Genomic DNA, 127,113 nt, shown 5'->3' with positions numbered 1-127,113 from the left:
CACACAGTTGAAAATCTGCATATACCTTATCGTTAGTCCTCTGTCTGTTTGGTTCCTCCATATCCATGGTTCCATATCCTCAGAGTCAACCAACCACAGATCGTGTAGTACCACAGTGTTTATTATTGAAAAGAATCCACGTGTAAGTACACCCACATATTTCAAACCCATGTTGTTCAAGGGTCAACTGTATTATGATAAATTCTCATTTATGCAGAATTTCCTTCCTTTTTAAGGCTGAATAATACTCCACTGTCTGTATATACCACATTTTGCTTATCCTTTCTTCTGTTGATGGGACGCTTGGGTTGCTTCCGCATTTTAGCTGTTGTGAATAAGGCTGCTGTGAACATAGGTATACAAATATCTCTTCGAGACCCTGCTTTCAATTCTTTTGGGTATATATCCAAAAGTAGATTTGCTGAATCATATGGTAATTCTGTTTTTAAGTTTTTGAGGAAATGTCATACTCTTTTCCACAGCAGCTATACTATTTTACATTCCCACCAATGCTGTACAAGTGTCCCGATTTCTCTGCATCCTTGCCAACACTTGTTGTTTTCTGTTTTTTGGTAGTAGTCATACTAATAGGTGTGAAGTGGCACCTCATTTTAGTTTGGTTTGCATTTCCCTACTGATTAGTGATGTTAAGTATCTTTTCTTGTGCTTATTAGCCATTTGTACATCTTCTGTGGAGAAATGCCCTTTGCCCATTTTTTTAATTGGATTGTTTGATTTTGTTGTTGAGTTTTAGGAATTTCCTATATATTCTGGATATTAATCCCATATCAGATATAGGATTCACAAATATTTTCTTCTATGGGTTGCCTTTTTACTTTATTGAGAGTGCCTTTTGTTTTTGTTTTTGTTTTTGCGGTACGCGGGCCTCTCACTGTTGTGGCCTCTCCCGTTGCGGAGCACAGGCAAGGACGCGCAGGCTCAGCGGCCATGGCTCACGGGCCCAGCCGCTCCGCGGCATGTGGGATCTTCCCGGACCAGGCCACGAGCCCGTGTCCCCCGCATCGGCAGGCGGACTCTCAACCACTGCACCACCAGGGAAGCCCGATAGTGCCTTTTGATATACAAAATTTTTCAATTTTCATGAAGTGTCCAGTGTGTCTATTTTTTCTTTTGTTACCTGTGCCTTTGGTGTCATATCCAAGAAATCACTGCCAAATCCAATGTTGTAAAGGTTTTATCCTGTTTTTTCTTGCAAGAGTTTTATTGTTTTAGGTCTTAAATTTAGGTCTTTGATCCATTTTGAGCTAATGTTTATACATGATCTTAGGAAGTTTTAAAATCAGAAAGTGTTGAATCCTCCAGTCTTGTTCTTCTTCTTCAAGATTGTTTTGGCTATTCGGAGTCCCTTGAGATTCCACATGAATTTAGGATAGGTTCTTCTATTTCTGCAAAAAAAGATCATTGGGATTTTGCTAGTGATTGCATTGAATCTGTAGATTGTTTTGAGTAGTACTGACATTTTAACTATATTAAGTCTTCCAATCCATGAACATGGGATGTGTTTCCATCTATTTTTGTCTTCTTTAATTTCTTTCAGCAACGTATTACAATTTTCATTATACAAGTCTTTCACCTCCTTGGTTAAGTTCATTCTTAAGTATATTTGATGCTATTGTGAATGGAATTGTTTTTGTAATTTCCTTTTTAGATCATTCATTGTTTATAGAAATACAACTGACTTTTGTGTGTTGACCTTATATCTTGCTACTTTGCTGAGCTCAGTCATTAATTCTAACAGGTTTTTTTTTGTGTATGAAATCTTTAGAGATTTCTATATGGAATATCAAATAATCTACAGATAATTTTACTTTTTCCTTTCCAACTTGGATGCCTTTATGTCTTTCTCTTGCCAGTTGCTCTGACTAGAACTTCCAGTACTACGTTGAATAGAAGTGGTGAAAGCAAGCATCCCTGCCTTGTTGCTGATCTTAAAGGAAAAGCTTTCAGTCTTTCACCATGATGTTCACTGTAGGTTTTTAGTATATAGCTTTTATTATGTTGAGATAAGTTCCTTTTATTCCTAGTTGTTGTTGTTTTTTCGTGTTTTTATCATGAAAGGGTGTTGCGAACGTCACTTTTTAAACTAAGAGCTGTCTCTTAAATGATCAGTGCGTTTTCTCCTATAGTTATCAAGCTATATGGGAAGAAAAATCATAATCAAAAGGGTATCTTGCCTAGAACAGAGTAAAAAAAAGTAGTTTAGATTATAAAAATCTCTTCAGCTAACAAAGCTCATTCATTGTCATTCAACAAATACTAACTGTCTGTAATGCGCCAGGAACTGTTCTGATTGCTGGGTAGAAAAGTGAACAAAATAACTGTGTTGGAAGACAGAAGTAATCAAACAAATGCATCTGTAATTAGAAATTGAAAGTAGTGATTGGTAAGGAAAAAAAAACTAGGAGGCTATTTTGCAAGGGAATATAAAGTGAGTCCTAAATCAGATTTTATAGTTAAGGGGATGTATTTCTGAGGATCTGACATTTAAAAATAGACTAAAGAATGAGTAAAAGTTAGGAGAGATGGGGAAGAGAAATATTGTGGAGGGAAAAAGAATCCAAGCAGAGAGAATAAAATGTGTAAAGGATCTGGGGTAGGAAACCCTGAACCCATAGGAGGAAGGCAGCCTTTAGGGCTGGATGGTCCTTAGAGAAGGGAGAAAGGTGCAAGGTGAAGATGAAGAGGGAAGCAGGGGCCATTGGTGTGTTTTAAGCAGCGAGGTGGCAGGATGCGAGAAATATTTTTATTTTTTAATTTTTTAAATATGTATTTGGCTGCACCAGGTCTTAGTTGCAGCACGCGGGCTCTTCGTTGCCACATGGGGGATCTTTAGTTGCAGCATGCAGGATCTAAGTCCCTGACCAGGGATCGAACCTGGGCCCCCTGCGTTGGGACCGCGGAGTCTTAACTGCTGGACCACCAGGGAAGTCCCGAAGAGTATTTTTAAATGATCACTTGCTATATGGATTAAAATGGAAGAATGAATGAATATGGGGAGACTAATTAGGAGACCATCATAGACCTCCAGGTAAAGAAGATAGTGGCATAGACCAAGGCTGTGGTAGTGAAGGCAAAGAGTAGCTGTTGGCTTCCAGAAATATTTAAGAAATAAAAATGTAACTTGGTGATGGATTGAAAGGAGAAGAAGAGAGTGGTTTCAAGGATGACAGCTACATTTCTGATTTGAGCAACTGGGCAGTGAGGGCGCCATTTTCTGAGGTGGAACAATCTAAAGGAGGAGCGGATTGGAGGAGGTTATGGTGAAGAATGAAAAATACAATTTTTTTTTAAGCTAGTGTTCTTTCTTTCTTTATTTTTTGGCCACATCATGCGGCATGCAGGATCTTAGTTCCCCAACCAGGGATCGAACCCGTGTCCCCTGTATTGGGAGCATGGAGTCTTAACCACTGGGCCAGGGAAGTCCCAAGAATACGATTTTTGACATGTTGTATTTATGATAATCTTGTGACATCTAGTTGGAAATTTAGATAGGTAGGTAGATATTTGAGTCAGAAAAGAGATCTGGGGTAGAATGATACATTTTGAAATTCAGCAGCGTGAATGAGATCACCTTGAGACAAAGAATTGAGTGAGGAGACAGTGAATGAGTTCCCATCAACTCTTGTGTTTAGAAGTCATATGGGAGAGCAGGAAGGAGCAAGGAGATGAAAGATTGAGTGACCCAAGAGGTCAGAAGAAAACCAGGAAGCCAAGAAAATTCAAGAAAGCAGTACTCTTTTCCTAAGGTAGAACTTCGACAATGGGAATGAAATTCTCAACACCTGGCCACGCCTTCCTCTTCCCTGCTCTGAGCAGGATACAGGTCACCTTCTATAGGGGGTCCTCTGCTGCTGTTTTATATTTGCAATCCAAACTCTTATGTTGAAATCCTTTTATCTCTCTAGGTATGTTAATCTCATTGATCGATGTGTCCAGATTAGCATGTGACTTAAGGTGCCCATTAATACAGCCCACGTGAACACAATTCGACTACCAAAGTGAAGGAAACTTTTCAGCAGCTCAAGGGACATTTTTCAGCAGTTAAGGAAGCCAATGCTGCTTAATATCATAATTAACTCTTAAGAGGACAATCTAATTTCACAGAAGGTGGTCTATTCATAAATACTGATTACTCCAAGTTGGAGACAAACATTTATAAGGGACAGAAAGAGCAAGGTAGTTTTTTGGAGCATTTCTTTCTTCCTGCTCTGATGTGCTATGGTGAAAAAAATCAGCAGGTCTGACTCTGACAGTAAGTTATGTGACCTTTTGGGCAATCACTTAGTGTTCCTCAACCTTAGTTCCATCTATAAAGCAGACTGAACTAGATTCTGTCTCACCCTCCTTCTAGTTCTAATGGTCTATCACGATAAAACTATATGACTATTTTCAACCTCGCTTAAGCAGAAGTTTGGTCTTTAGACTGATAAGAATGCAGAAAATCGTTAGAGGATCCAGAGCCAATGATTTTCACCAGCCCTCATCAGCTCAACCCACCATTTGACAAACTGGAAAAAATGTTAAGTAAAGTGAAAACCATCACTTGTTTTCCGATCTTTTTAGATGAAAATTTTCTTAATAATAGTCATTTGAGGTTTTCCGTCACAGGGTGTCCTTCACTCTAAGGATTTTAAGTAGATGGTCTCTCTAGAAAACTAATGCTGAAAAAGGAAGGAAGGGAGAACAGGAGAGAGGGAAAGGGACAGGGAGAGGGAGGGGAGGAGAAGAGTTTAAAAAGAAATGAGAAAATATCCCTTTAGCTAGAAAGAATGGTTCCAGTTACAGAAGAACATTCTCTCTGACCGTGCCAGAGCCTCTATGCTTTTAGACGGTATCTGTGACAAAACAAAACAAAAACCAAAAAACTTGTCTTCATAATAAAAAAATACTGAATGAGGTCATTTTTTTCTTCACACATAATGTGCTTGATGAGAAAGAACTGAAATTAGCGACAGACTAAGTTAATGCTAATTATCCCTGAAAACTAACGTTTCACAGGATTGGTATAAAAACACCATGCACATAATAATTTGTTTAAACTGCACACGCAGATATGGCCTTTAGATACAGACTTTTTATTCTAAAAGATGCTGCCTCTACAGGAAATGAGACTGGACGGGTGCTTGTTTACCTGCCTTCACTTAGGCACTCAGATGAGTGTTGTCTGTGAAGTTACGGTGTACACTTACCTAAATGATACTGCTGATGTGGAAAAAATCTGTGAAATTCTTTTGGAATAAAAAGCATTCCTCCCACCCCTGAACCTCTACCACCAAGTTCTCCTTTCCTGAGACAGGAATGCTTCAGTTTTTTATGTACCTTATCAGAAATATAAAAGCAAATGAATGGACTTCCCTGGTGGCACAGTGGTTAAGAATCTGCCTGCCAATGCAGGGGACATGGGTTCGAGTCCTGGTCCGGGAAGATCCCACATGCCACAGAGCAACTAAGCCTGTGCACCACGACTACTGAGCCTGCGCTCTAGAGCCCGCAAGCCACAACTACTGAGCCCACGTGCTGCAACTACCGAAGCCCACGAGCCTAGAGCCCATGCTCCACAACAAGAGAACCCACCGCAGTGAGAAGCCCGCGCACCACAACGAAGAGTAGCCCCCGCTCGCTGCAACCAGAGAATGCCTGCGCGCAGCAACAAGACCCAACACAGTCAAAAATAAGTAAATAAATTTATATTATATAGATATAGATATAGATCCTGCAAGCCTCGCAGCGTTGTCAAAAAGAAAATCAAATTAAAAAATAAAAGCAAATGAATATATGTACGTATAGTTATATATGGATATATAAATGTATATATACCTATATGTGTGTGTATATATATATGTACATATATACATGGATGGATATATACATATATATCATGAAATACACCTAATTATATTATATATACATACATCTCTCACTTTTTAAAAACTGAACTAAGAGCACACAATAACACTTGCCTTTTCAGTTGGTAAGCTCGTTTTTTATCAATACATAATGTTCTTCATTCCTTTTTGTAGGTGTATGGTGTTAAGTTGTGTGGGTGTATATAATATATTTTACCAGCACCCTATTGATGGACATTTAAGTTATTTCATTTAAGTTTTTTGAGTATTTCCTATTAAAAGCGATGCTGAAGTAACTGACCTTGAACCTACCTCATTTGACACATTTGGCTATATTTGTAGAAAATCATTCCCAGGAGTAAAATAACTAGGTCAAAAGGTATGTACATTTGTAATTTTATTAGAAACACTTTTAAATTTTGCTGTGAGTGTGTGTGTGTGTGTGTGTGTGTGTGTGTGTGTGAGAGAGAGAGAGTGAATAGGTGATGTATATATACATGGTCAAAAATTCAAAATTCATAACTACCCAAAGGTGAGTAAGGAGAAGTAAGTCTCCCTCATGCTTCTTTCCTGTAGCCACTGAATCCCCCTGCCCAGAAGCAGCCACTGTGACCAGCCTCTGTGTACTTTCCAAATAATACTCTAGGCATATGTGTGTAAGATAAAAGTAATGATATATGTGTCTATAGGAGAATTACTCCAATTCAACAGATACGTGGTTTTCTTCTGTTGTGTTGGTGGAGATCAGAAGACTCTTGCCAAGAGAGGTATCATATAGTCAGTGTAAGCACTCAGGCAAGGAATAGCTTTTTGATCGTCCCACCATTCACTATCAGCCATTATCTGTAGATTCCATCAAGAAAGCAGAGGTTTCATTGACTTTCACTATGCCTGTGTGTTCATTCTGGATGGAAGAGAGGCCATGGATATGGGACCTTGCCCTGTCCTTGGCCACACCATGTTGAATTTCCAATCTGGGTTCATTGCAACCATCTGAGATCTGCTTTCATCTTCCTAGTGGTGGGGTGTGCATTGAGTCTACTGATTCCTGTGTTTGGTGTTCTTCTCTTTCTTAGAAACACTGGAAGCCTATACATTTATTAACTTTAGATTGCAGGCCACATTCAGAGAACCTCCCTTAACTCTATTCACTCCCATCTTTCTGTGCAAACTGGCCTGAGTTCTTCTCTTCCTTAGTATCTTGTTAAAAACAAGGAGCAGTCGACCCACCACAATATCCTAAGTTTTTACAAACAGTCCCCCTTGAGAGTGTAGCTAAGTCATGTGGTTTCTCTTCCGACAGTACAAGAGACAATATTACCAAATATTGTGCTGTGGAATAACAAGGGTCAACAGCTTCCCAGCCTGCCCAAGAATCTTTCCTATAATGCCTATGCCACCCTGTTCATGACTATTAAAAGGAATTGGACCCTTCATGGCTCAGAAGTCTGTCAAGTCTTACCTTTCATAGGATCCTGTTCCAATGATGTGGTTCTTGTATCACCTAAGTGGACATAATAACCAGAGTTTGCTATTACACGCTCAAGGCCCCCCCGTTCACCAATAGGATTCAAAGTTTCTTTTAAGCAAGGAAAGCAACAAAACAGAGGGACCCAGCAGCTGTCTGCTTTCCTTTCTATCTCCTGGCCTTTTTGAGCACAACACAAAGGACAAACCTTAATCTTGTGCAATTCCCACATGTATGAGCTGCGCTTTTTGGACTAATACAGGTTTCTTTTATCTTCATTGGCTTTGAGGAGACAGTGAAGTTTTCTCCTGGGTAAGCTCTATGGCTGTACACAGCCAGCAGGCTAGGATTCAGGCCCAGCACCCTGGAGGTCACATGTGGTTCCATCTGGACAAACACTTTAAAACAAATTCCCTGGCTTTTCTTCAGAATTATTGAGATGACAGGCAGCTGCCACCCACGTGGTAAGATGGTGTCCAGCACTAACACGAAGGCCTTATGGTATGTGGGTGGGGGTGGTAGACAGTGAGACTGGTGAGTTAGGCTTCAAATTATAAAATTATCTTAGAATTTGGAACACCATCTTGCTATATCATTAAACTGCTGTAATTCTTTTTCAGTGCACCCGTAGCTTTTCCAAAAATCACTGTGACACACCCTTTGGGGATTTAAAATACAGTAGTAAAGCTTAAAAGACTCTATTTCTTCTAAGTGTATTTTATAACGTAAAAAATAATGTGCCAGGTTCCAAGTTTTCAAAATTTCTAGTTATTTCAGAATTAGCCAAACAAGTTAATGACAATTGACCCATACACTTTTTGAAAATTAAATAAAATGGAAACTTTTCATAAAGTAAAAATGTAAGCCATAGGCCTTAAAGAGAATAATCCCCTTCGTAAAAAACGCATTATTCTAGCATCATTTAGTCTTGTGTTTCCAGTAATATCTCATAAGTTTAAGTATATTTTAAGCAGTTACCTGACATTGATTCATCGTGTGGCACTTTGGGTATTGTTTTAGGACTCAGGTATTTTTCATGTAAATGGAACTTAATTATAGTGAGTGTTCAGATTGATATTTTACTATTACAATCCCTTTAATACACACATTGAGGCTAATTATCTTAAAATAATTAGATTTTTAAAAAACTATTTTAAATGGTTAGCTTCTTTTAAAAGTCACATCAGAATTCATGTGTTCAAGATATTTTATTCAAATGTTTAAGAGAAAACTAATTCTAAAATTATTATACTTGCTATCCAGTATTCTTATGCGGGTCTTACGTAGCGTGATTTTTTTTACCCCCCCTTCTACCTTACACATTGAACTTTTCTATTGCATAATTAAGATCATATCTTGCTTATTCATCCTTCTCATGCCCATATCTCTGCTTTGTTTCCATGCTTTTCTGTAGACACAAAAACTTTTCATTTCCAGGACAAATAGTAGTATAATTTATAAATGTCAGTTAAACTCAACATATATAGAGAGCCAACAATGGACAAAACTCAGCTGAAGTGACAATGACTCAGTTTGCTCATGTGTGTATAATGAAACATCACAACTGCACCTAGTCGATAGTGACTATGAGATACCATGAATTCTAAGGCAGCCTCATTTCAGAGATGTTCTGATGTGAAAAATATGCATCTTAAAGTAGATGTAATATAGTAGTAGCCCTTCTACTAAAACATCACACCACCTCCTAGATGTTACCTTTCTTTTAAAACCCAGCTCAAATCCAGCTGTTTGTGGAAGTGTCCACGATTATTACACCACTCAACACATCACATTGCTCACAGAACCCCGAGTATCCACTTACGTAGTGGTATGTCACATTTGCTCTCTTTTTCAGAATAATTCTTAGGAACAGGCTGTAAGAATCCTCTTTGATATTGCTTAGCATGGCTTTCAGCTGACAGCTGGGGTGATGCCCTCCTGGGAAATTAGAGCAGAATAAAAAGCAGTGGGCATCAAAGTGCCCACTTTGATGGTTAGTTTAGCAAACTTATAGTTTGATCATTCGATGTGCAAACATTTCCCCTTATATTTAGAGCTCTTATCCTCCCTCTGTAACACCTGCCTATTAAATCCATAATCTGTTGGATTTGACTCCTAACCGATGCTTAATTTGTGTAGCTTAGATATTTCTGTGAAAATTTACTACCATGATTACTCTACCATCTAATGGGGGGAAAAGTTTTGTTCCTATGGTAACTGTTGTAGAACAGTGCATACTTACTATACTTCTAAAATATGCAGCCCAACCTTGTGGGAATACACATCATCTTGAAAGAATTTTCTCCCTTCAATAAAGATTGATATTTTCCCCCATTTTCACCTGATTTCAGAATAAAATAAAACTTTGTAAGAATTGCTAAGGAAGAGCTTTAGGAAATGAGAACCATGGATGGGTCTCACCCCTGCAGCTGTCATGGGAGAGCAACACAGTCCTCAAGTGATTTCTGGGAATACATGTCCAATCCCTCTATGGTTGTATTCCTCCCAGACTCTTTCTGTTTTCCATGTCTCATAATGTTTGCTGTGTTTGGGATGTTGCTATGCAAAAATGATATAAAAGAGTGGGGTTTTTTCCTAAGGCAATCAAGCTTAGCAAATGCAAGTTTAGGATGATGCAAAAGTTTCTCAGAAAAATTTTAGCATTCCTTGGGGAATGATTTAAGAATGCTCATGATAAGAAAGGATAAATGTCAATAATGGCCTAAAATGTCATTCCACATGAGAAAATTAATCAGTTCTAGGGTTTTTGTAAGTATTGATATCACTTAAACCACAGTTCTTATTTGTATTTTTGCAAACGAGACTTTCTCCATCTTTTTTCTTCAAATTAATTACCCTCTATGAGTTTTTTCCCTTTAAAAATTATATGCTACAGGGACTTCCCTGATGGTGCAGTGGTTAGGAATCGGCCTGCCAGTGCAAGGGACGTGGGTTCGAGCCCTGGTCTGGGAAGATCCCACATGCCACGGAGCAACTAAGCCCGTGCACCAGAACTACTGAGGCTGTGCTCTAGAGCCCACGAGCCACAACTCCACAACTACTGAAGCCCGCACACGTAGAGCCCGTGCTCCACAACAAGAGAAGCCACCGCAATGAGGAGTAGCTCCCGCTCACCGCAACTAGAGAAAGCCCACATACAGCAACGAAGACCCAACGCAGCCAAAAATAGTTTATTTAAAAAATTATATGCTACAATCTTATTAAAGCAAAGAAACAAATACATCAGAGCTACCATTTTTAGTATTCACTAGAAAAGTTTGCATTATGGTCTCCTTTTTGTTTTATCTTTCTTTTTGTGTGTGTGAATTTTTCTCCAGAGCTTACTTAGAGATCTGTGGATTCTATAGTTCTGTGATAGAAGAGGAATTAGGAAAAATGTTCATAATATCTTAAGCACATAACCCCATCCTCAGCAAACATGACTTACAGACAGTAATGATGAAGGTAGCAGTCCCTGAGTACAGGTCAACCCTGCGGAAGGTACAGGATTCCTAGGTGATATTATGGGTTTCCAGACATCCTGCCCTCTCATCAACATGTGACAGTGTCTGAAATTCCACCATCATGTTTTATCGGGTACTTGTGAATTGGATTATCCAAACAGGGAGAAGGGCCCCAATAGAAGGAGTCAGAGGCACGTAAGAGAGTAGGGCAGCATAGGGGACTGAAAAACAGCGCGGTTGCGCAGTTATACCACGTAGGGCAGGTCCAGGGGAAGCTCGGATGGAAGAGGATATTAGCTGCTTGATGAGTGACAGCATGTCAGCATCTGTGTAAAGAGGTTGGCGGAAGACATAGAAGGCATTTCCTGCTTTCTAAGTTTGCCGCGTTGGCTCTGCAAGACCTGAGTTTTGTGCGGTCTCAGACCTCACGGGCAGGATCACCTCAGAACGGCTCAGCTTATGCTTTGCTTTCCTTGTTCATCAGCCCCGGAAAAGGATTGTTGTCAGAGAGAAAGAAAACGGAGTTCTTCTTCCTCTTGGGCCTGGGAACACCCTGCTCCCTATATCCAGATAAGAAGGAAGAAGGAATGGGAGCCCAGGATCTTAACAGCATATGGGTTTAAAAATCTACCAGGTAACATTTTCCACCAATATTTTCCACTCTTTCAGTGTCCCAGTGATGATGTAGCTGATGGCCAGAAATACCAGAAGCCTGATCTCTGGTTAAAATCTTTTTTAGAAGAATATATATTACTTTACTACATTTTCTTATGTTTTTAGGCTGCAGCTGATTTCTTTCAGTCTTGGGTGTGTGAAGCCGTAATTATTCGGTCAGCTGAGATATATGACACACACATATATACATATATAGATATTTACACAAAGGTATGCAGATGTCATTACTATAGGGCATAAAGGAGGGTCAGGATCATAGACTGCTGAAAAGTCTCTTGTAAAATTTTTGTTCAAGGATCTAAATGTAGAATTAAGCAAAGAGTAATGCAATGAGAAATACTAGGCCTTAACTGAAAGAAAAGACAGAATTCATGATCTTTCATGCCCTACCTCCATGATAAGTATTCAGTTCATATGGGGGTTTATTCTCCTTTGTAAGAGCCAAAGCCTTTCATCATTTCTGGGCATGGCATACCTCAGAGGCAGACAAGGTGGTACCAGCTGCACATGATGAAAGAAATCACACGATTTCATTGTGTAGAGTAATGACAGGAATGGGCAGTTCAGACCAACTGGACCCATTTCTGCCACTTTTTCAAGCGTGCACACGTGCGCACACACACAGAGCAGAAAAAGAAGACTCTGAATGAATTTGTGGAGGCAGGAATTGAACCCAGTACCCAAGGAATCTTAAACCTTCTGGGTCTGTTATGGTGGGCAAAGCTGCAGGTCTTGCTCACAGTAAAGAGTAAATTTGTTTACTAAATTAGCCCCCCAAAAAGCTAAATTATTACATGACTTTTCAAAGCCATGAATAGCCAGTAAAATGAGAAACAGGTATTGCTTCTCTAAAATAATGATAGCAAACATATATAGCAGTTACTAGGGTCTGTATTGTTTTAAGTGCTTAAATAAATTCACTTAATGCTCATAATAACCTTACGATTATGGTTAAGTATGATTTTCCGCCTCTTCTAGTAATTGGAAAACTGAGGCACAGAGAGGTTAGGTAATTGTCCAAGAATGCACCATTACTGATTGGCAGTGGAAGTGTTGACAGGGGAGAGTGTGGATGCCCATTAATAGAGGCATACCCTCAGGCACCTGAAGGGTACATGACGTGCACCTCGCCAAGATTTCACTTCAGCTCCAGCATCTTTCTTGAACCATAGTCCGTCCACTTGAATGCCTATGTAAGTGAAGTGGCACATTCTAACAGAGCGAGATTGAACCATATGGAGACGGCACCCAGGAACCGGGCTGGCAGCATAGGCAGCTCAGTGGAGGCTGGAAAGTGTCTCAGAAGAAATTGTCCAGAAAAAGCCCCAAGGCACTGGGAGAGAAAAGGAAGGAAACTGGAGGGCATTACTGCCTACGAGAAAGTCGGCACTGCTTTCAAAATTAATGAGAAAGTTGCATATACCACACGCAATGGGGTCTCTCCTTTATTAGCCAGTTAAGTATTAAGGATTTTGCATGTTTCATTTTTCTTCTCTAATTACAAAGGTGGTTGTGCACCTATAGAATGTTTCATTGCTTTGTATTTGATAAATTCACATATCAAGTCTTTAAATGTAGCAAACGTATGACTTGCTGAGGGCTGTGTAGCTCATTAGTGGATAAAGAAGGAGATGCACTCAGTGTTTTTCCAGAAGAAAACCCAAAAGAGACAGGTTCAGGCAAGATCAGAACTTTCCAGTAATTAAAACTTCTCAGAAATGAGATGGGGTGCCTGCAAAGGGCTGAGTAGCCATCAGTAAAAGCATCCTGACCATAGGCCAGGAATCCCCACTGGACCAGATGACTTCTAATATTCCTCCTGCCCCAGTGCTAAGACTTTGGTGATTATTTTCACAGAGAACTTGATTTTTTATGTTCATAGACATCTAAACATTTGGAAATATAATGAAACCATTTTAAGTAGTAAGAAATTGAAAGACAGAGCTCTCAGTTAATTTTATGAAGCATGCAGTCTTAGTTTTCTAAATACCCTGGATAAGTTAGCAAGCCCTCTGCAATGCTGGGGCTCAGAATCGGGGCTGAGCAAGTATGTGAGGGCTGTGGTCCCTGAGGGCCTGAGTGCAAGGAATAGATACAGCAGAGAGGAAGGAAGGGGATGGAGGAAAAGAGGAATAATACAAGTGATAGTGATCCTAATACGAATGTAATCATTACAGCAGTCACATCAGAGAATCATGGCTGTTCTCACTTTTCACATGGAGGAACTGAATCTCAAGGTCGTGAGTCCCAAGGCCGTGCGGTAAGTGGCAGAGGCAGGGCACACACTGCAGTGCTGTGACTCACCTGTGCAGTAGCTTTGCTCAGCCTAGCATGGGTGGCTCTGTATTAAACACAGGCCTGGGACTTCCCTGGTGGTCAAGTGGTTAAGACTCTGCACTCTCAGTGCAGGGGGGCTGGGTTTGATCCCTGGTCAGGGAACTAGATCCCGCATGCCACAACTAAAAGATCCCGCACATGGCAACGAAGATCCCATGTGCTACAACTACATGGCAACGAAGATCGCATGTGCTACAACTAAGACCCAGGGCAGCCAGATAAATAAATAAATAAATAAATATTTTTTTAAAAAAAAGACAGGTCTAAGAAGAGAAGCTTATTTCCGAATCCTGCCACAAGCCTCATGAATTTAAAATATCAGTACTTAGGGAAGACTTTATGTTGCTCAGCCTTACCTGAAACTCACCTTTCTTTATATGAGACAGAAATAATATTAATGAACCCTATAAGTATTAATTTTTTTTGCCATGCCATGTGCTTTGTGGGATCTTAGTTCCCCGACCAGGGATTGAACCCGGGCCACGGCAGTGAAAGTGCCAAGTCCTAACCACTGGACTGCCAGGGAGCTCCCTAAGTCTATTAATATCATAAACTCAAATTTCCATTTTGAAGGACTAAGAGAAAATGGAAAATGATTGAGTCCATAATACAGAGAAAGTGTAGAAACCAAGTTTTGATTTTGCTTTTTGACCCAAGCTTTGATTTATATTTCTCTATGTCTGAAACATAATCAACGTTTTCTTTGTGTTTGGTTGTGTTTCTCTACTCCAGAAGGCATGAGAGAAAGAAAACCCTCCCACAAACTTTTCTCACATTATTCCATTGAGAGAGGGCTACAGACTAATTAGCTATGGGTCTACTGGCTATCAGACAAACCTTTTCCTTTATCTCTTCAAAATAGAGTAGAAACAGTTGAGATCAGCATAAGATCTGTTACTCTAAGACAGTGATTCCTAACCAGAAATGATTTTGTCCTTTCCTCCCCTCCAGGAGGACATTTGACACTTTCTAGAGATATTTTTATTACCACAACTGGGAGTGGTACTGGCTTCTAGTAGGTAAAAGTCAAGGATGCTGCTAAACATCCTACAATGCACTGAACAGCCAACCAACAGAGACTTATTTGGCCCCAAATGTCAATATTGCTAAGGTTGAGAAACCCTGGTCTAAGACCTGGTAAAATGCTTGGGAGTTTGCGTACCTGGGCACGCCCCTGGCAAAATCTTCTAGGCCTCCAAACCTAGGGAATCTCAGCACAGTGGAATTGCCTAGAGCTTTGTGGGAAGAGAACATTTTCCCTGTATTCTCCATTAATTTTCACAAGTTCATAAACTGGGCTTAGATAATTATTTCCACTGTCTTCTTTCTCTATTTTTTCTCATTATGCAAAGGCAAACCGGATTTTGAGAATTTTTGCTTGTCTCTTATTTTACATCATTTTTCATGGTTTGATTTTTAGGCCAGATTTTTCCTTTGTGTTAATTTTATTATTTTTACAAAGGGAAGAAAATGTGGAAGAAGATTTGGAAAAAAAATTTTAATGTCTGATCTAAGAATAAGAACAATCATTGGAAATTTATGTTCCAAGTTTTCTGAATTAACACAAAATGGTTTCTGAACAACTACGCAGATGACAATTTCAGTAACCATTTTCAGTATTTATAATTTTTAAAAGTCTGCTATTTTAAAAAATTCAATCTGATTAGACAACTGGCCTGAATCCAAGAAGTATGCTGAAAGCAAGAACTCAGAAACACAAACTAGTTTTAAAACTTAAAAAAGAAATGTTGATAAAGAAGGCAGAGAGTTCACAGGTAAGAAAAAAAGAAAACGTAATACAAAAGGTGATAGAACTTGACTATCAAGGTGAAAAGGTAATGAATACAAAGTCCAGGTATGACATTTATGATTTTTGAGACAGTCTGTCTATATCACTTAAGCTTTGGCAACATCCCCAGACTCATAGAGAAGACTGAGTCATCCCTCATTCCTTTATTCTCTGTTAAAAAGGTGACCTGGGTGTATATTCTGTGACTGATTGTGCTGAACATGCTGAAAATCTGAGAATAAAAAGCCATTGACATCAGTTGTAAAGTGAGAAAGAAATTATTTCCTGGTTACGCATTTGGCCTTATCATACAAACTAGATTTTTCTGGCCGCCTGTTTCTTTAAATGGTCTTAAAGATGTGTTGAAAATATCTCACCTGTGCGACTTTTAGGGTTGTTGCTATGTGTGGGTTTGGTATGAACCAACAAGAATCTGAAAGTTATTTCTCAAGCCAAGAGACAAACTCAGATAATGACAAAGTTGGCCTGAGCTTTGAGTTCAAAAGGATCATGATAGTTTTGCTGAGCTCAGAAATAGTGGAGAACTTGAGGTAAAGTGAGTGCTAAAGCAAGAAAACCACTGACCACAGCAACCAAATAGCATCTAAAAATGGCCTGTAGAAACAGAGCATGGCTTTACCCAAATACTAATGCAATGCCCAGTCCTGCATTGAGGGACAACTTTCCACGAAAAGACTTTCCCCAATTGCTCCTTACAGAGAAAATTAGAAAAATGTTAAGTGATTTTAAAATTTGATCCATTTATATTTGTTCCTTAGGTGTAAGTTATAAATATTGAGATTATCAATGTATTTATGTTTGATGGAAGCTTATCTGAAGTATATTCATTAATTTTGAAGTTAACTTTTATTGTTGTCCTTCATATTCCAAACATGAAGAGCATTAAGTCAAGCTAATTTTTTTCTTTCTAATATAAAATAAAAAATAATAAAGCAATAAATTAAAAAATAGACCTCTTAATTCAGATTCCATTACTATTTGTGCTAATCATAGAGGCTTTTCTTGTAGCTTACTTTTGTTTTACATAGATGACATATATATATAGATTACATATATATATATAAAGTTGATAACACAAGAATTATAATTTCGTGGAAAATATTAGCTCATTTACATAAAGAAACTGTAAATGATATAGAGTATAGGTTTTTTTATTTAAAACTTTTCAACTGGTCTGTTTATTAATGCGGAGATTCTGACTAGGAATTCCATTTAAAATTATTCTTTTTTAATAATAGATAAAATGTATTGTGCACTCCTCAAGTATTTGGTACTCTGAATACATTATTTTATTTAAGACTCACAATAACCCTAAGAAGCAGGAACTAACATTATCTTCATTGAACAGGTGCAGAAAATAAGGCAAAGAAGTTAAGAAACTTGCCCAAGGTCAGGTGGTAGGTGGTGGAGTCTGATCTTAAAGCTGAGTCTGCCTGACTTGGAGCCAAAAGCCTAAAACAGAGTACCATAAACTTTTCATTAGTCTCGGTATTACTTTATGGACGACAACAATAAAAGCACATTGTTTTTATAGTAGTCTATAGTTAAGAATTAATCACAAATTCAAACAGACTTTTCTTATTAGTTCCAATTACTAAGCTTTTAACATATGTTAGCTAATACTCTTCCCTCAAACCTCAAAGTGTTTTTGCAATAAAATTTTATTCATGTTCAGTTAAAAATCCCATGAGATTTACTATAATTTTCCATTGAAGAAAGACATTAATATTGCAAGCTAAGTTTAGAACCATATATCAAGAGCCTTAAAATATTTACATCCTATAACTTAGGAATTCAATTTCTAGAGAACTTATCCTCCAGAAATAGTTAAAATACATATAAATATTTTATTACAAACATAGTTATTTATATGTTTTTATAAAATCAAAATTTGGAAGTAATAAAAATATATTGAGGAATGGTTAAATAAATGATGGCATTGCCATTTCAAGTGATATTTATAAAGAGCTTACTATATCATGGAAAAACACTTGAGTTATATGTTTATTTTAGTTAGTGTGTGAAGCAGAGAAGCAGGGCATTATAGAGTAAGCAGTTAGTCACAACCATGTAAGATAAACTTCCCAGAATCGCAAAATTAGAAGATACCAAACATGTTTAAAATGCCTTTATATTGTACTCTTATTTTTCTATATTTTCCAGTTTAAAACAATTTGCACATACTAATTTTCAAATGAAAAAACACATTTTAATTTTTTTTTAAAAAGTTATAGGCCAGTAAGATGGCAGAATGAGAGCTCCCCTGCTTGTGTCCCCCACGGCAACAGTACTTTGGTCATCCTCAGACAAAAGTGCCTTTGTGGGAGCTTTGGATCCAGGTAAGAGGTTGTGAAAGCCTGATGGAGCCCAAGATCGTCGAGGGCCGTTTTTAGAAGGCACGCCCACACCCAGGCGGCAGGCGCACTGACCGCGGTCCCAATGACGGGCCCAGAAACAGCCTCTTCTCCCTGTGGACTTGCTACAGCCCCATTTGGCCTTGGGCCTGCCAACAGCACCATTCCCCAAGGGACTCAGGAGGATAACTGGGCCTGCCAACCTCAGTCCCAGTTGTGGGCCCTGAAGTGGCCTGTGACCCAGCTCCAGTCCCTCTGGGCCACAATCCAGAAGTAGGACCCATGCCCGTCAGTGACCCTGGGGGAAGGCCCACCAACCTTGGTCTGATGGTGGAGCCTGAAGTGGCCCTACAGCTTGGCTCTAGCCCTTCTCAACCGTGGTCTGACAGTAGTCTTGACAACCCAGGGACATGATGGGAGACGTGGTCCTTCACATTCCTGATGGTGGGCCTGCTGACCTTGCTTTGTTTACATATCCTGAAGCAGCCCTGTGACCTTGCTCCAGCCCTACTTAGCCATGGTCCAGAGGCAGTTCAGCTCACCCAAGAACCCAGCAGGAGACATGCCTCCCCACGCCCCTGGAAGTAGTCCTGCAGACCTCAATTCCAGCTGTGGAGCATAAAGCAGCCTCTCACCTCAGCTCAGTCCCTCTCAGCCATGGTCTAGGGCAGTCCTGCATGTGCAGGGATCTGACCAGTGACCCAGCAGGATCTCTCCCAGGAACGTGGTGGGAGACACACCTGTCTGTGTATGTGACAACAGGCCGGATATCTGCAGACCCAATTGCAGACCCTGAAGTGGACACTTGTCCCAGCACCAGCCCTACTGACCAAGGTCCTGGAGCCATCCACCCAGAGACCAAACAGGATCCACGCCCACCTGAGCCCCTGGTAATAGGCCCACCAACATCATGAAACACCACTGCGGACCTACACCCCTGAACAACCAATGGATCAAAGAAGAAATCAAACAGATCTTGAGACAAATGAAATGCAAATGAAAATGGAAACACATACCAAAGCTTATGAGATGCAGCAAAAGCAGTTCTAAGAGGGAATTTTTCAGTGATAAATACCTACATTAAGAAAAAAGAAAGATCTCAAATTTACACCTATAGGAGCTAGAAAAAGAAGAACAAACTAAGCCGTCAGTTAGCACAAGAAAGGAAATAGCAAGGAAGAGCATAAATAAATAAAACAGAGACCAGAAAAACTTTAGAGCAGATCTATAAAACTAAGAGTTGGCTTTTTGAAAAGGTGAACAAAATTGGCAAACCTTTGGTGAGACTAACCAAGAAAAAAGAATAAATACATAATATAAATAAAATAATAATTTTATAATAAAATAATTTAACAAAATTATAAATAAAATTATAAATGGAAGAGGAAACATAACTGATACCACAGAAATATAAAGGATCATAGGAGACTACTATGAATAATTATATGCCAACAAATTAGATAACACAGAAGAAATGGATAAGTCCCTAGAAACATACACCTCTCAAGACTGGATCATAAAGAAATAGAAAATCTGAAGAGTCCAGTAATGAGTAAAGAGATTGAAGCAGTAATCAAAAATCTCCGAACAAAGAAAAGCCCACAACCAGATGGTTTCACTAGTGAATTCTACCAAACTTTTACTGAAGAATCAATGCTAATCCTTTTCAGACTCTTCTAAAAGATTAAAGAGATGGAAACACTTCCAAACTCTGGTTATGAGACTAGCGTTACTCTCACACCAAAGCTAGATAAGGACAGTACAAGAAAAGAAAATTACAAACCAATATCCCTGATGAACATAGATGCAAAAATCTTCAACAAAATACTAGCAAATAAAATTCAACAGCACCCGAAAAGTATCATACACCATGGTCAAGTGAATTCTACGCCTGAGTTGCAAGGATGGTTCAACATACACAAATCAATAAATATGATATACCACATTAGCAAGGTAAAGGATAAAAATAATATGATCATCTCAATAGTTGGAGAAAAAGCGTTTGACAAAATTCAACATCCTTTCCTGATAAAAACTCTCAACAAATTAAGTATAGAACGAATGTAGTTCAACATAATAAAGACCATATATGATAAGCCAACAGCTAACATCATACTCAGTGGTGAAAAACGGAAAGCTTTTCCTCCAAGATCAAGAACAAGAAAAACGTTCCCACTCTCACCACTTCTATTCAAGATAGTACTGGACATCTTAACCAGAGTAGGCAAGAAAAAGAAATAGCAGGCACCTAACTCAGAAAGAAAGAAGTAAAACTGTCTCTCTTTGCAGATGACATGATCTTAAATATAGGAAACCCTAAAGATTCCACCAAGAAACTGTTAAGAGCTAATAAACAGATTCAGTAAAATTGCAGGATACAAAATCAACATACAAAAATCGGTTGTGTTTCTCTGCACCAGCAATGGACTATGTGAAAAAGAAATGAAGAAAACAATCCCACTTACAATAACATCAAAAAGAATAAAATACTTAGGAATAAATTTAACCAAAGAGGTGAACGGAATAGGTACACTGAAAACTATAAGACATTGATGAAAGAAATTGAAGAAGACACAAATAAATGGAAAGATATCCCTTGTTCATGGAGTGGAAGAATTAATATTGTTAAAATGTCCATTCTACCCAAGGCAATCTGTAGACTCAATGCAATCTTCATCAAAATGTGAAATACCTTTACATATATCTAATGGAATATAATGTAATATTATATGTTATCGATTATATTTATGTTATGTATTCCATTATAATATACAATATATCCTGTTTTATATATAAATTATATCATTTCATATATATGTATAATATTCCACTATATACATATAGTAGAATATTATTCAGCCATAAAAGAGAAGGAAATCCTCCTTTTTCTGACAACATGGATGCATCCGGAGGACAGTATGCTAAATGAAATGACAGACAAGACAAATACTGTATACTCTCACTTACATATAAAATCTAAAAAAGTAAACTCACAGAAGCAGAGAATAGAGTGGTAGTTTCTAAGGACTGAAGGTGTGGAGGTGGAAATTAGGAAATGATCAAAATGTACCAACTTTCATTTATAAGACAAATAAGTTCTGGCCATCTAATATACAGCACAGTGACTACAGTTAATAATACTATCTTGGGGCATCCCTGGTGGCGCAGTGGTTGGGAGTCCGTCTGCCGATGCAGGGGACGCGGGTTCGTGCCCCGGTCTGGGAGGATCCCACGTGCCGCGGAGCGTTTGGGCCCGTGAGCCATGGCCGCTGAGCCTGCGTGTCCGGAGCCTGTGCTCCGCGACGGGAGAGGCCACGACGGTGAGAGGCCCGCGTACAGAAAAAAGAAAAAAAAAAAAAAAAAAAAATGCAAAAAGAACTTAAATGGACATGGCTAAGGCCTTTCTCAACCTCTGAAAGGCCAGCCAAAAATAAATAAATAAATTTATTAAAAAAAAAATGAATCGAAACACACTTTGGTAAGTGTTTCTCTAGTTGGTATGTCCGTGTCCAAATCTCTTTATCTTTCTCAGTCTCTTTTCCCATGTGAGGCAACATCAGACCTCAAACTACTTCTCCCCAGCCTCTTTCTCAAGCTCCCCCCACCTCGACCCTAAACTACCACCCAGAACCTGGGAAGAACTGGATCAGTTCCTGGGATATTGCTGGTGGGTTTCGTATATCAACTCTGATCTGAAGAGAATCCATGTCCAGCCAAGAGAACGTTCAGTTCCCATATTCCACTTGGTCCTTAGTCTCCCCACACCAGCAAAAGTTTTCATCAGCTAAGGTCTCCTTGTTTTGTGTGTGTGTGTGAGTGTGCGTGTGTGTGTGTGTGAAGTGGACATCTTTCCATTAGAAACTTGGCACTGGCTGAGGCACCAATTAATTTTGCATAAGTTGCCACTGCACCATTAGAGGCTAATCCGTTCATTCGTAGCCACAAGGCATTGTGTTAGGGTCACGTACATGACTTGTGCCTCCAGCACTATGGATTTATTTAGTCCTTAGCCTCTAGTTCCTGCAGCTGTGTCCTTTCAATGACTGCTTTATGGTGGCCAAGAGAGTTGAGGTCGCCTGCCAGGACTCTGAGATCTGGAGGAACACATGGACACATTATTCCTCTACTCTGAAGCTATCCAATTCCTGTTCCGGTCAGATGGGGAGATAGTGGGAGGATATCTCTGAAGCAGCCCAGCACTTACTGTTGATGATACTACTCATGCCTGATATTACTGCAAAAGAACAGGCAAATTTATCCTCCGCGTTCTTCAGTGGAAGGTTAATTACCAGTGAAAGTGTAATAATGCAAAACGTAATTCTGAATGTAGCTCCTGGGTTTCTTTGTAAGAACCGTTATGGAGACATTATTTCTTTTTACTCTAAGACTACGCATTGGATCCAGTCTGCTTCAAACAAGAAGCCAGGAAAGAGGGCTTGCTATGCTAATTGAATACTAATTAGGCTTTTGCTTAAATTGTTGTGTGTTACAATTATTTGCAACTATATTTTTTTCTATATTTATGTTGAGGGGAAAAAAAAATACCTGAAAGGTAGCAAGATTCTTACTTAGCCTGAATATCTGGAAGAAAGTATCTTTCCACTTTTTTTGTTTTTTTTGTACTTGTAACATTTGTAAAGGGTTTTGTTCTGCACTAAGAAAAAGCAAAATATCATCATCATTATTACTGGCCTTTGTTCACAATGGATTTCATCCAGACTCTAATCAGTTACTCTGTGACTAACAATCTGAGTCATTAAGTTTCACATGTTTATGGATTTCAACACAATTCCCAGGCTGAGCGTTTTTTTGTTTATTTTCATGTTTCAGGACTCAAAAAACTAAATGCCCTTCCGGATTTCGAATGTGGTATCACTGAGTGACTGGCTCTGAACAACTCAGCACATAGACTGAATCACTCCTTCAACAACAGATTAACATTGGCAAAAGGTCAAGAACTAACCAAACTGGCAAAAGGTTAGTATATACTTTTAGGACAAAGTCTTTAGCCTGGTGGAGAATTCAGGTAAACATAAATATTTGTGTTTACACCATGGTAATGGTACTAGACAGTTTCAGAATTGAAAATGCAGGAACCTCCAACTAAAAGGGGATTAAGAGAAGGACAAAAAAATGCAAGTATATTTACTGGTTATTAACTTTGTAAAGATCTACGTCTTTATCCTTACAGCTTCTTCAAGGGAGTATCAGAAAATGGACAATCTGAGCTAAAATATCCTTTTTTATGGAAAATTCCATTATTTTAATAATTTTCTCTTTCTACTGTATCCATTCTCATACCAGTCCCATCTTGTCCCTAGATTATAACTGTCTGTGGTTGGTCACCCTACACCCATCTTAAAAATGCAATTACCCTCTCATTTTCCCATCAAATAACTTTATAAACATTTGGTCACACATTGTCACAGCATCTCCAATTAATAACACAGTTATTAATTAATTAATAACAGTTTTATAGCACTCTTCAAAGGATCCTCTTGCATGTTAGCTCATGTTAATCTCATCTTCATATGCAGTAGAGCAGAAATGTATTGCCTCTCTCACCGATGAGAAAATTGAGGCATATTGATGGATGTAATTGGCTTAGCCTCAGTGGCTCACGTCATATGGATTATTGCTAGAAAAATCAGAATCCTGGTCTGAAGCCATTGCACTAGACACATAACAGAAATTTGATATTTAAAAAGAATTTTTGCCTCTGAGTCCTCATATGCAAGATTAAGAGTAAAGTCTGGACAAATGATTTGTTATTCTTGGGTATCATCGGTTCTTGCAAATGCTATTTGTGATATCAAATGTATATTGTATTACATTAATGCTGTCCGAAGTATAGAAGTATAAGTAGATCACACAAAATGTTATCAAAATATAAAAAGATAATAAATAAAATGAATTTAAAAAAATGATTTGTGCATCATTCTGTATCCTTCATAGGATGTCCTATGGGTCTCTACGGGATGTTCTTGAGTGTGCATTCTTAAGATTCCTGTTGTCATTCAAGTAAGTGACTTTTTTTTTTTTTCTTGTGAACCTATTGGATTTTACATTTAATTAATGGCCTTTCTAAGGAAAGATTTATCTACCATATCCTTTACATCTTCCACAGTGCCTGGGCTGGGCACACAGTAGTAGCTTTTTTGTGTGTGTGTGTGGTACGCGGGCCTCTCACTGTTGTGGCCTCTCCTGTTGCAGAGCACAGGCTCTGGACACGCAGGCTCAGCAGCCATGGCTCACGGGCCCAGCCGCTCCGCGGCATGTGGCATCCTTCTGGACCGGGGCACGAATCCATGTCCCCTGCATCGGCAGGCAGACTCTCAACCACTGTGACACCAGGGAAGCCCAGTAGTAGCTTTCTGATTTCAGTAGAGCAGCTACATCTGTAACCTATTTTGAAGTTTCTTGTCCCTAAGGCCCATGTACCAACACTGAGCATCCTATGGGTAAATTTGATTTTGCAGCAGTAAGACAGTGGGATTCCTTAAGGCATGGTTGGTGAACCATTGCATCACATTCACCTGAGTGTCTTGGTGCAGATGTCTGAGTCTGAACACAGAGCTTCTCCACCATAACCTACCGAGTAGGCGGGTGGCTGCCTCCCCAAAAGAGTCTTCTGAACTCTAAAGTTGGATCACCACTTTTCAGTTTCTGGAAGTTTTAATGACTTTGGTTGTGAAGATGCTTCCTGGGCCTGGTCTTTGACAATGAAAATAGAAGATGGTCCCTCACCTTTGAGAAAAGAGGTCAGACTATAAAAATGGCCCGAAACACGGACGTCTGACACTTATCGAGAGAAAATGTTTACCTGTGCAGGAAACACTGTCTCCCAGTTTATGAGAGCCAGCCCACAAGCACAGCACCTAATTTCAGCAATCCACGAGGCTGCCTTCCTTCCACGTGCTGGCACATAGGAGAGGACAAACAGGGCTGAGCGTGGCCATGTCGGAATGACTAACATTTTTCCAACCCAGAGTGACATTACTGATTGATAACTATTTTCCCCTCAAACCAAGCAAAATCAGCATTCCTCTCCCTCCCTTGTGCCGGACCCGAAGATGAACAAAATAGTCTTTCGGAGGGGCCCGAGTTCAGCTCGGGGGCTTCAAACCTGAGCGGGGCTGCAAAGGATGAGGCGGGAGGGAAAAGACCAGGGCAATGAATGCATATAAAGGGAGGGCAGGGCCCTTGAGGAACAGACAAAGAACCGGGACCCTCATTCCGGGGAAGGCTGGGATCAGGGGTTGAATTAACAAAAGATTCATGAAAGAAGTCTTCTGAATCTGGGAACAGCGATGGCATTAAGCTGCAACCTGAAACAGTTAAAATCTGACCATACGTTCTTACAAAAGTGGCAAAGTAGATGATGTGTCAAAACTTCTCTCTTTTTTTCGCCCTGAAAGGGGTAAAGGAAAGGCCCTATTTCCCAGTCTACATCCTGTAACCGCGGGCATGGTTCAGGGACAAGCCACCGCACGGCTCTTTCAAGCTCCTCCTGGCTGGGCAGTTCGAGGATTTTAAAAACACATCATAGCTTCGCCCACAGCCGTACTTCGAGAACATCCTCTACTGCAGGCTCTTTCGCGGATTTACTTGGGATAAACAGCGCCTGAAAGTCAGCAGGAAGGACTCAAGGACCTTGTCAGCCCGAAAGCTGGGACGACAGACCCAGGGAGGCGGGGGACCTGGGCACGCTTTCTGTTCCTGTAAAAACCGAGCCGCGGGCAGCCTGGGTCTCGCGGGTCCCCGCGGGGCTCGGGCTGGGGGCTCGTAGACGGGCGGTGGCCGCAGGGGAACACGCGCGGGCGCCCGGGGGACGGCGCTGAGGTGGAGAGGACGCCGCTCCGCAGCTGCGCCCCGCGCCCCCGCCCCGGGCCCCGCCTCCCCGCCCAGCGCCCAGCGCCCGAGCAGCCGCCCGGGTTGGGGGCGCGGGCCGAGGCGCTGGAGCCGCGCCAGGCGTGGGGTCGTCGGCGCGCCGCGGCTTGGTCGCCCGGCGGCCCGGGGCGGGGCGGGCCCCCTCCCACGCCCTCCCCCCCTCCCCCCACCCCTTCCCGGCCCGTCACCATCCCGGCTTCTTCCCGCGCGCTTCTTTCCTTCCCGCTTTCCCCGGAGAAACATGGCCGGGAGCCGTGAGGAGGCGCCAGACTACGGGCGAGGCGTCGTGGTAAATGCAACTCCGGTTTCGGGGCCGAGTCGCGCGCTCCCCGCCCCTCCCTTGTTGGCACCCCCCCTTTTAGATTAAACGCCCGAAATGCATTCGGGAGAGAGCGGGCCACGGCTTTGTTCTTCCCTCCCGACGGGATCGCTTCCATCCTCCCCCTCCCCCAGCCTGACCCCCCGCTTAACATCCCTTCACCCCGTGTCCTCAGTGTCCCCCTCGCCCCCCCGCGCCAGGAATCCGCTACTCCCGCGTGAAGGCCGGGTGGCGCCGGCTCCCCACTCTCGCCGGCCACCGGGAGTCACCCCCGGGCGCCGGGCGGGCCTGCGAGGACCCCCGCGGGCCGCTCTTGTGGGCTTCCTTCCTCTCGCGCTCCCTCCTGACTCCTTCAGCGCGGGCTTCACGTGCTGTTTTCAGAAAGGGTACTGAGGGCGCTCCGGGGCAGCCAGGAAGTAAAGGATCTCTAGTGGACGGAGCTTGAGCTTGGAAACCCGGGCGAGGGCTCTTTCTGTGGGGCCTCTGCGCGAGCTCAGGACACGCTAGCGCCGTCGAGCGAGCCTCTGGTTCGTCAGAAGGGAAGCAGCGCGCTGGGCCCGCTGAGCCAACTAGAGAGGGTGTGTACAGAGTAGCTAGTAGTGCGTCCGAATGAGAAGGTAGGGGAGGATGGGGTCCCAGGCCAGAGCCTCTTTATCCCTGGGGATCCCTCGAAGTCAGCCAGCGCCCGGTGGGTACCCATCGCTCGGTGGGTACCCATCGCTCGGTGTCCTGGAATCAAATCTGGTCTTGGCCTATGGCCGCTGGCTGGCTTCGGCTTGGTTTAGAATGGTCTCTATGAAAGGTGGTAGTTTTAACGTGTCAGGTTTAAAGTGATCTGTGGGTGCGGTGTGGGCTAACTTGCTACATTAAGAGTCTTTGTTCAGGGATCAGCCTGTAATGCACAGATAATCTGTGTGTGACCGGGAAGGGACTACAGGAGTAGTAACGTTCTGCTAGGAAACATCTCACAGCCTAACCGATCTGTTCAGGTTGAACCGTGTTGCCCAGTATTAATTTCAAAGCCGGGCCTTTCCTTCTTAAAGGAGGAGTTCATTTACTTATTCATTCCACTCATGTTGACTGTCCTGCTGTGTTCCAGACCGTGTTCTAGGCTCTGGGGAAACAAAAAGCCCTGTGTTGGTGGAGCTTACATTCTAGAGGGGAGCACAGGCAAGCAGTAAGAAAGCAAATACACGAAGAAGATACTTTCAGAGAGTGATATGTGCAGTGAAAAGACAAGAGCAATGAGACAGAGAGTGGTTGGCGGAGGCCTGGGGGTGCTGCTTTAGCTCAGGCAGAGCAGCCCCTCTGTGACATCTGAGCCAAGACCTGAAGGCTAAGCAGGAGGTAGCCACGTGAAGACTCTGAAGAAGGGTCTTCAAGACAGCGCCTGCCAAGGGCAAAGAAATCATTACATTCTGAGAAGGAATCGTGACATCCAGTTTATGCTTTAAAAAAAAAAAGGTCATTCCAGTTGCCATGGAGAGGATGGTCAGGCCTAGATTTCGGGTGAGTTGGAGGGGGATGAAAATTCTGGACAAGTTGAGTCTCTAGTGCCTGTAAAGCCTATGGGTCAGGATGCACAGGAGGCAATTTGAAACTCCTGTTTGGAATTCAGGAGGGTGATTGGTTAGATTCGGAAATTGTCAGCAAATAGAAAAATATCTGATGCCTGGCAGTGGACAGGGATGCCCAGTGAACATGGAGAAGAAATGTGAAACTATTGTTAAGGGTAGAAAGCCCCAAATGTAACAGGCCGAGTGTCTGGGAGAAGCCAGATAAGGAGACCAAGAAGGAGTAGCAAAGTAGGAGAGAGCAGACGGGGTGGTAGGTGCCTAGGGAACAGAGTTTTGTGGAGGTGAGGATAAGAGGTCAGCAGGAGGGACAGATGCCTCAGGAAGAGCAAGTGGCATCAAGATGGAAAAGACGAAGCCATCAGAAGTGAGAATCTTTTAAACAACTATTCCATCAGTAGAATGGTTAAAATATAGTACTAGTATCTAATAATAGTCTTAAAAATGAATGAGGTCAGTCGATATGACTAATAGGAATGGTAGATTGTTAAAGTCTAAAAAGCAAATGATGGAACAGTAAGTAGCCCGATCTATCACTGCTAAAAGAAGCTTTCTCAAAAGCAAGGTAATTTGGTGAAAGAAGCAGGAAGGTTGTGAGAGGGTCCACCAAGGCTGGAAATAATCAAGGTATAATGGAGATCATCCCTGCATTTATGTCATTCTCTCCAGTAGGACTTGGGATAATTACATTAATATCAAGTTGGATATGGGCAGGCAAGGCAAATTCAGAATGAATTCAAGGTGCTGATGGAAGGGTCGAGAGGAAGAGGAAAGCTTAGTAGGGTAGGTATACTGGGAAAGCAGAGAGCGCTCAAGGATGGGTTGGAAAAAATCAAAGGGAAATTTTAGTACCAGTGGGTAAGGGGGCAGGTAGTAATGGCAAGTATTTATTGAGCACTTACTATGTGGTTTTCCTGTATGATTCATTTAATCCTCACAAATCTTTGAGGTAGGGATATTATAATCCCCATTTTACAGAGGAGGAAACTGAGGCAATGCTAAGCAATTGCCAAGGTCACATGATTAGCGGATGGCAGAAGCAGAAGTTGAAGCCAGCTTTCCAGCACTGTGCTACCTGGGAAGCTGTGCTTCTGGAGAAGAATGTCAAAGGGGAGGCTGCTGGGACGGACGGGATGTGGCTAAGGTGGACTAGAGGCGAAGTCGTTTGAGCTAAGGTAGGTGAAGTTACTACAAGATGGAGTAGCTAGAAGGATCATCAAGGTGTGTATTGGAGTGTCCAGAAATGAGGTGGAGAAGTCAAGTCTGAGTTGGTAGAAACTTGGTGTTAAAGATGGCAAGGGACATAGAGCCAGATGACTTGAGCCTAAAATGAGAAATACAGTTCGTGCAAGAGAAGGGAAAATGAAGAGACTGACGATGGCTCTCGCCTACAAATGGCTTTCAGTTTACTCGGGGAGGTAGGACATTAGTAGATTATTAACAGTAAATGGGAGCAAGTGCTAATTACCAAATCGGAGATGTACACCCTGAGTTCGGAAACTTTGCTCAGGATAGACTGGCTGCCAGTGTCCCCCCTACCACCCGCACACACACACCGCAGCTGGTATATCTTTGTTGCTTCTCAGGGAGAGAAAAGATTTCTCTACCTCTCTGGTCTTTGGGGATCAAGTTATTAGATATGGTTTACTTTTACAGAACCATTAGCAAAGAAGCGTAGTTAGTGCCCTACACATGTGAGTTTGGTAGGAGTAAGGAGAAGAGAAAATCTGAAATGATTGTGCTTCTGTTATGGCATCTCCCTCCCCCTCCCCCCATGGAAACGACTTTACTAGATGTGATGAGTTTCCCCTTCCGGGTACAGAACCCCCCACAGAAGAGGAAGGCATGCAGGATACAGGATGTTATTTGGTCTGTGGAGCCCCCCTTCATTCCCCTGGTAGCAGAACCTGGGACCCTTCTTTGAGGACACAGCTTCGATTCAGTTTCTCAACGTGTGGCTCTGAGGCATCCCTCACAGTGCACCCCCTTCCCTGGCTCTGGGGCTGGACCAGTAACCCCAGCTGGGCCAGTTGACGTTCTTGTCTGGGATTCCCAGAAGCAGAACTGTGGGACGAGACTCCCTTCCTCTCTAACAGTGGACGGGTGGATGTGAACCTGAAATTGGCGGCCGCCGTGGTCACTGCCTGAAGGAGAGAGTAGGGCCCAGGCTTTGGGGCTTAGCAGCAGAGAGGAGCCAAGGTTAGCTTTTTTTTTTTTTTTTTAAAGATGTTGATGCAAATACATTTTAAAAAATTAAAAAAATTTTTTTGGTTGCTTTGGGTCTTCGTTGCTGCACGTGGGCTTTCTCTAGTTGTGGCGAGCGGGGGCTACTCTTTGTTGGGGTGTGCGGGCTTCTCATTGCAGTGGGTTCCCTTGTTGCGGAGCACGGGATCTAGGCGTGCAAGCTTCAGTAGTTGTGGCGCGTGGGCTCAGTGGTTGTGGCTGGCGAGCTCTAGAGTGTAGGCTCAGTAGTTGTGGCGCACGGGGTTAGTTGCCCCGCGGCACGTAAGATCTCCCCGGACCCGGGCTCGAACCCATGTTCCCTGCCTTGGCAGGCGGATTCTTAACCGCTGCGCCACCAGGGAAGTCCCCCAAGATTAGCTTTTTGTATGTGTTTCCAAACTATTTTTCTCCCTAGGGGATACAACTTGAAAAATAAGGCAAGACATATTCTAAGCAAAAAAATTTATTTCTGATGACTTAGAAAGAAGGTCTTCAGTATATCTTCCAATGGGGAAAAGAGAGTCCGAAGGAGTTCCGGGGTTTGGATGTGGTGTAAAGCGGCTCAGTGTGTTTGTCACTTCCCCAGCTTGGCCATATTTTGCGTCTTTGAACAGAGAAGGCATTGTTCTGAATAAACTTAGAGCATATTATCTGTGAGACTGAAACTATTTAAAGACTTCTTGTTTTGATTTTTCAAAAAGCAGATGAATAACATAATTATCAGCAGTTCCTAGCAGCCTCCATTCCTTCAGGTCTAGGACGCATTTACAATGCAATTTGTATGCACTATTAAGGATAAACCCGTGGTTCCCTCATTTCTAATTGTCTTTTATCTCTACAGTGAAAACTCACTATTTCAGACTCATTGGGAAATAGGCTGGTTTGGCTGATAGGATAGTTTTAGAGAAACACGTTGCTTCTACTTTGAAATTTACAGCTTTAGCTAGGGTAATAAAACTTTGGCAGGTAGGTGTAAAGCACTTCTTTAAATTAATGAACACATGTAATTTGTAAGTAAACTATTGATGTTTCAGTACATCTAACTGGTTAACATTTACTGCAGCGTTCTGTAGACCAGATACTGATGTAAGAGTTTTATGTCCATTATCTGTCTTATTTAATCCTTGAAATAGCCATATGAGGTAGGCATCGGCTCCATTTTATAGATGAAAACACTGTGACCCAGAGAGGTTAAAATGCCCAAGGTCTAACAGCTAGTAAATTCACCCCCGGGTGTGTTAGACTTCTAAGCCATGCTCTTAATCATTACTCCATGCTGCCTCTGAGCTACAGATAACCAGTACAGTTTTTATATGTAGGTTTGTGTTGTCATTTTATCATTCTTTTCTTTCTGGGGGCATCATTTATTAAGCATTTATTATATACCTGGAGATGTGCTAGGAACTCTAAGTACGTTATCTGCTCTGTCTTTTTATCCTCGAAACAACCCTGTCCGTGGGTTTTATTGTGTTTTATTTAAAGGAGGGGGAAATGAGGCTCAGGTGTAATTTTCCTAACATCATAGTAAGTGTCAGAGCTGAGCCCTAGAACATGGGCTAGAGAGTCTCTGAGATTCAGCCAGGCAGGGGGTACTGCAGGGTTTCTGTGGTGGGAAGAGTGGCCACTGGTTCATGCTGCTGCCTCTGGGAGGGCTGCAAGAGGTAGGGTGGGTAGTGTGTGTCGTCTGGCAGGGGAGCCAGAAAGTGCTGTGCCCTTGGGTTAGCTCCCTGGGGCCTGGCGCTGGTCAGGCTTCTCGTCTGGTCTGTGTCGTGGTCTGCCAGTGCATCTTCTGGAATCTCCTCATGTTCAGCTGGCGGTTCAGGCTCTGACCAGCCGTTGTGGTGTTGATGGTGGCAGCAGACCCCAGGAGTTCTCAGGGTAGAAGCCAGAGTTACTCTGTGCAGATTCAACAGTTGCCACCAGCTGATTTGCTGGTCAAGGCAGAGCAGATGTGATGCTCTTCAAATACGCAGATGGGGGCTTCCCTGGTGGCGCAGTGGTTGAGAGTCCGCCTGCCGATGCGGGGAACACGGGTTCGTGCCCCGGTCTGGGAAGATCCCACATGCCGCGGAGCGGCTGGGCCCGTGAGCCATGGCCGCTGAGCCTGCGCGTCCGGAGCCTGTGCTCCGCAATGGGGGAGGCCACAGCAGTGAGAGGCCCGTGTACCGCAAAAAAAAAAAAAAACAAAAAAAAAACTTTATTCCTAAAAAATGCTGAGAGCATCATCTGACGACACAAGGGTGCCATAAACCTTCAATTTGTAAAAAGCATACTATCTGCAAAGCGCAATAAAACGTGTGCCTGTAATTACAAACATAATTTTACTTATAAATTGTATAAGTAAATTGTATATTTACATATGTGCACTCCTACAAACAATGCTGTCAGGTTAGCTGTAAGGCATTAAGTTGGTATTTTATCTTGTGATGCCAAACGTCAGGAATGGAGTTCCCTGTTCACTTCAGTAGGTCCTTCGTCTGGTTACGTGAAACCCACCTGGCTTCTCATAGGTTGACGGAATATAATTTTTAAAAAAACTTATTTGGCTGTACCAGGTCTTAGTTGCAGCTTGCGGGAACTAGTTCCCTGGCCCGGGATCGAAGCCAGGTCCCCTGCGTTGGGAGCACGGAGTCTTAACTGCTGGACCACCAGGGAAGTCCTGTGGAATATAATTTAATGCCATATGGATTATCAGACCTAGTCTGTTTTCAATATTATTCTTTTTTTTCAAAGGATGCTCTTGTTTATTTATGTTTCTTAAAATAAATTTCCAATGAAAAATATTGTAACCAAGATAATTTGATTTACAGATTATGGACGACTGGCCAGGCTATGACTTGAATTTGTTCACGTACCCACAGCACTATTACGGAGATTTGGACTATGTCCTCATCCCCCATGGCATCGTTGTGGACAGGTGAGTGCTTTTTGCTGTGTAAGTTTTGTCTAGCCCTCTCCTGTGTGAATCAAACGGTACACCTGGGGACCCTATTCCGGTGTCTCTTCTATATAACGGTACACAGAACTTTTATACTACAGAGAATTTGGAATAAAATAAATCTGTGCTTTACATGAACTAGTTCCTGGGATATTTGTTCAGGGGAAATGGTGAGAAGGCTATACATACGGAAGGTGTTACATCACAAGTAACAGCCTCAAAATAACAATGTCCTGTACAAACTGATGAAAATGAGGGTTGGGAAAGCGTTTGTCTCACGTTTTTCACAGACTCTTAACCAGGGACGGTTAAGAGGTGACCTTTGCTTTCACAGGCCACACCCCTGAAGGCTTTTCCTGCGACTTGTATTTATCTCAAATAAGTCTTTTCTCACAGGTCGGCCAGTCTGTGCGCAATTAGGTTTTCAGTGGTGATGTTTTAGAAATAGGAATATTTGCAACTTAAAAATAGCAGCACAGAACTGTTTCGCAAGTAGTGTTTCTAGTTCTTTTGGACCCGTCGACATAGATATCCTCTGGCTCCTTCCTAGCCGATTGGCTTTTCGAAAGCCAACATTTTCTTTCCTGTTCTCAGCCCCTAAGTCACCCTCACTAGTTTTTTGGTTTTCAGAGAGCCCCCTCCAGTTCAGCCCACCACAGCCTTCAGGACTGATAGGTCCTATCCCTTTAACAAGGCTTCCTTAACGCCCCGACTCTTGCCTTTCCATGGACCTCTAATTTCTCGTACAAAGATCAAGTACTTAAGCCTTCACATTTATATGAAAAGCAAGCTTCATGGATTTCAGACTCAGAAATTGGGGCGGGAGAGGCTCTAAGAAGCAGGAGAAACTGAAACTTCGGGCTCCCCGCTCTACCCTTTTCCTTAAGCCGTTGTATTTCTGCCTCTGTTTTTTTAAGCTGTTATATTCTTCTGAGTTAACATTTAACTTGTAAAATAGATCCTCAGCCAAAGGAAAGTTTGAAAAGCACTGGATGGTCACTATTCCCAGGATATTATCTTTCCATCAGTGCCCGTCTGTAAGCAAAAGGAAATGTCATTCTCTCGCTCACATTCTAAGAGTTTCCACTGGATAAGATCTGCACCTTGTGCATCCTCTCAAACTATAGTATATTATTAAAATAAGGTCTAGTTTGTGGTTTCTCACAGCCTCAGGTGGCCTTCCATGGTATACAAGTTTTAATCCTTGAAGGGAAAACAGGTTCTGTGATGAAATAAATGTAAGAAATTTGGCATCTCCCAACTTGCTAGACCTCCATGTTGGCAATTCATATTAAAGATACAGATTCCTGCAAAGAAAGGGGAGGGGTAGGGAAGGAATCTGCTTGACTTTAGCAGTTAAAGCACCTTTTCTGTGTAGTGGGTGTCTTTGTACTCAATTCACTTCTTAATAACTCTCAGAAGCGTTTTCTCTTCACACGAGTTTGGGAACCCCTGGTTTAAACAAATTCCTGCTTTTCTCATCTGAAAATTAATTTATGACTTAAGTTAATTGCATCCTGATTTAGTACACAATTGAATCCTGGTAAGGTTACCAGTTCCCTCTACAGGAGACTTACCCAGTGAACTTGTAAAAATACATAATCTTAAGCTTTTTGTCTAGAAATTCTGATTCAGTGGTCTGGAGTGGCGTCCCAAGAATGCCCTTTCCCACCTTTAAAATGAATTTATTAAGATATAATTTACATACTACAAAACTCACCCATTGTAGGTAAATGACTCAATGATTTTTGGTACATTTTTATGGTGAGGCAACCATCACCACCATCGTTTTACAATATTTCTCTCATCACCGAAAGTTTGTTGTCAGTCTCTGCTCCTACCCCCACCATCAGGCAATCACTAATCTGATTTCTTTCTCTATAAATTTGTCTTTTCTGAGCACTTCATATAAATTAAATCATGCAATATCTGATTATTGATTCATCAGTTGATGGACGTTTAGATTTCTAGTTTTTGGCTATTGTGAATAATGCTTCCATGAACATTCACGTACAAGTCTTTGTGTAGGCATATCTTTTCATTTCTCTTGGAGAGGAATTCTGAGTTTCATGGTAAGTTTAAGAAACTGCCAATTATTTTCCAAAGTGGCTGCACCGTTTTACATTCCCACCAGCAGTGTTTGAGGGTTCCAGTTTCTCCACATAACTTGCCAACATCTAGTATTGTTTGTCCTTTTAATTATAGCCATTCTAGTGGATATATAAAGGTATTTCATTGTGGTTTAAATTTGCATTTTCCTAATGATTAGTGTGCTTGTTAGCTATTCATACATCTTCTTTGGACAGATGCCTATTTAAGTCTTTTGCTAATTTTGCAGTTGGGTTGTTTCTCTTCTTATTGAGTTGTAAGAGTTCTTTATATATTCTGGACACAAGTCCTTTATCAGACATATGATTTGCAAATATTTCCCACTAGTATGTGGCTTGTCTTTTCATTTTATTATTGATATCTTTTAAGGAGAATGTTGGGTGAAGTATTCTACAAATGTCAGCCAGGTCCAGTTGGTATATGGTACTGTTTCTTTCAACTGTATCCTTACTGGTTTTCTGCCTTGTTGGATCTGTCAAGTACTGAGAGAGGGGTGTTGAAGTCTCTAACTGCAATAGTGGATTCATCTACTTATTACAGTTCAATAAGTTTTTTGGTACTCTGTTGTTGGGTGCAGACGCATGAAGGACTGTTAGGTCTTCCTGGAGAATTGACCTCTTTTTAATACACTAATGTCAGTCTTTATTCCTGACAGTTTCTTTGCTCTGAGGTCTGCTTTGTCTGTAATTGATACAACTACTCCAGCTTTCTTTTGATGATGTTAACATGGTACATCTTTCTCAACCCCTTTAATCTATCTGTGTCTTTATATTTAAAATGGATTTCTTGTGGACAACATATATTAGGTGTTTTTTTGATACACTCTGACAGTCTCTGCCTTTAATTGGTGTATTTTGACAATTCACATTTAAAGTGATGATGATTGATATACTTGGTTTAATCTCTACCATATTTGTAACTATTTCCTATTCATTGCCCTTCTTTTTTTAAAATAAATTTATTTATATATTTATTTATTTTTGGCTGCGTTGGGTCTTCATTGCTGTGCACGGGGTTTCTCTCCTTGCGGCGAGCAGGGGCTACTCTTTGTTGCGGTGCGCAGGCTTCTCATTGCGGTGGCTTCTCTTGTTGCGGAGCACGGGCTCTAGGCATGTGGGCTTCAGTAGTTGTGGCACGTGGGCTCAATAGTTGTGGCTCACAGTCTCAGTAGTTGTGGAGCACGGGCTTAGTTGCTCCACGGCATGTGGGATCTTCCCAGACCAGGGCTCGAACCCGTGTACCCTGCATTGGCAGGCAGATTCTTAACCGCTGCTCCACCAGGGAAGCCCCTGCCCTTGTTCTTTGTTTCTTTTTTTGTCTGCCAGTCTGTGAAAACTGTCTCCCCCACAATGTGTAGCCTCTGATGATGTGCAGTTTATTTTTCTTGTTTTTCCTTATAAGTTTTGCTCACCAGAGTTCATGCTTGTGTCTGAATAGCTTAATCTTCAGCCTAAGATTGGGTAGAGATTGTACTCAGACACCTTGAGCCAGGGAGGCCTCCACTCTTTGCTGATGAATGTGTGTGGGAGCCTGGCAAGCACATTCAAATTTCCAGCCTTTTTCAAGCCTTCCCTGGCTTTTACTTTCCACTGAGCTTTCCTGTGTCTCTGCCGCGTGGGTTTATGGGCTCCACCATTCAGGGATATGTGGTGGCCTGGGCCCACACTAGTCTCTGCAGTGCATATGCACAGCTTCTGGTTGACTTGGGGTATGTGGAGAGTTTATTATGTGCCCCTCTCCCATGACTGTAACCTCCTGGAACTCTCTATTAAATCTGTGACTAGTCTGCTAGTTAGTTGCTCAAACAGGACTGCAATTTCAGGATAACGGGGCCCCTGGCCCTCCCTGTTCGCATGCTACCAAGATGGCCATGTTAACTGATGGTGTTCCCCATCGGGTGAGCAGTGCCCCACCCTGCTTGACTACCCGGTTGAACAGTAGAGCAGATTGGGGGCCAGGGAGAGGGGACCATTCTCAGACAAGAATACCACAGATCTGTGCTGTTTATACCCAGTGTTCAGTGTTTTCATGAATAAATGATTCTCAGTTTGGTGCATGCCTTTGGTTGATTTCCAGAGCGCTGAAATAGTTGCTTTTGACAGTTTTGTCCGACTTTCTACTTTCTCTTTGTGAGGAGGATGTGTTGACCTCCTCACTGCATCATGCTGGAAACAAGTGTCCCTTTTTATAGAATATCTGGCATGCTGGGGACTTTCCTGGCGGTCCAGTGGTTAAGACTTCGCCTTCCAATGCAGGGGATTCGGGTTCGATCCCTGGTTGGAGAGCTAAGGTTCCACATGCCTCATGGCCAAAAAAACCAAAACATAAAACAGAAGCAGTATTGTAACAAATTCAATAAAGGCTTTAAAAATGGTCCACATCAAAAAAATTCTTTAAAAAAGGAATATTTGGGGCTTCCCTGGTGGCGCAGTGGTTGAGAGTCCGCCTGCCGATGCAGGGGACACAGGTTCGTGTCCCGGTCCGGGAAGATCCCACATGCTGCGGAGCGGCTGGGCCCGCGAGCCATGGCCGCTGAGCCTGCGCGTCCGGAGCCTGTGCTCCGCAACGGGAGAGGCCACAACAGTGAAAGGCCTGCGTACCGCAAAAAAAAAAAAAAAAAAAAAAAAAAAAAAAAAAAAAAATATATATATATATATATATATATATATATATATATATAAAAGGAATATTTGGTATGCTGATGTACGTTTCGTTGATCATATTTTGAGACACATTACATGAACCCCTGGTTGTCATTTTATATGTATATGCATGCACATATACACACACAAATAAAAAACTATAAAAATATATAAAGTGTATATATTACATATTTAAAACATAGGTGATATAATATTTTATTTTTTCACATCATTCACTTCATCTGTTTTAAATCTAATTCAGTTTGAGGTGCCAGTGGGAATATTTTAGAAAGTGTGCGCCTTCGATCCTACCTTCATTCAAGGTTTTAGTGTTGTATGGGTGTATGGGCAATGGACTTATACATATGAAACAATGAGAAAAAATACAATGACAGTTCCACATTAGGTGTTGGATGCCAGCCCAAGGCTGCATCGTGGTAGAACTTCAGGAGACACCATTCAAACTGTGATCTGTGGAGATGGTGTCCACTGAGATTGCCCAGAGCACCTCTCATAGAGGTAACGTGTTATCTTCATCAAATATAAGTCAAATATTATTCTTTCGATAGTTATTGTGGTCTTGACTTTTCCTCCAGTCTCGTCTAACGTGGTCAGGTGGGTGAGTCATCCTCCATTTCCTTCTTCTCTGCTCTAAAGGGAACGTAATATCACCACATACCATCATAGCCTCGTTAAAGCTAACAGCGAGGCTCTGTAGTGATCAAATAATAGCCTTCGTGATCTTTGACATCATATTTTACACCTTAATCATTTTTTGTGATGCAGAGGAGCAAAAATGTATGATTGATGATGTGGTTATTAGAAATATGTTTTGAACACTTTCTCTTTATCCAACTTTAACAGAGCTTCTTGATCATTCTGTCTCCCAAGCCCTTCTCCACATTCTCCTGCATAATCTAATATGTAGAGTACATCATGCATTTTTTGGGAAAGGAACAAAAATGCTCAGAAGTAGTCATGCTTTAATATATCTTTTAATCCCTTCTTTCAGAATTGAACGGCTGGCTAAGGATATTATGAAAGACATAGGATACTGTGACATTATGGTCCTGTGTGTACTTAAAGGAGGCTACAAGTTCTGTGCAGATCTGGTAGAACACCTTAAGAACATCAGTCGAAATTCCGATAGATTTGTCTCTATGAAGGTTGATTTCATCAGACTAAAAAGTTACAGGGTAAGTTATGATTTACTCCATTTTCATTATATGATGTTCAGAATGAACAGTGCTATAAATCAAAGAACTAATAATATTATGAAGATGAAGGATGTATTTTATTTTAATTTGCAAGATACTACAACCTGTAATTCAGATAATATTCTTTGGGCAGGGGGAACCCTCCTATTTTATTTCCCATGTAGGGAAAGATGATTCAGGAATGATTCATGCTTTTTTTATGGTTATAAAGTTGAGTGGTTATTTCCTGGTGCCTAGTCTCACCAACGGCTGTGTTGAGAATGAGTATTAAGGAAGTCCAGTGAATACAGACGTGTTTCTGCTCTGGATGTCACTGTTGGCCCTGGAGACCTGTGGGAGGGTGTCCCCCCCAGAGAGGAGTGTTAGTACTTGGGTGACTGTGGTCAGGGCCTGGAGGTAGAGAAGTAAAACCTGTAGGGACAGTGAGTTATCAAGAGCAACGAGAAACTTCCACCAGTCTGTGCTGGGTTTTCTTGGCCACCACTGGATGGAATTGAGAGAGATTATTCTCCAAGGACGTCTGCCCTTAGCCTTCCCCTCTTTTCTCTATGCTGTTGCCTTTTGTGATGCTTTTTAAAAAAATATTTATTTATTTATTTATTTATTTATGGCTGCACTGGTTCCTCGTTGCTGCGCACAGGCTTTCTCTAGTTGTGGCGAGTGGCGGCTACTCTTCGTTGCGGCACGCGGGCTTCTCACTGCAGTGGCTTCACGTTGCAGAGCACAGGCTCTAAGGCACGCCATCTTAGTAATTGTGGCGCACGGGCTAAGTTGCTCTGCGGCATGTGGAATCTTCCCGACCAGGGCTCGAACCTGTGTCCCCTGCATCGGCAGGCGGATTCTTAACCACTGCGCCACCAGGGGACCCAGATAAGCTCTTTTTGATGAACTCAGAGTCGATTGACTAATCACCTAATCATGGGAGTGAATTCCTATTATATTTACAAGTCACACCCGCACGTAAGTGGAGGAGATTATACACAAAGGGTGTGTACACGGGGGGATAGGGATGGGAGGGCATCTTAGAATTCTGCCTACCATTCTCTTTCTTTGACTCAATTGCCTCAGCTTTTGAGTATCTGGCAAATTAGTTCTTATTTCTTAAGATACTCTATTTTCCTGATGACCTCTCAGGGCAGGATGAAGCTGGGGTTTTTTTGTTTTTGTTTGTTTGTTTTTGCAGACATCTTAAACCTAATTTATTGGTTTCATCTTCTCTTAAAAATCTTTTCTCTCTTGAGGTGTCTTTTATCCTGATTTAAGTAGCTGTTCTTCCTTCTTTTTTTTTTTTTTTTTTTTTTTTTTTTGCGGTACACGGGCCTCTCACTGTTGTGGTCTCTCACTGTTGTGGCCTCTCCCCCTGTGGAGCACAGGGTCCAGACGCGCAGGCTCAACGGCCATGGCTCACGGGCCCAGCCGCTCCACGGCATGTGGGATCTTCCCGGACCGGGGCACGAACCCTTGTCCCCTGCATCGGCAGGCAGACTCTCAACCTCTGCGCCACCGGGGAAGCCCTGTGCTTCCTTCTTAGAAGACTTTTCTTTCTTTTTTACTTGACTCTGATTCTTACTGTATTTTTCCCCAGGAAACAGCTTTTTAAAAAAATCTTTTAAAATCTTAAAAAAGTTAAAGTGAGGTTTATTGAAGCATAATTTACATGCAGTAGAATTTCCCTCTTTTAGTTTGCAGTTCTATGAATTTTGACAGATGCATACGGTCATGTAAGTCGCCACAATCAAGGCATAGCACAGCCCTTACCACAAAAAATGCCCTTGTGTCCCTTGGTAGTTAATCCTTTCCCCAGGCCCCAGGCTCTGGCAACCACTGATCTATTTTCTGTCCCTGGAGTTTTGCTCTTTGCAGAATGTCGTATAATGTAATCAAGTATCATGTGGCCTTAGTAAATCTGTAAAGCTTAGCATCATTCATTTGAAATTCATCGCTATTGTTGTGTGTCCCAGTGGTTCATTTCTTGTTGTCAAGTAGGATTTCATTATCTGGATGCACCAGTTTTAAAATCATTCATCAGCTGAAGGGTGTTTGGTTTGTTCCCTTTTTGGGGTGATTATGAATCAGGCGGCTCTAAATATTCACCTGCATGTTTCTGTATGTACTTATGTCTTTGTTTCTCTTGAGTAAATTTGTCTTGAGATTCCTAGGTCATACGGGGAGTAGACCTAAGAAATTGCCAAGCTGTTTTCCAAAGTGATTGAATAATTTTGCTTCCACACCAACGTGCGTGAGAGTTCCAGTTGCTTCACATTTTTGGCAACACTAGGTATTGTCAGGATTTCTTTATTTTCTTTGTTTTTTGACCCATTCAGCTAGCTGATGGCATTTAATTTGGATTTCCCCGGTGAATAATGATGTTGAGCATCCTTTCATTGAGTAATCGTTGCTTAATTCAAGGTCATGAAGATTTTATCCTCTATTTTCTTCACAAAGTTTCCTAGTTTTAAATTTAGATCTAGGTGTGTGATCCGTGTTGTGTTAACTTATTAATATGGTACAGATCAAGGTTTTTTTTTTTTTTTGGCAAGTGAGTGTCCACTTGTTCCAAGATCATTTGATGAAAAGACTGTTTTTTTCCATTGAATTGCCTTTGATCTTTGACTGGAAATCAATTGCCTGTATGTGCATGGGTCTATTTCTGAGCACTCTGTTCAGTTCTGTTCATCTACGTGCTTATTCTTTGGTCAATACCACACTGTTTTGATTACTGTGTCTGTATAGAAGTCTGGAAATCAGGTAGTATGTGTCCTCCAACTTTGTTCTTCTTCATAACTGTTTTAGCTATTCTAGTTGTTTGTCTTTCCACATAAGTTTAAAAATCATGTTGTTGATTCCTACAGCATAACCTGTGTTCTGCACAGGTGTATCTGAGTTACATGCTTCTTCCTGGGACGCATGTTCAGAAAATGACGGCGTTAGGATGATCTGAGGGTGGAATTTTTGGTCCTACGATGTCAAATGGTCATCCATCAGATTTGCACAGGACCAGTTTAATGGTTGGGGGTCTTGACTGATTTGACCTGGGCAAGACTAACTCCGTGTTCCTGAAAAAACAACTGTACTGTAGCAGTCCATATGTCAGAGGTGTTATCTATAGGGGGTGATGAAAGGCGTCTTGTGATATATTGTCTAAGCTACGTGAAGCTTGGAGGGTATGCGGTTTTTGAAAACAAAGCAAGCTTCGTCAGTGAAGGCAAGTTACAGGATGTTATTTATTAAGCAAGTTATAGTTTAAGGGATCTAACTGATGACTGCCCTTGGTTTCACTATTATATACGGTAAGTTTTTCTTTGAATTTCAATTTCCAGTTGCCTATTGCCAGTATATAGAAATACTACTGATTTTGTGTATCAAATATTATGACTTTTCAAAACTCTCTTATTAGTTTGAATAGCTGTTTTGTAGATGCTTTTGGATTTTTCTATGAACACAATCATTTCTTCTGTGAATAGAGATGGTTTTACTTCTTTCTTTCTAATTTGTGTATTTCTTTTTATTGCTTTATTGCACTGGCTTGAACTTCCTGTACAATTCTGAATAGAAATAGTGAAGGAAAGCATTCTTGCCTTGCTCTCAGTCAGTATGATATTAACTGTTGCATCCTCAAATTTTTGATGTATTGTTTTCATTTTCATTCAACTCAGACTATTTTCAGATTTCCTTTGTGACTTCCTCTTTCACTCATGGATTATTTTTTGTTGTTTAATTTCCAAATATTTGGGGATTTTCCAGAGATAGTTCTATATGATTTCTAGTTTAATTCTGTTGCAGAAAGGATACTTTGTATGATTTCAATTCTTTTAAAGTTTTTGAGTCTTGTTTTATGGTCCAGAATACTGTCAATCTTGCTGAAACTAAAAGCATTAGGATCCATGTGAGGTTAAACAATGTTGCTAACTCTCACTGTCCATTTCTCTAAACATCCTCTATTTCACCAATGTTTTAACCTAGAGGCACACATTCTAACACTTATTATTTCATGTTTATGTGATACTAGTTCTGAACAAGCGTTTGCATTTGTATAGCTCCAAGACTATTGTGATCATTTTTGCTGCATCTCGACAGATATTTTCAAGTCACCGTATTTTTTTCCCTGGGGATAGGGCTATGGGGGCGCCTGCCCAGGGTTCTGATGAAGGAGGAAGGCAATAGTAGACTTTATTTATTATTTATTTTTGGCCGCGTTGGGTCTTCCTTGCTGTGCACGGTCTTTCTCTAGTTGCGGCAAGCGGGAGCTACTCTTCGTTGCGGTGCACGGGCTTCTCATTGCAGTGGTTTCTCTTGTTGTGGAGCACGGGCTCTAGAGCACAGGCTCAGTAGTTGTGGCACACAGACTCAGTAGTTGTGGCTCACGGCCTCAGTAGTTGTGGCACACGGGCTCAGTAGTTGTGGTTCACGGGCTCTAGAGTGCAGGCTCAGTAGTTGTGGCGCACGGGCTTGGTTGCTCCGCGGCATGTGGGCTCTTCCCGGACCAGGGCTCGAACCCTTGTCCTCTGCATTGGCAGGCGGATTCTTAACCACTGCGCCACCAGGGAAGCCCTAGACTTTCAATCTTTACCACTAGCGTCCATTCTCACACACAGCGCATTTTAGTTTTTGTCCCACCCTTAAATCCTGTAGGAGCCAAGGATAATTGTGGTGTCTCTTCTCTTCCCTTCTTACAAAATGTCCTTCCTCTTGTCCATCACCAAGGTGACGCAGATCATCTCCTGAGAGATGACCTCACGTAAAAGCCTATCTGCTCACTCAGAGCCAGCTTTTCCCCTGATTAAATTCCTCAGAAATGGGTGGAAAACCATATTCATAGACCAGGCTATGAGGTGAACAGCCCAGCTCTCTGCTCATAGAGCATAAGCTGTCCTCATCCAGAGGTGAATTCATTGCCCTCAGTTTAGTCTTGAGCTGACCATCCCTTTACACACTTGAGCTCCTTCAACATTCCCGAGGACAGAGACCTATTAAGACACCACCAAACAAGGGGAACAGGGCTATAGCTCATTTTCCTCTGAGGGTGTCTGGTGCTCCCTCATACCTCCAGACCAACTTATCGGGAGCAGACATCTGGAAAACATCTTAGCAGAAACAATGGCCACCAAGGTGTTCTCTTCATTCCTTTAGAAGTTTCTGGAGGGCAGTCAGGACTCTGGGCTGTTGTGAGTGCTGGTCAGAAGCATCATGTAGTTTTACTCCCTCCTATCCTTCTACTCTGTGATTCTTTTTAATTTTTTTTTTTTTTTTTTTTTGAGGAAAAAAGTTGGAAGTTCAGTTTACTGAGAGGCAGTGTGTCTCCTGGTCACAGCCATCAGCATTCATAGTTCTCTTTAGGGGCTCTTTTCCCAGGAGGGGTCCCAGTTGTTTGAGCCCTCCACTGTTTACTAAGGGACCTTCCTGAGGGATGGATGGTCCAGATATCTCAAGGCTCTAGGCAATTTGACTTGTCTTTGTTTTGTATTAAACTTCCCGTAAGACATGAAGTGAATTTGCATGAGTGATAACCATCTAGACGAAGATTACTTAGAAATTAGCATTAGGCTAATTCATTGGAGAGCATGGCCTCACATACTCCTGTTCTTTAAATGAATTGAGAGGCACTGGCTGCCTGAATTCCTGAACATTTCAAGTTTTCCTTCCTCCTTCCCTCCGTTCTTTTTTCCTTCCATCCTTCTTTCTGTCTTTTCACTAGTGTTCATTTAGCATTTGCCAGATGAATTCATTATCTCAGTTAATCCTGAGTGTAACTCTGCCAGGTATCACTCATCTCTTCTTTTATTGATGAAGAAAAAGAGGCTTAGAGAGGTTAATTAACTCACCTAAGGTCACACAGCCAATAAATAGTAGAGATGGCACCAGAGCCCAGACCCATCTGTCTCTCAAGCCTGTGCCCTTTGCAACATATCACATTTCCCACAGTTTTTTCTAAGGTTTTCCACAAAATTTTACTGTTTCACGAGTTACTAATAAAGGAGTTGGTTTTTTCCCTAAAATATACGTAAGACAAATATAAAGTTCATATATACAATTATCATCATTATGCAATAATTTGCCTTTAAGAAACGGTAACCTTACTTGAGAAAATCTGGAAGTTGCATGAAGAAAGAACTTATTACATGTATTAAACCCCATATGCCCACAAATGGCTATACTTTGTAGCTTGTCTTATAAGATCAACAAAACTAGTGAAAGTATTCAGTGTTTATTTTATTTAACAAAGAATCAAATATCAATTATTTCTCATAAAAATGTTTTTGTCTACGGGGCCTAATTTTTCAGCTGATCTAATAATCCAAAGATAACACTACATTACATGAGCACCTATTTGTGTTACACCATTATGTTACACATTTAAAAAATATTTTCTTTTTCTCAAAGTAATACATTCAAGTAGGTTAACAACCCAAACAAAGAAATTGATTGTGGTAGTTTTATGGAATAAACAACTTGAAAATCCTCTTGCTACAGACATCTAAAAATGCTAGGTGAATGTAATAACTTTTAAAAAGCCTTTTAAATGCTTATTGGAGCTCACAAGAAGGTAGGGAATATCCAGGGGGCAGGAATGAAGATCTGAGAATCAGCGCATAAGTGTGAACTGGGGGCTCCCAAGAGGCAGGGTTGGGAGCTGTTGTCTCAGTAATCTGACTTTAACCCCCATGGAGAGGCAGATGGTAAAGGCTTGGACCCATATAAAATGGGAAGTTAGATGAGACCCTCATGCAAAGCCAGTGCCTTCAAAGGTATATGCCCTTGCTGAAAAAAAATCCATCCTTTAGTAATGGAAGACCCTAGCAAACTAGCTTGTCCTTCTTGGCCTGGGCTGGAGTGGGAAAGTGAAATATCCTGTGGGAACTTTTAAACAGGAGTCTGTAGCTCATGTGAGTTTGAGGTTTTCGTTTACTTTACCTGCATCCTCTGGGAAATTCCAACCAGAGAATTTAATATTAAAATTGGTCTCAGACCACACTACTCCCAAATTCCCTGGTAGAAGCAAGTGGAAAACCTCTCTGGAGGGAATATCTCAACCTAGGCAGGATTCCACGGGTAAGCCTCCCTTAACCTGAGCTCACACACCCAAAGCACAACAGATGCATAGAAACAAACTACCATAGGCCAGATTGGCTGGCAAAGTAAATACCAAACATAGGTAAACAAGCTATGTGAAAGAGAATATAACATAATTATGCTTAACATGACTAAAGACATAAATTAAAGGATTTAAAGGAAAGATAAGACAACACGAGAAGAAAAAATAAATGAGACCTTTGGGAAGGGAAATTATAGAATGTCTAGCAAGGAAAAAGGTACTAATTGAATGGATAAGAAAGTAACTTGAATGATAAACAGATTGAATGTTGTTATGGGTATGAATTTTGAACTGGAAGATAGATCTGAAAAACTATCTAGAAGGTAGCATGGATAGAGATGGAATATAAGAAAGAGAGGATGGGAGACACGAAAAATTGAGTGAGAAGCTCAAAAATGTGTCACCTAGGAATTCCATATGGAAAGACTAGAGAGAATTGAGGAGAGGCAATTTTTGATAAGATAATGCAAATCACATTCTAGAGCTGATAGGAGACGTGAATATTCAGATTCAGGAAGCACAGTGACACCACAGGTAGACACATCCTGGTGAAACTGAAAGGCAAAACCCCAGAGTCAAAGAAGGGATTGTAAAAGTAACTGGGGAGAAAAGGAAGATTGCCTTTAAAGGAATTACCACTATCCTGTCAACAGACTTCTCAAAGGCAACAGCAGAAATCAGAAGATGTGGAGTAGTAGTATCATTTTGAGAGAAAATAACTGTTAGATTTTCATTCCCAGCTGATCTTGAAGTCAAGCGTGAGTGCCAGATAAAGACTTCAGTAGTCATGTTCTAGAAGAGTTTCCTGATAATAGATGCTGACTGAAAACATCTCCTAATTTATTTTAGTATATTTAGGGTATATTTTAGTAAAAAGGAAGTTGAACCCAAATGAATAAATGTGATGCAAAGAGATTGGCAAGCATGTAGGTAAATCAACAAACTTTTGATTGGTTCAAATAATTGATGAAACAATAACACTATAACCCATTTTAGGGGTAAAACAAAGTGGAATTTAAAAAGACCAGAATAATAGCATTCTAAGGTTGTGTATGGTTTAGGAGAAGCATCGAGAGGTTGATGATTTACAAAATTTCAGTTAGGCATGCCTGTTAAAAATTTAAGTGTAACACTGAAAGAATAAGAATACTATGTATATTATGTATAACTTTCCAGCAAATAGAAAGGACAAGAAAGAATAAAGAAAACTCCAAACTTGATTGATTCAATAGTAGACAGAAAACGAGAAACAATTAGGTAATATTGTTATACCCATTTTACAGATGAGGAAACTGAGACCTGAGCTGTTAAGTAATATGTCCAAGGTCAAACAGCTTGTAAGTGGAGGACTAATATTCAAACCCAAGTTCAACTCCAGAGCCCAAGATTGTGACCACTAAAACATACCCTCAATCTAGAGATGTGTTGATGGGTTGAGATGTATTAGGTTAAAAGGAGGGAAATTTCACCAAACATATCAGCATAATTTTTTCCCAAGGTTTATTTTAATATTTACCTTACTAGGTTAAGCCAGCTCCTGTAATTGCTAGAAGAATGACAGCATCCATAAACAGACAATTAACTGCTTATTTTTCTGAAATGTCTTATATTTGATATTAATAAACTATGAAGACATACCCTCCAAAAAAGTGAATAATAAGTATTCACAGCTGGTTTTCTTGTGAATGATGGGAAGCTATGATTTTCTTTTCCTCTTTGCCCCCTACACTATGGAGATTTTCCAAAAGATAAGAACATTCCCTACACCTGCTTTCTCTCTGGATTCACTTAGAGCTGCTGCTCTTGGGAAGCCAGATCCAGCAGAATTTCAAAGGAATCTTGAGCACCAAGCTCCCTACCAACTCTGGAGGGTATAGAGACTTGAAGCAAAAAGAAACAGGCATCATTCAACTACCAGTTGAGCTCCCCAGTTTAGTGTGTTCTGAGAAAGCTCTGTAAGGGTAGGGGTGGGAAGACTTTTGGAATATCTGTTCTAAGGGGCTTGGGAATAGAGAAACGAGAGGGTTTGAGAGGAGTGGGATGGAGTATTAGTAGGTGTCAGCAAGTTACTTCTCAGCCAGCTTTTTTGTACATGGATGTATTGTTTGCCAAGTGTTTTTCCTTTATTCCCTCTGAAAACGTTGCCTTGATTTAAAGCTTCGTTAATTTATGTACAAGCCCACATGAGGATAAAGTGTATTTCAGGGAGCTATACTCTGATTTCTTTGTTTTCCACCAATTTGGTTAACTAACCTGCGAGCAAAGTAAAGTCTTCATCAAACTTCAAGTCTTTACAAACTGAGACTTTAGGCAAGTTGTTGTTGTCCTGGATCCCTCCCCCATGCTGCTTGCACATGCCCTGCTTGTATTCATTAATAATTCCTGTGTGTTGGCAGCGCCAAGGGAAAGCTTTCTGGAGATAAAATGGAATCCAGAGTGTGGCTGCAGTGGGACTGAAACATTTGCCATGCAGGGCATGTGGGCCCCTGGGGAAGCTGGAACCTTTATTAAAGAGGCTCATTAGAGCAAAGAGTTGGCCACAGACCTATTCCCATGAAGGAAGGGGAAAGCTAAACTACATTTCTTCTCTCTCATTCCCAGAGTTCAGAACAAAGGCTTTAAGTCAGTCCTTTATCATCCATGCTAGTGAGGAATGGGGACCCGTTAGATAAACCAGATCCAGCATCCTGAGTGTTAGTGAGTACTTTTCACTTCACCCTGCAACAGCCTTTCACTGAAAGTTTTCCACATAGTAAGGGGGCCTCGTGTTGAATGCCCCTTTCTTTTGTTTTTTTTTTCAGTTTATTTAAACAAAAACAAAAACAAGAACTGTTCACCCATTTCTTCTACCTCTCACCACCCTAGCCCCGCTGCCTCTAATAACCACCTGTCTGTTCTTTGTATCAATGAGGTTTTTTTTTAGATTCCACACGTAAGTGATCATATAGTATTTGTCTTTCTCTGTCTGACTTATTTCACTTAGCATAATGCCCTCAAGGTCCATCCACGTTGTCGCAAATGGCAAGATTTCATTCTTTTTTATGGCTGAATAATATTCCACTGTGTGTGTGTGTATACTATATCTTCTTTATCCATTTATTTATAAATGCACACTTAGGTTGTTTCCATATTGACTATTGTGAATAATGCTGCAGTAAACATGGGGGTGCAGAAATCTTTTCAAATTGGTGTTTTCATTTTCTTCAGATAAATGCCCAGAAGTAGAATTGCTGAATCATAGGGTAGTTCTATTTTTAATTTGTTGGGGAACCTCCATACTGTTTTCCGTAGTGGCTTCATCAATTTACATTCCCACCAACAGTGCACAAGGGTTACCTCTTCTCCACACCCTCACCAACACTTGTTATTTGAAATAGAAAACATGAACAGACCAGTTACTATTAAGAAGATTGAATCAGTAATCAAAATCCTCCCAAAAAACAAAAGTCCAAGATTAGACAGCTTCACTGGTGAATTCCCCTTTTCTTTTGGAGACAGGCAGTCCATCTTTAGCAGAGTCCCATATCAGGCTTGGGGTGAAGAAAAGGACCCCAGTTCGATTCTGTAGGGAGGGACATGTGGAGAAAAGAGGTCCTCAGTTCTTGGGGGTGCTGGATGGGTCTACAGAGAGGATTATATGTGTGTGTATGTGTGTGTGTATCTACAGTGTGTTTGTATATGTAATTTGTATATATGTATATACATTTTATATATATATGTGTATATATTATGCACATATATGTACACATGCCTTTTTAAGCTAGAAAGGGAGGAAAACTAAAGGAATAGAAAAGCAGAAGAAAATAAAGGAATGAAAGAGGGAAGGTAAGAGAAAAGAAACTCCAAAAGTTACATTTTGTTAAATCTGAGACATCATTGATGGTAAAGAACACCGTTACTTTATGTACTACTAAGAAAGAAAAAGAATGCTATAAATTAAGCCATGACGTGACATGATTGTAAGATGCATCTTGATTTGGGGTATATTAAAATTTAAGGAAAATGTACAACTTGGAATTGATGAATTGGTAGTTCCCCCCTTTTGGGCAGTACCAAGTGTTTCAATCGCTGACATGTGGCAGAAAACATTGTCCTTACCCTTTAGTTATTCTTAAATCTCAGGTCCCATAATATTATTCCAATATTCTTTTGCAAATGGTAGGATATTTCTTTGAGACTACAGATTTTTTCCACCTTAGTATCTAAAATATTTTTAATATCCTCAAAACATTTATGCAGACTTCAAAGGGAGAGTTATGTAGTAAAGAATAAACTGGGGAAGGCCTGGGTGGTTTGATTCAATCCACATAAATCCTTACGCGTCATCAAAATCACGTATGAAAACCAGAACATAATTTCTCTGTGACCTCGGGATAGAGATGCTGAAACATCTGTCATGTTTATATGTTTACTGAAACAAAGAGCGTTGACATTACTTGTTTTGTCTTTGACCTTTGGTTCTTAAGATATATTTACTGCTGGCTTTCAGGATGCATGGATGAAGGAACTTGGCATGAAGCAAATATCTAGTTTGATCTTAAAAGAGATCATCTACTGTTGCTCTAGGGAAGTTTACTTTGAGATTTCTAATTCTATCAAGTAAAATATATTAAAAAAGGGCTTCCCTGGTGGCGCAGTGGTTGAGAGTCCGCCTGCCGATGTAGGGGACACGGGTTCATGCCCCCGTCCGGGAAGATCCCACATGCCGCGGAGCGGCTGGGCCCGTGAGCCATGGCTGCTGAGCCTGTGCGTCCGGAGCCTGTGCTCCGCAACGGGAGAGGCCACGGCAGTGAGAGGCCCGCGTACCGCAAAAAAAAAAAAAAAAAAAAAAAAAAAAATATATATATATATATATATATATATATAAGTGAAACCAAACTGTGTAATAAAATGGTAGGGATTATAGCAACATTTTTAGTTATAATTCCTAGTCTTTATTTTGTACATATCTATGCATTTTCTTAGTGTACATTCTTTGTATTCAAATTTAATTTTCTATAGAGATGCTTATTAGGATTTGTCTTAGGAAGAGCGAAAACTGAGAGGGCAAATAAGAGAGTAATGCAGAAGCAATGATTAAATTGTAGAGACAACCGAGCTTTCAGAGAACACTGGGGACAGAGCTGGGCTTAACTCTGTATCTGCCTCAGGCTGGGGTTGGATCCGGGACAAGAAATCAGACCCAGCCTGGAGCGGGGCGTGCTGGGGAGCGGACTTTCCTGCCAGTGCAAGGTGAAGTCCAGTGCCGCAGGTGTAACAGGTAGTAGAAGGATGGGCTGAAGGACCACAGCCTTTAGAGCTCCAAGCACGAGGCTGGTAGTATCCGCCAGCTCATGTCCTACTATTGGTTCTACTATTAATAAAGCTGGGTATTCGCTGAGTACTTATCTATTATGGCAAACTATTGTTCTCAGTGCTTTATATGTATGAACTCTTTAAACCCTCACAAGACCCCTATGAAGTGGGTGCTCCTAATACCCCTTTTTCACAAGAAAGGACACTGAGGCCAGAGAGGTTAGTTGGAACCCCAAGGACACATGGCCAGGAAGTGGAGGTCTGTCAGACTCCTGAACTAGGGTACCACGGCTGCCTTTGGGGCTGTGGAGGAGGCAAAGGACCCCAGGGCCTAGGAGGTAGACAGGTAGGAGAAGGGAGCACCCCCAATTCCTTAAGAGTGCTGGGCAAGTTTCAAACAGGACAAGCCACAGATCCAGAGTACAGTGGGTGTTGAATCTTGAGAACAAGGCAGAATGCCAGAGCCAGCAGGAGAAACGTACTACTGAGTCATGGGGCATGAGGTCCCAGATGCCTGCTCAGCAGTTCCAAAGAGTTTCAGTCCCCGTCTGAGGTTGGGTTTGTTCCTAGAGATTTGATGAGGTTGAGCCAGTAGGTGAGGTGTGGGTGGGAGCCAAGTGACTTAGCTATTAGAAGAGAAGGCTGCAGCACCTGCCAACAGGGCAGGGCCTGGCCCACCAGAAGGCGTATGTACTAGGAGTATTGATGGCATCACATGCCCCAGGGTTCCAGTTATATTTCATGTCCCTGCCTTGCCCCATATATCAGTCACAGGCATGCTGGACCCATGAAACTCGGGTGTCCTGCCTATATACAGTAAGAATGCTAAAAATCATTTAAATCCTTTTGTACCTGACCTTTTCCCAAAAAGATACAACGTGGTGTTTTATTAATTATGTCCAGACAGTGTCTAATTTTTGGCACAAAAATAATTGCTGGCAGCAAAAATCCTTGCCCTTATTTTTAAGTTACGTTATGTTAATCAACATTTTGTTACTGATATAGAATATGAAACCTAGCATCAAGACCATAAAACCTTGGGGCTTCCCTGGTGCCACAGTGGTTAAGAATCCACCTGCCAATGCAGGGGACATGGGTTCGAGCCCTGGTCCGGGAAGATCCCACATGCCGCAGAGCAACTAAGCCTGTGCGCCACAACTACTGAGCCCATGTGCCACAACTGCTGAGCCCATGTGCCACAACTGCTGAAGCCCGCATGCCTAGAGCCCGTGCTCCACAACAAGAGAAGCCACCGCAATGAGAAGCCCGCGCACCACAACGAAGAGTAGCCCCCACTCGCTGCAACTAGAGAAAGACCTCACGCAGCAACGAAGACCCAACGCAGCCAAAAATAAAATAAGTAAAATAAATAAATTTATTTTTAAAAAAATTCTTTATGATGGTCATTGTGCTATAACATAGTTTGAATTTAATGTTTTGATTCCATTTTAGGTTATAATTTGGGTTACTTTATGGAATGAGTTTGCCATTATTAAACACAAGATGATTAACGACTTAGGTAGTTTCAACACATTAAAATTCTTGAGATTCATAGCTTTCAAGGACAAGAATGATTTCACTTTCTTTTTGTTAATTTGGCATTCATGTAGAGGATAGTTTTGAAAATACTTCTTTTTTTGTTTGCCTAGCATTATTTTCTCCTGGAGAATAGAAATGGAATTCAAACAGACATTGACAAATGAGAGTCTTCCATGAAAACAGGATGACTCTCAGGGAGGGAAAGGGCACAGCAGTACGTCAAGGGCCCTGAAACTCACGCCAGAGACAGAAATGACTGGTCAGAAACGCCTCCGGAAGAGACTCAGCAGTCACTCTAGAGCAGTAGTCGTGATGAATCAGCAATGCTTTTGCTACAAATGCTAATCTAATACAGTAGTGGGAAGTATGGGTGGGCATGTGACACTTGGAAGCCAGGAATTACTCCTTCCTTTCTCATGAGCCCCTGCAGAAGTGCCGGCGTGGGCTTAGTGCCCTACTAACCTCTGGGGGTTGTTTTGGTTGTAGAGCCTCTTCTAATTAGGAAAGGCAGCTGGAAGAGATGGCTTCCAGAAGCTGCCCCAATTAGAATTCTGGTAATGGTGCACGTCTGAAGTTCATCTTGGCCTGTGTTTAAGAAATCTGAGAAGTGAAAGTGTACAGTGGTAGCCCTCTTCCTATGAAGATAATTTATTTTAAAAAATTATCTTAATTGAAGTATAGTTGCTGTGCAATATTATACGTTACAGGTGTACAATCTAGTGATTCACAATTTTTAAAGGTTATACTCCATTTATAGTTACTATAAAATATTAGCTGTATTTCCTGTATCGTACAATATATCCTTATAGCTTTTTAAAAAAATTTATTTGTTTTTGACTGCATTGGGTCTTCCTTGCTGCGCACGGGCTTTTCTCTAGTTGCGGCGATCGGGGGCTACTTTTTGTTGTGGTGCGCGGGATTCTCATCGCGGTGGCTTCTCTTGTTGCAGAGAACGGGCTCTAGGCGCGTGGGCTTCAGTAGTTGTGTTACACGGGCTTAGTAGTTGTGGCTCGCTGGCTTTAGAGCGCAGGCTCAGTAGTTGTGGTGCACGGGCTTAGTTGCTCCGCGGCGTGTGGGATCTTCCCGGACCAGAGCTCGAACCCGTGTCCCCTGCATTGGCAGGCAAATTCTTACCCACTGCACCACCAGGGAAGTCCTATCCTTGTAGCTTATTTTATACCTAGTAGTTTGTACCTCTACGTCTCCTACCCCTATATTGCCCCTCCTCCTGAAGATAATTTCTTAAAGATGAAAATAGAATTTTCCCCTTATTCCACTGCTTTCTGAGCCCAAGTCACTCAGGAAGATATTAATTATGCCTCTATTGTTCAGTTCTTTAAATCACTTCTAACTGTTGTTGAATTGTAGGCAGAGAAATAATTAACTATGGAAGAAACATAGCCTGGCTTTATTTCTTTATTTGAAGCAAAATCCACTCACTTTTAATGCAGATCAGTTTGGACCAGCAAAAAACGATAATTTTTTCTGATGTTTTAAAGGTAGTGTTCTTGTAAGAATTAGAATTGTTAGTCATTTTGGATGATTAATGAGTATGTTTTAATATGTAATTCAGTTTGTTTCTTTTATTGGATAAATTTAAACATTTCAAAAGGATGGGTTAATGCAAACTTTTTCGGAGATAATGGTTTTTCTGTCAGCAGTACTGTTAAGCTAATCTCTCCATACAGAACACATATACTAGAATAAATTATCCCTAATATTAGTTGTACAAATTCCTAAATTAAGATCTCTTTCTACTATAATAGTACTGTAATAGCACTATGCCTGGGTTTTTTTGAAAGTTGAGTTAGATTTATCCAAACTAATAATATTGAATAATTGACTACAGTGTAAAAGTACTATTTTAAGTGCTTTACAAATATTAATGCATTAATGCCAACCACTGCCTGCTGAGTTAGGTATAATTATCCCCATTTTACATTTGAAGAACACGTGTCACAGAGAGTTTGAGAAACTGTCCCAAGATCACGGAGCTGGTAGAGAACAGGGCTGAGATGCAAAGCTAGGCAGCCTGCTCAACAGCATGGAGGCTGGACCATGTCTCTTGCTGCTCCCAGAAGGACCCCGTCACTACAGATCACTGTGGCAAGGACCTCATTTCTCTGAGCTTTCCTGTCTTCTTTTGTAAAATGACAAGGTCAGCTTTCGAGATCGGTAGGGTTCCTGACAGATTTGAATTTATAGAATCTTTAAAATCCTGGGATGTCTGCATTAAAATGACAGATTGACCACACGTATTCGATTTACATTCTCCCCTGAAATGACAGTAATATATTTTATATACACTGTATATAAAACCTCATGTGGCACACTGAACAGGAGACAAGATAATAGTGCCAGGGATAATGGACCTAATGGCACGGGGTGAACAGGCCCCAAATGCCTGCAGGAATGACACGGAGAGCCTAGAGAGACTTAGGGCTCCAAAGGTGTCAGTGCAGCAGACAGTGGGCTCATATCTGAACAGACCATTTGGACTTCCTGGTTGCACTACCCCAACTCCATAGTCTGAAGTCATGTGACTGCTCTCTTCCCCTTCCAACCCACCCTCATCTGCCTCTTCCACTGTTGCAGAAAATTAAGGATTAAATTTTCAGAAAAAATGAACCAAAAGGTGTCAAAAGCGTGGACATCAAGTAAAGCAGAGGCCTGGGGGAATTCAGCTAAAATTTCTATATGAGATTTTGGGACCATCACTCCCTTCCTTGGCAGTCAGGCGTATTACTACTCCCACCCCCATCTAGTAAATCCATCTGTCGTCCCTCTCTGCCCCCAATGGACGCATAACTCCTTACAAAGGACTTTTCGTGTGTCTCACTTTTAAATACACTTTTAAAAACAAACAAGCAAAACGGTCTCTAACATGAAAGAGAAAGACTACACAACGTGAAACAAAATAAAAGCAAAAAATATATAAAGGGAACTCCAAGAAAATAGAAGTAAAGCAGGGAATAGAAGAAAATTTCAAAATATTATGTTTAATAATATTGAACATAGGTCAAAAATGAGATATTGTATCTCCAAAGCAAGAACAAGACTCTGGAACAGAAAAAGAGAAGACAAATAAAAGGGGAAGAAAAATTCTTGGAAGTCAAAACTATTTGCACGGTAGCAGATACTCTTGTTTGCCTGTTGAGAAACCATTCCTACCCTGACCATAACTTCTCCACCTCCCGCTGCAGAGGCTGCTGATGCCGGCATCTCTCTTTCCTAGCCTCCCTTGCACTTAAGAAGTGGGCATTTGACACAGTAAAAGGAAGCCCACTGTGAGTCTTCTCAGAGGGAATAGTTTGTTTCCCTAATGAAAGGCAAACCGTGGGAGGAAACTCTCTCTCTTTAGCAAGGTGGGATTTTGTCACCGAGTGACTCGTGGAACTGTAGCGGTCTTGTCAGGACCACAAGAAGTGTAAGGACTCATCTAATTACTGAGGATGGAGGGAAGGAAAGAGGGAGAGGGCCTGCGTCCTCAATGGCGCCACTGAGCCAAGGAGCTAACTCTGATCTCTAGGGCAATGGAAAGACAGGACGATACGGCAGTTGGGCCATAAGAGGGAAGGTCTAAAGTTTAGGTGGAGGAGACAGCCTTGTCAGGAAGTGGGAGATGATGCTTTTGGGGGTTCTTTGAGCACAAGATTGCCATAGGCTAGTCATTCAACAAATAATTATACTATGGGTCAAGCCCTGTTCTAGGTACTAGGGAGACAGGTGTGAACAAAACAAATTTCTTGCCATTCTGCAGCTAACATTCTAGGTAAAACAGACAGGAAATTTAAAATAAGACAAAAACAAGAAAATATGAAATGTGTCAAGTAGTGAAAAATAGGGGAAAATAAAGCTGAATCAGAGAGATAGGGTGAGCTAAAGAGGGTCATGGGAGGAGTAGTCAGGGAAGGTGGACTTTAATTGAGGGTCATCTGAAGCAGAGACTGGAAAAAAACAGAGAACAAACCATATGGATAAGGGAGGTAAGCCCCCAGCAAAGGAGCAGCAAGTGTAATAACTCTTAGGTGAGAATATGCTTGGCACCTTTGGAGAAAAGCAAAGGGGGCCAGAGAAGCGTAAGTGAGGGGAGATTGACAGGACATGAAGTCAAAGAAGTAACAGAACTAGAATCACACGATCTGACTTATATTTTAAAGGTTAAGTCTGTCTGTTGTGTTGAGAATAGAAAGAATGGGGCAAAGGTTGAAGCAGGGAGACATTTGGAAGGCCATTACAGTAATTTGAAAGATAATAATAGCTTGAATCAGGCTGGTTTCAGAAAACGGGGGGAGAAGTGTTTGGATTCTGTATACGTCTTAGAGTAAAGCCAAAACCATCGGCCAAATTTGCTGCTGTGATGGATTTGATGTTGCGTTTCAAGAGCGACTCCCAGGTTTTGGGCCTGAGCAACAGTAAGGACTGAGCTGCCATTTGCCTAAAATGAGGAAGAGTATGAAAAGAGGAGGTTTGCAAAGGAAACCAGGAGTTTGGTTTCAAGCTATTTTTCTTCTTGCTCATTTGAGACGAACAGCAGCTGGATATGCCAGTCTGGAGTTCAGAGAAAAGGTTGAGGATGAAGAGGTCAATGTATAGGAGGAATTTAAAGCCATGATAAAGGATGAGGTCACCCAGGGAGTAGGTGGAGAAGACATCCAAGGACTGAGCCCCGGGACATCCTAATATTTAGAAACTAGGAGGGCAAGAAGAAACTAGCACAGGATTTGGAGGAGAAGCAGCCAGGGAGTCATGTCCTGGAAGCCGAGTGGAGGTGGGGCTGATCAAAAATGCAGCTGATCGATGAGTAAAAAGATTGAAAATTCACCTCCAGATTTAGCAAGATGGAACTTGTTATTGGCCTTGACAAGAGCCCAAGTGTCTTAAGGAACAAAGAGAGAAGGACAGGTTCAGCAAATGATGCTGTCAGCAATAGCAGCTAACCTAGACAACCAGTCATCAGAAGTGGGGTACAACATTGGAAATGACTCCTTGCCTAGGAGATGTGTGCAATTCTAACATTGCCTTCGGGGAAATAGAAGCCAAATGTTGGACGGGGTCATTAAGAGGGAAATAATGGTAAATAGTAATGGTTTTACCTTTGAGTTGAGTAGTAATTCTCTCCGAAGCTCTTATTTATTTGGAAGCATGGCTTAGGAAGCTAGAAGACCCATTTCCCTGTCCAGATGTCAGAGGTCTTTGAAAAAGGCAAGCGTAATAAAGAAGAATGTGGAAACCATAAGCATAAACTTTAGAATAAAGATGCATCTGATGCAAATTCCAGTATCAAAGTTACTAAACCTTTCTGAATCTGAGTATTCTCATCTCAGGCTGTTCATGCCTATCTCATGAGAGGACTTTATGAGCAATAAATTAGATAGCCTGTAGAAGACCCCTAGTACAGATTTATGCAAATTGATGATCAATAAATAACAACTATGATTTATTATTATTATTATTATTATTATATCCTAGTTAGGGTCTGAGGTAGAGGCCACTTGCTTTGATGTGGAGAAGATGAAGCATTTGTTGACATGGACCTAGTTAGAGAAGGAGTTGGCTGTGCCTGCAGTTTCAATAAAATTCTTTGAAAGGCATTTCTTATGGCCCAGACCTTGTAAGAAGCAGAGCAGGGCTGAAGGCCATATTTTCTCGATACATTCCAAAACAAATTTCACTGACTTCTCTTAAACTCTCCTCTTTAAACCAGATCATAGTATGTGTTGAGGTTAAGATAATACCACACCCCTGGGATGCTGAGGGAAGAAACCTTGAGCAGGAGAGAACACCTTGCTGCCTAAGGATGTTGCCAGGCCAAGAAGTACATCTTCGTGAAGCACTCGATGGCTGTAAACCTTCTTTCTATGTTTTCCTCTCACCCTTATGCATTTTTACTTTAGAGCACTGTGTACACATGGGTGTTGGTTCTGTTCTCACTGGTTCACAAAATAGAAAGCAGATAGCAAATGCCTAAGAAATAATTCTGTGGAAGTACATTATGACTTGCTTTCTATTTTCACAGTAACTCAGACCAAACTGGAATCTTTATAGTAGAAAGTGTCACATTCCTCACACTTGAGTAAAATATTTAGAAATTTAGCAGATGGGTTCTATGTCCTAAAACAATGTTTACTTGTAGCTATTATTGACTTCATTCTCTTATTTAAATATGTAATTCTGAGCCCTGGCTCTACGATTTGTTGTTTCTAACTGACTTGACTCTGAAACTTTATGGCTTTGAAACACTTGAGCCAAGAGGTTCGTAGGGCTGTGTTGGTCTTGGATTTTGTTTTTGTATTACAGCTCATGGTCATTTCATTTATCAACATAAAAAAATTCAAACAAACGGATATTCCCAGAAGTCAAGTAATTTCCCCAGAGGGAAAATAAAGTGCCATTAATTCCTAAAGTTTAAAATCTTCTAACTCTCTTCAGTAATAACCATGGAAATCCTACTTCTTCACATGTGACCCAAAGAAAGATTTGTTTGTGCATCTTGAATGCACAGCTGCTTTGTATGTTTCCTGACCTTCACTTACATGCATTCTAGTCCCTATATGAGAGGCAAATAGATTCTAAAAATCTCTTTAAAATCACTGCCCGAGTGACCTTTACCCTTAGGAGCATTGACTATAATCTGAATGAAAATACATTCTAATAGGGGCATTGGAAATCATTTAAGTTAGCTCAAAAGGGTCATTTCTGGCTGAAATGACACAAGTTTATTATAATTAAAAATTGCATTAAGCATCTCACAAACCTAACATACACATGAAGTTATTTAATGGGTCAGGCTTAAAAGAACTTTAAGATTGCTTGATGTTATTGCCTGACAGCTTTATACTCCCCTCTCTTTGCTAACCTAACTGAACTAACGAGAGGAAGACAATTACAAGGTTATCTCTTTTTCAGCATAGCGTTCCTCTACTGGGTGACTCTGCCTTGGAAACTGGGCAGCCCTAGAAAAGATAGTGTTTTCTCCATAAAGTAGCTGAAATTTCAATGGCAAATCGTATTAGAACCATTCAAGAGGCCATATTTGAAATCCTTCCTTTTTTTTTTTTTTTTTTTTGCGGTACACAGGCCTCTCACTGTTGTGGCCTCTCCTGTTGCGGAGCACAGGCTCCGGACGCACAGGCCCAGCGGCCATGGCCCAGCCGCTCTGCGGCATGTGGGATCGTCCCAGACCGGGGCACGAACCCGTGTCCCCTGCATCGGCAGGTGCACTCTCAACCACTGCGCCACCAGGGAAGCCCCCTATTTGATTTAGTGAAAAGATTTTATTATACTGTATTGTCAAGCCTAATTTTTAAAAAAGTAAATGGGTAATATTTTTTGAAATGAAAATGTAAACATTTTCTCTGTTTTTACAACTGTAGTTTTTGACTTAGTAAAGGGAAGACTTTGGAGGGTTTTGAGTGGAAAGTGACAGGATCTGACTTTTGGTTTAAAAGGGTCACTCAGGGGCTTCCCTGGTGGCGCAGTGCTTAAGAATCCGCCTGCCAATGCAGCGGACATGGGTTCGAGCCCTGGTCCGGGAAGATCCCACGTGCTGCGGAGTAACTAAGCCCATGCACCACAACTACTGAGCCTGCGCTCTAGAGCCTGCGAGCCACAACTACTGAGTTTGTGTGCCACAACTACTGAAGCCCGCACGCCTAGAGCCCGTGCTCTGCAACAAGAGAAGCCACCGCAATGAGAAGCCCGCACACCGCAACGAAGAGTAGCCCCCACTCGCCACAACTAGAGAAAAACCCATGTGCAGCAATGAAGACCCAACGCAGCCAAAAATAAAATTAATAAAATTAATAAAATTTTTAAAAAAAGGATCACTCAGGATGCTATGCTTAGAATAGAATGAAGGGGCAAGGGAGACCACTTAAGAGGTTACTGCAGTAATCCCAGTGAGAGATGGTGGAGCAGAGCGGGAGCAGTGGAGGTGGTGAGCAGTGTCAGATCCTAGATACATTTTAAGATAGAGCCAGGAGGATTGCATTGTGAAAGGAAAGAGGCTGACAGGTGTCAAGGCTGACTCTAAGGTTTGGGACTTAGGCACCTGTTGGAGGAAAATATTTGCAAAGCATATCTGATAAAGGTCTCGTATGCAAACATATGAAGAATTCTTATAACTCATTAATAAGAGGACACATAACCCAATTTTAAAAAATAGGCAAAAGGATTGAATAGGCCGTCCACCAAAAAGGATAAATGAGTGGCAAATGAGAACCCAGGAAGATTCCCAGCATCATTAGCCGTCAGAGAAATGCACATCAAAACCACGAGATACCACTTCACACCCACTAGGATACCTATAATCAACGAGTCAGAAGATGATGTCGAGAAATTGGAACCTCATACACTGCTGGTAGGAATGTAAAATGGTATAACCGCTTTTAAAAACTCTGGTAGTTTCTTATGTACACTTGCCATATGACACAACAATTCTGCTCCTAAGCACTTATCCAAGTGAAATAAAAACATGTTTTACACAGAGACTTGTACACAAATAGTCATAGCAACTCTATTTATAATAGCTAAAACTAGAAATAATCCAAGTGTCGATGAACCAGAGAAGGGATAAACTGTGGTACTTCCATGAATAGAATACTACTCAGCAATTAGAAAGAATGAACTACGTGCAAAGAATAATACACACAGCAACATGGATGAATCTCAAATGCATTATGCTAAGTAAAAGAGCCAGACTAGAAAAGTTGCATACTGCATGATTCCATTTCAGTGAAATTCTACAAATACCCAAAACTATCATAACAGCAAGCAGAACAAGGTTTGCCAAAGGCTGCAGGTAGAGGGGAGGGGAAAAAAGGGGGCACAGGGAGCTCTCAGGGTGATAGAAGTATCCTATATCATGATTGTCATGATGGAGACATAGCTGCATACATTTGTCAAAACGCATTGAATTATATGCTCAAAATTGGTATATGTAACTGAAACCTTAAAAGAGCAAATTTTTTAAAAAGTAGCTTTAAATATCACTGTCTTTACTTTTGAGGTTAGTATATTTTAGTTGTTTGAGATTCAATAAATATATGCACAGGTGTATAGTGCATAAGCAATCTTGAAAAAAGCTACTAAAGGGCTTCCCTGGTGACGCAGTGGTTGAGAGTCCACCTGCCGATGCAGGGGACACGGGTTCATGCCCCGGTCCGGGAAGATCCCACATGCCGCGGAGCGGCTGGGCCCGTGAGCCATGGCCGCTGAGCCTGTGCGTCCGGAGCCTGTGCTCCGCAACCAGAGAGGCCACAACAGTGAGAGGGCCGCGTACCACACACACACACAAAAAAAAGCTACTAAACTCTCTGGCCATCTGTCTCCGTACCTGTAAAATGAAGACCATTGTTCCTGATTTAGTGGGGTTTTTTTAATCTGGAAAGTCGTGTATAATAACTTTTTTTTTTTTTAAGTATTTTTTATTTTATTTATTTATTTATTTTTTTGCGGTACGCGGGCCTCTCACTGTTGGGGCCTCTCCCGTTGCGGAGCACAGGCTCTGGACACGCAGGCTCAGCGGCCATGGCTCACGGGCCCAGCCGCTCCGCGGCATGTGGGATCTTCCCGGACGGGGGCACAAACCCGTGTCCCCTACATCAGCAGGCAGACTCTCAACCACTGCGCCACCAGGGAAGCCCAATATAATAACTATTTTTGTAAATGGTTTTGAATTTTAATTGTCTCAAGTTCAGTTTTTATTTAATGGAATCCAGTAGTGATTCATAGGGTTGTTATCCTTTTGCAGTGAAGTAAGTGGGCTTGAATTATTTTGTAGACTTGCATTTTTGAGTACTCTATTTTATTGAGGCTGAATAGATCTATAATCAGATATTCCTGAGGGGAGAAAAAGTCTTTTGCTGTCATACAAACAACCGGAAATTCTAGGTTTTTAGTTGACTCTCACAGCACTAACATAGATTACAAGATTGACTGTGATCATACACTGCATTTTCACATACATTATCTTAATCTTCCACAGCCTTTGAGACGGCTGTCATCGTCCCCATCATATACAAAACGAGATAAAAATATATGAGTTGTTAGATGACTTGCTCGTGGTCACCCAGCTTGTGATTGGTAAAACCAGAATTAAGTCTTAGTTTTTTAGGCTTTATGCCCTTTCCTCAACCAAAGGTGTATTCTTCCCCTAGTCCTTAAAATATATGTAAGTTGTCACTCTAATAATGGTTCTTAATTTGCTGAGACCCCATCTTCTGCCATGGTTCAGCTCATTAGACAGATTTTTTTTTTCATTTTGTTGGACTGAATCTGCGTGGGAACCCAGCAATGTTGATAGAATCTGGCCATAGCATTGAGAAAGGTCCTCGCACAGCTAAATTAGCCCCCTGCCTAATTTCATTGAAGTGTGTTTCCTGGACTTTCAGTAGGAGGCAAGATGAAACAAAGTGTCATTTTTCAATATAGGGGGTAAATGTGGAATAAGAACCTTTGAAACCTAAATTTAGTGCCAGGAAGAGCACACTAGACTTTCACTATTGGAAGAAAGGGACGTACCGCCCCCCCCCTTCACAAAGCTGTAAAAATTAAGAAGAAATATACACAATATTTAAAAATTCATCCATTTGACTGACATTTGCTGTAAGTCTGTGCATCAGTGATTCTGCTAGATCCTGCGAAAACACAAGCCTTACACAATCCCTGTCCTTAAAGGGACCCACAGCCTAGTAAGGGAGACAGTGCCAACGATGAATGCTGAACAGTGAGATCACAGGTAATGGATATATGATTCCCAGCTACTTATTAAAAGTCCTGCAATCTCTCTCTAATCTTTGAGGTAGATGTTCTGATCGCTACTTAACTTACGAGGTGACCGAGGCTCAGGAAGGTTAGACACCCTGTTTAAGGTTGATGGCCCCAGGGTGGGAGCTGGTGTTTCAAACGGATGCCCTCTCTCCTGCATCCTCACTCCAGCCAGAAGTCTGTTTTCCTCCGGTGTAGCTGGATTTGAAGGGCTGTTTGGAAAGGGGGTAACTCCTAACGTTCATCTGTTGCCTCCCAAGTCGAAATAGGTCTCAGATCCAGTGAAGGGCACGGTTGCACGTGGAAAGTTCTAGCACTCAGCCCTTCCCAGCCCCTTCCAGCCCTGGCTGTGCCGTCATTCCTTAGGGGAAAAACTGGACACTTTGTCACTTGGTATATTTCTTCCTGCCTGAGACTGTGAAAAATATCAAAATATGTAAAGAAACACTGTTTAGGCATTAAAAATATTGCCTTGAAATACAGCATGGAGTCTTCCAGTCCTTTATTCGATAAAGGATAGAAGGCATGTTCAATTAAATGCAGTTCATCAAAAATGTATTGAGGGTCTTCTGTACCACGGGGGTGGGCATACAAGCATGTGACGTAGCCTTGGGCCTTGGGGGACTTTGTTACAGATGGAGCCACAGTCAGTGAAACTTTATTCTAAAAGGCCCTATTCAACATTCATGTTAAATGTCTTGGACCATATCCTAGAAAGCAGTGTTACCCTCAAGTAAAATTTTCCCACATTTAATGCTCAAAACACTTGGTTGCTAGAAAACTCTGTAAAGAAATTTTACTGAAAATCAAACTCTGAGGGCAAAGGTCATGACATTTTGTTGCCTGGCTGCAGAATGAAATAGTCTTTTATTCTGTGTTCTCTACTGATACTGGGTTAGAATACTTCACTTTGAAATGTGTTTGGGTGCAGTTTTAAAACGAAAAAGGACAGAAAGAGAAAGAAAGAAAACAATCATTCCAAATATTTTTTTTTAATGTTAGACATTACATTTGAAAGACTATAACTTCTTCAGTGGTTTTATGGATTTTCAGAGCTCAAGTGAAAGTGTAATAGCTCTAAAAATGATTATGTTGCTATTTTCATAGAAATGGTTTTTTTTTCCTGAAGAATTTGCCTTGAAGTGATTCAAGTCAGATACTTTTATCCTGTGGGAATTCTAACTCATAAACTCACTATCTCTCTGTCTCCATTTCTTGGGTCATTTTCCATTTTTATACTTATCTACCCTATCCCATTTTTCCGTAATGTGTTCATGTGACTTTTATATTCAAGAAAGTAAGACATAAGCTGCTTTATATGCTGAGTGGATATAACTATGACATAACTATATGCCCATATTCCAAAGAAATCCATTTAAGGAAAGATAAGCTAGCAGCAAAACCAGGAAAAGTGCCAAGATCGCCTGGCATCTTGTCCATTTCTCTATTCCTCTGACCCCATGCCTTTCAGAACCAGGGCCTGTGATGCTTAAATGGGAGCATGCAGCCAGGGGCCCTCAGGACAGCTCTGAGGAGCAGCTGAGGCAAGGCTCTTATATGTGTGGCTCCCATGAAATGAGGTCTTGTAGCAATCTCACTTTTATTTCCTTGATAAATAAAAATGTTCCAGTTCACTGGCATCTTAGCAGAAATGCCAAGGATATCAAAGAATTAAAGAGAGCCTTTTGTGTTCCTTCTGTGTGGTCTATATTCTGGCCATTTACCAAGGGAGATATTATTCTGTTTGTTTCACATGGTAAGACAAACTCATTCATTCGCTCATCCGAGTCATCAGTTCCAGGTATCAGCGAGGCCCATCTGCGTCTAGGAGTTTGCTTGTGTGTGTGTGTGTGTGTGTGTGTGTGTGTGTGTGTGCGTGCGCGCGCACACACACGTGCACGCACGCATGCTGGTGTTCTGTTGGCATCCAAATTATACCACGTTTTTGTAATTCTTAGTATTTCTTCATATCCAACATATAAGAATCCTCATGTGATGGGTGACCCAGGCCTCCCTTAACTTCGGAGAGGACCTGGCAGCCACGCTGTCATGGGCATATACACAAAGCATGGGGAGCAGAGAGAAGGTTGGGGAGGCTTCCTCAGCTGAGTTATGAAGGCAGAGTAGGGTTCTCTTTGCAGACAAGAGGAGACAGCAGTTAGGCTGAGAAAGCAGCATCTGCCACTGCACAGGGACAGGAGGAAGCCTGATCTGGGCTGGATGGAGGACCGGGCACATGGGGTGTGATAGGAAACAGGCCTGCAAAGATGGGCCTGGTCAGCCTCTGAGGAGTCAGCCCTGATGCTCTGGGCCTAGAGGATGAGTGTTATGTGTAGTGAACTAAGTTGGGCAGAGAAAGACAAATACTGTGTGATATCACTTATATGTGGAGTCTAAAAAACAAAAGCTAGTGAATATAACAAAAAGAAACAAACTCATAGATACAGAGAACAAACTAGTGGTTACCAGTGGGAAGAAGGAGGGGAGAGGGCAAGATAAGGGTAGGGGATTAAGAGGTACAAACTATATAGACTACTGTGTATAAAATACATAAGCTACAAGGGTGTAGTGTACAACACAAGGAATATAGCCAAGATTTTGTAATAACTATAAATGGAGTATAACCTTTAAAAATTTTGCATCACTGTGTTGTACATCTGAAATTTATATAATATTATAAATCAACTATACCACAACTTAAAAATGGAAAAAAATTTTGAATTTAATTAAAATCTTTTATCAAAGTGTAATTACATTGAGAAAAGTGCTCAAATTGTGAGTGTACAGCTCACTGAATTTTTCACCAAGTGAATATAAATACACTTGTGTAATCATTACCAGTTACCTACAAACAGAACATTACCAATGGCTTCTTTATTAGTTTTCAACTTTTTTATTAGAGTATAGTTGATTTCTAGATAGATAGATACAGCTAGATATTCTTTTTCAGATTCTTTTCCATTACAGATTATTACAAGATATTGAATATAGTTGCCTGTGCTATACAGTAGGTCCTTGTTGTTTTGGTTTTCAACTTTCAAGAGATGCTCAATAAATAACAATTTACCTAGTCTGTGAAGAGGACCCAGTCATTTCTCACAGACGTCTCTATACCGTGTTATTCCATTCATAGTGGGAAACCCGTGCCAAATAATCTACTCAGTCTTTTATGGTCTTAGGGGAATCAGTAGATATTTGTTGAAAGACTAAATGAATGACTACCCAAGCCAGCAATTATGGTGGAGCACCAAGAAAATGAGGGAGGAAACAATCTAACTATAATCTTGTTAGATGACATTTGCTTACTTTCTCTCGTAGCTCCTATTCCTAAGACCATATCACTGGGTGGTGAGAGGAGAAAGCTCTCTAAGCTTTATTGTCACTCTCTTTGGTTCCAAGTATGAAGAAAAATGTGAAAGGCAACTTCTTCTAGGGCTTCTAGAAAGAGCCAGAGAGGCTGTTTGCACTGGATTGGATTTACGAGGACTAGATTCTAGCCCTGGTTCTGATGTGACCTTGTGAATCACAAGGTCTCGGACAGAAGTTGACTGGGTCTCTCATCTGTGAAAGGACAGAAGTAGACAATTGCTAGAAATTACTCCTGCTCTAAGATTCCAACACCCACTCTTTCGCAATGACTGGCTGTAGCTCAGGGTGCAGCCTGTGGCCATAGAGCAGATAAAAATGACCTGGGCCCCACTGTAGAAAACTGTTGGCATGGGTCCACGGCTCTGTGAGTTAGCCAGTTCTACTAACCAGGCAGACATTCATGCCTGACTAGAATGTGAGTTGTCGCTTTGCAAAAGAGCAATTTGAAGATTAAGGGGGAAAAAAAAGAAATCCTGGGCAATCACATCCCTCTACCATCCAGCTAAATGGGCAGCTTTGATGAGTAATCCATCGATTGCTCCAAGCCATCAGCCTTCTTCTTCCATCCGGATTTGCTGGTGCCGAATTTTCACTGCCAAAAGCAACTCCGACTGTGTAGGCTCCCCTCAGATTAATGGTGCAGGAAATGCAGTGATGTCCGTGGTGGGGACTCTGGGGCTTTGGACCTTGTGGATGGATACCTCCTGTGACAAGTTGTCATGCCCTTAGACCATCTCATTTGGGGGAATTGGATATTCATAGATGCTCAGGAAGAGAAATTCACTGCAAGTGCAGTGATCTAATACAGTAAGACGTTCTGGGTGTGACTAGAACCATGGCACCACGGCATGGGGAAGATAAGAAATGTTCTGTTTCAGCCTTTTTTCAAACACACTTTAGTGTGTATTAGTGAGGTTAGGCGGTGGTAGTCATCTCTCTTCCATCGGTAACTTCTGTTTTTGTCTTACTGTGACAGCATGCACACGCTCTCGCCCTTGCCAGTTTCCTTCCTCTTCTAATTGCTGACATTCTGCCAGAAAAGATGGTTTCTTTCTCACACAGTTGCAGGTTCCTTTTTTCATAGTGACTTGATGTTACCCTGCTCGGCCATTCAAGAAACAGGAGCCTGACAATTGAGAGATTTTAACTGTGGCTTGCAATCCACTACACGTACGTAAAGGAACCAAGATACAGTTTCCTATTAACTTGTGTGATGATGTTTGAGGCATATGATTCTGAAGAATTTTAGAAGACTAGACACATTTCTGATGATAAATTATGATTTCCAGGTTTTAATTACTTTGTACTATGATAGTTTGAGGTTCAACTTTCAGACTAGAAATTTCAGATTCTCATTTCAAGCACCAATTCATGACAGGTGGCCATGAGGTAATTTCCTTTCTTAAGGACATGTACAGGAAGCAAGGTTCTTCCTTTTTAAATGCAGCCTTTATGCATAGATTTTATTTGTATAAAATGTGCATCCCAAGTCTTTGTAAATAGCACTCAGCCCAGTTATTTTGGTTTTTTATAATTCTGAAAATAAGCATGTACAAAATTTAGCAACTAAAATCCAAACTCACTGGGCTTGCAAGCAATGTTATATAGATCTGTTGATTTGGTTTGTAGGAGAAATGACTGATTTTTAAAAAAAAATTCAATGAATGAATTTGAGGAGACAATTTAAAATAAAGAGCTATGTATCCCAAAGACCATTTTTTTGGTCACCAGATTAGCACATTCTTCTTTCTTTACATCCACTCAAGATTCTAGAAGGGTCTGAGGTATTGCCTGTCTGTTAATTAGCCAGAGTAAGAGGGCAACTTCTCAGGAGCTGCAGAAGTTAATGGGAAAAATTCAGATGCAAAAATACTGTTACCTAAGGTTATATAAAAAGTCAGCTGCAGAGAAGCAATTTCGGAGTTTCTGATATTTTTGGTTTCCATTTGGACCAACACTACTGCCATGGTCTTTTTCTCATGTCCCCTTGATATTGGTTTAGGTTTTCGCAAGAATTCGTATTTGGAAAGAAACTCTGAAGAGGCAAATATTTAAGTTCTCTCAACTTAGCAACATAAGGAATAAATGGCGTGTTTTTCAAAAGAGAGAATTAGGTTGCATCAGGTAATTAGGTGAGCTGTGGAATTCTGCCTACTGATGGGCAGTAAGCAATGACTAAAGTTGTTTTTTTTTTTTAATTGATTTTCAAACCTTCACCAGCTAGCAATCTCTACAGATGCGTTCTCTTCATAAATAAAATCTGTGCATTCATTTCCAATTCATCTTCAACCTACTTCCTAAATCCCCCAATTTTAGTAGGTAAGAGTCCACAGATATCCACGTCTGAAGAATAAAGAAAATCTGTAAAAGCAGCAATATTATTTAATTTGGAATACTTCCTGCAACATCGTGGGCTGTTCTCTAATGGAATTAGAGCATTTCACTGTTGTGGTAACATGTTTAAATGACCATCATTTGTCACGTGATTTGTCTCTACTGTCTTGAAATCTTGGTTTTTTTAAAGACTCATGTCGGATTTCTCTCTCCTTTTCTCTCTAAAGTATGTGGTTCAAACACAGCATCTCTAATGATAGCATGATAGAGTCCACTTGCTGGTTAGTTAGAAATCAGTATGTTTTAGAAATGCTAGATTTCAATGTAGTAGATAAGTTTCCGTTTCCCATAACCAGCTCTTACCCACTGTGTTTTGTGGAAGATATGAAGCCTTTCATCAGTTCATCTGTCTAGTCCCATTCAAGCAATGTGGCCGGGGGAGTCATGCACAGGGTGACCCCTATCCAGTGCCCTTTATCCCAGAGCACTTCCCAACCACCAGAGGAATCCCTTTACATGAAATAAAGGAAGACAAAGTTCCTCTCTAACCTCGTAAAAAGCCTAGGCCCTGCTGTTGTGGAGAGGAAGCACTGACAAATAATATCACCAACTGAACTCATGGGAGACACACATGGGAGTGGCGCCCCAGGTCCTAGCAGCTGGCCAGGTGGCCCTGACTGCGCTGTCCCATCCTCTCCACGCCTCTCCCGGGGGCTCCAAATCGCCCCCTCAATCACAGTGGTCGATTTCAGAGCGGTTATCTGAGAAAAGGCAGGCTAATCCTTCCAGGTCATGTATACAATGATTGGAATAAACATGTGATCCATCCAAACCAATCAGGTCTTCCTTGGAATTTATTACAGGGGGACATTGTTTTCTCTTGGGTGATGAGGTTGTTAGATTGAGCCCAGAGATGGAGTGGAAGCAGACACATGAGAAAGAGAGGTCCTGAGCCTATCTGAGTCCCTGGTTCAAGATGCCCTGTATCCATCCTGCCTTCCTATAAGCTTAGTCATTCAACTCTTCCTTTAATCAATTGCCTTTCTGTTTAAATTAATTCAAATGAGGTTCCTATCACCTGCACTTGAGAAAAGCCTGAGTTGCACACGTATCAAAAAGAAACATTTCGGACTTCCCTGGTGGCGCACTGGTTAAGAAGCCGCCTGCCAATGCAGGGGATATGGGTTCGAGCCCTGGTCTGGGAAGATCCCACATGCCGCGGAGCAACTAAGCCCGTGTGCCACAACTACTGAGCCTGCGCTGTAGAGCCTGCGAGCCACAACTACTGAGCCCGTGTGCCACAACTACTGAGGCCCACGTGCCTAGGGTCCATGCTCCGCAACAAGAGAAGCCACCGCGATGAGAAGCCCGTGCACCGCAAGGAAGAGTAGCCCCTGGTCACTGCAACTAGAGAAAGCCCACGCGCAGCAACGAAGACCCAACACAGCCAAAAATAAATAAATAAATAAAAAATTTAAAGAAAAGAATAATTTCAAGCTCTCAGAAAAAGAGGTCAGATTTGTGGTTTCCAGAGGCAGGGATTGGGAGGTGGGGGGAGGGGGAGGGGGAACTGGATGAAGGTGGTGAAAAGGTACAAACTTCCAGTTACAAGATAAAAAAAAGTACTAGTAATGAACCACATGATGAATATAATTGACGCTGCTTTCTGTTATATGGGAAAGCTGTTAAGAGAGGAAATCCTAAGAGTTCTCGTCACAAGAAAAATATGTTTTTCCTATTTCTTTAATGTTGTGTCTATGAGATGCTGGATGTTCATTAAACTTACTGTGATCATCCCTTCATGATGTTATGTGGGAGTCAAACCATTACGCGTGCGCCTGGTATGCGGTGCGCCAGTGCTGTATGTCAATTACATCTCAATAAGAAGGGAAGAAAAAATAAAAATAATAAAATATTTTTTTAGAAGAGTAATTTATGATACCACTTTCAGTGGCTGGTAAGCATCCCATCATATGTGTATATTTACAGATTTTTCAGGTAGCCCACTATTATTAGACATTTAGATCCCTTAAAGCAGCGGTCCCCAACATTTCTGGCAGCGGGGACCGGTTCTGGGGAAGACAGTGTTTCCACGGAGGGTGGTGCGGGCGGAGGATGGTTCAGGAGGTGACGTGAGCAATGCGGAGCGGCACCTTCGCTCACCTGCCCGCTGCGCGCCCCCTGCTGTGCAGCCCGGTACTGGTCCGCGGCCCGGGGGTTGGGGACCCCTGGCTTAAAGTGCTCCTGCATGGTAACTAAGGCTGTGACACACATCCTTATTCACAAAACGTTGTGCGCATCTCTGATCCTTTCAGTCGGCTAGCTACTGAAACCGTGTGCCCTTTGAAAGCTTTTGATACCTTATCGCCCGATTTCCCTGTCAAACAGTTGCATTTAATGTGTATTCCCAGCGGCGGTTCATGAAAGTGTCTGTTGTTTTCACAGTGTCACCACCTCGGGATATTCTCATTCTATTTAATATGTTTCTCAATTTCATAGGCAAAAAGTGCCAACTCATTGTTTTTTCAGTTTGTACTTCTTGGGAAAAACAGGTCATTCTTACAAAGAAGTCCTGAATTTCCCTCACGTTGTAGAGCCTCATGCTGGTGGCACTGTTATCACTCCACTGGGCCTCCGTGGCTGACTGACTCACGCTATCAAAATGCTAACAGAGTTTCCTGCTGTCAGAGGGTTCTGACAGAACATCACTTGCCTAATTTTGATCCAAAATGCCAGCAACCCTCTTCGTTCTGAGAGGAGGAGAAGAGAAAAAGCATCAAGCAAACATAGAAGGTAGCAGGAGCATTTCTGCTTTCATTTGTCCAGATTTGTTAAGTTTAGACGTGGTGACTGAAGGGCAGATGGGAAAGCCCTTTCTCTGGCAGGGAAACAGACCCTAAGGAGACTTTCTTTAGACCCAGACTGCTCTTGATTTTTTAACGCGTTCACAGTAGTTTCTCCTGGTATGGAGTTGGAATGACCTTGGATTTCACAGAGGCACAGTGCCCCTCCTTGCAGGTGGAATGACTCACGTTCTGTCCTTCCTCTGTCGCGGTTCCAAATAGGGTGCGTTTGCTCTTACGTTTTTCCCTCCCTTCCATTAGGAACAGACTAAATCTAGCATTACATTGTCAGAAGTTGAACTTAGTGAACTCTGGGATTCTCATGAAGGGGCTCGAGTGAAGAAAGGCCAGGTCTCACAATTAAAGGCTTCAGGAAGCATCCTTCACGGCACGTGCCATTGGCTTCTGTGCCTTTTTGTCCAGCCCCTTCTCTGCATATTGCAGTGTGAGTGTGATGTGGCCAAAGAGAGCTGATGCTTGAGATTTTTCACCATGACAGCACAGAATAAGAGAGAAGGGGGAGACACTATTTTCATTTTATTTTTAGATTAAGTGTGTGTTCTCCTAGCTTCCATTGGTCTGAGAATTACTGTATGAAAAATTTTTTTAATAAAGTCTGTACTATTATATCATTATTATTAATGTAATGGGTTAAAAAGATTGCATTAAGCCATGTTGATTTTCATTTTTAACCAGTCTATTATAAGTAATATATATCTATATATTAAGTATTAAATACGTATTTCTATATTTAAATATATATGTGTATATATATATTTTGGCCAGCTTCAACTCTATCCCTCATAGACTTTCAGGCCTTCTTTCACTTGTGTTCCAGAACTACAGCTTTCCCCTAAGCTTACATCAGGTCCCCTCATATGTAGAAAACTACTTTATCTATTTGAATAAGAAAGTTTAGAGATTTCCAGAAGAAAGGAAAAAAGTACATGGACACAGAAACAGAATAGTTTATAGAATATACGTTTCTAATTTAATCTTGGTATAAGTCACAACTTCTCTAGACCTCAGATTTTATAATTATAACAGGAGAGTTTTATCATTAGAAGACATAACACAGGTAGACTTTTAACTTCGGACCTGTCTGGGGAGCCAGGCCCCAAATCTTTCACAAACCAGAAACTATTTCCCCTTCTCCTGAATTTTAACCCAGTTCCCTCTAGTTCTTCACCTACTAATAGGGCCAGACGGTAGTGTTAACAACAACCACTGATTCCTATTCTGGAGCCAGAACAGGTTTGAGGTTCAGAGAGTGGATTAACTTGCTCCGTGGGGCACGTGGACCAGGAGTTCCGGTTGAACCTGGACTTGAACCCATGTTATCAAGCTACAAAGCCATGATCTCAACCACTGAACTGTGCCGTCTGCCAGCAGCCTGGTGGTTCTCAAACTTGTTTTTCAGCACTGAAACTTTTTAAGTGATATCTTCCCTAAAACCTCAACAGTGGAGCTGCTCTGGGTAAGTGGGAACCCTCGTTTCAGCAGCTTTGCCTCATCTCCAAGCTTAGGTTGGCACCACGGTGCTTTCACAGAGCCCTGAGCTGCAGGAGGTGGGAAAAGAAACCACCGTATTCCCGTGACTACACGCGACCGTGATGGAGCAAAACTCACCTTCCCTCCTCCTCAGAGACTCTGGGTGAAGAGCAAGCAGTCGGGGTCCACAGAGGCAGAGGCCCAAGAGCATGACTCACAGCGTAAGCAGCAGTGCCAACAGCCAAAGGGCCATCAGAGCTGCCGTATTTTGATGCTTCCTTTGAGGGCCGCAGAAATGTTATCAGAAATGTTATCAGGAGACAAGCAGCGTCTGCGCTTCCTCTGCCTTGACCCGCTCACATTTCCAGTGGACAGGATAAGGAAGGAGCCCTCAGGCCTTCATTTTGGAGCACTGCTGCCACTAGCATTGCCAACTTCATTAGTGTTAATTTGTATCTTTTTTTAATTTTTACTTTTGGCCACGACGCATGTCTTGCAGGATCTTAGTTCCCCAACCAGGGATCAAACCTGGGCCCCGGAGTGGAAGTGCTGAGCCCTAATCACTGGACCACCAGGGAATTCCCAAATTTGTATCATTTTCATGAAGTTCACCATAATGGTCACGTGTGAGAACTCTGCCATGGGCAGGCCTGGGTTCCCATTCCGGCCCTGCCAATAAGTAAGTGAGCTTGGACCAGCTATTTAACTAAGATGCCGTTTTCTCATCTAGAAAATGACATAAAGCAAGTAAAACACAGCACAGCATCTATCACAATAAAGGGTAGCTATTAATAATATTATAAGTTAACAAAACATGTTTCTAGTTATAAGAAAATAAGAAGAATCCAAAAACTCTATTAATATATATGGTTATTTAATTAAGAGATGGACCCATGAAAACTTTTTTTCTTTTTTCTAGTTTGGATACTTTCCTCCTGAATTGCATTTGCATTTTTTTTTTTAATGATCTCCACAGTAAGTCCAGTTAATATCCATTGCCACACAGTTACAAATTTTTTTTCTTCTTATGAGAACTTCTAAGATGTACTCTCTTAGCATGATATAACGTACAGCCTGTTGACTATAGTTAATAATAATACTAGTAAGAGTATTGTATATTTGAAAGTTACATTTGAATGTTAAGTGAGTTTTCTCTCATTATGTAATATAGGATGTGCTACTTCCATTTCGTGGCACTGCAGTCAGCAGTGCCATTATGAAGAGGGATGTTATATGATCAGAGTTTGGGTGGATTTTATTATCTATTGATAAGCTAAATCCCAGGGTTTTAAGAGACTTTGGAAACTCCTTCCTCCCGTTCTTCTTAGCCAAATAAAAACCAGAGTTATAAGAATTGAACAGCCTATGTGGCAGGTTTGGGAATCATTAATGCATCCTTAATATCTAGCCATGTCTGCCAGTGGTAGCAAAAGCTGCTTTTAGGTCTTTAATGCTCCAGAAATAACAAGTGCTTTAATAGAATCTGAAATGTTAGTTTTCTAGTGAAGAAGAATATTGCTTTCATTGCCTCTTGCCTCCTGAAATACCTCAGTCCCTTTCCACTGTGGACCAGTGTATTTATAACACCCACAATTTGTTATTAAATTTCAGCTGTTGAGTTAGGTGTGCTGGAAGGGCCTGTGAGCACAGAACCACAGCTACACTACCTAATTGGCCCCGGCGGCATTAATCATTAGATAAATGGGAGGAGAAGAGAATTTATTTTGACTGTAGGGGTAAAAACCATAGTGCACAGCCAATCTGAGCAGATGAGAATCAGGGGTGAACATGCAGAAGAAACAGATGGTGGTGAGTAAAGAGAAGGAGGCCAGAAGTTTTACATAAAACGTGTGACTAAATCAGAACCCTGGCGACTTGAATGGGATTTAAAAGCACATCTGAAAGAAGTTGGCCTTGTTGGTCTGTATGGTGGAAGCGGAGTTAGAGCACTTGGAGCAGCTTCCTAGAACTTTTGGCCACAGTAGGGTGTAAATTATGTAACATTAATCAAAACTGTTAATTGATTTTTAATTTTTTTTTAAATTTATTTATTTATGGCTGTGTTGGGTCTTCATTGCTGTGTGCAGGCTTTCTCTAGTTGCGGCGAGCGGGGGCTACTCTTTGTGGCGGTGCACGGGCTTCTTATTGCAGTGGCTTCTCTTGTTGTGGAGCACGGGCTTTAGGTGCACGGGCTTCAGTAGTTGTGGCATGTAGGCTCAGTAGCTGTGGCTTGCAGGCTCTAGAGCACAGGCTCAGTAGTTGTGGCGCACGGGCTTAGTTGCTCCGCGGCACGTGGGATCTTCCCGGCCCAGGGCTCGAACCCGTGTCCCCTGCATTGGCAGGCGGATGCTTAACCACTGCGCCATCAGGGAAGTCCCTGATTGATTTTTTTAAACTGAGTTTTTCATTTTGGTTTTTTGTTTTGTTTTTGTTTTTTTTACATTTTCTAATACTTCAACCAGATGTGAAGTCCTCTTTGAAAATGGCCAGTCAGCAAGCAGTGTTACAGGCACACATGGGCACAGCACACTTAGCACAGGATACTGTTTGCACATCCACTTGACAGTGTGAGGCATTTCCGTTTCCTAGTGCACAGCACCCCCTTTGAGCCCGCCTCCTTGGCACCCATTGTTGGACATGGCGGCAGTTTTCACTTTGGTGGGGCTGTTACAGATACAGCTGCTATGAACGTCTGTAACAGCCCTTGTGTGGACACGAGCTTTCTTTTCTCCTGGGTAAATACCTAGTGGTGAATGCCTGGACTTTACAGCAGACACATATTTAACTTTCTTAAAAACTGCTCAACTGTTTTTCAAAGCGGCTGCACCGTTTTATGTCCCCTTCAGCAGTGTGTGAGAGTTCCAGTTGCTCTACATTCTCACCAACATTTGGTATGGTTTTTCATTTTAGCCATTCAAAGGAATAAAGGTATCTCATTGTATTTTAGTTTGTATTTCTTTTTTTTTTTTTTTTAGTTTGTATTTCTTTAATGAATACTGATGTTATATGTTTCTCTTTCCTTTTGCTTTTAACCACTTTGTTTCTTAATATGTGAAGTTGGTTCTGAAGGCAGCATATATCCAAATATCTTCTACTAACTTTGCAAGTTTTCTGTAAGTCTGAAGTTATTCCAAAATTAAAAGTTTTTGTTTTTAAAAAGACTTAAATACTAAGAGAAAAAAATCTTTTATATTTACTCATGTAGTTACCATTTCCAGTGCTTTTCATTTCTTTGTGCAGATCCACATTCCCTTCTCATAATCATTTTCCTCCTGTCCGAAGTTCTTCCTTTAACAGTTTTCGTAGTACAGCTCTGCTGGTGATGAATTATTTCAGCTTTTGTTTGTCTGAAACCATCTTTATTCCACCCTCAGTTTTTGAATGATAATTTTGGGGGGTATAGAGTTCTAGGTTGAGAGTCCTTTTTCAGTACTTTAAATGTGTTTTTCCATTATTTCCTCACTTGATTTGTTTCTAATCAGAAAATTATTGTCATTATTATTTTTATGCTTTGGTGTAGTTTTCTTCATGTTGCTTGTACTTGGATTTCATTGAGCTTCTTAGATCTGTGGACTTATACTTTTCATCAAACATGGAAGTTATTCAGCCATTATTTCTTCTAATTGTTTTTTCCCCACTCCTCGTTTTCAGGGACTCTAATTACATGTCTATTAAGCCATATCCTAAAATTGTTCCACATCTCTTTGATGATCCTTTTGTTTTTTTTTTTAATTCTTTTTTCTCTGTTCCATTTTGGATACTCTGTTGTTGTCATCAAGTTCACTAATCATTTCTTCTGCAATGTCCCAACTGCCATTAATCCTATTCAGTTGTATGGCTTCTCTATTGCTGCATGACAAATTACTACAGATTTAACAGCTTAAAACAACATACAGGCATAAGCTCGTTTTATTGTTTCACTTTATTTAGTTTTGCAGATAGTACACTTTTCACAAATTGAAGTTTGTGGCAACCCTGTGTCAAGTAAGCCTGTTGGCACCATTTTTCCAACAGCATTTGCTCCCTTTGTGTCTCTGTGTCACATTTTGCTAAGTCTCATAATTCTTCAAACTTTTTCATATCATTATACTTGTTATGGTGATCTGTGATCAGTGATCTTTGATGTTACTATTGAATTATTTTGAAGCACCGTGAACTGCACCCGTATAAGATGGCAAACTTAATTGTTGAAATGATAGCGCAGGATTTAGAATATTACATAAAGTTAGTTGATAAAGCAGCAGCAAGGTTTGAGAGGATTGTCACCAGTTTAGAAAGAAGTTCTACTGGGGGTAAGATGCTATCAATCAGCATTGTGTGCTCCAGAGAAATTGTGCTTGAAAGGAAGAGTCAATCGATGCGGCAGATGTCACTGTGGTCTCATTTTAAGAAGTTGCCACAGCCTCTCCAACCTTCAGCCGCCGTCACCCTGATAGGTCAGCCGCCATTAATGTTGAAATAAGACCCTCCACCAGCAAAAATATTACAGCTCACTGAAGGTTAACAGTTTTTAGGAACAACGTATTTTTAAATTAAGGTATTTTAAAATTTTAATAAAGTATTACTTTTATAAATAAAGTAATACTTTTAATAAAGTATTTAATAAAGCATTTTTAAATTTTTTTAGACATAATGCTATTGCACACTTAATAGAGTACAATATAGTGTAAACATAGTTTGTATATGCACTTGGAAACCAAAAACTTTGTGTGACTTGCAAGAGAGTAAATCTTGTCTTTTTTATTCTGTCTTGGCAAGAAATAGAAGTCGCAGAGCCTTATCCAAAGTATAATGAAATTTTGAAGCTACAACAGTAATAAAAATCATTGCCTTAACATTTTTTAAAATTAGGAAAGCAAGGTGTATTAGGAAATAGCTTCACGAACTCCATTGTGTTAAAGGCATCGTGACTTTTACAGCAAATGAATGTGGCATAGCCAGAGGAAGATGATATAAATGCCAAATAAGTACCTGAAATTTCCAAAACCCAAATGTCATTTTCTATGTCGCTTTGACCTTTGGCATTACCAGTCGGTAAATACAAAATTGGATCCACATATGAGTACGCTGAAAGTTCATTGAATTGGGGTTGAACGTTTCCCATCTGCCCAATGAAGAATGTCATCTTCAGTGATTTCTGAGGGTCCCCAAATGGGTCCTCACATGGGTACACAAATCAGTCTGTCAGCTGCACTTACCACAACGCATCTGCCGCCTCCTCGGTCAGCCCCTACTCAGTCTGTGCCCGAGAAGCCTCTTCTAGCATCGTTAGTGAAGCCTTCGCTAATGGGCCCTATTGTGAGAGTGCCAACCCTCTGGGTCCCGGGGCCGGGCCAGGTTTCTCACAGAGGCAGGGCGCCCCAGACAATTCTGAGCCTACCGTGCCTCAGACCTCTCACCCCTGCAAGAATCTTACAGTCTATAATGAAAGCAGTTCAGTCCTTCAGCAGCAGGGCTCAAATGCAGTCCAGGGAGCCAGATAGGGAACAGAGGCCACATCACCCACCAGCCTCCTCTTCTTTCTTCCCCACCACCTCTGAGTCAATCAGACTTCTCTTTCTCCCCTTACAAAACAAGGGCCCTGGGCTTCCCTGGTGGCGCAGTGGCTGAGAGTCCGCCTGCCGATGCAGGGGACACGGGTTCGTGCCCCGGTCTGGGAGGATCCCACATGCCGCGGAGCGGCTGGGCCCGTGAGCCATGGCCGCTGAGCCTGCGCGTCCGGAGCCTGTGCTCCGCAACGGGAGAGGCCAGGACAGTGAGAGGCCCGCGTACGGCAAAAAAAAAAACAAAAAAAAAAACAAGGGCCCTTGTGCTCATCAGCCAATGACAGCAAATATTCGACAGCACAAAGGTAGAGAAAAGTAGGTATTTCGTGCATTTGCAATATCTGGATGCAAAAACCCGACAGCCCAAGTGCCCTGTTCCATAGTTGCTGGAGCTCAGTAGCCCATGTCATGGGGACATTGTGACCTTCAGGGCACAGAGGTCATTGGGTCTAGAGCTCAGTTGAATGTCTCATTGAGTTGTCCTTGGATCATCCGGCAAAAGCTAAGAGCAAAAGCCCCCTCCCAGGGTGATTTGGCATTCTCCTTGGCAGTCTAGAATAAGGTACCCTCCTGGAGCCTCTACGCACCCCATCTTTAGAGAAGGCACGGCCTCTCTTCCATCAGACACAGCTGTGGACTTCTTCCTCCTCTCACTCCTCCTCCAGGCTTCCCCAACAGATCGGTGCAGCGGAGTCTCATTTCCTTTGCTGTCCTCGACCTTCCTCTCCACTGTGATTATAAGAACATTTATTAGAGAATAATTTATTCCTCAGGCACATTAATGGAGTCCAGGTTCTGTTTGTTTTATATGGACAGACAGATGTGCAGCGTTTTGGGCTACTTTTAGATGAGCAATGCTGTTTATACGGAATTTTCCCGAGACCACCCAATTTAGTTCACATGACCTCTTCAGCTACTTCCAAGCCCTGGCTTCCAGAGGAAAAGAAAAAAACTTCATAACTCAGCGCCCCACCCAGTTTTGAAGACATGACTCAATACCGAAGGAATTTGCAAGCCTGCACTGCCAATCAACATGCCTACATCAAATAAACCATCTTTTCTTATTCTGAAAAAGGGAAGGTGGCCCTAGAAGCATTCTGCTCTCCAGCCTCCTCACATATGACTCACGTCTGTCTCATTTAGATACGTGGAGCAAAGACCATCAATCTAAAAAGTACTGATAGTAGACGAAATACTTAATAATTGGTCCTCCCCAAGTCTTCCACTTTCTATATGTTGCCTTTCCCCTCAGCTCAGGATTATGCCCGAAGATACTGTGAATGATTTTTTGCACATAGAAAGTTTGCTATATTTTTCATAGCATTTGCATAAATTGGCAATTTCTTGCTCATCACATGAACGCCGAGAAGCGAGTAAGGCGGTTGGTAGTGTGTGCGTTTTCCAGATGAAGTAAATGAGAAATCAAGTGAGTTTGCCAAGGTGTCCCAGTGAGTAATTGGTGAGGGTAATCACTCTGGTTGATCATAATCTTTCATTTTCTCTTGTATGATCATGTTTAATCTGCAACCATTTCCTATTTTTAAATTTGGTTGTTTTGAGTTACATAGACATACCATTACATTATAGATGGATATTAAATATATGACGTTACTTTATCGTTTACCAAGATGTGAGGATACATCAGTGTCTTTTATTTGTAAGCTCTTCCTGAACTTCAGCCAGTGAAATCGTACAGAAAATGTGAACCAGGAAACAATATTCTAGGTTTCTTCTGTAAATAGCGATAAATTTTAGTCACACGAATGACTGGGAGTTACTCACATAACCAAAATAGAGCTTGATACAGTGGAAAAATGACTAGACTAGAATAAAGCTTAAGATACCTGGTACCAGGCCTGGCTCTGTCATTAACTCCCCTCCACGCCCACGTCCTTTCCTTATTCAGATAATAAAAGAGGAAAATCCAGTTCAATAAATACTTATCAGGAGCTTACTGTGGGTGAGGCATTTTACGTATCCCATTGAATTTAAACCTCACAACAGTCCAAATGTGTGGGTGTTACTGTCCTATTTGATAGAAGAGAGGGCCAATATCAGGAAGATAAGGAAGGGGGCAAGGGAGGGTCATGTTCCCTTCTGCATACAAAGCCCTGCTCAGTGTTAAGGAACCTATAAAGATGAAAGAGAGTCCCTCTCCTCAAGATGCTTTCAAAACAGCAGAAGTGAACAGATGCACAGCCAACGAGCAGGGAGACGCCAGTTAACAAGGAAGAAGCAAGCGCTGTGTGAAATGGCGCTGAAGATGAGGGAAGCACATCAGAGGGAGAAAGTGACTCTGGCTGTTGGCGGGGGTGGGCAAGGGTCAGGTGATGATTGATCATGAGAGTAGACTTCAATTTGTATATCTAAGGGAGATTATGATCTTTGACAAGCAGAGGTGTGGCAGAAAGACACTCTTGGTGGAGGGAGCATCAGTAAGACACCGGTGATGATAAAACGCAGGGTGTGCACTGGACTCAGGCAGCAGGTTGGTGTGGGTGGAACACAGACCCTGGCAACTCAGAGTGTCCCCTCTGGACCTGCCCCATCCCTGTTGCCAGGGAGCTCGTTAGAAATGCAGGCTGTCAGGCCCCACCCCAGACGGGATCACAACCTGCCCAGGTGATTCATGTGCAGAAGGAGTAAAGGGGCAAGTCACACAGAAAGGTCGCTTCTGTAGGACGTATTGGATAGATGGAGGCCTTGGAGCAAGACAGAGGGTCAATCTCTGCTCTGTCTTCAGCTCCATCACTTTCCAGCTGTGGGACCTTTGGCAAAATTACTTACACTTTATTTAAGTTACCTGTTGCCTCATAAGATTTTTAAGATTTTTTTATATTTTAGAGCAGTTTCAGGTTCACAGCAAAATCCAGGGGAAAGGACAGAGAGTTCCTGTATACCCACCACCTCCACACACACTTACCTCTCCCGTTTTCAACATCCCTGACCAGAGTGGCACCTGGGTTACAGCTGATGAACCTACATTGATTCATCATCATCACCCAAAGTCCATAGTTCACAGTAGGGTTCACTCTTTTTTTTCTTTTTCTTTATGGTGTTTTATTTAAGAAGTGCTTCCTTCACTCTGTATCATAATGATTTGCCTTTCAATTTTTTTTTAAACATCTTTATTGGAGTATAATTGCTTTACAGTGTTGTGTTAGTTTCTGCTATATAACAAAGTAAATCAGCCATATGCATACGTATATCCCCATATCCCCTCCCTCTTGCATCTCCCTCCAACCTTCCTTATCCCACCCCTCTAGGTGGTCAAAAAGCACCGAACTGATCTCCCTATGTCGTGCAGCTGCTTCCCACTAGCTATCTGTTTTACATTTGGTAGTGTATATATGTCCATGCCACTCTCTCACTTCGTCCCAGCTTACCCTTCCCCCTCCCCATGTCCTCAAGGCCATTCTCTAAGTCTGTGTCTTTATTCTTGTCCTGCCCCTAGGTTCATGAGAACCATTTTTTTTTTTTTTACATTCTCTCTCTCTATATATGTGTTAGCATACAGTATTTGTTTTTCTCTTTCTGACTTAACTTCACTCTGTATGACAGACTCGAGGTCCATCCACCTCACTACAAATAACTCAATTTCCTTTCTTTTTATGGTTGAGTAATATTCCATTGTATATATGTACCACATCTTCTTTATCCATTCATCTGTCGGTGGACACTTAGGTTGCTTCCATGTCCTGGCTATTGTAAATAGAGCTGCAATGAACATTTTGGTACATGACTCTTTTTGAATTATGGTTTTCTCAGGGTATATGTCCAGTAGTGGGATTGCTGTGTCGTATGCTAGTTATATTTTTAGTTTTTGAGGAAACTCCATACTGTTCTGTATAGTGGTTGTATCAGTTTACATTCCCACCAACAGTGCAAGAAGGTTCCCTTTTCTCCACACTTCTCCAGCATTTATTGTTTGTAGATTTTTTTGATGATGGCCATTCTGACTGGTATGAGGTGATAGCTCATTGTAGTTTTGATTTGCATTTCTCTAATGATTAGTGATGTTGAGCATCCTTTCATGTGTTTGTTAGGAATCTGTATACCTTCTTTGGAGAACTGTCTATTTAGGTCTTCTGCCCATTTTTGGATTGGGTTGTTTGTTTTTTTGATACTGAGCTGCATGAGCTACTTGTAAATTTTGGAGATTAATCCTTTGTCAGTTGCTTTATTTGCAAATATTTTCTCCCATTCTGAGGGTTGTCTTTTCATCTTGTTTACGGTTTCCTTTGCTGTGCAAAAGTTTTTAAGTTTCATTAGGTCCCATTTGTTTATTTTTGTTTTTATTTCCATTTCTCTAGGAGGTGTGTCAAAAAGTATCTTATTGTGATTTATGTCATAGTGTGTTCTGCCTATATTTTCCTCTTAGAGTTTTATAGTGTCTGGCCTTACATCTAGGTCTTTTATCCATTTTGAGTTTATTTTTGTGTATGGTGTTAGGGAGTGTTCTAATTTCATTCTTTTACATATAGCTGTCCAATTTTCCCAGCACCACTTATTGAAGAGGCTGTCTTTTCTCCATTGTATATTCTTGCCTCCTTTATCAAAGATAAGGTGACCATATGTGCATGGGTTTATCTCTGGGCTTTCTATCCTGTTCCATTGATCTATATTTCTGTCTTTGTGCCAGTACCATGCTGTGTTGATTACTGTAGCTTTGTAGTATAGTCTGAAGTCAGGGAGCCTGATACTTCCAGCTCCGTTTTTCTTTCTCAAGATTGCTTTGGCTATTCAGGGTCTTTTGTATTTCCATAAAAATTGTGAAATTTTTTGTTCTAGTTCTGTGAAAAATGCCATTAGTAGTTCGATAGGGATTGCACTGAATCTGTACATTGCTCTGGGTAGTACAATCATTTTCACAATGTTGATTCTTCCAATCCAAGAACATAGTTTATCTCTCCATCTGTTTGTATCATCTTTAATTTCTTTCATCAGTGTCTTATAGTTTTCTGCATACAGGTCATTTGTCTCCTTAGGTAGATTTATTCCTAGGTATTTTATTCTTTTTGTTGCAATGATATATAGGAGTGTTTCCTTAATTTCTCTTTCAGATTTTTTATCGTTAGTGTATAGGAATTCAAGGGATTTCTGTGCATTAATTTTGTATCCTGCTACTCTACCAAATTCATTGATTAGCTCTAGCAGTTTTCTGGTAGCATTTTTAGGATTCTCTATGTATAGTATCATGTCATCTGCAAACAGTGACAGTTTTACTTCTTTTCTGATTTGGATTCCTTTTATTTCCTTTTCTTCTCTGATTGCTGTGGCTAAAACTTCTGAAACTATGCTGAGCAATTAGTGGCAAGAGTGGGCAACCTTGTCTTGTTCCTGATCTTAGAGGAAATGGTTTCAGTTTTTCACCATTGAGAATGATGTTGGCTGTGGGTTTGTCATATATGGCCTTTATTGTGTTGAGGTAGGTTCCCTCTATGTCCACTTTCTGGAGAGTTTTTATCATAAATGGGTGTTGAGTTTTGTTGAAAGCTTTTTCTATATCTATTGAGATTATCACATGGTTTTTATCCTTCAGTTTGTTAATATGGTGTATCACATTGATTGATTTGCATATATTGAAGAATCCTTGCATTCCTGGAATAAACCCCACTTGATCATGGTGTATGATCCTCTTAATGTGCTGTTGGATTTTGTTTGCTAGTATTTTGTTGAGGATTTTTGCATCTATGTTCATCAGAGATATTGGCCTGTAGTTTTCTTTCTTTGTGACATCTTTGGTTTTGGTGTCAGGGTGATAGTGGCCTCGTAGAATGAGTTTGGGAGTGTTCCTCCCTCTGCTATATTTTGAAAGAGTTTGAGAAGGATAGGTGTTAGCTCTTCTCTAAATGTTTGAAAGAATTTGCCTGTGAAACCATCTGGTCCTGGGCTTTTGTTGTTGGAAGATTTTTAATCACAGTATCAATTTCAGTGCTTGTGATTGGTCTGTTTATATTTTCTATTTCTTCCTGGTTCAGTCTCGGAAGGTTGTGCTTTTCTAAGAATTTTTCCATTTTTTCCAGGTTGTCCATTTTATTGGCGTATAGTTGCTTGTAGTAATCTCTCATGATCCTTTGTATTTCTGCAGTGTCAGTTGTTACTTCTCCTTTTCCATTTCTAATTCTGTTAATTTGAGTCTTCTCCGTTATTTTCTTCATGAGTCTGGCTAATGGTGTTTCAATTTTGTTTATCTTCTCAAAGAACCAGCTTTTAATTTTATTGATCTTTGCTATCATTTCCTTCATTTCTTTTTCATTTATTTCTTATCTGATCTTTATGATTTCTTTCCTTCTGCTAACTTTGGGGTTTTTTTGTTCTTCTTTCTCTAATTGCTTTAGGTGTAAGGTTACGTTGTTTATTTGTGATGTTTCTTGTTTTTTGAGGTAGGATTGTATTGCTATAAACTTCCCTCATAGAACTGCTTTTGCTGCATCCCATAGGTTTTGGGTCATCGTGTTTTCATTGTCATTTGTTTCTAGGTATTCTTTCATTTCCTCTTTGACTTATTCAGTGATCTCTTGGTTATTTAGTTGCATATTGTTTAGCCTCCACGTGTTTGTATTTTTTACAGTTTTTTTTCCTGTAATTAATATCTAGTCTCATAAGATTGTGGTCAGAAAAGATTCTTGATACAATTTCAATATTCTTAAATTTACCAAGGCTTTATCTGTGACCTAAGACATGGTCTGTCCTGGAGAATGTTCCATGAGCACTTGAGAAGAAAGTGTATTCTGTTGTTTTAGGATGGAATGTCCTATAAATATCAATTAAGTTCATCTTGCTTAATGTGTCATTTAAAGCTTGTTTTTCCTTATTTATTTTCATTGTGGATGATCAGTCCATTGGTGAAAGTGGGGTCCCCTACGATGACTGTGTTACTGTCGATTTCCCCTTTTATGGCTGTTAGCATTTGCCTTATGTATTGAGGTGCTCCTATGTTGGGTGCATAAATATTTACAATTGTTATGTCTTCTTGGATTGATCCCGTTGATCATTATGTAGTGTCCTTCTTTGTCTCTTGTAATAGTCTTTATTTTAAAGTCTATTTTGTCTGATACGAGAATTGCTACTCCAGCTTTTTTCTGATTTCCATTTGCATTGAATATCTTTTTCCATCCCCTCACTTTCAGTCTGTATGTGTCCCTAGGTCTGAAGTGGGTCTCTTGTAAGCAGCATATGTATGGGTCTTGTTTTTGTATCCATTCAGCCAGTCTATGTCTCTTGGTTAGAGCATTTAGTCCATTTACATTTAAGGTAATTATCACTATGTATGTTCCTATTACCATTTTCTTAATTGTTTTGGGTTTGTTTTTGTAGGTCTTTTCCCTCTCTTGTGTATCCTGCCTAGAGAAGTTCCTTTAGCATTTGTTGTAGAGCTGGCTTGGTGGTGCCGAATTCTCTTAACTTTTGCTTATCTGTAAAGGTTTTAATTTCTCCATCGAGTCTGAATGAGATCCTTGCTGGGTAGAGTAATCTTGGTTGTAGGTTTTTCCCTTTCATCATTTTAAATAACTCCCTTCTGGCTTGCAGAGTTTCTGCTGAAAAATCAGCTGTTAACCTTGTGGGGATTCCCTTGTATGTTATTTGTTGCTTTTCCCTTTCTGCTTTTAATATTTTTTCTTTGTATTTAATTTTTGATAGTTTGATTAATACGTGTCTCAGCATGTTTCTCTTTGGGTTTATCCTGTATGGTACTCTCTGTGATTCCTAGACTTGTTTGACTATTTCCTTTCCCATATGAGGGAAGTTTTTGACTATAATCTCTTCAAATATTTTCTGAGACCCTTTCTTTTTCTCTTCTTCTGGAACCCCTATAATTCCAGTGTTGGTGCATTTAATGTTGCCCCAGAGGTCTCTGAGACTGTCCTCAATTCTTTTCATTCTTTTTTCTTTATTCTGCTCCGTGGTAGTTATTTCCATCATTTTATCTTCCAGCTCACTTACGCATTCTTCTGCCTCAGTTATTCTGTTATTGATTCCTTCTAGAGTAGTTTTAATTTCACTAATTGTGTTGATCATCACTGTATGTTTGCTCTTTAGTTCTTCTAGATCCTTGTTAAATGTTTCTTGTATTTTCTTCATTCTGTTTCTGAGATTTTATATCATCTTTACTATCATTATTCTGAATTCTTTTTCAGGTAGGTTGCCTATTTTGTCTTCATTTATTTGGTCTTGTAGGTTTTTACCTTGCTCCTTCATCTGTAACATATTTTTTTGTCGTTTCTTTTTTTTTTTTTAATGGGTGGTGTTGTAGTCTTGTCTTACTGGTTGTTTGGCCTGAGACGTGCAGCACTGGAGTTTGCAGGCAGTTGAATAGAGCTGGGTCCTGGTGCTGACATGCGGACCTCCAGGAGGCCTCACTCCGATTGATATTCCCTGGGGTCTGACGTTCTCTGTTAGTCCAGCAGTTTGGACTCAGAGCTTCCACCACAGGAGCTCGGGCCCAACCTCCAGCCTGGGAACCAAGATTCCGCAAGCTTGGCACGTGGTGAAGACCATGGTGAAGACCGCGTATGACACCAGCCAGGCTGATTTCTTCACCTGTTGAAACTACTACCGGATCAGTGATGGGCACTGGTCTTTACCACCTTGATGACAAGGACCACACTTGTGAAAGGATGTCACTCAAAAATGGACCCGGAGGAGAAGAAATGGCAGCTCTCACTGGGTTCACTCTTGGTGTTGTACATTCTAATGGGTTTAGATAAATGTGTAATAATATGTATCCATCACTATGGTATCATAGAGTATTTTCATGACCCTAAAAATCACCTAAAAAATGTGCTCTGCCTTTTCATCTCTTCCTCCCCCTGAATCCCTGGCAGCTACCAATCTTTTTACTGTCTCCGTAGTTTCACCTTTTTCAGAAAGTCGTTTAGTTGGAATCAAACAATATATACCCTTGTCAGATTGGCTTCTTTCACTTAGTAATATGCATTTAAGCTTCTTTTCATGGCTTGACAGCTCATTTCTTTTTAGTGCTGAATAATATTCCATTGTCTGGATGTATCACAGTCTGTTTGTCTCTTCACCCACTGAAGGATATTTCGGTTGCTTCCATGTTTGGCAGTTGTGAATAAAACTGCTCTAAACATCCAGGTGCAAGTTTTTCCTTAATTCTTTTTTTTTCAGTTTTAATATTTTTTATTGAAGTATAGTTGATTTACCATGTCACATTAATTTCTGCTGTACAGCAAAGCGATTCAGTTATACATATATATATACATTCTTTTTAAAAATATTCTCTTCCATTATGGTTTATCATAGGATACTGACTGTAGTTCTCTGTGCTGTACAGTAGGTCCTTGTTGTTTATCCATTCCATATATAAAGGCTTACATCTGCGAACCCCATTCTCCCACTCCATCCCTCCCCCAACCCCTTGGCAACCACCAGCCTATTCTCTGTCCGTGATTCTGTTTCTGTTTCATAGGTAGGTTCATTTGTGTTGTATTTTAGATTCTGCATGTAAGTGATATCATATAATATTTGTCTTTCTCTAACTTACTTCACTTAATGTCATAATCTCTAGTTGCATCCATGTTGCTGCAAATGGCATTATTTCACTCTTTTTTATGGCTGAGTAGTATTCCAGTGTGTGTGTGTGTGTGTGTGTGTGTGTGTGTGTGTGTGTGTGTGTGTGTGTGTGTATGTGTGTGTTTGTAGATCTTCTTTATCCATTCCTCTGTCAATGGACATTTAGGTTGTTTCTATGTCTTGGCTACTGTGAATAGTGCTGCTATGAACATAGGGGTGCATGTATCTTTTTGAATTATAGTTTCCTCTGGATATATGCCCAGGAGTGGGATTGCTGGATCATATGGTGATTCTGTTTTTAGTTTTCTGAGGAACCTCCATACTGTTTTCCACAGTGGCCAGCGTGCAGGTTTTTGCATGCCCCGAAGTGTTCGATTCCGCAGGTAAGTACCAAGTAGCGCAATGGCTGGATCACACCTCATAGGACGTCGTTAGGATTCGTGTAAGCAATGGCCCTAGCGTAGCGCCTGGCACTCAGTGAATGGTTCTCAGAGTTCGTCTTGCCCCTACTGTGTATGAGGCCCAGGGCAAGCGAACAAATGGAGATTCCCATAGCATATACCTAAATAGGTAAGGTTCTGAAACTTTACAGCCTTGTCCGTGGCCAGGCTCACGTTTCTAGCCAGATCACCTGAGCTGGAGGCTGCAGGAGCGGCACTCACCCCTGCAGCCTACAAGCCCGAGCAGAGCCGTGTACCTGCTAGGCAGGGTGGGCCAGTTGGGCCCAGGACCAGCTCCTGGATGGTGACCGAGTCTGCCTGAACCCCTCATGGGACTGGCCGGGTTAAACTTTCCAGGGAGTTGGGGAAGCGAGATTCTTCATGCCTCTCTTTTCCAACTCAGATGCCTTGGAGACCCTACTTCCTGAGCAGAGAGGCGGGAGGGAACAGTTATCTGGGGAGCCCAGCCTCTGAGGCACCTGCTTTGGGTGATTTAGGGCCACCTGGAAAATAGACCAGTGCCTCTTTGTCTGGCTTCCCAAGGGAGGCCACCACCACCTGCCCCACCACAGATTTGGCCCTGTGAAGGTCAGGGGTGGGAGGAAAAGTCCAGTTCAGCACACATGTCCCTATTGCATAATTCTCATTAGCTCAAACTATTCCAGAATTCTCCCCCAAAGCTTCTTTTTAAGACCAAAAAGAAAAAAGCAAATGTCTTTGTGTTTTGGTATTTGTGATGTGCAAGACCTCTGTTGCCTGGTTCTAAGGCTGGCCTGGCCCATTGCGATGACAAAATGAGACTTCATTCTGCAGGCATGGGCAATTGCAGAAATATTTTGAGCTGAGAAGTCACACGAGGAAGCAGAACCCTTTGGACCCAGAGTACAATTGGGTGGGAGCAAAGGCAGATCCAGTCTAATGCCAGAAAGCAATATGTGTGTTGGAGGTCTCCCTGGCGCAGGATGTGCCACCAGTCCTCTCCCTTGGCCCTTCCTGTCCACCGTCCCATCCCCCGGCAATCTTAAAACAGGTCTGTGAGAGCTGGCTTAAGATTTCTTTACTGTTGAAAAATAATTTCCATTTGGTTCTTTTTTTAAAAGTTATAATTATGAATCTCCCCTGGGTTATCTAGGGAAAAAAAAATTGTGTGGAGAAAATGACCTTTCAAGAAATAGTCACCGGGCTTCCCTGGTGGCGCAGTGGTTGGGAATCCGCCTGCCGATGCAGGGCACGCAGGTTCGTGCCCCGGTCCGGGAAGATCCCACATGCCGCGGAGCGGCTGGGCCCGTGAGCCATGGCCACTGAGCCTGCGCATCCGGAGCCTGTGCTCCGCAACGGGAGAGGCCACAACAGTGAGAGGCCCACGTACCGCAAAAAAAAAAAAAGAAATAGTCACCACTGGGATATGGTCATCCACATTTGAAAACATAGATTTTACTGAAGTCCTTTGGGGTCATTGAGTTGTGTCAAGGGTTCAACTTGTTTTTCTTTCTGACTCATAATTTAAAAACATAATTTAAACCAAAACAACAAATCCATACCGATGTTTAAAACAGAAGGATATCCTGCTTCAAGGTTTCAGAGTCCATGTAAAGCAAAGTCACCGAATCTGTTTTTAAACTGAGTTTCCTCTTTCCTGGGGTCTTTTATAAATAAATTGAAGTAAAGGTCCATTTTCTTCCTTCTACTCCCTTTTTCCTTTTTCTTGGTGACCCTTTATTATTCCTACCAGCCTATAGCTTCTCATCATTGTGGTCGCTTCTTCTGACCCAAGATTGCTTTATTTCTCATAAAGAAAAGAGCTTTTCTCTGTTGGGTGGGGATTACTCTGAGCTAACCAGTACTCCTCTTAGAGACTGGGTGGTGTGGAATACCAATCACAATAGAGCAATAAATCATTGTCATTACACAGAAGGCCATTTTGTCCTTGAATAAAGTCTCATCCTGCTTGCAAAGTTACACACCAAATTCGGGAAATACAAAACGTATGTGTTCTTTCAAATGACCTAAATTGTACATGCTAACATATACATATTTTTTTCTGGGTTAAAATGCTAGTTTGGCTTTAAAATGTATCCTTTACTAATCATGAAATGAAAGACTGATATTAACATACCTTACTAATTCATATTTTCATAATTTTCATGTTCAGAATTCACATGGATTTTCACATTTAGATTTTTCAATGTACCGAGAAGGCTCTTTGATAACTGAGATAATAAAACACTAGTAATAAGAAGAAAGAAACATAGTTTGGGTGGGAATCATTCAGACATCACAGAGGAGGTTCTGTATTCTTTCAGTCTTCCCATCTTGCAAGTTACTCAAGTCAGTTTCATTTGTGCCCCTTTCAGTTGAGCTTTACAGATATTTTCTCATATGTGTTTGTTTATAGTTTTTATTTTTTCTCTGTCTCTATTGGGCAGTAAGCTCCTTCCGTCTCCTGGACAGCTGCAGAAAGAACTTAAAGCAAGAGAAACCAAGTGCTGCCTGAGAACACTTAGTGTCTCCCATGGGTAGAGGAAGAAGTATTAAAACTATAGCAAACACATGTACGCAGATGCTTCAGTGTAGCTCAGCAAACACTGGATGCCACAATGTGCCAGCCACTGGGGGTGCAGTTAGGATGCAAATAAAGCTGTTTGTGCTGAAGTCCTCATGCCATTGGCAATTGCTGCATTCACAGAAAATTCCCGTTGGACGTGGTCTGTTGACATGCAGATATGCATAGAGCGTTATAGGGACACATCACGTCCAGGGGACTCCTGGAAAGCTTCCTAGAAGAGATGACGCCTGAACTGAGTCTTGAAGGAAGAGTAGGAATTAGTCCTGTGAAGAAGGATGGGGAGGTGTGACAGGAGCAACCACGAGCTAAGACATGGAGGAGGAAGCAGTACCTTGTGTGCCGGGAAGTCTAGGGTCTCATGCAGCACAGTGATGTGTCCCTCAGTGATGAGTGATGATGTGTCACCACTAAGTTGTCCCTAATAATATTTATCATAATTTGCAAATATTGACTTCTCCTGTAAGTTGGTGTGAAACCTTAGTCAAGGTTCTGTTATTGACAAGTAGTGTAAATCTATTTTAAATTACCTTAAGCTGAGGTGGTGGATTAAAGGAAAGAATTGGGGTATCTCATGATCCCCAAGGCAAAAATGGAGCCAGGCCCGGGAAAATTTTCAGGAAACCAGCCATCCATTCTCTCTTTTTTTTTTTTTTTTTTTGTGGTACGCGGGCCTCTCACTGTTGTGGCCTCTACTGTTGCGGAGCACAGGCTCCGGACACGCAGGCTCAGCGGCCATGGCTCACGGGCCCAGCCGCTCCGCGGCATGTGGGATCTTCCCAGACCGGGGCACGAACCCGCGTCCCCTGCATCGGCAGGCGGACTCTCAACATCTGCGCCACCAGGGAAGCCCCATTCTCATGTTCTACTACAGATCTTCTGCTGCCATCTTGTAAAGCAATTTCAAGGTTAACTCTTTACTGACTATAAACGGCTCCAACAGAGTACAGACAAGAGCTGACAAGGACAAAAGTGGATCTGAGCATCATCTCCAGGTGGCTTCTGTCTGTTGAGGAGAAAGATGAAAACGGCAGAGTGGAATGATGCTTATTATACCCATGAAATGGTCTACTTTAAAGATTCAGACATCACAGCTTGGGAACTGGGGAGAGGTCACTGAGAAACCCCAAAGGACCATACAACTGAGCTTGTTTTTAATCAAGACTGTAGCCATGATGCAAAGTGGCAACAGAAGGCCATGAGTCCTTCTTAACCACATGCCTCATGGGTGGCTGTCAGCCTCAGAAACCCTAACCTCAGAGCACGAGGCATTCACACAGCAGTCATGTGCTCAGTGAACTGAACGAAGAATCGTCACAAAGTCAATGTTAGGAAACTCAGGTAGATGTGCAAGTTTCTTAGACTAAAAGTAGATGATGAGAAGACAAGGCTTACTTTAGGAGCTGCTTATTACACGCCAGGCACTTTTCTAAGTGCTGAATTCGTATTAATTCATGTACTCCTCCCAGTAATCCTAGGAGGTGGGAACTATTGACATACTCTTTTTATAGACAGGGACAGTGGAGCACTGAGAGGTTAAGTAGCTTCCTCAAGGTCATACAACTAAGAGAAGGTGGGACTGGAACCCAGGAAGTCTGGTCCCCAGGGGACCTGGGGACACCGGCTGCCTGTTCACCAGTCACCATGTTCCTTTCTCACAATTCACCCACATAGGTTGTAAGAATGAGTTTCTAAACAAAAATGATCCCAGAAACAAATGGATATTTAAATGAACAAGAACTGAAAAGAAGGCAAGTCCATTTCAAAGGAAGAAAATATTGACATGAGGGTTTTCAAACTTTTTGGCCGCCATCATCTTACCTTGAACCCAGTTAATATAACAGAGATAAGAGGAGCTGCTCTGGGTGAAGCAAGGGACAGGCACACAAGCCACCAGCTCTGACTGCCCTGTGACCTCTACTTTGACCCCAGGCTGCTTAAAGGACTCGGGGACCCACACCCTACATCAACAGCTGGTTAAAAAGAAAACACTGGAACTGATTCACCTGTCCTGTTATCTGACTTGGTATCAATGTTAGAGTTTTTGAAAAATTTTTCAACAGTTTGCAACATTTTCATTAGAAGCTCTCCGGTTTCATCATTAAAGCTTCTTATAATGAACTGTTTTGGTTTGGAGTTTGCCTCTCTATCCATTTGATATAGTACTGACGACCTTACTGAGCACAGGAGAAGAGCTGAGAGGGAGGATGAGGCTGAAAAGAAGAGGGAAAAAGCGAAGTTAAGGCATCTGTGAGGGCGGAGCATGTTGAGAAAGCCTTTGCGTGTATAGATTCTGAATGAAGCAAGTTGCTCTGACTTTGGAAATGAATGGCTGAGAGAGTGGTTCTTTTGTTTATTTGTTTTCTTTACTTTTCCCCTTCCGGTTCCTCAAAAGGAATTCAGGATATTTATTCTTCCTCGGTTATGTTTTTTCCTAAACATTATCTAAACAGTCCACATTCTCTTGTTTGAGTAGTCACCATACCTGCTGAGCTCTTTTTTGTACCTGGAGATCAGGTCACCTAAACTAGAAATTTCCAATATATTTCTTTCTGAGGATGCCTGAACTATACGTCAGAGGCTTCCTTTGCTGTTTAAATAAATCCACACAACAGCTACCAATATTTCTTTCAAGATGTAGATTTCTCCTAGCCATTTCAGCTTATATATTTTACTACATTAGTATAACCAGGACCCAATTTCTTCTCCATGTTACTCTCAGAGACGTACTATTACTTCTGCCTTCTAGGAATATTGTGGAGGACGGGGGTGATTAACACGAGAATAATGTCAATTCAGGCAATTCTAGAATTGAACTGGATTCCTTCACTTACTAGTAGTACCTCTTTGGGCAAGTTACTCAGACTCTTGCTGCGTCCAGTTCCTTGTTTGTAAATTGGGGATTAAATAATACCTATTCTGAGCTCTACTGAACCTTAGCAAAATAGATACATTCACCCATATACAGACCTTTCTAGCATATAGAAAAAAAGACAAAGAGTCACCCAACTCATATGAGGCTTGTATAACTGGGTTTAAAAATCCACAAAGGTAGCAAAAGAAAGGAAAATTGTAGGTCATTCTTACTTACGAAGATCAGATGAACAATCCCAAAGAAAATAGTTTCAAATCAAAACCAGTGGTGTTAAAAAAAAAAAAAAAAAATCAATCCTAAGAATATAAGGATGTTTTTGAACCACTAGAAAAATGTTATGGTTAAACACAGTGAATTGAATGCATTCAGTTAACTCCTTTTTTTCCTGAAACCCCAGCGAAATGACAGTAAAGAAATAAACAAGATATATATATATCCACAAGGACGAGAGGAAAGGGAGAAGACCTCAGTGGGCAAGAGATGTCAGTGTTGTTTTTTAGGTGATAAAACTGATTGAGGAAGGGCATTGACTTAGCAAAATAGAGAAACTGAAAATCTAAATGTCTATGGAGGCTGATTTCAAAGAGTAGAGAGGAGTCATCAGGCCACAGGATTCCTGAAAGGCTTACTAGTTTGTCACCAGGTTCTTAGAAGGTAGAGTGAGGAATGGTCTGGATGCAGCAAGGCAATGGGAAGCATATGAATGGAGAAGTTGGACCTCTAATTGCCCTTCTCCATCCCAGACATATTTTCCAGAGTCATTAAACCAGGGAGCTCCAGACTCCAGTGTACTAGGGAGGATTGAGGGGTGATTGTTTCCAGGGAGGGAGGGAAGGAAGAAAGAAAGGGAGGGCGGGAGGGAGGAAAGGGAAGAAATCAGTCACAGCTAGCATCTACTCAGTGCTTACCATATGCCAGGCTCTGTTCTAAATGTTCTGTGTGTATTAATTCATTTGGTCTTCTTAACAACCCACCAGATAGGAGAATAAATGTGCAAAAGTAGCCAAGACAATTTTTTAGAAGAACAAAAAATTGGGACTTGCTCTACCAGACACTAAAACATACTAAAAAGCTATAATAATTTAACAGTATGGTTTTGATGCTGAAATAGACATTTTTGGTTAATGAAACAGAAGTATATAGAAATTGATCCTTGCATATTAGAATGAAGGATATGATAAAAATGACATTTCAAACCAGTAGGGAAAAACATAAACAATTCAATAAATGGTATTAGGACAATTGACCATATACACACTTGGAAGATATAAATTCCAGATGAATTAAGGGCAAATCTAATATTAAAAATATGTTATAAGCTTGGACTAAGTGAGGCCTTCTGAAATAAGACTTGCTTGAAAACACACTAAATGTGTGACTTAGAGCATTGTATTCAGCTTTCTGATGTGTTGTGTTTTTGTTTCTGAATAGAGATGATAATAGTAGAATTATTGTGAAATTTACTCTGATCTAGCAGAGTATAAGTCTCATTTTTTTACATCAAACTTTGTGGTTTAGTTGTTCCATCCAATTCTGCATACCTCAGTCCTCTGGAGACACTGAAATTTTACTTTTCTTGCTGCTATTACCATGTGTGAGTCTAATACACAGAAATTCTCCCTATATTAACTCCTCTTATCTCAGCACCTCTAGAAGTGACAAGAAAATTTTCTCCTTTGACATTTTTGACAAGTTCTCAACCTGCTGACATGACTGCGTGTGAATATATGATTACATAACGCCTGTACAAAAACAGGAAAGATCAGCGAATTCTGGTTAGCCTTTGATTTTCTCCTTTTAAGATCAGTTCCCATAAGAAGAAAATTATTGGTTTTATCTAACTTATGGGCCACTTCAACCATTGTCTCCACTCCTTTGCAGTAAGGAATGAATGCTTTCAAAGTGGAAGTAAGAACGTTTTAAGGTCTTTTTTTTTTTTTTCTCTTGAGCAGTAAGGTAAAAAAATAAAAGGCTGCTTCATTGGTAAAACTGTTATATTGGTTGGTTGGCTTTTTTCTGTTTCCCTTTCCGGATGACCAGTGCTATGACAAAGTAACTCTAGGTCCAGACTCTCAGTTGCAAGTGACAGAATCCAATTCAAACCAACCCAAGGGAAAATTTCTTTAAGGGAATGAATTGGCTTAAGTAGCTGGAAAGTTCAAGGTTGGTTATAGCTTCGGGCATAGCTGATTTATAGAGGTAAGGCCTGGCTCCACCTGAACTAAATGGAATGAACTCTCCCGGGAAAGAAGCAGGACCTTCTTGCCAGAATAAGGGAGAAAAGCAGTGAACTAGCCAAAGCAACAGCTGTCCGCAGCAGTAACTGGAGATGTTTCCTGGTTCAGCACAGTGTACGTCTGGTCCCTCTATTGGTGTCTTCTCACTTAGGTTATTGTTTGGATGAAGGGACTGCAACATCGCAGCAGTCTTGCTTGGTCATGAAACCAGTTGCCTGTAGGATATCTGCTTCGGTTCCTTTAATGCCTTTTTGCAAGGAGGCCAGAAAACAAGCTGCCTGCTCTCTCTTTCCCATTCTGCCCCCATGTTATTCTATTGTGATATTTATACTAAGGAACAATCCATATTTTGTTCATTGTGTGTGTGTGTGTGTGTGTGAGGTTTGATTGGGACAGGATAATGTCCTGTATATAAATATTGTGAAAAGGAATGCTCATAACCCCTAATAGGATTTGAGTGAAAAGTCTTTTTTTTTTAATTGTAGTATAGTTGATTTACAATGTTGTGTTAGTTTCTGGTGTACGGCAGTGATTCAGATATATATATTCTTTTTCAGATTCTTTTCCATTATATGTTATTACAAGGTACTGTGATAACGTCTTCTGAATGGGGTTCTGGGTCTTATATTCCTGGAACTGCAGTAAGTTCCTAAGGCTTCATCATCCACGTCTGAAGGTCTGACTGTAATAGTTCTTGAGCCTTGGCCTGTTAGAACTGCCCTCAACACCCGATGAGGGATTAGACCAGCGCTGGTAGGGAGTAGAGGGGGTCTCTAACCTCTCTGGGAGCCAGTCTAATTGTTCCCCACTGCAGGGCTGTAACTGAGGCCCGTTGGCACAGCTGACAAATGCTAGGCCCCTCCTGGGGCTCCCGTAGCCACCCCCTCACCGCAGGGAAGTCCAGGAGCATGACTGTCTCCTCCAGTTCCATCTGTCTCAGAATAGCTGCAGGCACCTTCCATGGTTTTTTGGTCCCAAAATTAGGTTTGCTTGTCCTCTCTCTACTCCTTCCACGCCCTCTCCACACAGCCTCGCCCGCCAGCCATTAGAGTGCTTTGTCTCAAGCACAGTGGCAGGAGAGTGGCTCTTGGTAACCATAGGCAACCACGAATCTGTACCAGCTATTTGTGCTATATTTGTAAGGCGCAGTCTCGCCACTGGCCGGGTAGACAGGGAAACGTGCTTTAAAGGTTTTCTTGTACAGTAAAATGTTGTCTCCCCTTTTTCTTTTAGAATGACCAGTCCATGGGCGAGATGCAGATAATTGGAGGTGATGATCTCTCAACACTGGCTGGAAAGGTTCGTTCATGTAACTATGCTCTGTGTACACTGAGGCATTGAGGTTGCGGGGAAATCAGTGACCTTCATTTCAGGTCAGCACTGTAGTCCATTTTAGGCACTCTCCCAGGTTTGCTAATTCATGCAAATGGATGTGTGAATCCTTTTAATGATCTCTTCTTTTATAAAACACTCCTTCTGTCATGCTTCCAAGACCTGATGCGAACTGAATCTTTCCTCTCCAAGCTTCCTTGCATTTTGTTTCAGACAACCTCACATTACAAAACCCCTTAGCATTCCTTCTCTTTCCCTTTCTTTTCCTACTCACCCTTTCAGGTACCTTCTGAAAGGGAAGACTTTTCCTTTATTTGCCCGCTTTTCTCCTCTCATCTGTGCCTCAGCACCTAAGCACTTCAGTAAGACATTAAAACAGGTTTGTGGAAATGTTTAAAATTTAGGCAGGGAATAAAAAAAGGATATCTGGAGATTTTTTTCATTTTTCAGCACTTTGCCTTTCTTCCCCCCATTAAAAAGAACGTAGCCCAGGAGATTATGAGGTAGACACCTCCGATGCTAATTTGGAGTTCCAAACCTGCCGGTGCTTAATGATAAAGTGAAAAACTGTTTGGATTCTGACATAAATCCACGCATTTGGGAAGGAAGAGTTGTTTCACCAAGCAGATGGTCTTTGTGCAAATGTGATGTGAAATGCAAGTTTTGCCGTGAACGAAAGCGACACAGAATTTGGTTTTGTTCACCTCCGCTGACGTATCTTGTATTCATTATCCCTGAGCAACTTCAGCTTTCTAAGTAAAACGGATCAGTCTATTATACAAGCTTAATCTCTCATATTTGCGGTCGTTATTGTTTTGCAATGCCCACATGGGGAAAGAAAGAGCAGCCACATTTAATTTTAAAGAAAGGTATAATGACACTAGGAACACTGCAGAGCCACAAGGACAAACTACAGAACCGCTTACTTCCCTCTCCTCGGAAGATAGCATAGCATCTGAGTGTTAAATTGCTATCTAGTAGGAAATTGTGCCCCGCAGAAATTGGAATTAACTTGTTGGTGTTAATGTATGTATCACATGGCCACCATTTGATGTTACTACATCAGTGCATAAAATATTATTTGATATTTGAGTATTTTATCCTAGAAAGATAAAATACTCAAAGCAATTTCCAGAAATTCATAACTTGTAACAACCCTGGAGTGGTCTTTAAATGATAAGTCATTTTAGTACTTTGTTGTATGACACTGCCTTGTAAGTTTATTACACAAGAGAATTATCGTACCTTGTGCATTTACCATGGAAGATGTCAATGTGGCAACTCTAAGAATCCCAAAGGAATGCCAAGAAAAAATGTGTACAGAAGAAGTGTAGTCTTTCTCTCCTGCCTTCTAAAATCATCTTCTATTTTGTTTTAAAGTGATTTTCCCTCTTAAGTGAGCACTGGATATTCCCTTCCTTTAAGACATAGGATAAAGGTTATCATTTTTTTAAAAGAGAGAGAGAGGAGATTGAGGAAAGGGTCATTTCTTACTGGGGGTGGAGTGAGCAGAGGAGGTAACAAGGCTGTGCCTCAGTTTCCTCACCTACAGTTACTGCAAAGACCACCCTCATCATGAGAAAGTAGAGATCATGGAAGTTGAGGTAGGAAAAGTGGAAACCAGCCAGCAGTAAGTCCGAACAGAGTGGGCTTCAGTTTTTTGCTAGCATGACAGTTGATTCGTCCAGGTTACCAGGTGCTGTTATGTGGTGTCTTTCCACTCTCCGTGTGTGCACAGACGCATTTCTACATACATTCAGAGGTGTGCCGAGTAGAACACCTTGGGCTTCTTGGGTAAATGTTTTCAAGATGAATCACCATTGATAACCAGGTTCTCAGCTGTCTCGACATGCAGCTCAGGGTCCCTAGGCTCATGTCAGAAGGGAATGTTTAATGAACCAACGTAGACCACACTCTGTGCTTTCAAATATATCTTGAATCTGCCTATGTCTCTCCATCTCCATGGTAACCATCCAAATGTAGACCTTGCTACTCAAAGTGTGGTCTAGGGCAGGCATCAGATAAACTTTCCAGGTAAGGGCCAAATAGTAAATATTTTTCGGTTTTGTGGCCCATATAGTATTCTGTTCATCGACTTCACTCTGCCATCATAGCATGAAAGCAGAAAGCTGCCATAGATGAAGTGGAAACCAATGGACATGGCTGTGTTTCAATAAAACTTTATTTACAAAAACAGGCGGCAGGCCAGATTTGGCCAATGGGCCATAGTTTGCTGACCCTTGGTCTAGAAACCAGCAAGGTCAGCGCCACCTGGAGGCTTATTAGAAATGTAGTCTCTCAGATCCCACCCCAGATCTACTGAATTAAATCTTCATTTTAACAAGATCCCGGACATGATTCCTATCCACATTAAAGTTTGAGAAGACTAGTCTCTAGGGCGAGACTAGCTCTGTCCCTCTTTTGAGCTGCTGTGAAAACCTAACCAGTCTCCCTGAACTTACCTTCACTTAACTATGCCACCCTGCAAACCATTCTCCAAGAAGCAGTCAAAGGGATCTTCTTAAAATACAAATTGGATCACATCACTTGCCTACTGAAAACCTTTCAGCAGCCTGTCAATTAGGGTTGTCAGATTTAGTAAAAAAAACAAAAAAAAACAAAAAACAAAGCAAAAAACAGGATGCCAAGTTAAATTTGAATTTCAAATAAGCAATGAATAAATTTTCAGCATAAGTATGTCCCATGCAATATTTGGAACACATGTAAACTAAAAAGTTGTTCTTTATCTGAAATTCAGATGTATCTGGATGTTCTGTATTTTACCTGGCAACCCAGTGCTCTGAGATTACAGTCCGACCTCCTTATCACAGCCTCAAAGACCCGCGTGATCTGGCCCTGTCTCCCTCCCAGCATCACGGTACAGCGTTCACCTCCACCTCGCAGTGCAGTAAGCACTCTGGCTAAGCTCCTTCCTGCCAAGACCTCGGACAAGCCGTGGCCTCCACCTGGAATCCACTTTCCTCCTCTCCGTCAGATTTCAGCCTAAAGGCTCCCGTGTAAGGGAGGCCTTCCCCAACTCTCGGTCTGAAATGAGCACATGCTCTTCCCCTCTAGCCGTCCCCCCGCCCCACATTCTCCATTAAGTCTCTATACCCACCCTGTTTCCACTGAAGCCTTTTCCATAATTTCCGGTGTTTATTTGGGGCTTATTTATTTTATTTGCCTATTTCCCCCACCAGGATGTCAGTGTGATGGCGGCAGGGACCATTCTATCCCAGCATTGTGCATGGTACCTAGTCTGCAACAGGTCAGAATAAGTATTTGGTGATCGAGTGAGTGCAGGCTCCTCTTTCTCTTAGATAGAAATCAGAAAGACCTCTTCAGTTAAGTCTGGGAACGGGCGGACATGGCAGAAGGAAAGGGTAAATAGAAGCCCACCTGGTCACACGGAAGGACGATGAACCAGCTGGTTTGGTTGGGAACTGGATGAGTGATGTCGAGTGAGGGGACATTCTCTCTGTAGAAGCAGAAGGGCTTCAGTGTTCCACGGGAGTCCAGGCTAGATGGAGTTGGTGAGTGCTACACCTGAGAGTGGAGGATGAAAAAAATTTCACTTAACCTTTGGAATTTCCTTTTCCTTAAAAGGATAAAGGCATTCATATGGGCTGCTCTGCTCATCCCTTCAGCCTTTCAGAAAAGGCTATCCATTAAGAGTTTGAGAGAACTTTAAAAATAAATTTCAGGGATTTCCCTGGTGGTCCAATGGTTAAGACTCCGTGCTTCCCATGCAGGGGGCGCGGGTTGGATCCCTGGTCGGGGAACTAAGATCCCGCAGGCCAGGCAGAGTGGCTGAAAAAAGAAAAAGAAAAAGAAAAAAAAAAATTCAAAGGCCCTTCAGAGTGTTTCCATCATGCAGAATGTACACCAGCTGGGAAAAAAACTTAAAAGGAAAAGGCACCCAACAGTGAGTGGGTCCTTTTATTAATGGTGGTAGAAGAAAGTCTGAAACTGCAATAAATATCTGCCTGGGATGGAAGATGCTTTGGGTGAATATCTGCATTGCAAGTGTTGTTACAAGCCATCAGCTAACTTATCCCTTCTCATAGAGTAATCACAATTTCTCAATCAACAAATTTACACTGAAGTTATACTTATCATATTATTACTCTGCCATGAACTTCTTCAGGCCTTCTTTTTTTTAATGCTCGGTACCCAGAGAAGAACTTTAGGGGTTCTTTCCACACAAGACTGTTTCCTTGAGCTTAAAGAAATCCAAAGAAGGACTGTGATCCTGTGATCGTCTTAGAGAGAAGAGGGTGAGGTTTTACTTGGAACCAGAACGTCTGGGAATAGCACCGAAGAGGGAGAGACATTAGCATGTGGAAAGGGGGAGGAAGGGGAGGGAATAGCGGAGCCAGAGGACAGGAGTGGCCCAGTGTGACTGAAGGAAATTAGTCAAAAATAGGAAAACGATAATTTGAAAAACTGAAAATGTCGACTGAATTTGGTTTATAGAATATGTTGAATAACTAGTGTAACTTGCTCGGAAAAGCAAAGAGCCACAAAAGTTGCTGAGCCGTGGTGACATCATGAAGCTGTGTTTTGGGGAAAATGCACCTGACGGGAGGGTGGAATTAACTGAAAGAAGGGAGAGACTCCAGGTAGAGAAACCAGTTAGGAGACCACTTGATTGTTCACTTGATTGATTGACTGATTGGAGCACTTGAACTACAGGAACGAAGTAGGGAGTGAAACAGAAGGAACAGCCCTCTCCAAAGGCGCAGGAAGGAGCTCAGTGATTCCTGAAAGAGGGAGGGTTAGAAAGGATTTTTTAAAATCAAATTTGTTTATAGAAGGACTTTTAAAAACATGGAAAAATCACCTGTATAATTTTCCATGCATTGTAAACCCCGTAACTGTACTATGTAACTTCTTAAGTCCTCTATAGATGTGCAAGTTAATATGTTTAGGAAAGGGAGGGCTTCCCTGGTGGCTCAGTGGCTGAGAATCCATCTGCCGATGCAGGGGACATGGGTTCGTGCCCCGGTCCGGGAGGATCCCACATGCCGTGGAGCAGCTGGGCCCGCGAGCCATGGCTGCTGAGCCTGCGCGTCCGGAGCCTGTGCTCCGCAACGGGAGAGGCCACAACAGTGAGAGGCCCGCGTACCGCAAAAAAGAAAAAAAAAAAAATGTTTAGGAAAGGGAGATTATAGACAGCCCCTGTGCTCCTTTCTGTTTCTTGGCTTCTTTTATTACCTCTTCTTCCTTCCTTCCTCCCTCCCTCCCTCCCTCCCTCCCTCCATCCCTTCCTTCCTTCCTCCCTCCCTCCGTCTCTTCCTTCCTTTCTCTCTCCTTCCTTCCTTCCTTTCTTCCTTCCTTCCTTCCTTCCTTCTTTCCTCCCTCCCTCCTTCCCTCCCTCCCTTCCTCCCTCCCTTCCTCCTCTCTCCTTCCTCCCTCCCTTCCTCCTCTCTCCTTCCTCCCTCCCTCCCTCCCTCCTTCCCTCCTCCCTCCCTCCCTCCCTTCCTTCCTCCCTCCGTCCCTTCCTTCCTCCCTCTCTCCCTTTCTCTCTCCTTCCTTCCTTCCTTTCTTCCTTCCTTCCTTCCTTCCTTCTTTCCTCCCTCCCTCCTTCCCTCCCTCCCTTCCTCCCTCCCTTCCTTCTCTCTCCCTCCTCCCTCCCTCCCTCCTTCCCTCCTCCCTCCCTCCCTCCCTTCCTCCTTTCTTTTTTTTAAAGCAAAAGGAAGAAAACTCCCAAGAAAGGCTGGCTGCGTCATGGTTCTAAGTAGGTCACGGCAGTTGAATACAGGGAGCCCTCAATGATTCAGTTCAGTGGCCCCTTCAGCTCACAGCATTAAAAGCATTTCACTTGGTGTGTTTAAGCTGTCTGCACAATGCGCTCTCTGGCTGATTTTTTTCAAAGTTGATTTAATCCTGGCACTTCATAAAATGTGTGTATCCATCAAAGCAAGACGATTTTATTCATGTTCAAGAGAAATCTCTGAAAGGGTGGAATAAAACCAAACGCATGGAAACAGGCGCAAATCCAGCAATGGAAAAACACAGATGTGTAGGTTAAGTGCAAGATTTCAGGAGACGCGCCACCCCACCCCGAATAAGTTCCTAACCAAATGCCAGAGTGAAGCATCGGAACCTGCCAACGTTTCCTCCTTGGCTGCCTTAACTGTTTAAATCATTCCTTTTAAATTGCATCTGACTAGGCTGAGAACAATAACGGAAATGCCCACCGACTGATGATTCTGGCAATTCTGTGAATTATCACATAAAGCGAAACGCTGGACTGCATGCCTTTCTCCATGGGGTTTATATTCACACTCCTGCGCACACTCAGCATCCACGCTCAGCTCACCATCACTCCTGCCATCATCCCTCTGCTGGGTGTGACCACAGCCGCAAAAATACATTGCTGCGGATTAGACCGTGGGGTGCTGATCATTTTGCATTTTGAAAGACTGAAAGGAATAACCTATTGAAGAAAACCATTTAGATTTGCATAACTCTTTCCTTCTTTCTTTTCTTCTTCTCTTTCTTCCTTCCTTTCTTTTTCTTTAGGAAACCTGACGGGATTAGCTTCGATCAGGATCATGCAATAGCAAAGAAAGGACACACTCTGGAGAGTCCCCATAGGATTTTTGCCTGCGGTTCCCAAGCTACAGATTTTACTGGCTTTCTGGGAGGAAGTGAGCTCGGTGTGATGAGATGACTAAGATGGGGGCTGGTGAACATCTCAGATTCAGCGATTGGAGTTAGCAGATTGGAAGTGTTTAAGGGAGGCACAGTATGTTCTGGAAAATTCCCAAGGTTGCCCAGTCAAGAAAATAGGGATTTTAGAAGATTTCTTAAAGGAAAATTAAAAGCAATAGACATTAATAATAGCTCAGTTAAGGAGGGATTATACATCTTTAAGGAGAAAAATGGAGGGGATGTGTCAAAAGTATAATGAACTAGAGGAAGAAAGAAGGTCGGAATTGTTGATTTGTTCCACGTGCAGTTTTCTGAGCCCCGACTGCATACCAGTCTCCGTGTTATATGCTGATCATATAAAGATGAGTTAGTCTTTGTCTCTTAGCTTGTGGAGCTAATCTTGGTCCATTAAAGTATAAAGAGATTAGTTCTCTTGGACAATACTGAAAATGCTTCCAAAGTTGGGGTAGTCACTTTCTCTCTACTCAAGGAGGGTTTTGCAAGGCAGAGCCAATCTTCCAAAGGTACTAAAAGCATTGCTGTATTTGGAGGTGAGCTTTTCACACAACAGGCAGGCCACTAAAAATCCAGGAGTCAATCCATATACCACTAATGAAAGAGTTTGAAAACACTGTTGATGTTCTCTAAAGGAAAATAAATATATATGCAATGACTGCTCTGTAGAACTCACTAAAGAACTCCAGTTTTCTGCATAGTTCCCTTTCAAGAGCAGGTGGTTTTTCTATACTCGTATTCCCATGCCCATCATTTAGGAGCCTGCTAAATAATTTTACTTTTTTAGTACTCTGCAGAACTCAGAAAGTCCTTTGTATTGTTACAGACTATTCTAAATTAAAAGAGATTAAAGATCCAGTGCACGGTCTTAGATTAGACAAACCGACTACAACAAAAGCCATCTGAAGGACAACTGGGAAAATTTAAATATGTACTAGGTTTATATGATATTAAGAAATTATTGTTGAGGGGCTTCCCTGGTGGTGCAGTGGTTAAGAATCCGCCTGCCAATGCAGGGGACACGGGTTCGAGCCCTAGTCCGGGAAGATCCCACATGCCGCGGAGCAATTAAGCCCATGCGCCACAACTACTGAGCATGCGCTCTAGAGCCCACGAACCACAACTACTGAGTCCACGTGCCACAGCTACTGAAGCCCGTGCGCCTAGAGCACGTGCTCCGCAACAAGAGAAGCCACCGCGATGAGAGGCCCGCGCACGGCAATGAAGAGTAGACCCTGCTCGCCGCAACTAGAGAAAGCCCGCGCGCAGCAACGAAGACCCAATGCAGCCAAAAATAAATAATTTTAAAATAATAAATAATTGATTTTTAAAAAAGAAATTATTGTCGAATAAAGAAGTGTGGTATACATACACAGTGGAATGTTACTAAGCCCTTAAAAAAAAACGAAGGAAATCCTGCCATTTTCAACAACGTGGATGGACCTTGAAGACGTTACGCTAAGTGAAATAGGTTGGACAGAGAAAAACAAATACTGTGTCATCTTACCTATATGTGGAATCTAAAACAAAATAAAACAAAACAAAAGCCAAACTCACAGGAAGAAAGGTCAGATCTGTGGTTACCAGAGGCAGGGTGTGGGCCCGGGGAAGCCGGTCAAAAAGCACGAACTTCCAGCTGTAAGTCAGATAAGTCTAGAGATGTAGCATACAGCATGGTAGCTCTAGTTAACACTACTGAGCGATATATGTAAAAGTTATTAAAAGAATAAACCCTAAGACTCCTCATCACAAAGAAAAGATGGTTTTGCTTCTTTTGCTTTTTGTTTGTATCGTATCTACGTGAGAGGACGGCTGCTGACTAAATTTATTGCAGTAATCATTTCACAGTATATCTAAGTCAAACCACCGTGCTGTACACCTTAAACTAACATAGTGGAGTATGTCAATTATATCTCGATCAAATGGAAAAAATGAAAAAAGAAATAAATTACTGCCATTTTTGTTAGAGGTGCTAATACTTAGGCTATGCGAAATGTGCAATGTCATGATAACTTTAATATAAAATACATAAGCATTTTTAAATACTGTTAACAGTTAGAAACGCATCAACATCTAGAAAATCTTTAGACTTTTCTATTTGATTTTCATCATGTGTATGCATTACCTTGATTTTTTAATTGTATTTAATTAATTTTGACACTGTATCTCTGGATTTGTGCCTATACACATCCCACTTCCCAGCCACCACTATATCTTGTAGTTGAAACTAATCACTTCAAGGATGACTCTTGTTTTGCAAGGCTCTGAGCTTTCAAAAAAACAGATTTAATTACGTGCAGTGCACTTTATTTAATTAGGCAAGAATGCAGACTAAGAGTTTAAACAGCGTTTTTATTATAAGATTGAAACAAAAAGAGATTGTGAACTAGGACATTAAATTAACCAAGTATTCTCCCAGTATTCTGGTTGGTTAATAGGCATGGTTGATAAGCCTCAATCAAACTAAAAATGCACACCCTAACTAGTTGTGATGGGTTGTTGGTTAAGAATACAGCAAATGTGTTCAGGATACCAAGGGGACTCCTCTGTCAGTGTGATCTACGGGGGATACCGTGGGCATGACCTATTTTAGAAACGACAAAATAATCTTATATTTTAATGATAAAATTAAGATTCTTTAATGGATTTAATGAATAAAAAGACTGTACCTGTACAGACACCAATATTGCAGCACTCAGTAATTCCAGAAAGACTGTTAAAATGAATCTGGAAGCCTAGATTACCTCCAAACATTTGGGTTAGATGGACGGCGGAGGACCAGCTAAGCTGATTGTGAAATTCTAACTCTCAGCAAACTGTGTGTTTATCTTATGAGCCAGATTTGCCTCATATTCTAAATAGTTGTGTTTTTTGTTTTGCCTTGTTTTTTTATTTCAGAATGTCCTCATTGTCGAGGTAAGCTGACTTTTCTTTATCCATACTTGGAAGCTGAAAGAATCCAATGGTGAGTTTCGAAATATAGAACCTGTTGTCAAACTGGCCAAGGATTTATTGAATTCCCACTGTGTTTAGGGCTCTTCAAATTTACAGAATAGGAGTCAACTGGAATCACTGGCTTGAAATAACTGAGAATGGAAGCTTTGCAATAATAGTTGCATGGTACTTTATCCAGTTTTATATCTAATGCTACCCATGTCTAAATTGGTTCTTATACCTATTTGTGAATCAGATATTTTCACGGAAGAGAAAGCTAGCCCACAGAACCAAAAATTTTTAATAGTAAAACCAAGGTTAGAATTCTCTTCACCCTTAATTCAGTGTTCTTGCTAATGTCCTCTGATGACTTGGAATAATTCTCCCTTTGGCATCCAAATCATAAATAGAATTAATCTAAAAATTTGCTATCCAGGGGAACTCTATAATTTAATTTAATTTGTTTTTCTGTTTAAAAAATAAAAAGAAGAAAGAAAGGACGGGTCCGGGAGCCCAGCAGGCCTGTCTTATCAGCTGGCAAAAATTCAGGGAAGCTGTTTTCAAGCTTTGGTTACAGTTGCCTGAGTGTGCCACACGTATCTGCAGTTCTGCCTCAGACATAACCCATGAAGGAGAGCCTCTAGCCAAATGCATTGCCCAACCCTGGCTAAACTCAGACCCGTTGTTTTGATAATCAGCTCCTGACAGCTGATTTCTGTCCCACGGACAATCCATTGCGGCTGCCCATTCTACTCTAATTATGCAGCAGCTCATCAGCGGGGATGAGCCTCAGCTCACGGCAGCCTCGCACCCTCAGAACTCACAGGCTGTCACCAGCTGCTGTCCAGACACATCTCACTTCCCAGCCATAGAATCTCCTATTAAGTGAGGAGAGCAAGGGGGGAGGCATTTATCCATTCGGCGTATTCAGATGTACATCCCAAGTCCATGAAAATTCACGCATCCTGTGTTGTGTTACATAACCTCAGGGCCAAATTTAGTCCTTGAATGCGCGCGCACGAATCCAAATGCACTCAATAAAGAGCCCCACGTGCTTTCCAGAGGCTGAACTTAGCCTTTCAACACAGCTCAAGGATTCTAGGAGGAAATAGTCACCAATATATTCCCCCCAAACCCAGCTTCCAGAAAGAAGCACCTGTCTAAAACATATAACCGGCTCTGCCTCCTACTTTTACTCTAATTTGATGGCAGTCCTAATTATGATGCATTATTAATAAGGACTAGAATCATCTGTCTGGATGAAATGCCTTTTAATGCAGCCCAAAGGCATTTGGTTGAATTTGTCTATCCTCTTTGCAAAGGATGTTGTCGGAACCGGGAGGACCATGAAGGCATTGCTCGGTAGCATAGAGAAATACAAGCCCAACAGGATTAAGGTAGCCAGGTGAGTGCCACGTTCACATCATCGCTGTTTCTGTCTTTCCAGGCCAGCACGAGAGGGATGCTAACACAGGAAGCTGTTTCCAATGAGTGCAGTCAATTCCAAACCACTGACCCTTTGCCCTGGAGTGTTGTGGTTTGACCATACTGAACAAACAGCCCATTTGACCGCTAGCCTGAGAGAGAGGAAAGGGAAGAGGACATGCTTTGCTGTGTGTCTGAGCCCCTCTTTCCGATGCCTCTGTTAGTTGTTTCCAGGAGCAGCTGGCAGAGCCCCAGTGCCTGCGCCCCTCTCCCTTCCTTTTATCCAGAATCTCACTGATGAGGTGCCGCAGGAGGGAATTTGAGGGCTGTGCTAATGCCCCATGTGCCCGAGGGAAAAAAGTGCACGTTTCAAATATATATTTTAATGATGTTCAATTCTATTTGCAATTCACAAACATTTCATCTGGATCACTAAAGCTTTTTTATTTTTTTCTTTTAATGGTAGTTTGTTGGTGAAGAGAACACCTAGAAGTGATGGCTTTAGACCTGACTGTAAGTGTTTTTTGGGTTTTTGTTGGCTGGTGGTGGTGTTTTGTATTTCAGAATCTTTGGTTTCCTCGTTGGCATTGTTGTGAAACGGAAGCTATAAAGATTTGATGGTCCCATAAATGGTCTGTGGTCTCCCCAGCAATAGAACCCTCTACAACCGGAGGTTTTCATTTTCTAATTTGCATCTTTCCCAGGAACTGTGTTGTGTACACAGTTTTTATTTTTAGGTTTTCCATAGTACCTTCACTCCTAAGAACTCAGCTAAATTGGTTTCAGGGGGTAGAGGGAGACATGACCCCCTCCTGGGCTGCCTTGGATGCACAGGATTCCTGCCTTGGCCTCTGTCCCCACCAGTTGGACACAGAGAGGCACTGGGAAGGTTGAGAGGTGTTCTGCTGTCTCCAGGAGCTGTGAGCAGACAACGTACAGCGCTGACCTTCAGCAAGCCTGAATTTTAGCGCAGAAGGGGAAATAGGAGACACCGCTCCACCACCTGCAAACACAAGTATAATAACACAGAGACTTAACAGAGCAAATATCTCTAGATACCATCTTCACACTTGAGTTCAGACACATGTTCTGAAGGACTTTGCTCATCTAAGGCACTTTCCTCCCTCCTCCCCAGGATACGAATAGTTCTGATGCCAGAGAGGATAAACAAGCTGCTTGATTATTTATTATTCTAACACTAGAGGCGATATTTTTTTCACTTGCATAGGCAGACTTCAGCTTGAGTTTTATGACTTACATTTGCACTCAAGCCTCTGGGATAATTTGGCTGCAGTTCTCATCAGCAAGCTGAACAAACATAAGCACGAGAAGCACACTATGGATGGGTGATGTGCCAGTGACACTGAACCAGCGATTCTTTATTCTAAAAACAAGTTTCATTCCTAGGCGGGGTGTATTAAATCTAGACAATGTCAGTTCTGGCCAGATAGACCCAAGAGCATGTCCCTGTCCAGATATTGGCTTGGGGAATGTAATCTGGATATAGTTAAGGTCCAACAAGGTTAATAAACAGAAATCTTCTAAGGAAATAACGTAAGATACTGTATAGAGAAGATTTCAACTGAAGTTGAAAGACACGCACTTCGGACATATCCAACTAGTTACAAATGTCTTGTGTCAGTCACAGCAACAGCACTAATAAAATAACAGCAGCTAACAGTAGTAAGAGATTTATTTTTTTAATTTTTAAAATTTTTAAAAAATTGAAGTATAGTTGATTTACAATGTCTTAGTTTCAGGTGTACAGCACAGTGATTCAGTTATACATATATATGTGTGTGTGTGTGTATATATATATATATTCTTTTTTAGATTCTTTTTCCTTATAGGGGTTATTATGAAGTATTGAGTATAGTTCCCTGTGCTATACAGTAGGTCCTTGTTGGGTCTCTCTTTTATATATAGTAGTGTGTATCTGTTAATCCCAACCTCCTAATTCATCTCTCCCCTCCCCTTTCCCTTTTGGTAACCATAAGTCTGTTTTCTATGTCTGTGAGTTTGAGTTACCATATGATCCTGCAATCCCGCTCTCGGGCATACATCCAGAGAAAACTATAATTTGAAAATATTTTGAAATAATTTCAAAATATTTGAAATATTCCAATAATTTGAAAATGTACATGCAGCACTATTTACAATAGCCAAGACATGGAAGCAACCTAAATGTCCATCGACAGATGAATGGATAAAGAAGATGTGGTACATACATACAATGGAATATTACTCAGCCATAAAAAAGAATGAAACCATGCCATTTGCAGCAACATGATGGACCTAGAGATCATCATACTGAGTGAAGTAAGCCAGACAAAGACAAATATCATATGACATCGCTTATATGTGGAATCTAAAAAAAAAAAAGATGCAAATGAATTTATTTACAAAACAGAAAGATTCTCACAGACATAGTAAGAGATTATGATGTGTCTGACTCTGTTCTAAAGGCTACACAGAGATTAACACATTTAATCCTTGCAACATTCCTCTAAAGTAAGTGCTATTGCTGTGCCCATTTTACAGATGAGGAAATTGAACACAACCAGGTTAAAGAGTTTGCCAAGGTCACAAAGCTGTAAGTGTAGAGTCAGTATTGAACCCAGGCAGTCTGGTTGCAATCATGGCTTTTACTCTTGCCCTGCAAATATAAGGGTAGGAACTGCAGCCATTTACCAGCTAGAGGTAGGTCACTCTGATTCCTGGCTGTTCTCCTGTCCTACTGATCCAGTGTTCTTCTTTTCTTTTTTTTTTTTAATTAATTTTTATTTATTTATTTTTGGCTGCGTTGGGTCTTCGTTGCTGCACATGGGGTTTCTCTAGTTGCAGTGAGCGGGGGCTAGTCTTCATTGCAGTGTGCGGGCTTCTCACTGTGGTGGCTTCTCTTGTTGTGGAGCATGGGCTCTAGGGGCACGGGCTTCAGTAGTTGTGGCTTGTGGGCTCTAGAGCACAGGCTCAGTAGTTGTGGCGCACGCGCTTAGTTGCTCTGTGGCATGTGGGATCTTCCCGGACCAGGGCTCGAACCCGTGTCCCCTGCATTGGCAGGCAGATTCTTAACGACTGCGCCACCAGGGAAGTCCCTGATCCAAAGTTCTTTTTTTTTCTTTATGGCTGCGTTGGGTCTTCATTGCTGTGCCGGCTTTCTCTAGTTGCGGTGAGCGGGGTCTACTCTTCATTGCTGTGTGCAGGCTTCTCATCACGGTGGCTTCTCTTGTTGTGGAGCACAGGCTCTAGGCACGCAGGCTTCAGTAGTTGCAGCATGTGGGCTCAGTAGTTGTGGCTCGTGGGCTCTAGAGTGCAGTCTCAGTAGTTGTGGCACATGGGCTTAGTTGCTCCGCGGCACGTGGGATCTTCCTGGACCAGGGCTTGAACCCATGTCCCCTGCATTGGCAGGCGGATTCTTAACCACTGAGCCACCAGGGAAGCCGCAACGTTCTTTTACTCAGAAGATTTGGCCTTCTGAATTGACTTTTCCCAGTCTGAGTTGCCACGCCTGTTTTAAGGATTGCATTGCACGCTGTAAAGTCATCATCATCCTTACAACCAGGGGTTCCTGGGATTTGCTAATATGCTTTTAGCTAGCTCAGAATCTCTGTGCTCTCTTTCTTCCCAGATTTCTGAGGCTTTGTACTTTTTGGTCCTTTCTCGTAATTGACTTTTTCCTTTATGCTCAATGGCACCTTTTATATCCTCTGACATCTTTTCTTCTGCTCTGCTTCTTCTCTTTGATTATTTTTTCTCAAGAAACCTACAGTTTGGAGGGATCAGATAGGCTTCCTAACAGTGACACATAATGGAATCCTTAGAAAAATAAGTCCCTCACCTCTAGCACTTTCTGTGAGCAAGAACCAGTTGGTTTCTCCATGTGGAAGCATCCTTGGTCAGAAGGACCAGAATGATGGTGAATGGTCAATGATGGAGATACATTTCTCTGGGCTGTAAGTCCACTGGCTATGCCAAAGTACTGTTTCATAGAAGTAAGCAAGTACATCTCTCGTTTGCAATACCGTAATAAACATAAGATTCCCCAATACTGGAAAGAATTTGAAAAATCATTGGGCTATAGTTTCAAGACCTAAAGAAGAAGAGCTACTGTATGTTCCTTAAGAATTCTTTTCAATAAAAATCATCTTTCTTTCAATATATTCATCCTTTGTTTAACCTAAGTATCTCCTACTGCATTTAAATCCATTTACTCCCATCCTGCCCTCAGTGGAGACAGAAAGCTAATTACTATCATGTGCATTATGGACTCAAAGACTAGCATTAGAGTAACCCTTAGCATTGTCTTCCTCAGGCTGAACAGTCCCTTTTCCTCTCATCTTGTCTCCCGGATTTTGCTTTCCAGCTCTTTATCCAGCCGAGGCCACTGAGTGCCGTGGGAGGATGGCTTCCTATTGCAACAGCCTGTGCCCCTATTCATGTATTACAGCATTGGAATACCTTCCAATACCTTTGAACTGCACTTCATGCTTTGACATGATATCATTGGATGCTGCTTGCTTTGGAACAGCAGGGCTGCATGCCTGACGCATGCACACTTCTTGATATCCACGGGGCTGCCTGAGCCCTTGCTCAGCTCTGTCTACCGGAAGTGCAGTCATTTTTCACTGTCTGTTTGCTGGTCGTCCTGTCTCCCTGAGTAGAGTCACTCTGGTCCAGGTCCTACTGGGCTCATCCTATGCATTGTCTGTCACTTTTCTCACTTACTTCTGCCTAATGGAAGGTCGTCATAGGTTAAGTGCCAACAGTAGCATATGGTGGCTTTATACTTATGTTATTTAAATTGTGTTCCTTTTATTTTTTCCTCCCTCTCTCTGCTCAGATGCTGGATTTGAGATCCCAGACTTATTTGTGGTGGGTTATGCCTTAGATTACAATGAATACTTCAGAGATCTGAACGTAAGTCTTGCATGCAAATCCCTAGCCCCCTTCTCACAAGAACTTAACAATGACATCAATTTAACAAATTTTTGAGATAGCCGTAATGATGGCTGCCATTTAATGAGTGTCTTCTGTGTCAGGAATATTCTGGGCACTTGGCATTCGTAATCCCAGTGAATTTCCACCACTGCCCAGCAAGGTAGGTATTAGGTTGTTGGAAGCAATTATGATTGTCTCTATTTTGTATGAAGGAAAGAAGGAAGTTAAAAGCAGAAAGATAGCTTGTTACTGATTTTTCTCCATCGTCATCGACTGTGTCTCCTCTCAACCATACTAACAGGCAGTATTCAATAAACTGTTTAGTGTCAGTGCTTGAAATCTAGAAGTTTCCAATTACAGCAGCATGTAGCTCATAATATTCCCCCTTTGGGAGAAATCATTTTAACTTGTAGACATGGACCCCCAAGTGTATGACCCTATCGTTGCTGAATGATCTGGAGGTAAACATCTTACCCAAAATGGACCAGTCCGTGTCTCTCTCCTAGGATTTAGAAACCTAAACCAAACGCCACAGAGACCAAGGGATTTTGGACTTAAGCCGTGGGCTGAGGTCTGGAGCTACCCCAGTTCCTGCCTTCCAGTTGCTTCATTGCTCTGCTCTTCCTCTACCTTTGTGAGCTACCCCAGTACCCTACTGATAACACCCCCCCTTTTGCTTACGTTCACCCAACACCATTTCTGTTGCTTGCCATCAAAATATTCCTGACACATTTCTTGCTACCCAAAAAGGGTCAAAGGAGAATCAATACTTGCTACCCAAAAAGGGTCAAAGGAGAGTCAAGATGCAAACATATTATAAACCTATCACAGTACAGTACTATATAGCCGATTGTGTTAGTTGGGTACCTAGGCTAACTTCGTTGGACTTATGGACAAATTGGACTTATGAACGCACTCGGAATGGAACTCGTTCATATGTAGGGGACTTATTATATTTTGTTAAGAGGCTGATGCATTTAAATCCTTTATTGTTTCAGCACATATGTGTGATCAATGAACACGGCAAAGAAAAGTATCGAGTCTAAAGAAGTAATTTTCACCATCGAATCTACAGATAACATCCTACTGACGACTACACTCAGGAAGCCAGCATGTAAAGTTTGTCTCCCAGGCATGTTCACTCAGCAGGATTTAAAAGGAAAAAAAAAAATTTAATGAGCGAGCTTTCTTTTCTGAGATTATAACATAACATGAAGAGTCCCAAAGGTTCTCAAGGAAAAGAAAGCAATTCTTTTATTCGACTTGTTCCAAATTAAACACTCTGCCTTGCGACTCAAACTGCCTTCACAGCCCTGAGATACACCTTCTTTTGTTCTGATAAAGTCGTTATGCTTGATTACTATACCGCCACCTACTTACTCAAATATTTTTCACTTAACTTTTTTTTTTTTTAAATACTTTACTTTGGTAATATTTTGCAATCTTAAAACCTGGAAGCCTTTTTATTGAACCTCTGAGCCCATGTACTGGAACTGCAAGTAGATTCCCATCCTAATAAAGGAGGGAAAGGACAATTTAATATAAATTTCTGTTTGCGCACTTCTGACAGGCCATTATTATCTGCTTTGACAAAGTCTTTCTGAACAGCAGCGTACAATGAATCTTAATGATGTTATGAAATGGGCTTCGCCCAGGGCTCTTGATTGGAGCTTCCGGTATGTGATAACGGTATGTCATGTATGCTTGGATGTACTCAACTGTGTTTAATACTCTGAATTTTAATTAGAAAAAATACAATAGCAGCAAGGCCCTCGTTTCTAAGCGGCATCCTTTTATTCATGCAGGACATGAGAAACAGCAAATCGGGGGTGGAGGGAGAAGTGTTTTCAGTGCTCAAAACTGAGCAAGTATAAATTTTTCATGTATTTCCATCAGAGGGCAAGACACTATTATGTATTATCCTAAAGAAGAATACAGAGGTTGAATTATGTTTTTAAGTGGCCTTATGAGACTGATCACATGACCCAGCGCGCTATAGAAAACTAGGATACTTCAAGTTTTTTCTGAAAAACATTTTTTTTCCATTTCCACTGTTTTATGAGAGGTTTTCTAATTTATGGGGATTTTAATAGAAAATAAACTTGAGTGCCAATAGAGCTGTTTTTTCTCACTTCCTAAAAGGAGCAAATGCAAAATAAATAACTAAGCAGCCTTTGTTTGGTTCTGAACCGTATGTGGTGTATTGTTATCGGGTTCCAGCTTCCTTTAAACTAATAAAGAATAAGAAAACTTGTTATGTCTCATAACTGCTTACTGTTTTTCTTCCGCCTTCATATTTTTTATATACTTTCAGCCATTATACTGTATGTGAGCCAGTAGCTTAAATATACGACTGCATACATCTTCCCTGTGGCTTTAGTTTTGTTAATCTGGAAAAAATCCAGTATATGCACCAGTATAAGCAAACAATTAAGGCAGGCTTGATCTGCTGCTTTTTTTTTTTTTTCTCCTTAAGCTTGTTTGTAAAAACAAGGAATTTTAGTTGTAAAAGAAGATTTTCCTGCATATCTTTGTTCCAGTCAGAGAAGAAAATAAACCACACCCAGCTATCCCAAGGGGCAAACCAGCAAAGGGAATTCCTTCTGGCTTTGTTCCACAGACAAATCTGTATCCAAGTTATAGGTTGATAATTTGGTCTAACTGGCCAGTTTCTTGAACTATCAAAAGTAATCTTCTAAATATAATTTTCCACTATGCCACATTTATATCAGAGGACCTAGAAACATCCAAGGACATTTGATTTTCAATATAAAATTAGCCATAAAGTATGTATTATTGAAAGCTTTTCTTTTAAATGTTGAATCTTAGTAAACATCAGTATCATTTTTGAGGACTGTAGGTTTATTCAAATTAGAAAGGAAATTAATCTACTTCACAAGATTTTGAGAAGGATTTGTGAGAGTTAATGCTGAAAAAGAAAAATTCATTAAACACACAAGAAGTTTAATCATTCCTGAAATGTTTTCCTGTCAGACCATATTTTGACAGTGATATCCAAGAATATCATCTTGGGAAGAATAGTATTTCCTTTTCTCTTGAACACTCTAATCTTTTTAGTATCACTGAGTTTATTCAACCTAGACCAAAAATGTAAAAGCTTATCATCTGGTTAACAACCAGTGCATTTATTAATTTAGTGTTCCAAAGCTGATTAATAGGGGGGAAAAAAAAGTGTGGCATGTGTCCCTGGAAAAATTTGGATTCAGTTATAATCAACATACTCAGTAATACTTTGGGATCTTTCAAACAAATCAGAATCCCTCAGTACAAACTGGCCCTTTCTTATTGGACTGGAATAGATCCCATATTGAACCACGTACTACCCCCAGGGTGAGCTGCGTGAAGGTCAGATCCTGATGTGCCTTGTTTAACCTTTGGATGTCTTTGGATGTCACTTGTTTTGCCATGTCTCAGGCCTCCGGAGACTGAAAACAGCCTTGCAGAGCACAAGCGGCCACTTCCTCAGCCTCCTGTGCGGTGAACTTGGATTTTCCCAATGGAGACAGAAGGTAACCCATCCCACTTCTAAAGACCTGCTGTCGTGGAAACATTTCCCCACTTCTGTAACAGAGTTACTGTGTTCTAGGAAACTGAAACCCTAAACCACACTCTCAACCCAGATGTCTGGCTAATTTGGGCAAAAAACAGCATTTGGGTGTTTTACTTAGTTTACCATCGTAAAGTTCCTTTGGGTGCCCTGATGACGTCTGAGGACCACTGGGCTGGCGAGTTTCACAAAGGGAAAAGAGGATCACGGAGGGACATCTGGGATTTGATGCTGGGAAGTGTGCGAAGTAAGAAAAGCGGATGCATGTGGAGAGGGCCGTGAGGCTCCATGGCCCCAGCCGTACCCCATGAGTGGTTCTGAACCCTGTGGAGAGAAATAGGCAAAGATGTCAGCAGAAGGAGCTGTTTTCCTAGTAGCCATCATGTCACACCGTGGAGCCACCAGGCTGGTCTCCACATCTCACCGGGGATCCTGGTGCAGCTTTAGAGTGGGAGAAGTCCTGGGAAAGCAGCTCCGTTGGAGGAGCCCAAGGATTCTGCAGTTAGGGGAGTTCTTGGGCTGGGAAGGGTGTGCACATTCAGGGCGCTTCACAAGATGCCCCCTCCAGAGACTTCACAGGCCACAGGCTTCCACAGGGGACCAGAGCAGCCCATGGCAGGAATGTTGATGGCCACATGTGAGAAAACTCTGAGCATCCCGGACACACAACTACTGCATGGGTCGTACCGTCCACGCTGCTGGTACCCTAGGCAAGGATGCCTGGCCGAGGGGAGCAAGGAGGAGCTGAAATCCAGCCCACATGCCACTTGTCAAGCCATGGACTGCATCAGCCTTCAGGTAGGCGTGTCCTTTTCTTAAAGGGGTTTCTTTTTCTAGGCCACCAGAAAAGGTTATGTTTTTGCAATTTCTCATCCACAAAAGGGTGGCTTTTTCTGCCAGGGTGAGCTTTGCTCAGAAATAGGTAGGGGAGAACACGGAGACAGGGTGTGGGTTCTGAAGTCCTGCAATCTCCAAGTGATAGGAATAAGCCTGAACTAATGTTACTGTGACCTCATCCGTATCCAGATCCTAGTGGGTGTTGACTAGTGAATAAGCTGTGTGTGAGGATGGTAAAGTTTAGATGATTTGTTCAAGAAACCTGGCTGTGAAGAGAAGAGACACAAAACCATAGCTAGAGGCCTTTTAAAAGATGGAAGAGGCTTGTGCTTCTTTATTCGCTGCAGAGAACAAAAAAAATCAAACAGAATAGTAGAATGTATTCATTGTTGACCGCCGTGTAACAAATCACCCCAATACTGAGTGGCTTAAACCAACAATAATTCTTTTATTATCTCGCATGCTTCCAAGAGTTAGGAATATGGAGAAAGCACAGTGGGGATGGCTTGTTTCAGCTCTGTGATGTTTGTTGCTTCTGCAGGAAGATTCAGAGGCTGAGGGCTAAACTGTCTAGTGTGGCAGCCATTAGCCACATGCAGTTATTTAAATTTAAATGAAATAAAGTTAAATGAAATTTAAAATTCACTTTTTCATTCACACTAGCTACATTACAATTGCTCAGTAGCCTCATGTGGTAGTAAGTTACCATATTAGCACAAACAGAAAATTTCCATAATTGCAGAACGTTCTATGGGTAGCTCTGATCTGAAGGCCTGTCTAGCGGATGATGTTGGCTGTTAGCCTGAACCTTAGCTGAGGCTGAAATTCTTCTGTGTGCTTTCTCCATGTGGTTTGGGCTTCCTCACAACATGGCCACTGGGTTCCCAAGGCAAGTGCAGGCAGAGACAGAGAGAAGCAGGTGGAAGCCACATTGCCTCTTATCTGACAGCCTCACTTCCACCATGTTCTGTGAGTCAAAGCAGATACAGGGATTTGTCTGAGTTCAAGGGGAAGGAACATAGACTGCCACCACTCAGTGGTAGATTAGCATAATCATCATATTGTAAGATGGTCAAGCGGAATGGCATATATATTGCTGTGGCCATCTTCAGAAACCTGCAGATGAAATCTGCCACAGAAAAGCGATGTGCCCTGCACATTTCCCTACTAATTAGGTTAGGGAAGGAGTTGATTATCCACTGGTTATAACGCATAATTGAAAACAAGCCTGCTTCCACAGATTTTTAAAGATTACAGAATACCACCTAGCCACGTGGGAAAATATGAGATATGCAGTAGCACATCTTGATTACAAAGATACACGTCTTCCCACTGAGAGTATTTGGAATAAATTAGAAGACTTTGAAAGAGCAGCTTTATTTCTATTAAGGTGCTTAAGTTTGAAATATAAAAAACAGTAGAATGGTTTTTGCTTGGCAAATGCCCTATAGATGTAAATTCATACTGAAATTTTGGTAGTTCCATTTTTATATAAAAAAAGTTTCATCATCATTTGGCCAAGAAAGTGATTCAGGATAAGGGCCCTTAAAACACAATGAATGTAACTAGGTGAACAATTACATATATATGTTACATACATTATACCAGAAACAATACTCATCAAGTCAATTTTAAAAACAACAGATTACTCAGTACTAACCTACAGGATTTTACAATGAAAACTGCTCTGATTTATCTCATCTAATATTGAACGACAGAATTGGTTGACTGGAAAAAGAAATCAACGTAATTTGTCTCCTCTTTAGTAAGGAGAATATTCATCAGTAGCCTGAGAAAATGACTTACACTACACAGCTACTGGGTAATTGCACAAATCTGTACAGTTGTATTCAAAAGAGACGTGTCATAAGCATCACAAAGCATCTTGTGGAAGATTCAAGCCCAGGCGTTGGGTGTGTTGACATTTCATGAAAGATTTGGCTGAAGCTACAGTGATTCACGCACTAGGCCAACACTTGAGGATAACTCAATGTAACATTTAGCACAAAACTCAGGGGTAGGAATTGGCATCTCCATTTTAGAGATAAGGAAGTGAGGATCAGAGAGATGAAATCACTCACCCGGGGTCACACAGCTTTGTTCAAAGCCAAAAATTGAAGCAGTGCTATTGGACTCCTGAGTCAGTACTCAATAGGCAGGACTAAGTTCATGGACACTAGAAAGTGTGTCTGCAGACTTATGGTTTACAATTAAATTAGATGAGTATAAGAAAGGATGGTGTGGTATAGGAAATCTATTTGGTTTTTCCCACTGGTCCCTGGCTCAGAGCTCCTAAAACCCTTGGAATTTCCAAAGTGATAGGAGTGTCTTTTGTTATTCATAACAAGCCTCTTGATCACACCTGGCTTTATGTTAATGAGGTGACTTGGAGTGGGAACCCTAGATGGCCTCAAAGAACAGTGATCAGAGGGTTGGAATTTTCAGCTCTGACCACTGACCTCTGGGTAATCAGACAACTGCATTTCATTAGCTACTATTTTTGTGCATCTACAATACATTCAAAGAAGAAATGGTCCTATAATTTTCTTTTCTTCTGTTATCCTTATTTGGTTTTGGAATCAGGATTATTCTAGCCTCAAAAATGACATCAGGTGGGATTTCCCTGGTGGTGCAGTGGTTAAGAATCCGCCTATGGGCTTCCCTGGTAACGCAGTGGTTGAGAATCTGCCTGCCAATGCAGGGGACACGCGTTCATGCCCTGGTCTGGGAGGATCCCACATGCCGCGGAGCAACTGGTCCCGTGAGCCACAACTACTGAGCCTGTGCGTCTGGAGCCTGTACTCCGCAACAAGAGAGGCCGCGACAGTGAGAGGCCTGCACACCACGATGAAGAGTGGCCCCCACTTGCCACAACTAGAGAAAGCCCTCGCACAGAAACGAAGACCCAACACAGCCAAAAATAAATAATTAATTAATTTAAAAAAAAAAGAATCTGCCTACCAATGCAGGGGACACGGGTTCGATCCCTAGTCCAGGAAGATCCCACATACGGTGGAGCAACTAAGCCCATGCGCTGCAACTACTGAGCCTGTGCTCTAGAGCCTGAGCCACAACTACTGAAGCCCGTGTGCCTAGAGCATGGGCACCGCAACGAAGAGCGGGCACCGCAATGAAGAGTGACCCCCACTCTCCACAACTAGAGAAAGCCCGGGTGCAGCAACAAAGACCCAATGCAGCCATAAATAAATAAATAAATTTATTTTTTTTAAAAAATGACATCAGGGAATTCCCTGACAGTCCAGTGGTTAGGACTCCATGCTTCCACTGTAGGGGGCATAGGTTCGACCCCTGGTTGGGGAACTGAGATCCTGCATGCCTCGCAGCGTGGCCAAAAAAAAAAAAAAAAAGACATCAGCCTTTCCTTTTTTTCTGTTTTCTGGAACAACTTGTATAAGATAGGGATTCTCCGTATGTTGACATTTGTACTACTTTAAAAAATTTCACTGTGTATGTAGTCATTTCTTCTTTTTGTTCCTTATTTTATTTGCTTCTAATACCTTTTATTTTTTCTCCACCAAAGAAACCACTTTAGTTTTGTTAATCTTCTAATGGATCCTTTCTTCCAGGCTGTACCCATCCTCCAGATTCCATGACTGTTGGCTGGAAATGATGCTTATCTCCTAGTATTGTTGTAAGGCTTAAATAAGATAACATATGTACAGTTCTTCACACTTAGCATTAATCAAGAATCATATGCAATATACGAACATATGATCATCTGTAGATACTTAATGCTGGCATTTTTCTTGTCCTTCATCTCCATGCAGTCCCTTCCACTTCATCTCAGTCCTGTACTTTACAACATATTTTAAATAATTACTCCACATTTCTATGGCCAAGTAATAGTTGTCTGAACCTTGATTTTGTTACAAGGGTACAAAATCTTAGTTTTTGAACTTATCCTAATCAAAACAATGGTTAAAATAATTGTGGTGCTGCTCTAACTTGAACAGATGGCTTGTTTTTGTTTTTTAAGTACAAATTATTTTGGCAACAAACTTTGAACTGGCTGTCATTAAAACTTTGAAAATAAGTTCCAGTTTTGAATCAGGAAGCCAGAAGGACTTGGTAAATCATTTCCACGCTGGGGAGAAATCACCCGAGAGGTGCTATGTCCCTGCTAGTTTAGTGTCACAAGTTCATCAAGGTTCCTCTTACAGCAACCTTCAAGTCAGGCACTGAAAAAAAGAAAGTGTGCCAACAGAGAGAGGAAGAAAGAGAATTTTGACCTCGTCATAACTCTAAGCTGTAGCTTAAACAAGTAAGACCCAAGAGGTTCCACTCTTCCAGTTAGAGACAAAGACGTGAAATGCTGAAGCCAAAACTCAGAACCCAAGTAACTGTGACTTTGCAACACTAAGCTCTAGTTCCAGGCCCCAGCTGGTCCTCTCCAGGCCTTGCTTTTCCTCATCTATAAGCCCAGGAGAGACAGACAGGCCTCCTCATTGTGTAGCTATGAGGAAAAGTTCGTTAATAAAAGACAAGTAAGCCTATTGGCAATAGCAAATGTTAAGATGCTTACAATTAGCTTGGGAAAAAGAGATACCCTGTGCTGTTTACCTCCATCAGACACTGCCCTTCTCTCTGAGGCCAGGCTGCTAAACAGCTTGCTTCTAGAAAGTCCCCTTGTGAAGTCAAATGTCCTTGAATGTATAGAAGGTCCAGGGCAAAGTTGTTCAGCATGAGACAAACTGGGCAAGGTCACATGGTGAGCAGAGGCTCTAGAAGGAAGTGCTGATGTGCATGCGACGTGCTGTTCATTCACTCCTACCGCAGTCAACCGAACGATGGTTCCCCAAAGATATCCACGCCTTCATGCCCACAGTGTGTGAGTACGTTGCCATACATGGCAGAAGGGACTTTGCAGCTGGTCAAATGAAGGATGTCAAGACGGGAACTTATCCTGGATTGTCCAGGTGGGGTCATTGTAATCATAAGGGTCTTCATAAGAGAGGAACAGGGGAGTCAGACTCAGAGAAGGATGTGATGGCAGAAGAAGGGGTCGGAGACAGAAATTTGGAGACGCTCCACTGCTGGCTCTGAAGATGGCGGAAGAGGCCATGAGCCAAGTTACGCAGGAGGTCTCTAGAAACTCGAACAGGCAAGGAAATGGGTTCTCCCCGAGAGCTTCTAAAAGGGACACCTTGACTTAGCCTCTGGTGAAAGTTGTTTTGGACTTCTGGCTTCCAGAACTTCAAAATAATACATTTGTATTGTTTTACATCACTGAATGTGTAACAGTCTGTCACAGCGGCGACCAGAAACTAATACACCTCCGGTATACCAGTGCCATGTGGCAGGAGACATTTTTCTTCCACAGTCTCTACAGGGAGGCAGCACACCTAGAAATGGGGGGTACCACGTAGGAAAGCAGCCACATGGTGCCCCGGCTCCCAGCCAGCAGAGCAGGAAGAGGGATGCATGGATGCCTGTTTCTCCACTTGAGTCGGTGTCAGGGCAGAATAAGCCCAGGATTTTATTCAGTCATTTAGACATCCGCGAAATATATTGATTGTTTACTGCTTCTGAGAATTGCTAGGCCTCCTTACTTTTGAATGACGAAAAAGTGCTGACTTTCTGCTGGAACGCTTGTGACCCAACGCACCTGTGAAAAGCCCAATCAGGGCTGAGTCTCTCTTGCTCAAATTATCATCTGAGCCCAGCGTCACACCTAGATGACAGTGAGAAACCCCATCATCATTCATGACACCGTTAGGTAGCTTCCTGGTTGTCAAGGTGACGATGTGCTGGGAAACATCGCATGTACTCATCTCGTGGTGTTGCGTACAACTGGTTTGTTCCCTAGCCGTCAAACCAGGGCAGATTCCTCAGACGGCCAGCTGCTTATGGTGTGACAGGAACGTTTTTAATGCCCGTGTCACTTCATGGCATCACTTCTCACCACTTGTGGACACACGCTCTCCATGCCCGTCAGACGAGCCCGTTTGCAGCCCGTGTGGATGGTTCTCACTCATTGCTCCTTTGTCCTTTGGCATAAGAGGTATTCATTTCCACGTTGCATGTTTTTTACTTTCTCTCTACCAATTGACACCCCTTTTGTCTACCTCAGTATGGAACAGGGTGCGCTTCTAGGACCCCTTCCCGGGTTCTACTGCCCTAACCTGATTCTCCCTTGAACTCGTGTCTTCCCTGTTCTTACCTGTGGCTGGATTCACGAGGGAAGAGGCGAGGTCAGCCCACCAGTGCTCGCTTTTATGTATCATGTGTATCCCCAGAGACACTGTAAGCCTCGGGAGAGGAGGAATCTCATCTTCTATCTCTTTCCTATCACATTTCTGCCAAGAAGTTAACTAGCACAGCCTCTGGTCTTCAGTAAGTAACAGATGGTTCTAACAGGATTTGTTGCAGGAAGGGGGACCCCTTCCAGGGCCCGAGAGTGGGCTTTTGTCTAACACTCGGAAATGAATTGTCCGAGGAGACACACGTGCTGACAAAGCAAGAGACCTTGCTGGGAAGGGGCGCCCGGGCGGAAAGCAGGAGGGTGAGGGAACCCAGGAGCACTGCTCTGCCACGTGGCTCGCAGTCTCGGGTTTTATGGTGATGGGGTTAGTTTCCCAGTTGTCTCTGGCCAATCATCTTGCTTAACCCGTCGTCTGCCTCAGGGCCCTTCCTGATGGTACACGCATCGCTCAGCCAAGACAGATTCCAGCACAAAGGATTCTGGGAGGTTGGTAGGCTATATTGGGCTGGCCAAAAAGTTTGTTCGGGTTTTTCCATAACATCGATATTACAGGCTGGTGTCTCCTCCCTCCTTGTGGCCCCTCCCGAATTCTCCCGGTTAGTTTTCAGCGGCCGCACCATGTTCCTTAGTGGGACCTCCTGTTGTGAGACAACTCATGCAAGGTGTTATTATTGTACCTGGCCAAGGCAGGTGGTTTCGGTCAACGTTTCCCTAACAGGTTTGTTCTTTTCTGCAGGTAGAGAGAGCAGACCTTGGTTTTACTCCTGGCTCTGCCTTGAACCACCTGAGTGGTATCCACTGGGGCTTCACCCTCCTGCCCCTCGGCCCCTCGATTATAAAATGAGGTGCCTGGACCATCTCTAAAGGCTCTTCCAGTTCCTAAGTCCCATGTGTATATTTCTGTCTTAGTGATGTTCCCCAGCCTGCCCTGTCCTTTCCCGCTGCCATTATTTGACCCCTCTGAGACCCTCCCAACACCATGAACAGTCTTGAGGCATATTTGATGCACAAGTTCAGCCCAGCCAGCCTCAACAGTCAGGAGCGCTCTGTGCGTGGGTCATGGCTTTCTGAACAGGTCCACGGAGGGTCTCCTCGTGTTTGAATAATTGGCAGCCGTGGAAGTAAGCATCCTTGTTGGGGTTGCCGCTCCAAATGCATTCCCTTCTCAGACTCACAAGGCTTTGTTCCCATTCCTCTCTCGTGTCTCCTCAGAACACTTCCTACCCTAGAAGCCCTCTCAGTGCCCCCTCAAGATGTGCCTGTCTCATGCAAGAGCTATGGGTGCATTCCATCACGAACATGGAGTGAGGCAATCACCTGCACAGGTGGGTTCACGGGAGACTCTGGGTATGTATTTGGAAAGACTTACAAGTTACGAGCTTGGGCAAGTTGCTCAACCTCTCCATGCCTCAGTTTCGTCATCTATAAAATGGGACTAATGATGGAACCTGCCTCATAGGGTTCTAGTGAGGATTCAGGGAATTAGAACTGGGTCTGCTACTTAGTAGCTGTTGGCTGTTATTATTATTACCATTATCATTAGTATTGGCATAAACCAACTCTCAGTAGGACTTTCCCCTGCAGGAGGATGGAAGCGCAGGTAGGGTGGGGAGGTGAGCTCATGGCAGAGCCAGTTGGCTTGCTGAGAAGCAGAGAAGCCCAGGGAGCCTCATGCCAGTATTTTTAGCAGAGATAGTGAATCACAAGCATTTAACATCAGAAAGACTTAAAACTGAAATAGCTTCCAACACCTCTCCAGTATTTTTACCACACTGTATTTTTTATGCCCAGATAAGGACATTAAAAAAAAAAAAGAGTTTTAATTACATCTTGCTCTGAAGGGAAAAAAACCCAAATGCTTGCCGTCTCTTTTCTCTGCATGTGTGTCTTTCGTTCCTGATGAACAGCAGGCTTCTGAAATGATGGCGTCAGTGGAGGTCTCTTGGTGAGGTGGAACCAGCCTACTGGGCCTCATTCAGCCCAGTGTTAAGACAGGAAATGAATGCATTGTTTTGAAGGCTGTTTGTTGCCGCATTGTTTCTCCGGCCCAGGCCTGTGTGGGACAGTGTGTACTGCAGCACGCACAGCAGCCATTATGTCCCCTGCAACACTCTTCGTGCAGCTGTGAACGCTTGTGCCCACGCCAGCAGAGCTGCCGCGGAATTAGCTCAGAAAGCAATTGCGAACAACGCACCGAGTCAGGGCCCTGCTTCTCTATGGGAACGTCCTGGGCTCTCCCACATTCCTCCTCCCACTTGGCCAAGAACAACAAGCAGATAGAGGCCTGCTTTGATGAACGTACCTCTGGGCTCTTCAGAGGTGGGGCTTTTGGGTAATAAGTTCCAGTCTCCATGTGGAA

General features: G+C 41.8%; 1 protein-coding gene across 4 annotated transcripts; it reads left to right on the top strand.

The window, feature by feature from the left end:
- Window positions 1-22,860: 22,860 nt before the first annotated feature.
- On the top strand, window positions 22,861-116,383 carry PRTFDC1 (phosphoribosyl transferase domain containing 1). Of its 4 annotated transcripts, none has more exons than XM_060006217.1 (11): window positions 22,861-22,952; window positions 23,931-23,996; window positions 32,792-32,898; window positions 38,683-38,866; window positions 98,056-98,121; window positions 107,728-107,745; window positions 109,086-109,168; window positions 109,655-109,701; window positions 114,029-114,105; window positions 114,228-114,286; window positions 115,125-116,383. In XM_060006217.1, the coding sequence occupies exons 3-11, from the start codon at window positions 32,795-32,797 to the stop codon at window positions 115,135-115,137; spliced, it is 651 nt and encodes a 216-aa protein (XP_059862200.1). In that variant the 5' UTR covers window positions 22,861-22,952; window positions 23,931-23,996; window positions 32,792-32,794; the 3' UTR covers window positions 115,138-116,383. The 4 variants fall into 4 exon arrangements, with proteins under 4 accessions (XP_059862200.1, XP_059862202.1, XP_059862203.1 ...); XM_060006216.1 differs by lacking the exons at window positions 22,861-22,952; window positions 23,931-23,996 and adding exons at window positions 26,134-26,154; window positions 26,566-26,762; XM_060006219.1 differs by lacking the exons at window positions 22,861-22,952; window positions 23,931-23,996 and adding an exon at window positions 25,883-26,154.
- Window positions 116,384-127,113: the final 10,730 nt, after the last annotated feature.

The sequence above is a fragment of the Delphinus delphis genome, chromosome 2 (genome assembly GCF_949987515.2).
Source record: "Delphinus delphis chromosome 2, mDelDel1.2, whole genome shotgun sequence".
NCBI classification, from domain to species: domain Eukaryota; kingdom Metazoa; phylum Chordata; class Mammalia; order Artiodactyla; family Delphinidae; genus Delphinus; species Delphinus delphis.
This window is presented reverse-complemented; position numbering and strand designations above follow the sequence as displayed.

Coding starts and splice junctions, on each gene's coding strand:
- PRTFDC1 (XM_060006219.1), top strand. CDS start 26,107: ATGGCCGGGAGCCGTGAGGAGGCGCCAGACTACGGGCGAGGCGTCGTG. Junction 26,155..32,791: donor ACTACGGGCGAGGCGTCGTG/GTAAATGCAACT, acceptor TTTGATTTACAG/ATTATGGACGACTGGCCAGG. Junction 114,106..114,227: donor AATACTTCAGAGATCTGAAC/GTAAGTCTTGCA, acceptor CTTCTGTGTCAG/GAATATTCTGGGCACTTGGC.